This window comes from Heloderma suspectum, chromosome 4, assembly GCF_057233095.1.
Source record: "Heloderma suspectum isolate Gila_16-S chromosome 4, 16-S_ref, whole genome shotgun sequence".
In the NCBI taxonomy this organism is placed as follows: Eukaryota; Metazoa; Chordata; class Lepidosauria; order Squamata; family Helodermatidae; genus Heloderma; species Heloderma suspectum.
In genome coordinates, this window is record NC_139461.1 from 65,178,529 (window position 1) to 65,322,707 (window position 144,179).

At 42.7% G+C, this 144,179-nt stretch overlaps 4 protein-coding genes across 15 annotated transcripts; 2 read left to right on the plus strand and 2 right to left on the minus strand.

Annotated features, from left to right (window-relative positions):
• Positions 1-4,799: 4,799 nt before the first annotated feature.
• On the minus strand, positions 4,800-70,262 carry LYN (LYN proto-oncogene, Src family tyrosine kinase). Of its 8 annotated transcripts, none has more exons than XM_084849494.1 (15): positions 52,623-52,842; positions 51,058-51,172; positions 43,934-44,053; positions 43,699-43,836; positions 41,317-41,362; positions 41,107-41,215; positions 39,502-39,600; positions 39,310-39,413; positions 35,284-35,433; positions 33,726-33,878; positions 30,096-30,282; positions 20,710-20,782; positions 12,427-12,580; positions 11,321-11,452; positions 4,800-5,921 (listed from the first exon to the last, which is right to left on the minus strand). In XM_084849494.1, exons 1-15 carry the CDS (start codon positions 52,742-52,744, stop codon positions 5,719-5,721), a joined length of 1,905 nt encoding a protein of 634 aa, XP_084705620.1. In that variant the 5' UTR covers positions 52,745-52,842; the 3' UTR covers positions 4,800-5,718. The 8 variants fall into 8 exon arrangements, with proteins under 8 accessions (XP_084705620.1, XP_084705623.1, XP_084705621.1 ...); XM_084849497.1 differs by having other exon boundaries at positions 52,699-52,803; XM_084849495.1 differs by lacking the exons at positions 51,058-51,172; positions 52,623-52,842 and adding an exon at positions 70,014-70,262.
• A 61-nt stretch (positions 70,263-70,323) lies between these two features.
• On the plus strand, positions 70,324-85,290 carry LOC146346946 (uncharacterized). 3 transcript variants are annotated; one of them, XM_084849504.1, is made up of 3 exons: positions 70,324-70,848; positions 71,215-71,315; positions 80,669-85,290. In XM_084849504.1, the coding sequence occupies exons 1-3, from the start codon at positions 70,821-70,823 to the stop codon at positions 80,807-80,809; spliced, it is 270 nt and encodes an 89-aa protein (XP_084705630.1). In that variant the 5' UTR covers positions 70,324-70,820; the 3' UTR covers positions 80,810-85,290. The 3 variants fall into 3 exon arrangements, 2 of the variants coding, with proteins under 2 accessions (XP_084705630.1, XP_084705629.1); XM_084849503.1 differs by having other exon boundaries at positions 70,335-70,926; XR_014790110.1 differs by lacking the exon at positions 71,215-71,315 and having other exon boundaries at positions 70,335-71,214; positions 80,669-81,807.
• Positions 85,291-96,831: 11,541 nt separating this feature from the next.
• TGS1 (trimethylguanosine synthase 1) lies at positions 96,832-126,272 on the minus strand. Of its 3 annotated transcripts, none has more exons than XM_084849505.1 (14): positions 126,067-126,272; positions 123,453-123,517; positions 121,459-121,527; positions 120,995-121,179; positions 119,284-120,124; positions 117,949-118,063; positions 117,516-117,602; positions 115,698-115,876; positions 113,539-113,871; positions 111,994-112,164; positions 111,297-111,440; positions 110,722-110,938; positions 109,249-109,327; positions 96,832-99,260 (listed from the first exon to the last, which is right to left on the minus strand). In XM_084849505.1, exons 1-14 carry the CDS (start codon positions 126,192-126,194, stop codon positions 99,144-99,146), a joined length of 2,730 nt encoding a protein of 909 aa, XP_084705631.1. In that variant the 5' UTR covers positions 126,195-126,272; the 3' UTR covers positions 96,832-99,143. The 3 variants fall into 3 exon arrangements, with proteins under 3 accessions (XP_084705631.1, XP_084705632.1, XP_084705633.1); XM_084849506.1 differs by having other exon boundaries at positions 109,249-109,311; positions 110,721-110,938; XM_084849507.1 differs by having other exon boundaries at positions 99,172-109,325; positions 110,720-110,938.
• A 1,216-nt stretch (positions 126,273-127,488) lies between these two features.
• Positions 127,489-141,929, plus strand: LOC146346948 (DGAT1/2-independent enzyme synthesizing storage lipids-like). The gene is made up of 6 exons (XM_084849508.1): positions 127,489-130,101; positions 133,396-133,560; positions 136,088-136,281; positions 138,268-138,328; positions 138,890-139,029; positions 141,825-141,929. Exons 1-6 carry the CDS (start codon positions 129,780-129,782, stop codon positions 141,927-141,929), a joined length of 987 nt encoding a protein of 328 aa, XP_084705634.1. The 5' UTR covers positions 127,489-129,779.
• The last annotated feature ends 2,250 nt before the right edge of the window (positions 141,930-144,179 follow it).

Below are 144,179 nucleotides of genomic sequence, written 5' to 3' on the forward strand. Positions count from 1 at the left end.
AATAAGCAGGGCGACAATATGCAGCCTTGTTGTACTCCTGTCCCAATTTTGAACCAATCGGTTGTTCCATATGCAGTTCTTACTGTCGCTTCTTGACCCTTGTACAGGTTTCTCAGGAGACAGGTGAGATGGTCTGGTACTCCCATCTCTTTAAGAATTTGCCAGAGTTTGTTGTGATCCACACAGTCAAAGGCTTTAGCGTAGTCAATGAAGCAGAAATAGACGTTTTTCTGGAATTCTCTTGCTTTCTCCATGATCCAGCGAATGGTGGCAATTTGATCTCAAGTTCCTCTGCCTCTCCGAAACCCAGCTTGTACTTCCGGTAGTTCTCGGTTCACATGCTGCTGAATCCTAGCTTGTAGGATTTTGAGCATAACCTTGCTGGCATGTGAAATGAACACAATTGTATGGTAGTTTGAACACTCTTTTACTGCCTGGCCTCAATAGTTCTTTCAAATTACATTGTAAAAACTAAAACCATTAAAAGAAGCCAGGGAGTCCACCCAAACGAGACTTCAGTATGTGATATATGTTGTTGTTGTTCAGTTGTGTCTGACTCTTCATGACCCCATGGACCATAGCACGCCAGGTCTTCCTGTCCTGCGCTCTCTCCCGGAGTGTGCTCAAGTTCATATTCATTGCATCGGTGATGCTATCTAGCCATCTCATCCTCTGTCGTCCCCTTCTCCTTTTGCCTTCAGTCTTTCCCAGCATCAGGGTCTTTTCCAGGGAGTTTTCTCTTCACATTAAGTGGCCAAAATATTTGAGCTTCAGCTTCAGTATCTGTCCTTCCAATGAGCACTCAGGGTTGATTTTCTTTAGGATGGACTGATTTGACCTCCTTGCAGTCCAGGGGACTCGTAAGAGTCTTCTCCAGCACCACAGTTCGAAAGCATCGATTCTTCGGCGCTCAGCCTTCCTTATAGTCCAGCTCTCACAGCCATACATTACTACTGGGAAAACCGTAGCTTTGATTAGACGGACCTTTGTCGGCAAGGTGATGTCTCTGCTTCTTACTATGCTTTCTAGGCTTGCCATAGCTATCCTCCCAAGGAGCAAGTGTCTTTTAATTTCATGGCTACAGTCACTGTCTGCGGTGATCTTGGAGCCCAAGAAAGTAAAATCTGTCACTGCTTCCATTTCGTCCCCTTCTATATGCCAGGAAGTGATGGGGCCAGATGACATGATCTTCGTTTTTTTAATGTTGAGTTTCAGACCAGCTTTTGCACTCTCCTCTTTCACCCTCAACAAGAGGCTCTTTAGATCCTCTTCGCTTTCTGCCATTAGGGTAGTATCGTCTGCATATCGGAGGTTGTTGATAATTCTCCTGGCAATCTTAATTCCGACCTGAGATTCATCCAACCCAGCGTTTCTCATGATGTACTCTGCATATAAGTTAAATAAGCAGGGTGACAATATGCAGCCTTGTCGTACTCCTGTCCCAGTTTTGAACCACTCGGTTGTTCCATGTCCGGTTCTTACTGTTGCTTCTTGACCCTCGTACAGGTTTCTCAGGAGACAGGTAAGGTGGTCTGGTACTCCCATCACTTTAAGAATTTGCCACAGTTTGTTGTGATCCACACAATCAAAGGCTTTAGTGTAGTCAATGAAGCAGAAATAGACGTTTTTCTGGAATTCTTGCTTTCTCCATGATCCAGCGAATGTTGGCGATTTGATCTCGAGTTCCTCTGCCTCTTCGAAACCCAGCTTGTACTTCCGGTAGTTCTCGGTTCACATACTGCTGAAGCCTAGCTTGTAGGATTTTGAGCATCACCTTGCTGGCATGTGAAATGAGCGCAATTGTGCGGTAGTTTGAACACTCTTTGGCGTTGCCCTTCTTTGGAATTGGAATGTAAACTGACCTTTTCCAGTCTTGTGGCCACTGTTGAGTGTTCCAGATTTGTTGGCATATTGAGTGCAGCACTTCAACAGCATCATCTTTTAGGATTTTAAATAGCTCAGCTGGAATGCTGTTATGTCTGCTAGCTTTGTTGTTACTAATGCTTCCTAAGGCCCACTTGACTTCACTCTCGAGGATGTCCAGCTCAAGTTCAGTGACCGCACTATCATGGCTATCAGGGACATTAAGATCTTTCCTGTATAGTTCTTCTGTGTACTCTTTCCATCTCTTCTTAATCTCATCTGCTTCTGTTAGGTCCCTGCCTTCTTTGTCCTTTGTCATGCCCGTCTTTGCACAAAACCTTCAGTTGAGATCTCCGATTTTCTTGGACTAGATCTCTAGTCTTTCCCATTCTGTTGTTTTCCTCAATTTCTTTACATTGTTCATTTAAGAAGGCCTTCTTGTCTCTCCTTGCTATTCTCTGGAACTCTGCATTCAGTTGGATATATCTTCCCCTTTCTCCTTTGCTTTTCGCTTCCCTTCTTTCTTCAGCTACTTGTAAAGCCTCCTCAGACAGCCACTTGGCTTTCTTGCATGTCTTTTTCTTTGGGATGGATTGAGTTGCTGCCTCCTGAACAATGTTACGGACCTCCGTCCATAGTTCCTCAGGCACTCTGTCTATCAGGTCTAATCCCTTAAATCTATTCCTCATGTGATATGTGCCTTGATGCTAATTAATTGCCGCCATTGGCTCAACACAGGCAACACTTAACAAATTTTAGATGTTTCACCACTAACTGTCAGACTGGTAGATTATCTGGATATTATGCAAAAACCAATGCTTGGATTTTATTTAAGGTTCAAACTTATGCATGTTTGGATAGGAAAAAAAATCCTACAATTCTCAGCAAGTCTCAGCCAGCCATGCACCCTTAAGAGATCCTAGGGAGAGGGAGAGTTAGCTTTGGCTGGAGAGTATTTTGATATACTTTTTTGTTAGCCACGTTGTATGCATAGACTGGCCAGAATTATTGATCCATCCTGGATTATATCAGGGAAAAAAGTTAATTATTCAGAGGACCTGGTGTGGGTGTGATTTACCTGAAGACAGGTGTAGGTCAAGGCAGATACGTCATGATAGTATCACCATAGCAAAATCTTATAAACCAAAAATAAAGCCTATTCACATTATTGTGTCTTTCAGATCTTTAAAAGCAAAATGTTTAAGGGTGTGATCCTATGGTCCCTGGGAGGGTGTTTCAGGAGCTACAGAATATTGTGCACATTCCTCCCCACAGGTGGGAAGAAAGGTCTGCAGTCTGATGTAGAAGTCTGCCACTGGAGGCCACCTCATTTCAGGGGTGAAAATGTCTGCAGCCATCACCCCTCCACTGTTGATGATCTGACAGCAATAGGGAGAACAAGGGGTATGCAAGGTGTGGATCAAGGATGGACTTGGACTGACAAAATCCAAAGTCCCCACCCCATCCTCACCCTCTGCATTTTTACTGACGTCCGGTTCCATTATGTATCAGCTATATTTTTAGAGTTTGCAGTAGTCAATACTTACTACATACTAGGAAAGAGGGAAACACTAAAATGTCGTTTTATGGTCAAGAAATGTGATCCCACTCTCCCTTACAAGCCTTGATTATCCATGGTTCCTAAATTTCTGAGTAAGGTTTCAGTGAAAAATGTCATGTTCCTAGGTTGTTTTCTAACCTGGATGCAAAGCAGAAGCGGTGAGAGGCAGTGCACTTGCTCATTCCCATGTGACCCCGACAACCTTTTTAAACAACCCATGGTTTATCATTATGTGTGAACTGGGTCAATATCGGCTAAATGGACCACTTGTCTTACTTAAGGGCAACTACCTGTGTTCCTAATGAGCTTACGTACACCTACTGGATTACTTCCATTACACTACAGCCAGGGTAGTTAAACTAGCTCACCTTTGTAGCAGAAACATATCCTTTATCTTTGCGTTTATAACTTAGAACATACTCAAAACTTTCAGGTTCAAATTTTCAAGAATGCGTATTTATTAAAATCACAATAAAACTGAAATAGTATTTACATGCTGACAGTCTGGTTACCAGTCTGCCAACTGGATTCCTTCATTTAAAAATAATAAACAGCATGTGTACAACAATATTGGTTTGTGCAGTGAACATAGTTCAAATCATGATGCTCCAATAGTAACCAAATTGTGAATAAACAGTTCAGAGTCCCCTACTGAGGAAGAGTTCTCAGTAACATTATACTCTCAGTTCTTAGCATGGTAAAGAAAAATATAAACCTACTCAGAGAACAGCCAAGGCACAGAGTAGTGAGCTAACTTTGGTGTTCCTCTTATCCAGTTCTTGGTTTGATCTGAACACTATCTGCTACAATTGATGCTTTAAAGTCTGATTTGCAAGTGCATCTCCCCCATCTTACATAATTTGTGCAACAAAATATATACACTTTGGTTGTAATAACTGGTTGTACTTCCTAGGGGAAACATTATTTTAGCTGTGCCTTTTTCAACACCAAACACTACATTTTACAAAATGGGAATTCAGTATGTAGCCAAGAATGAGAACAGTGACAATCCAAGGTAGTTGTAAAGTCAGGAAATGTTGCCCAAGTCCATTTTAAAGTGAAACTAACCTCTTTGCACCGTTAGTTAATCACAGCACTTTTAATCACAGCTACTCGTTTTAAAATGTTGCCTTTAAAAAGGCAGCACTGAGGCACGTTGGTAGAAAAAGTTCTACAAAGACTTTCAACACTTCAGTTATCACGATCAATTTTTAAAAAAGTAAGCCGTGAACAAGTTTCTCCTAGATAATCAGTTATCACTGGTAAATGTACTGCATTTAAGATTCTACACTGGGGCCTTTGAATGAACTGCTTTGACATGCTAGATTGGAGGGAAATGTTGTACAAAAAACAGTTCCATGCTTACAAATCATGGTTACCTTCTGAAAGCAGGATATGTTTTTTTTTTATGCCAATTTAACACATTACATCGTTGTTACAATCCAATTGCACATTAAGGTTAAAAAAGTACACTTGCACAGATGCTACAGCAACCTTTAACATTTAAACTCCCTTCATCTAACCTACTTCTAGAAGGAGTAACAGAAAGTAGGCCAAGCTAGATGTTACATAAGAGACATACACACACACGCACACCCACCATATTTACATGACAAGCAGTTGCATCAGGCTGCCAGGGTGAGCAGACTGGGGTGGGGCTGATTAAATCTTCTCTCCACCACAGATTGTCTACTCATAGTTTGTCCTCCAAGCTGGTTTTCCACCTGTGGGTGAAGAGAGATGTGGCTCCCATTTCTTTTATCCTGCACTTAGGCAAGTAAAGGGAATTTTGAGCAAAGAAATGGCAGGAAGATAAACAGATTATGCAGCCTTTCTTTCCTACTACTGTCTCAGCAGCTTTTCAGTAAAAATAAGCCAGGCAGAGGTTGCTTGTGCATCTCCTGTGTAACATCTAGTTTGGCCCTAAAACAGACCATTTTTAGGATGCATCTTGTGCTTGGTCACCTGTTGTAAATTCTGATTGCCTTCATGCACTGTTGTTTCTCTTCATTACACTTGCAGCTGTGTCTTTATATATTTGTTTGTATTGAGGTGCCTTTCTTCTGGTGCATCAAAGTTCATCTTATCTAGATGATTGTTTAAGCAAAATACAAAGAAAGCATCATCAACAGGGAACTTAAACCCTTAAGCAAGATGTTGATCATTTGCATTGTCCATTTGAGTTGCAGCCTTCAGTTTCAGCAACCACAAGCAATTAGGGTATCCCACTGCTTAAAAGTAACTGGCTCAACCACATTGTCCTTTTAAGAGGTCTCTGCCAATCTGCTTTTTTTCTATGGCTGCTGCTGGTATTGTCCTTCTGTAGCTGTGTAGAAGTCATCAAGGACACTCTGTAAATATTCAAAGGTTGGTCTCTCTTCTGCTTTATCTTTCCAGCATGTTTTCATGATATCATAGAGCTCAGCTGGGCAGGCTTCCATGCGTGGCATGCGGTACCCACGTTGAAGAGCCATCATTACATCAGAATTACTCATACCTGAAATGATAAAAGTAAAGACTTCTTTAAACTGGTTCATTTGGCTATGTCAGAGCAAACAGTTCTGAGTTTGGGGTGGTGGTAGTGGGGTTTTTTCTAGACTAATACTCTGTGCTTCCAGCCCTTATATCCAATTCATTTGTTGAACAATCATGCTTTTATTACTGGGAAATGTCATTAATAAGAAATTAAGATCCTTTATTCCTTAATTTCTCAGACAAAGTGAAAGAAAGATGCAGACTGAATAAGTAACTCTGGAAGATTCACAAAGGGATTCAAAACTAAATTATAAGTTTATTCTGTCATCCAAGAGCTTTTCCAAATTACATGCTACTACATGTCTAAGCAAAATTCTCCAACGATATAGTAGATCTCCCTGGTTGAAATTGTCCCAGTAGTCCCACATTTCAGAAGCTTTCAGCACACTGACATAAAGTTTCCTAAATTTCAGCCGATTACCAAGTCTTTCCCTACTTGGACTTGCTTGAACATGTGGAGCCTGCCCTTCCCAAAAAGACCACGAAGGCCTATATTGTTGGGCAGACATCCAAAAACTTGTTTCCAAAAGCTTGAAATATAAAAAGACCAGGGAGACAGAGAAAATGAACTAAAAAGAAAGCAAGCTTCTTCCTATTTACTTTAAGCTCCCTTTGGAGAAAGGGAATTCACTATTAAGCTACATGCTACTACATGTCTAAGCAAAATTCACCTCAATTTATCCCCCCAAGCTTGCCCAATCCCAATTTTATGGAAAGATCAAAACTAACCCAACATGAAATCCTCTCTAACCATACTGGTATGTGCTGCCTTACATAAAGCAGCTTTCTGTATAGGCCTGGTGAGGCTACAATAGTCATTAAGCTGAACTGTTTTTTGTCAAGTTTTTTCTTTTTTTTTCTTTCCATAATACAGTAAACAGTAAAGTCTCCCTCCTTTTTATGCAAACACCCCAACCATGACCGTTTCTCTTCATGATAGTGTGTACATTCAGATAGGTAAAAGTATAGTTTGATACAGATGGGGGAAACATAGAGGTTTAAGGTTTTGATGCTGACTGGAAGAAGCAGACTTGAGGTTTGAGAGCATTGCTTGTGCTTCAGATTATCACTGCCTGCCCAACATGTATATTAGTAAATAAACATATTACATAATATGTGTCTCCAGTTCTCTGTTCTCCATTGGAAACCTCCCCAGGCACTCTACCTATTCCACCCATACTAGGTGACAATCCAGAACAAGAGGACAGTTTAAACATTGAAGTATGAACTGTTATTCCCCATGTAAAGTTATTTTGCCAGCCAAATATCAATTCCCACATTGCAATTTTTGTTCTAGGATCTTAACTTGGAAAGAAACATGATATATCTACTTCCAGGCCATATTTTGAATTCTGGATGAACCCAGCAAATCATTCTTTAACACACTATGATTTTACTTATGACAGCGACTTGTAAGAGTCCTCCCATGAGTGAAAAGTGAAAAGGCTGGTAGATGCAAGACTAGTGCAAGGACAAAAGAAAACTCCCTTGCTTTGGCATTTGGATGTGAATGCAAGAAGAGTATTGACAGTTAAAGAAATAAAGTGGCACAGCAAATTCTTTGCATACAGAAAGTCCCAGGTTCAATTTCTGGCATCTCCAGGTAGGGCTGGGAAAAAAAACTGGTCAGTATCCAATGCTGCCACAGGACTAGTGCTAACGACATTGCATATTGTAAACCAATGCTAGTGAAGTATTATTGGCACTTGCTAGGCAAAGGGAAAAAGCAGTGATTTGTCACCAAATTTTTGTGGCTAATTGACACTTTTGCCCTTTGCCTAAAAAGTGCTCATGACTTTGCAGTAGTGTTGGTTTGTGCTATCACAATGTCATTAGTGCTAGAACTGGGACAGCATTGGATACTGCCCCTATCTGAAGTCCTAGAGGGGTGCGGCCAGGCTGTATAGATCAGGGGTAGGGAACCAGTGGCCTGTCAGATGTTGTTAGACTCCAGTTTCCATCAACCCCAGCCAGTATGGTCAGTGGTCAGACATAATGGGAGCTGTAGTCTAACAACTTCTTGAAGGCCACTGGTTCCCCACTCGTGGTGTAGACCATCTGAGCTAGATGGACCCATGGTCTGACTTGAAATGTCAGCTTTCTAACATTTTTCTGATAGACATTTATGTTTTGGCTGACCATACGTACCGTGTCAAACCGGACAGTACCGTGTTTTTTTTTCATATTTCCCAACCGTTCTGTTATTTTAATATAAATGTCAATTTTGTCCTATTTTTAATTTTTTGTAAAACACAACGCGTTTATCATAAGGCTCTATGCTAATCAATGCATGCAGTAAAACTACTAGTGTGACAAAAGAGGAAGTTCCATTTACTTTCTCCAGTCTGGGCCAGGCTTCTTGAGCTAGCAACGATCAGACACCACCCCCTTGCTTGTCTGCAGTGGTGGGGAATTCAAGAGGCAGTCGCTAAGCCCCATTCAACATGTGGGAGCCAGGAGGGTGAGTCTTACTGTTATTTCTACCATCATTCCGCCCATAGAGATTCTTTCTGCCCTACATTCAGTTTGATTCGGACTTTTCAGACTCATATTTCGGTTCAACAGGCTGCTAGCTATTTTTTTATTACAGCAGAACTCTCCGGTGGGACGTTAGCATATACCGGCTTGTGATAGCAGTCAGAGTGTTCATTCCTTTTTTTTTTTTCTTTTTGGTGTATGTTTATGATTTTTTGCAGTCTGGCCACTGCAGTCCTGCATTAGAGTGTTCAGTGTGGTATGCCATACAGATTTGTTTACTGCTCATGTGATATTTTATAAGTATTTTATATATGTATATTTATGAGGGCCTTTTTGTGTATATGCAATAAATTAGTGTTGTTCATTTGCGCCCCTTTTCATGTTCTTTTGCAGTGAGTTTAGGTTGTTTTTTAGGTCTCTTATAGCCTGAGAGACCACAAAGGGAGCTGCAGTTGTTTTGTTATATTGTGGTTTTTCATGAATACGGAATATTACATAACCCCGTCCCATTTTTGTCATACCAATATCCCGTTTTTGTCTCAAGGAAATATGGTCAGCCTATTTATGTTCCATTTCCCAACATGTGAGCATATCCTATGGCCGTCTAGCTGCTGTCTAGTGGCCATAGAATTGCTCCCTCAATGTAGTTCTAATCTATTCAGACAATAATTACAAATTTACTAAGTGAGTTTACTTTTAAAAGTTTTAAAATATAATTATAATTTTATGAGCAAACTAGGTCATACATAAAATAACTTTAGGCACAGAAAGGCTGCTTTATGTTCCTAAGCATTCCTCCCCAACCTGGTGCCCTCTGAAAGTTTTGGACTACAGTGCCCAGCATTCCTGACCATTGGCCATGCTACCTGAAGCTGATGGGAGCTGAAATCCAAAATATTTGGTGGGCACGAGGTTTGGGAAGGCTGTCTTAAACCAACAAAGTGACGTTAGATCTGTAAAAAGCACAAAAAAAGAGTATTGCTTATTTTTCTATCCCTCCCCCCCCCCTGATTTTTTTTTTTTTCTCATAGCCTCAAAATTTCTGGAAATTTTACATCTTTACCTCTGACTGACTCACTCTATAGAACCAGGAGGGGAGATGATGTGATGCAAATCCTTGAATTTTATTTATTAACTAAATGTATGTGTTGCTTTGCTTCCCACCACAAAACACAGTCTCAAAGTGACTTGCGCACAAATCCATAATTAATGTAAGACAAAAATCAGTATAAACCATAATTAGCACAGTAATGAGATTTACAAAAGTTCAAACATGCATTCTGTTCTGCCAGCAGCCCAGCTCCCCCAATGGCTAGATGCACATGTGCAACACTTGCACGCCTGTGCACAGGGAGGAAAGCATTGGGATTACACCTCTCCAATTCCCCTTTAATGATATTGCAGCAGGACACAGTATGTAGTCGCTGCTCAAATGCCAAGGACTTAAAACCAGTCTGAAGTAAAAATTAGTAATGTTTTGCTTTACAACCATTTTTTACAGATGTTCAATTATTTTAATGATGACACATAGCATTCACTTCCATACCTATTTCTCTCAATGCAAAGATTCCCTAGCAGAAAACTAAACTGTTCACCTATATTCTCATGGAATGCATGCTGATCCCCCCAGAGAGTTCAGCGGCTTCCAAGGCTAGGCCTGTTTAGTCGGCAGACAACCTTATCTGAGGTCAGTTCAATTTTTCGCTAGAGCTCAGAGCTGTCTAGCTCATCCCGCATTTCCTTTGCTATAAAGTTTAGCTCCAAACCCAGTGCTTGCTTCTAGCTTCCATCCCAGCTCTGATACAGCAAAACCCACATCTTGCTGTAGAACAGGGGTGTTGAACCTCAGGCCCGTGGGCCCAATCTGGCCCACTTAGGGTCCCAATTTAGCCCTTTGGGATTCCCCAGAAGGTCCCACCCCTTCCTCTGGCCCCACCACCTTTCCCTTGACCTTGGTGCTTTCCTGGCTTTTGCACATTCTTTTTTTCTATGATAGAAGATTGAAATATTTATCTTAAGGCTTAGTTACGGGCAGTAAGAGCTTTAAGCTAAAATATGCTGGTATTTCTAGACCCCCCCCCCTTTTTGCCTTTGGCCCTGCCCACAAATGGAATGTGGCCCCCGAAGAACTTCTCCAAAATGGAATTCAGCCTGCAGGGTGAAAGCAGTTAGATGCCGTGATATAGAATAAGTCTCTTACGTTGTATAAATAGGACTGATACCAAGACATTCATTCACTTAAAAAATAACAACAACCAAGTACTGAAAGGAACACGAAGTTTGCAGACATACATGTGCACACAGATGCATACCCGTGCTTTGGGGCCTGGTGCTAGAAAAGCAAGGGGCAAGGTCAATCTCCCCCCCCCTTAAGAAAATCACCGTAAGTGGTCAGAGCACCTTCTTGCATTGTACTCAAGCCCAGGACCACCAAAAACCACTGAGTTTTGCTCCTGACCCACCCAAAATCATTAAGCTCCACCCTCTGGTTCTGCCTCCAGATTTGCTGTGGGATCTGCCTTGTGAACCAGCAGGCTCTGCTCCAGTCCCACAGCAGGTACCTTCATTTTTTTGCCAGAGTTGGCAACCTGACCACAATCAAAGCTGGTAGAAAAAGGAAGATGGGAGGGAAGCAACGGGAGAGTCCAAAAATTTGGCCAGATGTGGAGGCCATAGGGTCTGCAGTTCAGATAGATCCAGTCTCAAAATGGAGATTGCAGACTGAATGAATGAGTCAGTGGTAGGTATTGCAGGCATCCGATTACACCTGTGGATTTTGGATTTTTTTTCGTCAGGGATCAGCTTTTTGGCTCCCCCCCACACACTTCTCTAAACAGAGTGAGAGTAAATCAAATAGAGCAGTAAATAAAAAGGTGTACATACCTGGATAAGGGATTTTCCCGTAAGTAATTATTTCATATAGAAGAATTCCAAAGGACCACACATCAGACTTAATAGTAAAGGAGCCATAGTTAATGGCTTCTGGTGCCGTCCATTTGATAGGGAACTTTGCACCTAAGGGGAAAAAACACACTATTCCTATTCAATCTGGATTTAATTCATGTAGCCATTTGAAACTACTCATTAGTGGAAGGTGACTGAGAAATCAGAAAGGATTCAGAGGAGAGCTATGACAAAACATGTGGAGGCCCAATACATCTTGCCTCTCTCACAGGGCTGGCCTTATCCTTAGTCAGGGTGAGGTGGCCACTTCAGGCAGCAGATGTTGGAGGGCTGGCAGGGAGAGGCTATGACATGTTGGAAGACAGTTCTGGGTGTGCCACTTGGTCTGTCCTGCAGCCTCTAAGGTTACCTAGGGAGGTGGTGGGCTCTCCCACAGTGGAGGCATTCAAGATGAGGCTGGACAGCCATCTGTCGGGGATGCTCTGACTTGGATTCCTGCATTGAGCAGGGGGTTGGACTCGATGGTCTTTTAAGCCCCTTCCAACCCTACTGTTCTATGATTCTAGCCTGCTGCCCTGATATGCAGTGGAAGGTGCTCTCCTGTTCCCAGCACTGAACTAAAATTCAGCTGTCAGACGGTCAGCTTCTATATGTGAAACTTGTCACTCACCTCAGGTAGCAAAGTGTTTCAGGCCAGCCCTGCCCTCTCATCCCACCTCTACCAAGCACAAGCAGTGGAGGCTGGCGGCTCCAATAGCAGTGGGGCAATACATCAGCTCTGGGTTTCAGTCAAACCCCAGTCAGAACTCTAAAGGAGCTATCCAAGCACCTTGGATGGGTCCTTTAGAGTTCTGGCTGGAATCTGGAGTGGATTCAAAGCTCCACCGACATTGGAGCCGCCAGCCTCCACTGAGTACAAACTGCTTCCTGGCAGCCAAGGGCATCGCCTTTCTTACCATAATTGCCCCTGGGCTGACAGTGGAGGTTATGCTGCACGTGTAGAGATATTCCGTCAGAGGCGTCTAAATAAGTGGCCATTAACAGAATTGTTCTTATAGGGGTTAAAATTATCAAGTGCTACAAACCTTCCCTAGCTGTATATTCATTATCTTCAATTACTCTAGCGAGTCCAAAATCAGCAATTTTGCACATCAATGACTCAGACACTAGAACGTTAGCTGCTCTCAGATCTCGATGTATGTAGTTTTTTCTCTCTATGTACGCCATCCCTTCTGCGATCTGTAACGACAAACAAAGAGTCTTAATTTTTGTACTGTGTTTCTTCAGCACTCAGGGGCAAGCTCTTCTCTTTTTTTAACTTAACACTTCCCACTTTTACACATTGCCTATGACATGCATACTTTCCTGAAAAAAAGAAAATAGGGACTATCTTGAGTACTTATAACAATTTTTTTCTCACATCAAGCATTACTGCCTAACAGCAGGTTATTACACTACAGTATGGATGGCAAACCTCCAGCCAACAGGCCAAATACGGCCCATGAGAGTTCCCTCATCTAGCCCACCAGCTTCCTCCCTGGCCCTTCTCCCAGCAGTGAAAAGCTCTTATTTCTGATCCGCTGATGAATGGAGGTAAGAGCTTTGGGGAGAGAGGACAGAGCTTGGAGAGGAAGCTGTTGAATGATTCAATCCAGCTTACCTCTGAGGCTTGTCCTGCATGCTTCTGAGAAGAAATGCAGAGGCTTGCCCTGCTTACTTGTGAATTAACATGCTGCTCATGCTTACTTCTGAGTAGACATGCAGAGGTTTGTCCTGCTTACTTCTGTGTAGGCATTAAATATGTAAGCATTTTGGCCCTGCTCACCTTGCCTTTGGTTCGATCCACAGATGGGATACAGCCCTTGAGACTTTTGGAATTCAGCCTTAGGCTGAAAAAGGTTCCGCACCCCTGCCCTACACAGTGCCCTAGTGCAAAGTCGCGTGTGCGAGCCGCCTGATAATTGAGCAGTTTCCTGCTGCTCCAATGAGCTGCCATTGTGTGCAATGATGGTGGAGGCAGCAGGATTGGGCAGGAGCCGAGACAAAAGCTCCATGGCATTTCTCTCTCGGCTCCAGTCCTATCCTGCCTCTTCCAGGGCCACCAAGAGCAACTGGGCCACTCTCTGCCGGGCACAGCAGAGGTTGGTGCCGTTGCTTGCTCAGCTGTGGCACCAGAGCAGCTGCCATCCTGCTGAAGGAGAGCAAAGTTGTTCCAAATTTCCTGACCTTTTCTGTGATGATAAGTGGCTGTCAGGAGTATCTTACCTAGCATATATTTCTGAAAAAATAAACACACTTAATCTGTCCCTTCAAGGTAAAGGTGATGTTTTACCAATGAGTGAGAAAGTAACTGCTTTTCAAAAGAAGCTTGTGCTATGGAGGGGGCATTTTGAAAATGGATATTTGAATTGTTTCCATAAGTATGTGATTTTGTGGCCAGAAACGATGTGTGTCACCTATAATATTTCTCATATCTGCACACTTTAAAAACTTGGAAACTGAATTTTCTAACCTGTTTAAAATCTTTCAAACAAAGAGTTTGAGTGGGTTTTGAACCCATTTGTTAAAAATATAGAAATGCAACACCTTCCAATTAGTTTGCAAGAACAACTGATTGACATCAGGGAAGATGGAAATTTACTAGCTCAATTTCAGCAAAAACTTTTGCATAATTGGTAGATAGGATTGAAAAATGAGTATCATGATTTAGTAAGAACAGCCAACGATGCACTTCTCCCATTTGGATCTATGCATCTTTGTGAGATGTCTTTTTCAGCTATGACAGCCATTAAAACCAAGTATTGGAATAAACCAAACTTAGAACCAGACCTTTGAATTGCTGTATCACAAACTGTTAAACCAAGATTTTCAAAAATAATGAAGCATATTCAATCACATTGCTCTCACTAAAAATATTATTAATTGGGTGACTTTGGACCAGTCGCAGACTCTCAGCCCAACCCACCTCACAGGGTTGTTGTTGTGAGGATAAAATGGAGAGGAGGAGGATAATGTCAGCTGCCTTGGGTTCCTTGCAAGAGGAAAAAAGGCGGGGTATAAATGCAAGCAATAAATAAATAAATAAAATATTGTTTAGTTCATCTTTATCTCATCCTTTTTAATTTCTATTTTTGTGTATGTTTTATAATATACATAATGTATTAGTACAGTAGTACATGTGTATCATTTATAAATAAATATACATGCATTGGGGGGGTGCTCAAAATTTTTTTACTGATGGGGTGCACGATCAAAAAAGTTTGGAGACCACTGCCCTAGTGTTCATGCCTGTGCATTAATTCACACTGAGCATGCATCCATTTCCTATACAGAGGTTTAACCTGAGAGGGAGGGAACTGGAACATGAAGAATGGCAATTTTGGAGCAGATGTGCATACACCAGCACATTTTTGTTTTAGAAGGCATCACCCCTAGTTTTTCCAAAGGGCAAAAATAGGGACAAGTAGGGGCCATTGGGTTAGATCCGATCTAAATTAGTTGTACTTGAGTTTCACTGAAACCTATGGAAGTTAGGTTAGACATGATTACTTCAAACACTGGTATCAATGGGACCTAAAGGCGACTAACACAGGTTGAATCCAACCCAATGGATTTATGAGAGTCTGGGATCAGAAAAATCAGGGCAGTTGGCGCAAATATGATAGTATATAAGACAATAATTATAAACTTGATCCACATCAGGAAATGTGGATCAAGAAAAAAAATAAGGAAAAAAGAAAATTACAGGGAAGAAAATGCCAGGAAATGGTTGGGCGAAAGGGTTAATGGACAGAGACAGTGGTAAGAAACTATTCTGAAGGGTCAGAACTCATTTAAAATTATAAAGCAATGCAGGAAAATTAGTCATATCATTATATTCTGTCCTCCTTCCAAAGAGCAACAGCAATGTACATTTATCCTCATAATACCCTTTTGAGGAAGATTAGACAGAGACATAGTGACTGTTACCTTGTCCAAGGCCAACCTGTGAGCTTTTATGGCTAAGCAAGGATTTGAACCCAAGTCTCTCTCTCAAAAATATTCTCAGTATATTAAACTGTTACAAACAGATTGACCTCACTTCAATCCGTCCCAAGAAGGATGATTTCTTTTGGTTAAAACCTTTCCCCAAGATCTTAAACTCTGAACCTTTTTATTATTAATATTTTTTCAAGTGCACAGGGAATAAGGGTGCAATCCTTTGCAGGTTTAAGACAGGAAAAAGTCCTACAACTCCCAGCATTGGGGAATGCTGGGAGTTGTAGGACTTTTTCCTGTCTAAACCTGCATAGGATTGCACCCTAAAACTTATACTATGTGTCATTCATACCTTTGTCTAGTTCCAGTCATTCTTTGCAATACACTTAAACACACAAAATGTAGGGAGGCTATGACAAATCTGGAGTTTAGTCTAATAGATTACATACAATCTGTGGCAGAACTTTAGAAAATTAGCTCCCATCTACAAATATGCTTTTCTTTAAATTTAGCATACCAGTTAGTAACTCTGACTAAAGACATGCAAAGCAAGGTAAGCGCTAGTTAGGTGATGCAACAGCTAGCCTTTCAGATCGTATAGGACTTTGTTAGTCCTGCAACGCTGCTTTACCTACCCTGAATCCCAGGCAAACCATAAAAAGCATAGTACAAAAGCTGGTGTGACATTGTTCAAAAAGTACCAAAAACAACTGTATCTGAAATGGAAATAATTTATTTTTGTAAATAATGCTTTCCATTAATTGGGGGAGGGGGTGAAAAAGGAAAGTATACGTTCCCTGTCCTTTACAGAAGTATAGCTTTCAAAGTAGAATAGCCGCATGATTTGACTTTTTCCTAATACGTGTGGAAATTTTCTCTACGATTTGAATATTTTGAATGTTATATTGAACTGTCTTTTAAAAAGTAAAAACGAATGCGGAATTATTTCAGGCCAAGACTGTTTTCTCTCCCCCTCATCTTTGTCTTTACACACACACACACACCTGGTTCACATGACAAGGTGTGGTTAGTCATGTTAGACCCACAACGAGCCAAGGTGCCCGCGGCATCACTTTATATATCCAACGGCCGCTCAGGTGTTGTCGTGTCATGCAAACCCAGTGAGTGTGGATTATGTGAGGATTAAACAACGTTCACATAACCCATGCTCGCCAGGTTTGCATGACACGACAACCCCTGAATGGCATGCAAAATGGCAGCCGCATGTCCCCCATAAGTGCTGCAACCGCATCATGAGGTGTATAACCTCACCATGGGTTAAATACCCTATCGAGCCTTTTTGCATGACACAACTGCTGTTGTGTTGTGCGAACCAGCCCAATGACATTCAACATCTCATGCTGTATTTTGTGGTTTTAATTGTTGTGAATCACCCAGAGAGCTTCAGTTATTGGGCGATATAGAACTGTAATAAATACATACATACATGTCTGGACTCTCCTCCCACAGCAACATTCTAGTGGTGGGACTCGGTTTATTACAGGTAAGGATTTGGGGTACAACTATATCCAGTACAGTGTTGAGGGGATTGTGACCCTAGTGAAGGTACAGCAGGCGCGGTTTTGGAGGCCATTTCTTTTGAGTCGTCAACCGCTTCTAGCACACGTTTCCAAACTGCAGCTTTGAGGCAGTCTGCCCAGTTTCTACAGGCATGTTTGGAGGAAGCCTGACAATTTGGGCATGCCTCAACTACATGGCTTTCCCCAAGGCAAACCAGGCAGAGAGAATGCTTGTCCAAGGGTGGAAACTTTGCCCCACAGCAGGAGTACTTTCTGAATGGGGTACGAAGGGCCATACGCCCATTAGGGTGATCACAGGATCACAAAAAATAAAAGGAAAATACTATAAACGCAGATATAAAGACAAAATAATGATAGAGAGAAGAGGGAGAGAATAAAACCTCAGCTGTTTGACAAAAAGTGCTATCAGAGCAGAGTCCTATCACAGAAGTTCATAAATGAGGCCACCACAACAGCGGTCAAAATAGAACTGACAGAATAGGCGGGAACACGCCAGGGACATGTACACTGGACAGTGGGGGAGGGCTTCCCACCAAACTCCTCAGCTATAGATGTTTCCTGAATTGAGGCTCCACGCAGCTACAGAGCCCGTATGTCTGATGGAGACCATGAACAAGAACTATTCACCACTGATTCACTTAGTATCTCTTTAAATACTAACGAGCCCTTCATCTAAGCATTTAAGTTTTTAAATAGCTTCTTAAACTGAGACGCGGCAGGTGGAAGCAAAAAGCCTCTTCCAAAAAATGTTCCAGCTCCTTTCGCCTTCTCTTCCTCCAGCTTCCTCCCAAACTGAAGCCCTCCACACAGGTCTTGATTTGATGGCAACTTCATTCCTCTCCCCATCGTTTTCAGCTCAGAGCACCACTCTGTGCCACATCCAAGACAGACTTTTTTCGGTCTAAACATGCATAGGTGTACACCCTTAATCAATCTTAAGCACTTGCTCACAAAACAGTGTCATTCTTATAAAACACACACACACAGTTGAACTAACCTGGCTTAAACCGGATTTTAACTGCTCAGAAAATTGTAGTGTTACATGCTATAAATAAATTGCATAAATATCTACACACTTTTGTCATTCAGGTACCACTCCTCTATTTGGTATGCAGTTCCGTATCTATAAGAAAGAAACTGCATTCTCTCCTTGTTCCTCTTTTTGAGGGTCAGGCAATGGAAAATACTGGTGGCACTTCCCACAACACTGTCACAAGCGCTAAACACAGTTTAAAAGAAAGAAAGAAAAGAAATATTCCACAAAAACTAAGCTATTCTGCCTCTGCATACGCCTTGTTAAAGAACAAGCAGCTTTTCTGTTAAAGGCTCAGAAATAGAGTGGCCATGTTTTCTCTACAGAGAACAGGCCTCTTATCTGGAGTGTTACTCAAGTCCAGTTTAAAAGATAAAGAACCCTAACAGGGCTGCCCATCAACAGTTAGCAACTGGAAAGCAGACTGTGCAAGTATACAGGTCACCTGGTCACAGTCGTTTCTACTATGGTGAAACGTATGCATGTATGCACTTATTTTCATTTCTTTACCGCCCAATAGCTGAAGCTCTCTGGGCGGGTCCCAAAAATTAAAACCACAGAATGAAGCATAAAATATAAAATATGAAAGCTTAAAATCACAATATAACAGTACAACCAGAATAAAACCTAGCAGCAATGCAGAGATTTAGAATGTATTGTATTTCTATTTAAATTATAATTATTTCTAAATATACACCTATATACATCAACTAACATATGCAATTTTTATGCTAATCTTTCCTCTTTTGTCCTCTTTTCCAGTGATGCGTAAGTGGCTGCCCTACCCAGAAATTTACTCAGGATCTGCTGACGTTGAACAGAGTTTCTGGCTAATTAATAAAAACTTTGTAATATAAATTGCAGAATTTATTTTTCCTGCAGAATTTGACAGTGTGAGTTGTCAAATACTGATTGCTAAGGCATCTGTCCAAGTGCACGAGAACAGGTCTTTAAAATGAAACCCCCTATAAAGAAGACAGAATACCAGTCACTCTTAAATTTACAACTTGAGATGAAATGGGCAGATACGCTACAACTGAACGGAACAGACATCTCTGAGGACTGGTAATGCCTGTAAGACTAGCACTGTGCAGTCCTAGTAACGTGAGTACAATCAGTGCAAGGAGGACAAATTAGGATCATGGATAATGGGTAAGCAGTCTCTGTTTACCTGCTTACCTGTCTCTGTGGCAGCCTTCCCCAACCTAGTACCCTCCAAATGTGTTGGACTCCAACTCCCATCATTCCCAGCCAGCCAATGGTTGAGGAAGGCTGCACTGTAGTAAAAGGATCCACCTCTCTGTACACCTCTTTTACTAGATTGGGGAAATGGGAATGCACATTCCTTTGAATCCATCTGTAAACTCACAGAAAGGGATGCTCTGCAAGGCTTCTGGGAAACTGTGTTGTTTCCTGCTCTGCTTTAGGTTGATAAAACACACGGAAGGAGTTTATTTGGGTAAACACAAAGAAGTACAACTCCTTAAGAATTTCCCAAGTTACCCAACAGCTAGTCATGACTGGGTCTGGAGCTTTTCTTCCCACAGGTCCATGATGAGAAGCAGCAGCATGTCCTCCTGGGCTTGTCGAATTTTGGAGTCTGCCCTGTGGGCCTATTCCAGTTTCTGCATTGCTCCAGATCTCCGAGCAGCAGCTCAGGGCAGCCCCAACACTAGGACTTACAAAGGCAAGGGGAGCCTATCCCTTGCTATATCTCACTTCCAATTAGGAATCTGCACTTCTGAATTTTGGGCTGCCCACCAGATATAGGAAGCTGTCCCCAAGGACAGTCAGTGTGATTCATCAGCCCCTTTCTAGGCTATCTTGCCACCCAGCTGTGCCAGAGCCACGCCCTGGCCTGGGTGACATTCACTGTAATCCCTTTGGCAATAGCAAACAGCTATTTATTTTGTTAAGCAATGTGAGAGCTCCCCCCACTCCCCGCCACGGCACAAAAATAACCCCTTTCTTCCCTCACTATGTTCCCTCCTGAAGTTAGAGTATTTGTGAAGATTCCATGACATCATAGCAACTCAGCCAACAATTGGAGGGGTCAGAGTGGGCGGCAGACAGGCAACAGCTCTGTAAATACAATTGTGACTACATCACTGAACTCAAGTTTACACAATAAAGCTAACTTTGTAGATAAGCTATAGTTAGGGTATCAGTGGCTACCTTGACACATCTCTGGTCAGGCTGAGCCCAGTTACATCCTACCATGCTGTGCAATGTAGCTACTATTTATATAGTTCAATCCAGGCACATTGTTCTATTATCCCACCTATAGCTGACCTGCCATTGCCTCCCCAAAACTGACCTTAGTGCGACTTGACTGAGCTACAACTGGTAGGGAATAATACAATGCGCCTGGGGAAAGTGTAACAAACATATGCCTCAGCAATTCAGGAAGCAATATATTTATTGCATCATATGCAAGAGAACCCATTTAAACACAAACATTCAGCATCTGAAAGAAGGAAATCAAACCAGACCTTTTGAACCAAAGCCTGACTAAGTACCTCTGAGTTCCAGGCACCTGTGGAACTGAGGTATAGCCAGGGCCAAACCACCTCTGCATCATGTGTCTTGAGCTTGAATGCACTTAGCTTCAGAGAGGTGGTGCAGAGGTGATAGCTGGACAGAATGGTTCTTGGGTTTTCCCCAACCATTGTTTCCCCATTGTGGAAAGCCTTGGGAAAGTAAAGTTCTCTGTTGCAACATCACAGTTTTAAAACAATAAAGCAGTCAGTTAGAATTCACAGCAACGGGCACATAATGCTTCTTGATTTTTTCATCTATATCTATACTTTGTTTACCTGGGCTGAGAAGTCAATGAGCTTTGGAAGCAGTAATTTTCCACCCTCTGGACTCTTCAGAAAATCCAGTAAGCTACCTGTGTGGATAAAGCAAGTGTAAGACCAGTTGGCAAGGAGCACAAGTAAAACTTGTGTTCTAATCTTCAAGTGAGCAAGACAGAAATTCATTTACACATATGTTAAATTAGGGAACATACACCTATTTTTTTGCATCATTTATATGCTTTTCAGCTTTCTGTTCTGCAAAACCAAACCCAGAATGGTTTAAGAGCTGCTCATGTGTACACATTTGTATATGCATTGAAAAAAATGTGGTATGATCATAATGTATAATAATTGCATCTAAACTCATGTTGCACCCATTTTAAAAAATGAAGCAGGCCAGGTGTAGCCTTACTTTTCTATGCCGACCAAAATTCTAATGAGCATTGTCTCATTTAAGAATTTGCCATGCACCAATTAAGCAAAGCAGCTTTATTTATGCATCGCACTTTTAAGGAAAAGGAAAGGAAAGGTTCCCCCTGTGCAAGCACTGAGTCATTGCTGACCCCTAGAGGGATGCCGCTTTTGCTGGCGTTTATGGCAGACTACAGTGGGGTGGTTTGCCATTGCCTTCCCAGTCGTGACTACCTTTCCCCCAGCAAGCTGGGTACTCATTTTACTCACCTCGGAAGGCTGGGTCAACCTGAGCCGGCTACCTGGGACCCAGCTTCCGCTGGGATTGAACTCAGGTCATGGGGAGAGTTTCGGTTGCAATACTACCACCTACCACTCTGCGCCACACGAGGCTCTTATCGCACTTTTAAACCGCCTAGTAATCCAACTTCTCTGGGTGGTGTACAATACATAAAAACATAGTGTGCAAACAATTAATCAAAACAGCACATAAAAAAAAACAAGATAAAACCAGAAGCAAAGAGTAAAAACACTACAGCCCATAAAACCAAGGTAAAACCAGCAGCAAAATAAAAGAGCACTAAGATCTAAACGCACCAAAAACAGCTCTTAAAATGCCTGGGAGAATAAAAAGGGTTTCGTCAAAAACAGCTGCCAGATAAGCAGCTCTGGCTAGGCCATTCCACAACCAGGGTGCCACCACCAAAAAGACCCGCTCCTTAGTAGCCACCCACCTTGCCTTATTTGGCAGGGGGACCAGGAGAAGGGTCTCAGACAATGACATTAAGGTCCAGGTATGTAGATATGGGAGGAAACGCTCTTTCAGGTAATCTGGCCCCAAGCCATTTAAGGTATTAAAGGTTAAAACCAGCACTTCTGAATTGGGCCCAGAAATGGACAGGCAGCCAGTTGCAGATGGCAAAGCTCTGGCATATTATGATCACATTGTTCAGTTCCAGTTAGCAGTCTAGCCATCCTATTTTGGACCAACTGAAGTTTCCAGAGCATTTTCAAAGGCAGCTCCCCACATTGCAATAATCCAAACAGGAGGTTACCGGACTGAATAATTGTCACAAGGTACAGTTATAGTTGGTATATCAGCCTAAGCTGATAAAAGGTGCTTCGAAACACCACACCTACCTGTGCCTGTAGTGACAATGGTGGATCTAAGAGAAACTATGAACCTGCTCCTTTGGGGGGAGTGCCACTCCTCCTAAAGAACAGGCTGAAAACCACTTAACCAGACAAATGAACCACCCACAAACAGTCTTGTCGGGACTGAGACCCAGTTTATCTAGTTCATTACCCTGGCCAAGCACTGGTTCAGAACATCAACTATCTCACTGGTATTAGATAAAAAGGAGAGGTAGAGCTGAGTGTCATCTGCATATTGGTGACACCTCGGTCCACATCTCCTGATAACCTGCCCCAAACCCTACAACACAATTGCCATGGAGCATAGTAGTAACTCCCCCAGCTCCACCTTTTGGAACTGGCCAACCAAGTAGGAGTGGGTGCCCCCATATACCAACTCAGACAGCCTATCTAGAAGGATGCCACATTGAATGGTATCGAAAGCCACTGAGAAGTCTAAGAGAAACAACATGGTCACATGTCCCCTGTCTCTCCTCTGACATAGGACATACCACAGGATGACCAAGGCAGTTTCCGTTCCAAATCCAAGCCTGACACCAGTTTGAAATGGATCTAGGAAATCAATTTCATCCAAGATGAAAATCAGTTTCACTTTCCCTTCTCTCAAAGAGGAATTTACAACCCAGCTGGTCATCCCTCCTTAAACATAAGAAGAGCCATGCTGGATCAGACCAAGGGTCCATCTAATCCAGCAATCTGTTCTCACAGTTGCCAACCAGCTGTCAACCAGAAACCCACAAGCAGGGCATGAGTGCAAGATCACCCTCCCACCCATGTTCCCCAGCAACTGGTGTACATAGGCTCACTGCCTCTGGTACTGGAGGTAGCACATAAGTAGCCATCAAGACTAGTAGCCATTGATAGCATTTTCCTCCAGGAATTTGTCCAACCCCCTTTTAAAGCCACCCAAATTGGTGGCCATCACAACGTCTTGTGGTAGCGAATTCCATAGTTTAACTGTGTGAAGAAGTACTTTCTTTTATCTGACCTGAATCTCCCACCAATCAGCTTCATAGGATGACACCAGGTCCTACTATTTTGAGAGGAGAAAAATGTCTCCCTGTCCACATTCTCGACACCATGTGTAATTTTGTAGATCTCTATATTTCTTCCCTTACCCTCCTTTTTTCAAAGTTAAACAATCCCAGCTGTTCTAACCTTCTCTCATAGGGGAGATGCTCCAGCCCCTTGATCATTTTAGTTGCCCTTTCCTTCACCTATTCCAGCTCAACAATATCTTTTTTTTTAGGTTTGGTGACCAGAACTGGACACAGTATTCCAAGTGTGGTAGCAGCAAAGATTTCATAGAATAGTAGAGTTGAAAGGGGCCTATAAGACCATTGAGTCCAACCCACTGCTCAATGCAGGAATCCAAGGCCATGTATCCCGGGCGGATGGCTGTCTAGCTTCATCTTGAATGCCTCCAGTGTGGGGGAGCACACTGTCTCCCTAGTTAATTGGTTCCACTGCTTTATTGCTCTAACTGTCAGGAAGTTTTTCCTGATGTTCAGCCGGAATCTGGCTTCCTGTAACTTCAGCCCATTATTCCGTGTCCTGCACTCTGGGATGATCGAGAAGAGATCCTGGCCTTTCTCTGTGTGACAACCTTTCAAGTACTTGAAGCGCGCTATCATATCTCCCCTCAGTCTTCTCTTCTCAAGGTTAAACATGCCCAGTTCTTACAGTCTCTCCTCAGAGGGCTTTGTTTCAAGTTCCCTGATCATCTTGGTTGCCCTCCTCTGAACCCTCTCTAGTTTGTCTGCATCCTTCTTAAAGTGTGGTGCTCAGAACTGGACACAGTACTCCAGATGAGGCCTAACCAGTGCTGAGTAGAGGAGAACTAGTATTTCATGGGATTTGGAAGCTATATTTATATTAATGCAGCCCAAAACAGCATTTGCCTTTTTTGCAGCCATATCACATTGTTGGCTCATATTCAGCTTGTGATCTACAACAGTTCCAAGATCCTTTTTGCCTGTAGTGTTGTTGAGCCACATATCCCCCATCTTGTAACTGTGCATTTGGTTTCTTTTTCCTAAGGTGCAGAACTTGGCATTTATCCCTATTAAATTTCAATCTGTTGTTTCCTGCCCAGCGCTTCAGTCTATCAAGATCTCTTTGAATTTTGTTTCTGTCTTCCAGGTTTTAGCTATCCCACCAATTTTGTGTCATCTGAAAATCTGGTCAGCATTCCCTGCACCTCCTCCTCCAAGTCATTAATAAAAATGTTGAAGAGCACTGGGTCCAGGACTGAGCCCTGCGGTAGCCCGCTCGTTACCTCTCCCCAGTTTGAGTAGATCCCATTGATAAGCACTCTTGAAGTCCAATTCTGTAGCCAACTGTGGATCCAACTGATAGTTGTTTCATCTCGCTAGTTAACTAATCAGAATATCATGGGGCACTTTGTTGAAAGCTTTGCTGAAGTTGAGGTATATTATGTCCAGCCCATGAGGGAGGTTACCTGGTCAAAAAATGAGATCAGATTCATCTGGCAGGTTTTGTTCTTGACAAATCCATGTTGGCTTTGAGTAATCACTGCATTATTTTCAAGGTGCTTATAGATGGATTGCTTTATAATCTGCTCCTGAAATTTTCCAGGGATTGATGTCAGACTGACTGGTCTGTAGTTCCCAGCTTCCTCCTTCATGCCCTTTTTGAAGATAGGGACAACATTAGCCCCCCTCCATCATCTGGCACTTCACCCATCCTCCAGGATTTCTCAAAGATAATAGGCAGTGGTTCTGAGATTTCTTCTGCCAGTTCCTTTATTACTCTAGGATGCAGTTCATCTGGCCCTGGACATTTGAACTCATTGAAAGTAATTAGGTCTTCCTTGACCATATGCCTATCGATCTCAAGCTGCAATCCTGCCCCTTCAGCCTGTACTTCTCCTTTGCCCAGAGGGCATAGCCCCTCTTTTGGGAGAAGATTGAACCAAAGTAGGAATTGAGCACTTCTGCCTTTTCTTTGTCGTCTGTTATCATTTTGCCATCCTTATTTAATAGTTGAACCACCATTTCTTTCCTCTTTTACTATGCATGTATCTGAAGAAGGCCATTTTGTTGCTTTTAGCATCCCTCACTAACCTCATCTTGTTCTCAGCTTTAGCCTTCCTGATGCCACCCCTGTAGTTCTGTGCCAGCTGCCTGTACTCTTCCTTTGTTACTTGGCCTTCCTTCCACTTCTTATATGTGTCCTTTTTTGTTTTCAGGTAATCTCTAAGCTTTTTGTGAAGCCACATTGGCTTCTTCTGTTGTCTTCTGCCTTCTTTTCTTGTTGGAATTGTTTATGTCTTTAGAATTTCCTTTTTTAAAAACTCCCACCCATCTTGGACTCCTTTTCTCATTTCGCTTCCTATGGGACCTTACTTATCATTGTTCTGAGTTTATTAAAAGTGGCTTTCCTAAAATCCAGGGTACACGTTTGGCTACACTCAGCTTTTGCTTCCTTTAGAACCAAGAACTCAAGTATAACATCGTCACTTTCCCCCAGAGTTCCCGTAACTTCCACTTTAGCCACTAAGTCATCTCTGTTGGTTAGGATCAAGTCAAGGATAGCCAATCCTCTAGTTCCTTCCTCTACTTTCTGTAGAAGGAAGTTATCCACAACACAAGTCAGGAATTTCTCAGAGGGGCCCTGTTTTGCAGAATTTGTCTCCCAACAAATATCAGGGAAATTGAAGTCCCCCATTACTACTAAATCTTGGTTCCTTGAAACATTGGCTATTTGCTTTTCAAAAGTTTCATCCTCGTCTTCTCCTTGATTGGGTGGCCGGTAGTAGACTCCGACCACCATGTTCCTTTTATTCTTTGCTCAATTTATTTTAACCCAGATGTTCTTGATGGGGCCACCAAGCTCATCCTCCTGTATTTCTGGGCAGAGATGTGTATTTTTTACATATAGTGCAGCTCCACCTCCCTTTCTGTTCCTTCTATTCTTTCTGAACAGGTTATATCCTTCAATTGCTTTATTCCAGTCATTGGAGTCATCTCACCAAGTCTCAGTTACACCTATCAAGTCATAATTTCCATCCTGTATTAAGAGTTCAAGTTTGTTCTGTCTGTTTCCCATACTCTGGGCATCAGCATATAGACATCGAAGACCGTGTGCTTCATAGTCTGGCTTTCTTCCTACATGTTTTTGAAAACTATTCTTGGGCTCTATTACAGCTGTTGTTGTGTCCATTGTGGTGCATGAGCTTTCGTCCACTGTTACACCCAACTTTACATCTCCCTGCCCCGTAGGATTGAGTTTAAAGTCCTCCTGATGAAGTTGTTCATGGTGTGGCCAAACACATTCTTCCCAGCCCTTGTGAGGTGCAACCCATCCCTCGCCAACAGTCCAACTTCCAGGAAGTATAGCCCGTGGTCCCAGAATCCAAATCTCTCGCGCCGGCACCACCTTCGTAGCCAGTCATTCACCCGGAGTATTTTTCTTTCCCTTTCTATCCCTCTTCTAAGTACTGGAAGTATGGATGAGAAAACTATCTGGGCCCCAAAGTTCTTGAGTTTCCTTCCCAAAGCTTCAAAGTCTGACGTGATTTCTTCATAGCTCTGCTTGGAGGTATCATTTGTTCCCACATGGATGAGAAGAAAGGGGAACCTGTCAGTGGGCTTTATGAGTGTAGGCAACCCTTTGTCACGTTTCTAATCTGTCCTCCTGGGAGACAGCATACTTGGCGAGTCCATGGGTCTTCGCAACATACTTAGGTTTCAATCCCATGCAGCAAGGAGTCTCCCACATTTGTATAGGGGCAGTATGCTATTATGAGTTTTATTCTCAGTTTCTTTTCTAATTATGACTAACATGGAGTTTGCCTTTTTTACAGCAGCCACACAGTGGGTTGACATCTTAATTGAGCTATCCACCACAACCCCAAGATATCTTTCCTGGTTGGTCACTGCTAGCTCAGATCCCATCAGGCTATACTTGAAGTTGGGATTTTTTGCCCCAACATGCATCACTTTACACTTGCTTACATTGAACCACATTTGCCATTTAGATGCTCATTCTTCCAGTTTGGATAGATCCTTTTGGAACTCATCACAATCCCTTTTTGTTATAACCACCCTAAATAATTTGGTGTCATCGTCAAAATGAATGTAAGAAGCCAAGACAGGGAAGCATTGGCCGGATATGATCAAACACTGTGTGTCCATCCTTAGGCCTCAACAAGTGAAAGTCATTCAACACAACTGGACCAGACAGTGTTCTAGACACCTCCTCTACTGGAATTGCACTAACTATGTAGTCTAAGTCATGACAGATATGAGAGACTTTACCATCAAAGTTCCTCACAAACTTGTCACAGTGTGCCACTGTGATAAAACCAACTCTTTCTCTCTGGGCCAGATTGAAACAGACCTTTCACCACCCAGAAAAGCTCCACTGGATGACACTCCGAACATGCAATGGAGATGGAAAAGAAATCTTTCTTTGCCAACCTCATTGTCACAGAATAGGCTCAATAGGGGCTCTAAGTTGTGTTTGATCAGATTCACAGAAATTTTCCTCCATGTGTATTCTAGCTACTGTTCCACTTTCTTTATTGCCCTCAGTTAAGATGTATACCAAGGCATTGCCTGCGTTCAGCAAAGGAGGAGAGGGTATATATTCATAATCACGTCAGCCTCCCGGAACATCTTCATGTTCCACATTGTGACCAGGGAAACGACAGGAGCACCAGTCATACCAGCAAGAAAATCTCCCCAAACATTCTAAAATGTTACAGAAACATCACCGCTTACCAAGCGACTGGCTGACTTGTTCAAATACAAACTCAATATCAAAACACTGGTTCAGTTCAGATGCCACACCAGACCACAGTTAAGGAAGCTTATGTATGCTTTGGTACAATGTCTCTTTGTAATCAGCCAGCAACCCAGAATCAGAAAACATGGTTTGAAAAGAATTTGCAAGCTACGGTTTGACGCAAATGTCTGCATGGACAAGCCATAGTTATAACAGATGGGAAAAATGAAAGCAGACATACATGCTCTAAAATAGCCATCCCCAACCTAGTCCCCTTCAGATGTTTTGGACTTCAAATCCTATCAGCCCCATGCGGCCTGGCCAATGGTCAGGAATTCTTAGAGTTGTAGTCAAAAACATCTGGAAAACACCAAGTTGGGGAAATCTGATCTGAAATCACAGGTTGCTGAGCAGATGGATTATGATAAGCCGTTCTAAACCTCTCTTTGCCTGTATATCTGGCAGCTAAATACATAGTTCTTTAGGTTTCTAGACTATGTTTAGTGCCATGGTTTGGTATAACCTTTGAGAAAAGGCAAATTATATGACCAAATAACCCAAATTCTACATCTACAAAAGCCATGTTCTATGATTTGATAATATAAATTAAATAAATTTTCATATTTTAGTCTACACTTGACCAAGGAACTATGCAGAGTGCTAGAAGTCCACCTGAGAAATTCTTTCTAATTCACTACAGGAAGACTCAAAGGCAGCAGGAAATAGCTCCTGAAGCTGGATGCAGCCAATACTAGTGCACTAATGCCAAGGATATGCCCATTTGTGGCTCACTGCATTAGCGGTAGTGTGTAGATGCCCACCTTGCAGGATGGAAAACTAAAGCAACTTCCATAACCATGTACTTTCCATCCCGGAGAACAAGCATTAACGGAACTACCTATTGAAGTCCTGGAATTATGGGCTTGTACAGTGGAGTTTCTTTCTTCCGCTAAGGCTAAGCTATGTTACCTGAAGGAGCAGACACTGTAGACCTGATTTCCAAGTTTCACGTTCAAGGATTATTGATTTATGTATAACAGTATTGTAACAATATTCACTTCCACTTATTTGGGGGCCTGTATCTAAAATGACAATCTACAATGGCTGCTCCTTCAGACATATAAATTTGCAGTTCAATTAGGGCTGTACACAGCAGTATAGAACGCCATATAAGTTGGATAAAAACCAGGAACTTCTTGTCCTAGATGGCATATATACTTGATCTGATATACTTGTTCTCCACATGCTTGTGATAAGAGCGTAATAGTTCACAATATTGATGGCTTGAGTAAAAGGAACTTAGGTATGTGTGAATGAATAAAAAAATACAACTTGGCACATTTTCCCACGAAGTAAACTTTACAGCTATTTGTTTATACAGTGTATTCCTTGTACGCTACTTAAAATAATGTGAAATAAGTTTAATCCAAGATAAGAAGACATTGTAAAATAAAGACTAGGCCCCTACAATGGGATTGTTTAGCTTGGGGGGGGGCGGGGGAAGGCTGGTAAGGAGAGACATGATAGAGGTGTACAAAATTATGCATGGTGTGGAGAAAGTGGGTAGGGAGACATCTCTCTCTCTCTCTCATATATAATACTAGAACCTGGAGTCATCCCATGAAGCTGATTGGTGGGAGATTCAAGACAGATAAAAGGAAGTACTTCTTCACACAGTACATAGCTGAACTGTGGGATTCACAACATGTAGTGATGGCCACCAATTTAAAAGGGGATTTGGACACATTCATGGAGGATAATGCTACCAATGGCTACTAGTCAGAGGCAGTATGCTTATGTACACCAGTTGCTGGGGAACCTAGGTGCTGGGAGGGTGCTGTTGAACTCCTGTCCTGCTTGTGAGTTTCCTGCGGGCAGCTGATTGGTCGCAGTGTGAACAGAATGCTGGACTAGATGGACCCTTGGTCTGATCCAGCAAAGCTCTCCTCATGTTCTCATGCAATCCACACAAATGGCTTCCACTTTGCCTCTTATAAGCGCCTGTGGCTATTATACTGTAAATGCAAAGGTAGACATTCACTGACACACAAATGGCACTTCTTTCATAATGAATTCAGTAACACCTACCTTTGGCCATGTATTCTGTTATTATATAAATAGGTTCTTCTTTGGTGACTACAGCATATAGTCTGACCAGCTTGTCATGCTGAAGCGTTTTCATGAGGTTGGCTTCTTCCAGGAATGCTTGCACAGACATAGTGCCCGGCTTCAGCGTTTTCACGGCTAATTTGGTATTGTTATTGTAGTAACCTAGAACGAAAGAGATTGTTGTAGGACTAAGATAAATTAAACTGGTAGTCAAAAGTCTGTTATGAGAGACCTTTAATAATATATGAAAAAATCTAGTTGTAAGTAGCCAGACATGTCAACGTTTGCTTAGGACGCCATACTGTAAGTACATATTGGCCTAATTTTTAATTTGCCCCCTGAAAGGACTTTATTGAAATCGTATTTCAAAACACATGCATACAAATACATTTTGAATGGCAAGAATGCAACTTTAGGCTGGATCCGGACTTAGTCATACTTTCACTAGACCCACTAAATAAACAGGTCTTAAGTTAGTCATATTGCATTTCATGTTGCTTTCGATTTTATCTTCTATTTTGTAACAAAAAAATTAAGTCTATTTATTGTTAGCCGCTCAGTGTATGTTATGGGGTGGCACACAAATGTCACAAATAAATAAGCTTAAAAAACAAACAAAAATTACACCCAGCAAACCAATATCTTGCGGCACATTGTTCTTTTCCACATGTGGAAGAACGCAAGAGAGAGGGGCAAGATTTCATAGTGCGACATACGGGAGATACCTTCCTACAGAACAGGCCACGCTTTTGTATCACAGCTGGTCTCTAAGCTAAAATGCCCAAAGTCCCTTTGCGATCACGCTATAGAAAAGTAAATAGAGATAGATCTTTAATCTCTTTTGTACATCAGAAGCTAAATGAAATGGTAGCTGTCCCTTTATGTAACTACACAGCAATGCTGTTTGAAAACTGTCTCCCTCAGAGTTTTTTGTTGCTGAGCGTTTTCCTGCAATATTTATTACATTTTTACTCTGCCTTTCCTCCAAGAACCTCAGGGTAGCATACATAATCTCCCCTCTTTTATCTTCACAACAGCCCTAAGAAGTAAGTTAGGAAAAGTGATAGCGATTGGCCCAAGTTACCCACTTAACTTCATGAATGACAAGGAATTAGTTGAACCTGGGTCTCCTTGGTAGTTCAACACCCTAATTGCAACACCACACTGGTGCTCAGTGTAACCAATAGATTTGATTGAGTTCCATAACACACATACACACACACACACACACACACACACACACACCTGAATTTAAAGGAATACATACAGAAATGGATGACCAAATCTTGATATCTTGGGGACTGTAGAAAGATAGCAGGATCAATATTGAGTTAATGGCATATATCACCCTAGAAGACATTCAGATCTACAAACTATATGTTGTAGATATTACAATATGGAAGTGAAATAGCCAGTATTGTGTAGTGGTTAGAGTGTTGGACTCGGGAGATCTGGGTTCTAGCCCCTACTCAGCCATAAAGTTACTGGGTGACATTGGGCCAGTCACTCACTCTCAGCCTAACCTACCTCACAGGGTTGTTGTGAGGATAAAAATTGGGAGGAGTGGGCCATCTAAACTGTCTTGGGTTCCTTGCAAGAGAAAAAAGGCAGGGTATAAATGTAGTAGTAGTAGTAGTAATAAATTAATAAACAATGATTTTGCTTATGAAGATATGGATAGTATTTGTACTTGGGTGACTGAACTTTATTTCAATTGATCAACTCAAATGGTATCCCCTCTGGCTGCATTTTTAGGCTGCAATACCCACTTACCTGGAAGTAAGCCCCATTGAACTCCTGTACCTGTCTAGTCTTGGGCATACATGTACAGGATTGCACTGTTATACTTCTCTTGCAAACAGTTCCCTCCCTGCCTAGAACTGAACCCAAACACACATCCCCTCACTATCCACTTCATGCATCTGATGAAACAGAGTAGGCTCTTGGCTATTAAAACTCATGCCACAATATATTTGTTAGGGTTTAAAGCTGCTGTATTTTATTTCAGTGGATTAACACAGCAACTTTTCTAGATTCTTTTTTTTTTTTAATGGAGTTTTCTCATTGCCATCAGCTGGTTTTGTTAGCCCTCACTTTCATTATCTTTCTTTCATTCCTCTGCCATCCTAAAATCATTCTGAAAAAAACAATCTAACTAAGTAAACTGAATCCTTAGGAGCTGATGAGACCACTGGTCTTACATGAGGGCAAAGGCAACTGGACCTCCACAGAATTATACTATTTGCTTCTAAGATGATTGCAATTTAAAGGTTTGCCACTATGCAAATCAACTTTTCATACGTTAGCAGGGAGAGGAAGCATGTAGTTTGGCTTCACAGTGCAGTAATTTTACCCATAACGTAACAATAACCCACAGAGGACCATGTTAAGCCAAATTTAGATGTCAAAGAGGCTCGCATAAACAAGAGGAAACATCTTGAACCAGAAACACCCCATCTACTTTTGTGCACACACATGCAGGAACAGAACTTCCTGAATTGGTTCTATCTTCTGCAGATGACAGCACTTCGTTAATCTCTGTTTATTAGCTCAGGATACAAAATATTTTCAAATGGGTTTATCACACAGCAAATGCCTCGATGATGTCACCAGTTGATGATGCTTGAGAAGCATAAATTTATCTCAAATTATTACATGAATGAAGATGCATTTTCTGTTAAACTAACAAAACTGCCATCACTGTGATGGGATGGGGAAAGGAAAGACCTACAGAGATGGGATCATTACACCAGACAAAGATGCATTCCACAGAGTACGGGCAGTGCAAATGACATCAAATGTCAGAAGCAGCAAGGCCACTTTGTGCCAGGGAACAGATCTTGCCCTGTCCAACCGTATCTACTACATACAGCATGCTTCAAATGAGGAATCATTCTAAGGATGCTACTGCTGCTACCCTTGCCCTCCTTAACCCAATGCTAGCTGTCACCATCACATCTGGGATGTGCTTAGGGAACCAGATACTCTTCTGCTTTCAGTTTCTGTCCTCTCAGCACTCCCATTACTGCAGTGCAGCAGTTTCTGGAGCTAGAGGAATACTTATACCTATGGTTTGTCAGTGCAGATCTACTTGCAAACTGTAGTTTGCACATGTTATTATTTGCAAGCCCTCCTCAAATTAGTTTCTGGGCAACTTGTGGTCCACTACAACTCACAGCATTTCTGACTATTGGCCATGCTGGCTGGGGCTGATGGGAGTCCAAAATGTCTGGAGGGCACCAGGTTGGGGAAGGTGGCTCTAGATGCTTTGGCCTACAACTCCCATCAGCCCTAGCCAGCTTTGCCAATGGTGAGGGATGATGGGAGCCATAGGCTAAGAAAATCTGGAGGGCTGCAAGTTACCCATCTCGGATTGAAGATTTAAATTCAGAGTACCAGTTTGGGGAATAAAGTGTGCCATGTGTACAAATGCACAAACAAATGCACAAACAAATGCTCAAACCTAGTTCATTTCCTGTGTTTCATCATGGAAAATGAAGGAACGGCACAGTTCGTGATCTAGCACGTCAATTCTATGAGTCAGAAATAATTGGCATGTTGCTAAAAGCACGTGAACAGCTCTCAACATAAAACAAAGATCTTACCCATCCAGACTTCTCCAAATTGACCTGCTCCAAGCTTTTTCACTAATTTTATTGAGTCCCGAGGGATCTCCCAGGCATCTTTATCCCATGGTTTCTGCGGTTTGGGACTGATGCATGCTTTCTCCAGCTTTCTGCATAATCCATCTGGTTGCTCTGTTTAAGCGACAAACAGCCTATATTCATATCTTAGGTAACAGCAAAGGACACAGCAATAAACAGCATACCTTCACATGCTTCCCTATGGTCCAGATTTAATCTATCTTCTTTTTAAAAAAAACTTACAAGAAATATTGAAAACCCCAAATCAAGAAAATTGCAAGATGATTCCAAAAGATTTATCTTTTTTTGTTAAGTAATGCAACTTATGTCATCGACTCTCTTGCACTGGCTATCTTCACCAGTCCCAACATGATTTTTATTTACTTATTTAAAACATTTGTATCCCACCTTATATCATTAAGATCTCAGGGCAGCGTACACATAAAATCCATGTAAACAGTATAAGACAATAAATTATTTAAACAGCTAAACACATATTAAACTATTACATAAGCTAATACCAATTAAAATCTAAAACAATAAAATAGTTTAAACAGTGTGCTACTTTAGGGGTGCAGCAGTAAGGACACAGGCTACTGGGACACAGCATCATCCAACCTTGTTATATGGCGACAGGTGTACTGGACCTATGGATACCTGTGTAACCCTTCACTACTCTCAGTTTCAATTGTTATTTGCTTTGCCTCCATTTGCTGTGAACAAGAGGACACTTTAACTACAGCAGTGTAAACCAGAGTTTGTGCTTCATACAAGGATTGTTGACAACTATCAACTGTAAAGAGATTTTAATCAGATCCATGTCCTATGAAAATCTATTTTGGTCATTAGGGCAGATAGAAAGAAACTTCTTAATTGTAGCGGTCATGATTTTCAACCTTAGAAAATGCACTTGTATGAGAACTAATTATGGCTATTTGCCACAAACACCATATATTAAAAGAAATGTCCTGCAGTATTTAAGATCAGGTTGATCCAAATTATGGCTTTCCCGAAACAGTGAAAACAGGTACACAGGGGAAAGAAAAAAAACCCTGCAAACATCTCTGTGCAAAATTAATGTATATTAACAAACTTGTACTCCCTTAAATGTCAATAGCCGTTTTTCCTTTCCCACAGCAAATATGTTCACAAGATTGCCACAATGTTGGCACAAATAATTACACTGTTGATAAGTTTTTCAGCTTATCACTATGTCCATACAGGTCTATAAATATTGCTTATCCTCAGTAAGCAAAGACTTCCCATTCACAGCTAATCTGGTACTCCTCTCACACTTAGCTTAGTTTCAGGTTAATGTAAGCCCTTTGATCAGAGCAGATTTACTTCAAATTCCCACCCTTGTGAGAGCTGCACTGAACTTTCATTAATGTGCACCCTGACACAATCAACACTGTAAGTTAGAACTTATTTAACTTAAGTGATCTGAAATGGAGGAATGCTTTTGTTTTTGATAACAGCTAGCATTTTGACAAATAGTCCAGTAAAACTATTGGCTTACTTTGGTAATGTTTGATCATGTCACTGATACAGGGAAAAGTGATTCTTGGAGAGATGTAATATCCTCCATTGTCTAGACTCCTAATTTTGTAGTGCTTGACCACATCACCATGTTGCGCATCGTGATCCCTTATGGACAGTGAGAAGCTACCTGTTGACAAAAGAGAAAAAAAGGATTAAGTTGTTTGTAATACAGATACAACTCATTACATCCAATCAGTGACCCAGTTTGCATGTAATGACAACTCATGGGTTATTTAAACCATGGGTTGTCGGGGCAGACTGGCAGCAAGCAAGCATTTTGCCTCCCGCATGCTTGCTTGCTTCTGCTTTCAATTAACAACCCAGGAACATCCCATTCCTGGGTTGTTTCATGATTTCCAAACCCAGGAAACCTAGGATATTTAGGGTTTAAACAAACCAGAGTAAACACATGGTTGTTGTTGGGATATCAATGTTGACAAAGTCACAATCACAACAGGGTGTTCCTGGGTTATTAACTGAAAGTGGAAGTGCTGAGTGCATGAGACATAGCATGCTCAGTCATTCCCACTAAATATCAGCAATTCCTGGGTTAAACAACCCAGGAATTGCCATGATATATGAACCAAGTCAGTATTTTTTATGTCTTCTGGCTAGCTTAATGCTAAAACAATTGTTCTAGAAAGCAAAGCCTACTGGAAGAAAGATGGCAAATTCTATCTGATGCAGGCTAATGATTTTTTTAAAATCAACAACATAAAAACAGAGACATTACTTGGAGAGAATGACGATTCAGAACAAAGCAAAACACTCGTCGCAGTATTTGTGGTCTTTCCATTTCTCTTCACTATTCAGTCAATGTGTAAGTCTATGTTTATTTTTTCCATCATACTACTGATCTCAATTGCACGATCTACAAAGCTTCACACAATCAGGTTCATCAAGCTAATGCTTGTGAGATATACAGGCTGAAACATACCCTGGCAATCCTCCTCTGGTAGTCAAAAAGAACTGTCCCAAAAAGATGTGAAAGGGCTGCTACATGGCACCCTACTTTTAACCACTTCCCCAAAATAGGTTCTTTTCCTCCATATGGCACCAACTCCAAACCACCATCATAAGGCAGAATTGGCACTCGGACATGCAACTCTCCTTACCCTACTTCCTACGGGAACAGATCATGGCTGAGAGGGTGGGGACACAAATGCACGCAAAGGAAACATCTTAGGGTAGGACTGGCTGGATTTCCTTTTCCCATTAGAGAGAGGACATGAGTGCAACTGTATGGGTAGGAGCCCATAGCTCAATAGCATATGCTTGATAGGCAGAAGGCTCCAAGTCTAATCCCTGGCATTTCTGCTTTACAAAGGTCTGTCTACCTTAGGCCATGGAGGGCTGCTACCAGCCCTTCCTTCTGCAAAGATCTGGTCTCTTAAATCTTCAAAGTGGCCTTGTTTAGTGCCCTTACATGCATAGACAGAACGTCAAAATCAAAGGCTTAACTTCACAATTGCTCCCACATCTAAAGCAGCTGCAAAAGGCATATGGGTTATATAACCAAAGATGTTATTATTACACTCCATGATAGTATAAAGCAGGAGTGGGGAACTGGATTAGTCCTGGGGACTGAACTGCCTCCCCCAGGACCAATTATAGGAAGATGCAAAGCTGCTTTATACCAAGTCAGACGATACTGGCCTCTAGCCCAGTATTATTAACAGTGAGACCTGGTTCAGACGAAACACCTATGTCCTGGGTTAAACAAGCCAGGAATTGGAATGGCCATGTGGGAGTGAGCGAGCACACTAACTCCTGCCCGTTCACCACTTCTGCTTTCAATCAACAAACTGATTGTTATTGTGACGTCCAAACCCAGGGACTCTGGTTTTTTAGGAGTTAAACAATCCAGAGTTAATCCAATAATTGCCCATGGTTTCTTGTTGGGTTAACACTAGGTTGTTTAACCTCTAAACAACCCAGAGTTCCAGGTTTGGACATCAGAATGATAATCAAATAATAGGAAGATTCTGGGTTGTTTTGGAAATTGGAAGTGGTGAGAAGGTGGGAGGCTCACTCCCACATGGCCACATGAATTCCTGGGTTGTTTAACCCAAGAATTGGCCATTACGTGCAAACTGGGTCACTGTGGCAGTGGCTCTACAGTTTCAGACATGAGCTTTTCCTGCTCTACCTGGAGATGCTGCGAATCAAACCTGGAACTTTCTGCATGCAAAGCATGTGCTCTACCACTGAGCGATGGCCTCTTCCTAATCCTGGGGCTAAATGTCAGGGGGTGTGCCTCTCCCTGCAAATCCCCTCTCCCTCCCCTGAAGCTCCTTCCTCACCTTCTCCAATCAGAGAAGGAGAGAGAGAGAAGCAAAGTGGACTTGGATGGCACTGTGGGGAGCTAGTTGAGTCTCAAGATGGCTCCCCCCCCCACTTCTCCAACTGTAGAAGGGAAGGGGGAGCAAAGCCAGCTCAGGATTCAGCTGGCTCCACTTTGCTCCTTGGTGTCCTCAAGGAGCCACCTGAGTGCACAGCCAGCTTCACTCCTCCCTCACTTTCCCCAATCAGGATTGATTTAGTTGCAAACCATATTGCTGCTATAGCATGTTTGCTTGGTCAGCAAACCTAAGAAGTTGTAAATGTGATTTAAGTCTATCCTATTTTTTGGTGACTTGAACTTAAAATTGACTTCCCTGCTGATTTAGAGTCTCCTTCTGGTACAGAGATTTCCAGGGATAAAAGACAAGATATGCAGACCAATCCTCACAATGTGACCGTTCCAGATGGCTTTATATTGCCATTTTGCAGATATTGATGCCACTGGCATATCTGGCAGCTTCCCACAAGTGTTCAAAGCTCCTTGCAGTTATTCAATCAGGCACCCCATTAATGTTTCAACGGGGTTTTGATGCAAATTCTTTTAGGACCCTTGAAGATCCCAAATTTGAGGTAAAGTATTTTGAGCCAATCCTTCCAGTAAAAAAAATGATCTAGATGGGAAAACCAAGTTATAATTCTAATGTATTTTAAACCTAAAGCTGCATTAAAAGACTTAGCAAGGAGGAGATGTAATCCGTATACAACTTTAAAAAATTGGGGTTTCATTTTTACCTTTCATCCTATAAATATGAGAAATCAGCAATATTAGGGCTAGATGATCCATTATATCGTATTGATACAACAAGAACAAATCTTGGCGCTCTATTACTTTTTATACAGAGTGGCCCAAAAGCCGGTGTACAGTTGTTTAGAATGTTGATGGGAGGGGGAGAGAATGTGTGAGTAGACGATGTGTGGGTGGAGTCAGAATGACAGTTGGGAAGCGTGAGTGACAGGGAGTGACAGTTAAATCAGTTAAGTGTAGAGAGTGAGGGGAGTGAAACCCTTAAGTAGCTATATACTTAAGTAGGTATATACCTACTTAAAGGCCTCACTCCCCTCACTCTCTACACTTAGCTGATTTAACTGTCACTCACTCTTCCCAACTGTCATTCTGATTCCACCCACACATCTTCTACTCACACATTCTCTCCCCCTCCCATCAACATTCTAAACAACTGTACACCTGCTTTTGGGCCACTCTGTATTACTCTAAATCCCCCCATTTAACTCTTTCCATCTGTGTTACTATAGAATACTTTCACCATTTCCAAAAATATTTTATAAATATTTATATGCAAGAGTTTCTTCCACAGCTGCTCCCTGCCTACCATGACAAATGCTTCCTTAAAGGCTACATGAACTTCCTGTCCATTTTTTGCAAACATTTAAGAATTCTATGGTTTAAGGTGAATACCTGGTTTACAATGCTCTTTCCTCTTTGAAAGTCCGCATGTTCCTCTACAATGATTTGGTGCTTGGTAGCCCAAAATTCCAGTCTACCAGGCAAGAAGTGGATATACAATTTCCTACATATTGTAAGTAAATTCAGTCATATATAAACAGAACATACTGCGACATCTGCAGCTAGAAAAGTTTAGGCCTAACATGGCAGAAGGTTGAGTTTACTTTTAACTCCAATGTAATTGAGGAACCCTACCTTTTAATGTTTCACTCTCTCTGATAAGGAACGTTCCAGGAGCATTTCCTGGGGCTAGAAGTTGCCTTTCTGCATCTTTCCTGGTTATGTCTTTAAAGAACCATCTGAAAAGTATTGCGAAGAAAAGTTAAACCTTTTTTCTTCTTCCCCAATTGGTGAAAATCAAATACTTAAAATGACGAAGAAACTTACTCTTCTGTTTCTAAAGTGTTGACTTTTGCAACATAGTTGCTTGGGATAAAGCCTTCATTCTTGGTCGAAAGGGACTTCGCCCTCCACCATTCTCCATGTCTAAGAAAAAGAAAAGAACAACATCATCTAAGTAAAGAGGACTGACACTGGCCATCTTCAGCAGCAACCCAAAAGGCTTAGGCTTCTATTCAGGGAACAATATGATATCTTCTGGCAATTGTTTGAGGACTTGCCATATCCAAATCTGTTACTGCAGATAGCCCAGTTTCTTTGCATGCTGCTGGCCATCACATCAACCTTTCTGTATTTCCAAGCAAAATGACTAGACTTATGTTAGCCATACTAATCCCAAAAGGCAAGAGTTTGGCGTTTTTATTAAGGCAGTCATTTAGGGGCTGAGGATAAGACAGGAACAGTGAATGCCAGCTGACTACAAATCCCATAAGCCCCAGCTAGCATGGCCAATGGTCAGGGATTATGGAGTTGTAGTTCAAAACACCTGGAGGCTGCCAACCCCTGGGATAAGCCACAAACCTTTAAATGGAAAGATGTGTGTAGTGTGACTGTGTTAGCACAATGTTATCTTCTAATAATATTTTTAAATGGGACAGAAATAGGAACATAGGAAGTTGCCTCATTCCAGGTCAGACTATTTGTTATAGCCCAGCATTATCTACTGTGGTTGGCAATGGCTCTCTTGGACTTCAGACAGAGGGCTTTCTCATCACCTGCCTCCTAGTCCTTTTAACTGGAGATGCCAGAGACTGTACCTGGAAGCATGAAAATTATGTGCTCCACTACAGAGCTATGGCCCCTCCCCATATACCTAAATTTCAAGAGCAATAATTTAGAAGCTCAACAAGCCAAAATTCAGTAGAAATGGGTACATCCACTCAGATCAACAGCTGAATTTCAAAAATAGTTCTGCAAAGTTTGAGTCACTTTCATATTCAAGGAGGAGTTCTCCCTGCATGTGGTACAAGAGCCAACAATTAATCTTATGACAAGTCGGTGTGTACTCTGCAATTCTATGCAAGTACAGCAAAAACATGGAATGTGATATTAGACATGAAACTCAGATTTCAAAGGATTTCAATATTCTTTCTTTCTTTTTTTTTTAAGTATCTGCCCCCTATGGACTTGACGATAGGCTTGAAAACATGTGAGCCATGCCAGATGAAAATATTAGAAACCAGAGGGAAGGCTGAATAACATTTCCAATGGTCACAGGAAAGATGTGGGCAACCTCCCCTGTAATGACCAATTACGTGAAGTAACTCAGCTAGGAAAAATAGCCTAGTTTATTTGTTTTATCCTGTCCTTTGGCACAAATGTTCTCAAAGTAGCTAATACATCCAAAGAGCAGGCTGAGAGATGGCGGTCACACACTGAGCTTCATGGCCAAGTATGGATTTGAACCTGGATGTTCCTGGTCCTACTCCAGCAGTCTAACCATAACACTACACTTGCTCTCCTAATAAAAATACAGAACTCTATCCTTTTGAGATTAGTATGGCCAACATAATCCTAATTACCAGGTTGCAGAATACACATAGTGACTGTCTAGGAACAACCCCCCACCCCAAAAACTCCTTCTATACTTACTCCTCCAGAATTTTCATTTTTTCTCCTTTTTTGAAGGACAAATCATCTTCATGAATACCATCATAAGAATACAAGGCTACTACAACATCCTGATGTTCCTTTTCCTCTTCTAATTCAAGAGAGAGAAATTCAAGAGAGAGATTCTTACTCATTTATCAAATTCAACAAACGGCAATTTGTATTAGTAACCACTGGCCCTTAGAAACATACCTTCCTTAATGAACCTCTGACCTGGTAAAAGGACATCATCATTTGGCTAGAACAAAAAGAAAAGCTAATAAAACCATTTTATACCACCATCAAATGCACAGACTCACATGTGTAAAATTAGAACATCTGTTAAACATAGCAACTAGAGATTTATTTATTTTTAATGCTAATGTTGTCTGGAAAACATTGCTAACAACAATGTTAATGCTATTTTGTCTGTGTACAAACAGATCTTAAATTTACGCTGTCCAAGCTGTATTCCAGAGATATTTGTGTTGTTGTTATTTTCCTCCTATGCCTCTCCTCCTAATGGATTCAGCTAAAAAAGGGCAAACAACAATGGCTTGATATGTATGCTTTTGCAATATAAATTGAGAAGACGAAAAGCCATTCATATAGATGGTTGTAGATGAATTATTATAGATCAATGAAAGCCAATTCTTAAATTGCCCTCTAAAGTTAAATTCATTGAGAGTCTTATATAAAAATCTCAATTTTGTTTGAACAAATAATAGCTGTTTGCAATAATGCCAACTGTGATATTTCTATACAGTCTGGACATGGCTTAATATTTGTTGACATCTTCCTCTTTAATAAAGCCAGTCTCTTCTTGATCAATGTGTTCAGTTATAAAGTGTTTCAAAATCTTTCTGCAATAACTGTAGTCCAAATTTTGAAGTCTTGGTTAAGTAGCAATATCCTTACCCAGATCCTTACCCAGTTTAGCTATAACCACTATCCTGGTTTCATGAATTTGGTAGACTTTGAGTAGACTGATTAAGGGAGCAATCCTATGGTTCCTGGACAGCATCCAAGGAGCCATAGGAGGGGGGAATTGGAGAGGGGAATCGGAGATCCAACCTTGCCAGCTGCTCTCCAAGGTCAGGAATTCAGGAGAAGGGGTTGTTTTGGTGTGCAGGGAGTGGAAGAGACTGGAGAGACCAGGATAGAATTATCCTGAGGCCTCTCCAGGTTCCTCCCCACCCACACTCCGAAGTGCCCCAGCTAGACAGGCAAAAAACCCCATCTAGTGAAAGATGCAGGGCAGGAGGACAGGGAGGCAAAGATCACCTCTGCCACTTCTCCCACCCTGCATTGGATGATTGTACAATCATTGAGGGTGCAACCCATAGGATTCCACCCTAATTGAAGTTAATTGTTTAACAAGATGATTTACTGATTTTTAATAAAATTCTGGAGTGAATCCATCTGGACCAGATGATTTGTTGTTTTAAAATTTCTTAATGTTTAACATTCCTTCCTATTCTGAGACAGGTGCTTCTAAAATATTCGATCCCAATTGAATAAACTTTGTACATAAACAATGTACAACCAGAAAAAAAAATTATTGCAGATATACTCAAATTTTGGAAGGTGTAGAGATATTTGTAAAGTTGTTGGAATTGTTGTGATATTTCCTGTACTGTTTTTGCCACTATACTTCTGTACTTTATTGGAGTGACTAATTTCCTTTTCTGCTGTCCTTGTAAAATCTTAGTACTGTATCCAATTTGACACTAGCACCAACGTAAATGATGTTGCGCTAGTGTAAGAGATCTGTAGTACAACGGCATTAGTGTTTTCTGGTGCAATGAGTTTTCTGGGTCATTCCGCAAATGACACAGAATATATAGAATGATGCTTAGGACTACTTGAACTGTGTGTGTGTTTGTGTGTGTATTTAAATTTGGTGGGGCTTTTTTTAGCTGCTTGTCTCTTTTAAATGCACATGAGAGCCAATTAAGAAAGGACTGAGGCCTCTGTTCCTGTATATTTAAAGAAGGAAGTATATAATACACACAAATATGATACTGGCCAAGTAAAATTTTTTAAAAATTAAATTTCATTTGAAGCATCCATTACTTATCTGCCCACATGGTGGTAACTACACGCAACATTGCATTCGCTATTTATATCACAACACTATAAAAAAGCCTGATACATTCTTAAAATAGCGATGCTTTGAAAGTATAAGATACATCATAACAAGTTTTAAAAAACGTTTTGCCGCTTTCTTTTAAATCACCATATACCACAAGCAAAATTCTAATAAAATTCTCTCCATGTTTGTTGTGGGGTTTTTAAGCATGAAGTGATGCTTGTAAAAGAATGAACTACCATAGCTGTTAAGCCAAAATTCAATGACTGATAATGGCAAGCAGTGCATTCAGTGTGCTCACTGAACTAGCAGTAAGAACTCAAAATGCCCAAGAGGTTCTGGATTTCAGACATACCCTTTGTGGGCTGATGAACCCAGAGCTGCAAAGTAAAATTGCAGACCAGAAAAAGTACACATTCAGTTCTGCAAAAATAGACATTTAAACTATGCCAGTCATGCTGTGATCTCCCTGTTGGAATTCTTCCCTGAAACTATCTACTTACTGGCCTTTGCTGTTTATTGGACGTTGGATCCCTCACATAAATAGTTCGTTCAGTTTTACGTACTGGTTGGATCTTCAAATCTAGCCCATCTCCATGCAGACTGTCTTTCCGTTTGGATTCTATACATCCCATATTTCCCTGTTGAAACAAAAAACGATTAAGCAAAACACTGCATTGTGTATCCATGTTGTCTAGTTTATATAGCAAATTTTTGCTGAGCCCTTTCAACATGTACCTCTTCCATCCGAAGTATGGTATGATGATCATCTACAAGGGAGAGAGACTTCCTCAGCAGTGGTGCACCAGTAATTGTACACCTTCCCAAAAGTAGTTCGCCTGGTGCCAACACCTTTATCTTTTAAGAGCCAGGAAAAACACATTTATTTGCACAGGCATTCTCACAGATTTCAACAGATCCCATTTGAGCAAACCTTAGGGTGCTTTCAGGCAAGGCTTTTATGGCACCATCATCCTTCACCATTCACAGATCTCACGGGAGCCCAGATGATGAGGTCTTCCAGTCATAGCCCTCCCATATTCCCCACCACTTCTTCTGTCTTGTTTCTTACAACACAAAAACCATTAAGGGGGAAAAAAAAAAAAGAGAGAATAGCTGCAATAGAGGCCTTCTGACTGTTAGCACTTTGAGCCCTCCTTCTGGAAGCACCCTAGTCGAAAGTTTTATATGCCACTTTTATCTTTGTCTTTTATTGTATTGATTTATGCTATATAGTATTGATTTTGTGCTGTACAACACTCTAAAATCTGATACAATGAAGGGCAGTACATAAATATTTAAATAAATACCACCACCCCAAGCTAGCATGGGTAGTATAACTTTAAGAAACCGAATGTTCATGTCTTGCCAACAATCTATTTCATATAACCAACTAGACCATTTGTAACTAACTAAATTTGAGTTAGATACAGCCATTGCTGTAGAATGAGTCACCTTAGATGTAAACTGTATTCCTTCACAAGTTTTTTTTTAAATTGAGAATAAAGGGATACTTTAATGGAACTTTTAAAATTGATATTTTAATAAAAGGATATTTTAATAAAGGAATAATTTTAGAAGAAGTCATTCTGCTATAACGTGTGTGTGTGTGTGTGTTTAATTTCAGGATTAGATGTTGACTAGAGATGTGAAGGCCTGGGGAAAAACTGAAAACAAACTGGGGGGAAATCAGATTTTTTTTAAAAAAGAAGTTTTTCCCCATTTTTCCCCCAGGGATTTTTGGAAAATTGGGGGATGGACAGACTGTTTGTCCCTGAATTTTTCTGGGTTGTTTTCCAGTTTGTTTTCCAAGATTTCCCATCTCTAATACTGACCCATGCCGGACAGTTTAGACATAGACTGTGTTTGCACATCACAGTAAGCCATGGTGGTTTATTTTTCTGAACAAGCCATGGTGGTTTATCTATCGTCTGCCTGTGTTTTTCCTATACCACAATGGCTTATTTCCCTCAGATAAGCCACTCTGATAAACCACTGTCTACAGCGAGGTTTATTTAAGCCACCGTGGATTATCATGTCAGATAATTTTCAGAATAAACTACTGTGAGTAGCTTATGAAGCCACCATGGCTTAAAGTGATGTGCGAACCCGGCCATGATACAAAGTGTATCTATTAATGGCCTTTTATCTCTATCACAATAACCATTTCCAATTTCCTCTAATGTGCTGGTTTAATTACGGATGATGAAAACGTACTTCTAAGTACTGGCTGAGAGTTCTTCCAAGCTGTTGCATAGCAAAGTCTATTCACAGTCTCAAATAAGAACTTGCTAGTACTAGGGCTGTGTTGTCCCCGCTACTTAGAACCTATTAGTGGCAAAACAAAGTATACTAGAGAAATAGCATTCCATGCTGAACTGGAATGAAGCAACTTGACAGAAGATGTAAAGTGACAGTTGTTGTTTTTTTAAAACTAAGACTGATGATCCTTCTACTGTTCCTGACTGGACTCAAATTACTGCAGCCCATCTACACTTGGATTTTACTCCAGGGCGGGTGCGAGTCGAAGTCCCTCGTGATAGATGACACATTTGCGACTTCGCAGTTATCTGTGGTTTTCACCTGGAAAATGCGAAGTTCCAAGGAGTCGTTTTGCTGCGATGTTTTTCGTTTGCTACAGGTTTCCCCATGCTTGTGAGCCGTCTGTCCCTTCCCCAAACTGACTTCGCATTTATCAGTGGGCATGTTGTAGGCGTGTGTAGTGCCTGCGTCATTGTGTGATGCCACTTCACTCCCCTTCCTTCCTTCGCAGCTGCGCAGTTACAGAGGCATAGAAGGGCGTTTTCATCTATCTAATCACACTTTTGCACATATTTGCAGCTTTGTATCTTCGCAACGGTTGCTTTTGGACTCAGTATCCAAGGGCTGGCGGGGGTCTTGCGGGAGAAACATCGCTCCAGGCACCAGTTCAGAGCGATGGCTGGGCATGTAGCGCTCACGCTTGTGAGTATGAACCATCGCGAGAGTCTCAGACTGGGGAACTGACAAACTGACAGTGTGGAGAAGAAGGAGCACGAAACACCCACTTTTTACCTAAAAAGGGATGGAAAGACACAGCAGAACCCCTCAAATACAAAACAGCCACTGAAGTGTTGCACCTCCACACTCACAAGACTGCACAGCAGTGCATGTAAGTATAATGGCAAAAAAGGGCACGGCGAGTCTGTTAGGGAAGCGCGCGGTACATCCGGAGTGTATCGCAGGGGACGCTGATTCGAAGCCGTAGTGCTGCGCAGTTGCAATGGGGTGGGGGGTCAAAGTGGTGCCATATAGATGGGGCCCTAGACTTTTTGATGAGTATAGGGTTCTGCCACAAAATTAACTTGGATTCCCTATGATAATTTCAAACAACTGATATTGTTCCTGGTTCAATTCCAGTGTTGAAGAATGTTTAAAGTCCTCCTTATGCTTTTCATGATGTAAATTCTCCTGTTCCAACTGCTGTGACTCCTGATCAGGCCCTTCAGTATGAGTATTGTAATTTTGTGAATACTCTTCAGCCTTGGAAATATTATCGGAAGATGCAGAGGAATATTCCTACCTCTGACATGAGAAATGTTTCTAGTTCTAGTTATCAGCCAATGTACAATACCAAGCCCAATTCATATGTCATTTTTGTTTTCTACTGCCTGATAATCCGGATATTCATATTACTTCTGGTTTCTGGCTAAGGATGCTGGAGAAATCCACTGCGGACTCTAATGAGGTCAAACTCCCACAATCTGACCTCTGGAGTCCGCAGCAGACCAGACACCCTTACCTATGTGTCTTTGGATTTCATGCCGGGCGGCTCTCTGTCTTTCTAAAAGGCACGATCATGGGAAAATTACAGTCCTAATTGGCGTATTTTATGCCACAGTGCTGCTGCAAGTGGCGTAAAATATGCCAATTACGGCTCTAATCTTCCCATGATAGGCAGCTGCCATTAGCCTCTTGTGCCATTTAGAAAGGTGGAGAGCCGCCCCGCGAACTCCAGTGGATATGCTAGGGTTCCAGGGAAATCCATGGGGCCCCAAGCGGCCTGGATTTCTCTGCAGTGACCCCCCTGCCATCGGACCAGATGTCAAGGGTTTCGCTCATCCATATTTCTGGTCTCTTGCTTTCTCTTTGTATGTGGGGTATTTCTCGACTGCTCTCAGATATTTGTAATTTGGTGTTAATTCTTCAATTATGTCACCAATTTTGTCTTTAAAAAAGCACAATTTATTGCTTGGTTGAGTTCATTTCTTTGTCTCTGATGTTTTGGTTCTCCAACTTCTACATAGTTACTATCTTTCTTACAGTAATCATGGCTTGTTTTTGAGTTCCATGTCTTTTTTCGATAGGTGGTCTGTTGTTGATCTTTTTTACTCCATTGAATGATTTTGGATTTTTGGATTTGATATATGTGAGGCGTTCCATTATTTCCAGTCTCTCTCCCTATTATATAGTCCCAATCAAGTTTACATAGTCTATTAACTTCTTCATCTGCATAGTAGGTGAGTGTAAATACCCAACTTCTGTGTATCTCCATTTATCAGGTATGAAATTATTTTAATATGCCTGCCACAGGCATAGTATTAAATACTACTGTGCTAAAAATTTTGATTCTTCCTTTTTCAGGATTTTGTGTGCTTAGGGGAATGAAAACTGATGAAAGAGGCTGGGGAGGTGAGAATTTCTAATAACTCTCTCCTTGGGGAAGAGCACAGGATTTCCGCTTACCTTTTTAAGTATAGGTGGTGGCTAAAGATCTCCTTTCTATTTTTATTTTTTACTTTAAAAATGCCCCTCCCCTACACTTGCAGCTGCCCAGGACTCTTTATATAGAGGCTTCTCCAGCCCTGCAGCTCTTTCTGAACTCCCAGGAGACCACATGACCCCGCCCTGTCCTATAGGCATTCAGGAAGAACTCCTGGGTCTGGCAAAGAAAGAGCAACGGGGCTTTTAGAGCTTTAGAAAAATTCTGTTCTTCCTTGCAGCAACACAAAGCAAGCAAGATAAGTGTTTTTCTAACACTCCAAAAGTCCCATTTGTTCTTGTTTGCAACAGCCGAGGACTCTTTGCAAAGAAGCTTCTGCAGCCTGGAAGTTCTTCCTCATTGCGTATAGGAGAGGACGAAGTCATGTGATCTCATGGGAGTTCAAGATGTGCCGCTGGACTGGAGAAGCCTGTCTGAAACGAGTCTCCTGCTGAGGGCATTTTTCAAGTAAAAAACCACACTCTTAAAAATAGGAAAAAGATCCTTCAGCCACCTCCCAAACTTAAAAAGCTATGTGGAACCCGTGTCCCTCTCCCTAAGAAGAAAATTATTTGAAATTCTCCTCCTCGGTGAGAAAGGGGCAGAAAAAACAATGCCTCTTTCGCAGGGAGAGAGAAAAAAAAATCCCAGAAATAAGGGGGAGGATTTGGCACATCACTAATATTAACCCCCAAGCGAGCATGATGGGTGGCAATTGATTACCTAAGGCAGAGGTGGGGGTCTGAGCCCCAATGTACTAAACAACAGTGCCAACAGAAACCTATGTCACAGCATTTCCGGTTGCTGCTAAGAAAATGTGTTAGCTTAAAAAAAAATAAATAAATAGAATTGGGAGGAGCACAGCACCTCGGCAGGCACCAAGCAAAGTGTTTAGGGATGCATTGGTGCCCGTAGGCACCTTGTTGCCTAACCCTGTCTAATGGTATATTTATTACTACGAACCTGAACAGCAGTATCTTATAGCAGCCTCCCCAGCCTGGTGCCGTCTGGATGTGCCAGACCACAACTCCCATTATCCTCAGCCAGTTGCCCAAGCTGGCTGGGGATGATGGTGGTTGTAGTCCAGCACATCCAGAGGGCGCCAGATTGGGGAAGGCTGTCTTATACTGGTAAATAATATGCCCAGAATGGATGCACTTGTCAAGCTGCCCCAACCCTGAAATCCATGGGGAATCCTTTGCACATGTATGATATCCAATCATACCTCATAGCTCCTACGCATAAGCAGAGCCTGAATCATGCTAAATATGTTTAGTATCACAGCACATGCTCAACAAAATAATATCGCCCAAGTTAAAAGGGCATTAAGTCTGTATAAACTGTATTCTCATCAGCCCCGCTGAGAGACTGCTGCTCCTCAACTGTCACCATCAGCAGCCATGCCATCAGACTGAAACAGATGGCGACGAGAGGGGAAGCGGGGCCGTTCCACCAACCCTGAGGAAAGTCCACTTGCTTTTTCCATCTTCCCTCCCCATCGCTTTTTCCTTTTGTGTCATGCCTTTTTAAACTGCAGGCCTGCAGGCAGGGACTGCCTTGTTTTTACGTGAGCCCTCCAGGAGCTGATTGTATGTGAGCTTCTCCAAGAGCCTTTTTGGCTGAGGAGCGGGATAAAAATGTGTTAAATAAACAAATAAAATATAAATAGGCCCCCCTTACTATCAGGGCAAGCACCCTACAGCCAGTATATGTTCCCCAAGGCTTTACATCACAGGCCATTACTCTCTTGTCAAAATCCCAAGAATCCCAGATTTCACTGGTGCGTGCATGGCTAAGTGTAAAAGTTACCACTTCCTCATTTTCACTGTTTCAGAGATAAGAAACATGTTCATTCCTACTCTATTTTAACCTCTCTGAGGGCAGCACCCCTTAATACAATTTAATGGAGAGCCAAGGATGGAAAAACATTCAATTTATAAATAAGCATATTATGACTGCTAGAGTTGCACAAAGATTAGCATAGTGCCAGCTGAAGTGTGCACTAATGGGAACGGTCCATCAAAGCAGACAGATAAGAAAAAAAGGTGTTAGTTGCTGTTCATTTCTAAACAATCCTTGAACTGAACAACTGAATGGGGAACTGGGAATTTTTTTAACCGGTAAAACAAGAGACTAGAGGGACGTTCATGAGAACCTAGCCGAGGAAATCAATTTCCTGTCTTGTTAGCTATTATTCCTTTCCAGAAGGACAACTTTTCTTTCTTTCTTTTTTGGTGGGGGTGGTGTTCAGCCATTTGCCTATAGCTAAACACTTCCCCATTTCAAGATTTAGCATTACTTGTGTAATTTCCCCTTATCTGGCAACTCCCTACCCTAAAGGCATAGTTAGCCAGTCCTAATTATCCTGTTGCAATAGCAATAGCAAAGATTGCAACAAATGGACAATATACTTGCATGTACAGCTCACTTGACCACATACCCATTATCAATTCACGTAGGTTTGTCTAGTTGGTCTCTGAGTTGTGTGTTCCCTGGGGATGGTTCTTAATCTCCTGAGAAACATTAACAGGCCAGGAATTTTTCTTTGTCAGGGCTGGGGGATAAGTCCTCATCCTGTTCCTTTTTTCCCACCTTAGTTCAGCAAAAGAGGGAGGCTGAAGCAGTCTAGGTTTCTATCCTAGCAGAAGAGGGGAAACTGATCTGAAGAAACCAATTTAATACAGATGCTCCTATGGAATGACCCCAAAGTTTGGGGAATGCTTTGAGCAGGAAAGGCCAAAAACTGACACCTTATTGAAGGCCTCAGGACTCCAAGTTTTGGAAAGTGATGAAAGAACTCAATCTTTTACTGGTGATTATGTTGGGAAGTTACTTTGTACTTCCTGCAGCACAGGAGTCGTTTGCAATTTTTCATCTTACAATCTACTCCTCCTTATTTCTTTCCTTTTAAAAAATATAGTTTCATTTGCCTTCACAAGGTGAGGCTTGTAAGTGCTGCACGGTTGAAAGACAAGGAACTGTGATGAGCTAAATCAATTATGGGAAGTTACACTCTCTGCAGAAGTGATGTTCCTTTTCTAATTTCCGCTAAAGTTTTTTGAGCCACCGTGGCTCTCCAGGGAGGAAAGGACAGGCTGGACAAGGCATGGGAGGAGCTTACTTGTGGTGAATGGCTGGAGTCGGAATCCAGACGAGGGCAATGTGGAAGCTCATGTAGATTTATCTCGCCCAAGGAATGTGCGATGATAGCAGTTATCCATTTAATGGCAAAACCTCTGCTTAAAGGAGAGCGAGGTTTTTATGGGTTAAAAGTGATTACTGAGAAAGGACAGGATCTCCATATAACCCATGCCAGCCCAAGACATTAAAACAGAATCCAAATGGTACCCTTCTCCCTGCTAGGACCAGTACTCTCTAAAAGGTCTTGCTGCAGCATTCAGACAGTAGTTACTAGTTTCATCTATCACACCACACCAGTTACTTCACCCTCTTGAATCACAAGGCCGGATCCATAAAGCACTCCTCTTAGCAGTGGATATTCATCATCATCATGATGCTTGATAACACTGCTATATTTTATCTTACATAAAATGATTGCTCTTTTGGGAGTGATTCAAATTCTTTGTTTAGTGCAAAAGGGATTATAACAACACTTTTTAGCACAGGTGAGCAACTTGTGGCCCACCTGATGTTTTAGCCTTCAACTCCCATAGGCCCTCACCACTGGCTATGCTGGCTAGGGCCAATAGGAAGTGTAGGCCAAAACATCTGGAGGACAAGCTGCCCGCTGCTGCTTTAGCATACAAAGTGTTTTAACAGTTCAACTTCATTTATTCTCAAAACAATCATGCAAGAAAGCAAAACACTGATGTGCCCAAAGCCACCTAGCAATCTTCATTGATGTACGGCAGGGATGGCCAGAAAGTAGATCTCCAGATGTTTTGGACTTCAACTCCCAGCATTCCTAACCATTGGCCATGTTGGCAGGAACTTCTGGAAGCTGAAGTCTAAAACATCTGGAGATCTACCCTCTGCCCACCCGATGTACAAGATTTGACCCTTAAGTCCAAACACAACAGGCTTAGCCTGACTTCCTCCCCCACAGCCCCCTCCACTGTGTCAGGTCAATAGAGAATATACACTACCCTATGGTTTCAAGTCATCAATGAGAGCTTCCTAATTAAAGAAAAGATGAGTGTCTTCTCAAGTGTAAAACCATTTCTCTCAAAAGTCTACTCAGTGTCCTCCAGACTTGCCTCTTTGTTTAGCAACCAAACTCTGCCTTGGACCGAACTAGACTATGTGCAAGCTGAATATAACTGTATGTTTCCAATACATATTTGCATGATGACTTCTGCTCTGTGTTTTACATACTTTAAAACCAGGCACGATCAAGAATGCATAATTAAGATAAAAGTTACAAAGTCTAGTTTTACCAAACACGCTTTGGCTTGGCTCCCTCAAATACATCTCCACGTTTCCAGATTGGTCATAAGTAAACTCGTCCTCGTGGATTTCAAATAATCTTTGCTTATGCAGTGGTTCTTGTTTTTGTAGATGTCCCCCCTACAAGTATCTTATCTCTCCCTCTCCCAGCAATGCCTCCTGTGAGCTGTTCATTGCAGCTGAAAAAGACTTTTACTTTGCCTGAGAACAGCTTGCACTTCTAAAGGAGTGAAGTGAAACTTGCTAAAGATTGGAAACTGCAAACATAGCAAAGGATACAGATGAAGCAACTGCGGGGGAAGCAACAGGAAAAGAGAGAGGGAGGTATCATGCAATTGGGCAAGAACCTGCTCACACCAGGCAGAACTATGGTGGGGCCGCAATTCACATGTCTGCCCCATTCGTTATTTCCCAGCAGTCAGTTGTCCCAGGCACTTCCCTTCCTTCCTGGTTCCAATACAGGAAGTGAGCCAGGAATAGAAAAAGTCCCTTCAGCAAAGGACTGAGGGGAGGGAGCACAGGAGGGCACAGCAGTCTCCTCCCACATGCTGCTTTTACTGTTAAAAGCTGGGAACCCATTTTATATGTGACTGTGATGGATGCACAAAAAACCAGGTCTGCCACCATCATGTAAAATTTGGCCTGAGAGTGGGCACAATAACAGTAGAATTGTTACTCAGTTACTCCAGTTCCCTAGAACCTTTGTTTGCTCACTTCACTTTTCTTCACACATCAAATATGTTTATAGAGTCAAAGGAGTTTAAGTGCTTCAGTTCAACTACAGACAATCCATAGAGCAGCCTTCCCCAATGTAGTCCAGTATATTTGGAGGGCACCACAACTCCCATCAGCCCTAGCCTGCACAGACAACAGGTAATGGAAGTTGTAGTACAACAATTCTCTCTGCACTGGAAGAACATATGATGACAACACAGAGCAAGTAACAGCATAGGAGGAGGATGTGTCTATTTGGGAAGGAACCAGACACACCTGTGAAAACTTTTAGCCACTTCCTCTCTCTTTATAGATATCCGCCTTTTGAGAATGCTTCAAGAAGCAATGAGTGCCCATGGTGAAGGGTGAATCCCTAGGCCTTCAGCCCAGGACACAAAGACTGAGAACACTTAAAAGCTTGCATATGTTTTACCAACAAAGTATTGATCACAATTGCAAGCTATCACATTACTAATTCTTCAGTCAACCAACTTGGCTGAGCTCCAGATATAGGTTTCTCCAGTTCCCCCTTCCAGTTTAGGACAGAAACTTTCACTTCCTCGTCTGGAACTCAGTCATCTCTCTTAACCTATGTTTCCCACCTTCCTTTCAGAAGTCAAACATTTCTACATAAACCCTTTAAGCAGAAAGTCATGAGGTGGAAGAGGCTTGAAAAAGTCAACTCCTCCAGCTTGTAGTCAAGAGACATGCCACAAGATTACAAACGGATTAGGTCTTTCTCCTCTAGCATGACAACTAGACAAGTCCAGTATATTGCTAAACTATCTTCAACAGCAACTATTGATGGCAACATTTCTTTAAAGCTGCCTTCTCCAACCTGGTGCCTTCCAGATGTTTTGGGCTGTAACTCTCATCAGCCCCAGCCAGCATGACCAGTGGTCAGGGATAATAGGAGGCATCGTACAAAGTATCTGGAAGGGATGGGTGGCTGCTCTAAAGCAATCTCATTGCTTTGGGAAGCATGACACGAGGTCTGCTACACCAGCATCTGTGCACTCAGCAATACATCTCCATGAATAGGAGGATGAGGAAGAAAACAATATGATATTGTGTCGAAAAGCCAAGGGCTGATTTAGTTGGACTAACACACATTTCACATGCAGACTGAAGAATCATCATGCAAACGGGACTATAGCTCAATGCTAAAACATATACTTTGCATTATAAGGTCCCCAGCATCTCGAGTTAAACAGCTCTCAGGTATCAGGGCTCAAAAAGACTCAAGAAAACTAGTCTGACTACACCATACAAGGCGATGGTCTAGTCATCATGGTCAGTATAAGGCAGATTCTCATTTGTTAAGAGAACATGAAACACTCACTCAGGGTAACTCCTAGCATAAAGATACAGGTAGAGATGTATGCAGGGCAGAAGTTTTGCTTGTAGGTAGGTTCTACTCAGAAGGTTCGATCAGTGTGTGGAGGTTGAGGGCAGGACCCCCTTCCATAGGTCTATTGTACACTGGATTGTTGTCTCAATTGGGCTACAAAAACAGGAACTTGAAGTTGATACACCTCTTATTTAATACAAGGGGCTAACCAAGCTTTGCATTTACTCTCCTTAAAATTGTGGTCCAAGATGCATAGAGCCAAAGGAATTGAGACAAAGTGAGAATTCTTGAGAGGAATTCTGAATCCACAAGGCAAAGCCAAGGGCAATTGTTACTGTAAACTTTACATTATAAAGTATATTAAGAGAAAAAAGGGGGGGGGATCCAAATTTAAATATTGAATACTAAGACAGGACAAGATATCTAGTACTAGTTTCAAAGAAAGTTACTAATCCATTCAATATAGGTTACCTTACTATCAGTCAGAAGACAAATAAATTTCTCTTTTTTAACCAAAACAAAACAAACAAAAAACATAAAAAAACCCAAAAAATGTAAGAACATATTCTAAAATCCTCAGTTTCAAATATTACAATATTCTAAGCAGAAAAAAATAGGTTACACATAAACTTCAGTAAAAGCAGACCAGATATCCACATATAAGTTCATTTGTAAGTTACGCCTATCTGTAAGTTACGCTCTTTCAAATCTTGCTAGAGTTGTTAAGTCTTCAATCCATTGCATTATAGGCGGTAGGCTTTTATCCTTCCAGTATCATAGTATCAGTCTTTTAGCAACCATAAAGGCGTGAAAGATCCATGTACACTGACCATGTGTCACATCCCAAAAAACAGGTAAGTAATTTAAGAGAATGTTTACATCAGTAAATATAAAAGAGCTTTCCAATACAAAATTGATCCATATAATAACTTCCTCCCAAAAGGAGACAGCTATTGGGCATTTCCAAAACATATGAATAAGAGAAGCATTGACTACATTACACCTCCAACAATTAGCCATATTTGACAAGCCTTTCTTAAAGAGACGAGACGTTGTGGTGTCGAGTAGACCCGAAACAAAAGTTTTTGCTGAATAAGGTGTAACCGAAGATCCATAGAGATATCCAATACAGATGCCAAAATGGCGGTCTACTGATTAAACAAAATAGGATGTTCCAATTTCCTATTCCCTTCCGGCTGTAAACCACATGTATCATATTTGTTCCTTGATAATAAGTAGTTATAAACATGAATTGTAGGTCGATATACATGGTCAGCTTCAGTAAGTATTTCCAGTAACAAAGGAGACTTCGAAGCAGTAAAAGCAGCAGGACCAAATCTAGGTGCTAACAAATGTTTCAGTTGCAAATACTACCATTCCACTGTAGCAAGCAAACCAAATTTATCTCTCAAAGCTGTAAACAGCAAAAACTCATCATCAACACCCACTAGTTGATCCAGGGTAAAAATCCTTTTATCTGTCCAGGTCCACCATAAAAACATTTTTTCCCCATTCTTAAATCTGGATTTCCCATAAAGTCAATTTGGCATGGGAGAATGGGTCAAAGTGTAATTGCTGTGACATTATACGCCACACATCACTGACTGCCATGATTGTGGGAGGAGCTCTGTCAGCCTTAGAGAACCTAATGCCATCCATTTAAAGAGAGGCTCCAGACAAGAAGATTCCAACACTGACCAAGGTGGAAAATCAAATCTGAGTGAAAAAGACCAACATTTAGTACAGGTCAACAAATAAGCCCAATGATATGTAGCAAGATCCAGAAAAATGAACTCGCCTTCGTTAATTGGAAGTTGCATCCTTTTCAAAGATATTATTCGTGGAAAGGAACCCCAAAAGAATTTACAAAACAGAGCATTATTTTTTTTTTGAAATATTTGCCAGGTATAAGTATAGGGATCCCACTTATAAATAATTTGAGGTATAGTATTCATCTTAAATGTATTAACCTTACCCCATAAACTCAACTTGAAAGATGGCTACCTATCTATATCTCATTAAATATCATTAATCAATTTGTTTAAATTTAAGCTAATAATTTGAGATATATCTCTAGGGATAATTATTCCTAAGTAAGTAATGAACTCTGGACACTGTCAAAATTGCCATTTGGCTAATACACTAGAGTATACCCTATCTCCAATCAGCAGTATTTCTGACTTTGACCAATTAATTGAATAGCCATACAAATTACCAAAGGTATTAATCAATTTCATCAAAGCTGGAACCGACAACTGGAGTTTTGAGATAAACAACACAAGATCATCAGCATAAAGGCTAATTTTAAATTCTAAACGAGAATGGACTCATCCATGAGTACTACTATTTTGTCTAATAGCACATATCAGGGGTTCCAAACGTAAGTTGAACATCAATGGAGAAAATGGACAACCTTGACTGGTGCCCTGCCCAAGTACAAAAAAGCCAAAAATAAACCATTAGTTATTCCTCTTGCTCTTGGAGGTGAGTATAAGATTTTAACCCATTTCAAAAATTCTATAGGAAAACCAAAATAAGTCAATGTGGTAAAAATAAATTTCCAATGAATTTGGTCAAAGGCCTTTTCTGCATCCAAGGAAATGATGACCTCCTGGACAGTTCTTTCAAAGTTTAAAGCAACTAGACCAACAACTAATCTGTTATAGCATTAGCCAACATCTTACAGTGCTCTTCCAAGGAGAAAAGCATTCTTTCCTCTAAAGGGGAAGTGCTCCTCATTAAATATATAGGTAGATATAGGTAATGATCTCATAAATCAGGTGGTTTTGAGTCACACCATCATTATTTGAGGGGAAAAAAGAGGTAGTTGCCCGATAGCAGATGATTCACACATAATAAGGAGGATCTGAAAGTGATTGTCTGCCTAACAGCAGCATTGAATTCATCTATACAGTGACCACAGAATAAAACAAAATAAGTGGTTGGAACCATACTTCTACTTTGTTCACAAGGAATACTGATATGCATATCACCATCACATATGTATATTATGGAAACCATAGCACATTTTGTTGAGCAACAGAGCTTCAGCATTTGCTGAAGTCTTGGACGTTTTCTCTCAAACAACAAACCATCAAGCATATGTCTGGAAGTAAATATTTCCAAGACAGAGCCAGTCTTCTTTAAGTTGACCTCTGGTCTGAACTGCAAATAAGCTGTACTGCCAATATAAACAAGTAAAGCAAATGAAACACCTGATGGACAGACGTATTGAGCCAACTAATCCTAGCAAAAGCTAGACTATAATGTAGTATCCTACAAGTTGCTTTTGCATAGCGCTCCACCACTGCACATGGCACAACCTGATCCTATATGTTTATTCAGAAATACATAGGCTTGAAACCTAGATCTAAACTGAGTTCTTATGAGATGGGATGGGCACCTGGAGCTACCTGATAAAAATTCTAGCCAGTATTGTCAGTTTTCTAAGGTCTCTGATAGAGGTATTTCCAGGACTGCTATCTAAACTCCTAGTTTAGGAGTTTATATTTTATAAACTATACACAAATTCAGTTCTATGAAAATACAAAAATTGCTGGAAAGTATGCGAATATATGCACTATTAAAACACACACACAAAACACAGTCTTATACATCTGATCTGTCTTTTTTTTTAAAAAAAATGGGATGCTGGGAATTGAACCTAGGGCCTTCTCCATGTAAGTCATGTGTTCTGCTTCAAATCTACAGGTCTTTTTCTACCAAAATGATATTTTAAAAAATAAACACACACCATAACATCCTAAATCATTTTCTTTCACTTTATTTCAGAGCAGTAGTGTTAACACCAGTTTTGTCATTGCATGGTGGCCATTACCAGTTGATTCTTCAAACTAGAGCTGAACCCAACATTTATTTTTCAATCATTTGTTGGGTGACCTGTGTTGGAAGGGAAATCTTCCAAACTTGGGTCGGGGGGCGGGATTGCTGTTTACCTTACTTACCCTTACAAAGTGGCTGAGGGTAGAGATCTACAGATTTTGTTTAATCCGTTCTGTGGGGGTTTCACAGATTGTAAGGCATTTTTCAGCCCGCTGTCCACTCATTGACAGAATCAGATTATTTTCCCCTTTTAGAAAAGTACGCAAAGATGTCTGCCACAATTTATGGAACTTTCACTGGCATTTTGCGCATTTTTCTTAGCTCAGTGTACAAACAATGAGCAAAGTGCACCAAAAAAGATTGTTACACAGCTGAGGCTGAAGACAGATCAGATGTATAAGACTGTGTTTTGTGTGCGTGTTTTAATAGTGCATATATTTGCATATTTTCCAGCAATTTTTGTATTTTCATAGAACTGAATTTGCGTATAGTTCCAAAAAGTGAAAAACAAAAACAGGTCCCCAAGTCCATGGAATCCACCCAACCCAGAAAACACATTCTGCTGCAGAATCTGCAGGTTGGATTCATAGAAATCCAAAGTCATTTGAATCAGTTTTGGATTTCTCCAAAAACCCGAGCTAAGGCTTTCTGTTTTTCCCCCCTTGCTTTTAAACTTTTTTCAATGACCGGCTGTTGCACCAGTCCAAGGCACTGTGAGGAAACACGACAGCTGCCAGTAGGCACTGCCATCTTTTTATAGTGGCCACCATGCTTTTGTGATATTTTTCTCATGATATCTCATACAAACACAACATCTAGGGGCATTGTAGGATAACCAAAATGGTGGAGGTTTTCTTAACAGTAGTTAAAAAAAGAGAGCCCACCACTCTGCCATATTACAAGGAAACTTCCCCATGAAACTTGGGTGGGCAGCCACCCACAGAGGACAGGGCTTACCGGCAGCAGAATCTAGCATGGCGGGGTTAATGCCAGGTCCATAGCAGCCAATGTAGCATAGCAGCAGTCACTGACATCCTCTTTTTCTTTTTTAAAATTTAAATTTTTTTTAGTGTGGCACATCTCAGGATGGTGCTGTAAAGAGAAATGCTGGGTGAGGCTGTAGCTGCCATCATCTTCATGCTCCCAGAAAGTTTCTGGGCCCCACTACACTGGCCCCAGTGTGGAGCAAATCCCCCCTCAGAACTAGAGCTGGTCCTGAAGAGATGGCCCATTACAACTACGCAACACTACGCCATTACTAAGAAGCTGCCTATACTATTGGACCATTTAACTCAATATTGTCCATACTGCCTGGCAGTGGGTCAGAGAGGGCTCTGTGCCTGTTCTACCTGGAGATACTTGGAATTGGCCATGACACCTTTTTCTTTTCATACAGAGCATGTGCTTTACTGAGCCACGGCCCTGCTGCTCCTTGTAGCTGCTGGCACAGGAACATCAACTCTTTGAGTCACAACAGAAGGATACAAGGACTGCCTCCATTTTCCATTCCTGCTGTGATCACTCAGTATCATCCATTTCCACTAGCAAAGGGGAGTCCAACCTACTGCGTTTCAGTTCAGTGGCATTCCTCAATGTGATTTGGATGTTGACAGTTGCTTTACACACACGAACGCAGAAACACACATAGGATTGACAGTTTTTCCATTTCTGCTGGAGTATTCAACTCGAACCTGATAGAAATACTCTGAATGATGCTGAGAAGTTATCAAGTCAGGAAATTGTGCATTTAGACAGCAAGCATAATCAGAAGGAGATTTCAGCAAAATTAAACACAGCCTGCATCCTCCGTTCTCCCCTAAGGAAGATGTTTTGCATGTCAAAGATGCCTGTGTGTACAAAGTGTAGTTGACAGCAGTTAAAGAACATTTAAAAAAAAGTTCAGCTACATAGCATATGTCATGGAAGCCCCTCTCCATGTTGCATTAACAGCTGAACAATATGAAGAAATCACAAAATTTGATAAGTTGCTATGACTGACAGTGTGCTAACCCTTTCTTTATTGCTTTTAGAGGCATACTCCAATACAGGATACACTACAGGCTGTTACAAGATTAGCAGCAGAGAGTATCCAAAGGCATTTTAAAAACTTAAATATTAAATCCACAGTTTAAGTTAAATAGTAATACTTAGCACTCAGATAGCAGTTTAGGGTGTATAAAGAACTCTGCAATCTTTCCCAGAACCCTGTGAGGCAAGGGTGGGTAGAAAATAGATCACCAGATGTTTTAGGCACCAACTCCCAGCATTCCTGATCATTGGCCATGATGGCAAGGGCTTCTAGGAGTTGAAGTCCCAAACATCTGGTGATCTATACCTTCTGCCCATCCCTAGTAAGGCAGGTCAGCATCATTATCCCTGTGTTGCAGCCCAGGTGTCCTGAGCATACAGCTGGAACAAGGATCTGAATGAGGACTCTTAGCCCAGCAAAGATTGAGAAGACTGAGGACTTGTACACATTCAGCAGTTGCAGCTGCTGTACTTCCTCACTGGCTACAGCTGAGCTTTCCTCCCCACAAATTGAGTTCTGCTCTCAAATAGACCCTTCCTCCTGAGTAACCCCTAGCCAAGAGGGTCTCTGGTGACCAGGTTGGTGCTCTGACAATGACTCCTGAATGTCCCACCTAGGCCTCCACTGCTGCTCTGGAGAGCCGTGGGGCAAGGGAAGAGAGTCAAGAACCACATCAGGACTCAGGATGGGTTTGAAGGGGTTCTTTGGCCTCAGGAAAAGCATACCTGCAACAGGACTCCTCAGGTTACCCCATCTCTTCTGTCAGAGTGGGGTTTGCAAAGGAATCCTAATCCTCTTCCTCCAAAAATATCTCCCCTGGACTTGGGTTGACCAGGAGCCTAACACCAGGAGGCTGACCCTGGGAGAATAATGCCTTGTTGATGGCCACCTCACAAGTGTATGGTCAAGCTGAGATTTGAACTGGGGGCTTTCTAGCTCACGCTGGGGACACCCTATAGCCCTGCTTTCCCAGCAGCTACTACTTTGGGACTAGAGTGTTATGTGAACTCACAGCAGCAGACAAAAGAGCTCAATGACTGTAAAAAGAAAAGCAAACATAGCAACACTTCCACTGCCACCGAGGATTGTACACTAAGGAAATCCCCCCATTAACTATGCATTTCGGGCACCAAACACCACATGATGATTACAGGAAAGCCATAACAGCACTCTACCCAGTATGCACACATAATGCAAAAGCATGCTTCCAGGAACATATAACAATGCTTCCTTCATCAGATGCTTCACATGGCCCATTGGTCATACAGCATACAGGTAGAACCCAGAAACTTTCCAGGAGAAGCTCCAGAACCAAGCTCACAGGAGGTGGAACCATGAGTTACCCAATAGATCAGTGGGAAAAGGCAATGAGATGGGTAGCAGGAAGTGTGGGCTCAAGTCCCACCCAGGGGAGAAAAGAATGCGCCTTCCACAAAGCAAAACTTGCTTTTTTGGTGACCCTACCGGAAGCAAAAGTTGGATGGAAAAGAGAGAGGCAGCTAAACTAGAAACCACCAGGCTTCCCACAGTAGAGAACATCACCTTGACCACACAACCACAGGAACAGACAAGAGAGAGCTATGATGGTACCTCTTCCATGGGCCAAGTCCAGGCAATGCCCTCTTCCTTTATCCATGCATCGGATGTAGAGATCCTAGTCACATAGCCTAGCATGGAAAGGAGAGTAGCTCTGTGGAAGCTCAACAGAAAAGAACAGGCTTGACTCTGGCCATAGTCCCCTCCATGGAATGGGGTTGGTTTAGACCACCAATGTACCTGAGAGGGGAACAGTGTGATAGCCACCAGGCACATGAACCAATAGCCTTACCTAGGTAATTGTCTGATACTTAAGTGTTCCATGATCCTTTATAATTTTGCTCAGCTCCCAACATCCCATTGTACACAGCCCTATGCTCATCAGGCTGACTGCCAGGATCTGCTGATTATTTCCCCAGTACAATCTGCTCCACTCCCCACTGGGGGTGTACAAATCCTACTCACCTGGGTCCACTGGGGGTCAGCGGGGGGGGGGGAAGCAATCCGTTCCTCCCCCTGGAATCCTCCCCAGCCAGCTCTGCTCCATGGCGAGTCCGCTGAGCCACCGGTTGGGTCCGTCCACTGCCAGACTTCCGTCCACTGCCGGTCTGCAGACGCAAATGGTGTCCGGCACAGCGGACGTCATTTGGGTCCCTGCTCTTTGCCGTGATAGGCTACGTAAATCTTTACGGAGCCTATCATGGCAAAGAGCAGGGACACAAATGGCGTCCACTACACCAGATGCCATTTGCATCCGCAGACCGGCAGCGAACGGACACGGACCCAGTCGGCTGCAGGTAGGATCCAGCTGGCACGAACTTCGTGGGGTGGCGGAGCTGAGTAGTCCATTCCGCCACGGACTCCGGGGGTACTGATTCTTAGAATCCAGCCTCATTGGAGTCCGTGGCGGAATTCTCCGCCATCCCTACTCCCCACTCGCCACTACACTTGAGTCATGAGTGTTTGGTCAGCTTTGGCAACAGGTGGAGCAGAGTGCCTGGCGTTCACCAATAGAGTGCCCGGCATTCACTGGTACCTCATTGCCTCACCGATGCATGGTGGTAGTTTACCTGGATTTGGGGCTTTGTTTTCCACAGGGGCCTCCTTAGTGCAAACTTAGCAGTGTTCCCCACACAGAGCACACAAGGAGCCATCTATTAAATTAGTGAGGAATGTTTCACCAATGCCCAGTTACCCCAGGAGCGGAGCTAAGATTCCTAGCAAATGTTTGCATGTTGTGTCCTGAAATAGGTTACCCGTAAGACCGGGATGGGGGACATGTGGCCTTCAGATGTTGTTGGAGTTCAATTCTCATCATCCATCACCACTGGCTATGCTGATGGGAGCTGCAGTCTGCCAACATCTGGAAGGATACACGTTCCCCGTCCCTGCTGTAAAGGTTCGCATGAGACAAGTGTTACTCATTTGAACTTCATTTCTTTTGCAAATCCGTGGCTGTTTGCACAAACTGCCCCATCACCAAGATTAAAGTTGTGTGCTCCCAATTCTCTAGATATGGCAGCAGAGGGATATGGCTCCATACTATATGTCTTGATATGTGCCAGCTAACTTCCCTACCTGCTGTTGTGTCATGACTGACTGAGAGTTAGTTGGAATCCTTTCCATCATTGTGGCTGGGGGAAACATTGTGGCTGGGAATGATACCACCTGTAGGCCAACTGATCTGGAGGGCCCCAAGTTGAGAAAGTCTAACTTATACCATTTCTCTTTTGCTAGCTTTTAGGTGCCAGATGGAGTCCATCCCGTTCTCTTTGGCATTTAATAGCTTGATGTATCGGAAACTGTTTTAAATGGCCTTTTATACTGCCTTTACCTGGACTTTTAATTGATGGCTCTATTGTTTTGTCTGCTGTTTTTTATTTCCTGTTTTGTGTGGTTCTTATTGTATTTTAGTTTTTTACATTGCAAGCTGCCTTGAGGACATCTGGTGAAAGGCAGGATAAAAATCCCATGAATTAAAACAAATATTGCAAGCATATTATGCTGTCATCAACCGGTGAGCAAGCACATAATTCCAACTAGCTTTCACTCTTTAACCACCACACCCCCAACTCTATCCAGCCCCCCAGCCCCCCACCAACTTAAAAGGTCTTGTTGACCTTTGCTGGTGCAAAGTGACTTAGGACCAAGCCTATCCCAATGCAGCAGGATCATGCCACTAGCATTCCCTATACTTGGTATCGTCCTATCCCAAACACACTTCAAGTTGGAATTCATCCTTTCCAAAGCCTAACTACCAAATAATATGGTTCTTCCCACTGTGAAATAAACGTTTCATGTAAATCCAAATATCAACATATACAGTCTTGCCGGAGGTTAATCAACCAGAATGTACAGCGACATACTGAAAGCAGACACTGCCAAGATAAAATGTTGTAACCAAATATTGATTTTATTTATTATTTCTACTTATAGGCTGCTTTTCAGCTTTAAAGCTCCCAAAGCAGTGTACAATAAAAACTGGTCAAAACCAAATCAAACATAAAACAATAAAAGCTATTACAAGTTTGTTTTAAAACAAAACAACACCTACAGAAGATACTGGCACATATAGACTAAACTAACAGGTTTAAAGGGCTGACAGAATAAACATGATTGTTATATTTTTCTAATAGAGTAGCGGGAGTAGATCTGGAAAGTTTGCCTCTGAAAGGAATTTCACAGAACCATCACGGATAGAGCAGTATTCCTAATAGAGGACAATCTTTTCTTCCTTGGCCATAGAAGCTGTAACAGGGCCTCAACAGCCACTCGGTCGAGACCCTGGTGGGTGGCTGGAATGCCGCAATCACTGGAGCATTAGATCGGGTGGCTCTGAAACGCCCTCTCCCCCTGAACAGGGCTCGGACTGCACCATGGTTCAATCCACGGTTACGAACTCTGAAACAGAAGGTGAGACGGCTAGAGCACCGGTGGCGGAAGTCTCGCTCCAAAGACGATCAGACACGGGCTAGAGCTGTATCTTCAGCCTATCACGTGGCGGTGAAGGCAGCAAAAAAGGAATATTATGCTGCCTCTATCGCATCTGCAGAGTGCTGTCCCAGGGGGCTGTTCCAAGTGGTCCAGAGCCTGGTCGGTCCTGTGGCTCCGGAACCGCTGGAGCATTCTAAGGCCTCCTTTGAGGCCTTGGCAAGGTACTTTGCAGATAAAATTGATCGGATAAGGAGTGTTACTCCACACGCTGTGGATACAGTTAGTGAGCAAGAGGCGGCCTGTGGCAAACTGATTTTGTAGGGTGGGTTCTGGCTTCTTCCTTCTGATGAAGTGGACAAGGTGCTTTCATCTGTAAGGCCGACCACCTGCTTACTTGATCCTTGCCCATCTTGGCTCATTATGAGCTGCAGAGAGAGACTGGGTGAGGGAATCAGGGTGGTGGTGAACGCCTCCCTTGAGAAGGGAGTGATGCCATCAGCCCTCAAGGAGGCAGTGATAAGACCACTCTTAAAGAAGCCCTCCTTGGATCCCCAAGTTCTGAACAACTTTCACCCAGTCTCAAAACTGCCATTTTTGGGCAGAGCAGGTGGTGGCAATGCAGTTGAAGGCACACTTGAAAGAAACCAATTATCTAGACCTATTTCAGTTGGGCTTCAGGGTTGGGCATGGGACAGAAATGGCCTTGGTCGCCTTGGTGGATGATATGAGGAGGGCTCTGGATAGGGGTGAATGCTCCTTCCTTGTTCTCCTCGACCTCTCAGCCGCTTTTGATACCGTTGACCATGGTATCCTCCTGGACCGCCTGGAGGGGTCGGGCATTGGAGACACTGTATTGCGGTGGTTCCGGTCCTTCCTCTCCGGCAGGTACCAGAGGGCAGCACTGGGGGAGGAGGTTTCGGACCCATGGCCACTCATTTGTGGGGTGCCACAGGGTTCCATCCTCTCCCCGATGCTATTTAACATCTATGTGAAGCCGCTGGGGGCTATCATCAGGAGGTTTGGGGTGCGGTGTCATCAGTATGATGACACGCAGCTCTACCTCTTGTTCAAATCTTTCACCAAGGTTGGCCGTAGAATCCCTGTCCAAATGTCTGGAGACGGTGAGTGGCTAGATGGGGAGGAATAAGCTGAAGCTGAACCCTGACAAGACCAAGGTACTTTTGGTGGGAGACAAGAGGAGGCTGGGGGATGTTGACCTGGTGTTGAATGGGGTACGGCTACCCTTGAAAGACCAGGTCCGCAGCCAGGGGGTCATTTTGGACTCCCAGCTGCCAAAGAGGCTCAGGTGTCAGCTGTGAGCCAGACAGTGCTGTATCAACTCCATCTGATACGGCGGCTGCGCCCCTTCCTTCCCAACCATCTGCTCCCATCGGTAGTACACGCCCTGGTCTCCTCTCGTTTAGACTACTGTAATGCACTCTACGTGGGGTTACCCTTGAAGATGGTTCGGAAGCTGCAGCTGGTACAGAACACGGCAGCTCGCCTGATTAAAGGCAGCTGCCGGCGAGATCACATCACTCCAGTGCTGAAGGAGTTGCACTGGTTACCAGTTGTTTTCTGGGCCAAATTCAAGGTGTTGGTTTTGACCTTTAAAATCCTGTATGGTTCCGGCCCAGCCTATCTTAAGAAGCGCCTCCAGCAACACCAGACAGGCCGCTTAACAAGATCAGCCTCGGATGGCCTTCTCTCTGTCCCATCAGCCAGGACAGCTAGACCGGTGGGGACAAGGGAGAGGGCTTTTTCTGTGGTGGCCCCCACTCTGTGGAACTCCCTCCCTAAGAAACTCATCATGGCTCCTCTTTAATGAGCTTCTTCCATGCATTAAAAATGTGGCTGTTCAGGCAGGCATTTGGGGTGGTTTAGGGTATTTTAGAAAATGTTTTTATTATAGAATTTTGTTTTAAACTGTTTTATTATATGTTGTACATCGCCCAGAGTGGCTGGGTGACCAGCCAGATGGGTGATTAATAAATTTAATAAATAAATAAATAATCAATAGATCTTAATCCATGGAGGTAGGGGTTAATATGGGAAAAGACAAACCATCATATATACCTTTGACCAGAGCTACCTTAGGGGTTTAACTTCCATGTAATACCATAGGCAAAGAAAAAAAGAAAGGAAGACTGTAACATTAATCCAAATAAAATGATGGATATGTTTACGGAGGCAAAATGACAAAGATTCAGTATTTAGTACACAATAGCCAAGAGGCCTATACTTAGCAAGTCTGCATCCTTTTAATGCCGAAGTAGTTGAAAGAATTTTATCTAAAACACTGGATTTCCTGCTGGTGTTAACATGCATAATGAAACCTCAACAAAAAGGAAGTGTGAAAAGAATTAGCCACAGCCACCTTCTTTAGCAACCGGATGGCTTTATGGTCCTTAGACACAACATGCACTGTACCAGTTGATGTAGCAGCTGACCAGATGTTAAAACAGTTACCATTCCTGTATTATAGGAAGCAATAAAGGCAAAAATCTACAGCCTGCTTCTGGTAGCAATAGGCAAACTTCCCATGGCTCAGTTTGGAACTGGCTCAACACTTATGAGATTTCTCAACAAGCATTCAGAAAAAGCTAATGTGCTTTTCGCAAGTTCTCTCCAGGATGGAAATGTTGTTGGCACATGTATGCTGATACAAGTCACATGCATGTGCATTACCATATTGTTCCCTGCAAATTGGTTTCACCCACTCTAGTCATCCCACAGAAAGGCAGAAAGCAGCCTGGAAATCTATTCAAGCATGGTCTGTTGCTAGTCACTATTTATCTTGCCTTGGCAAAATAAACAGTTAATCTTAAAGTAGTTTAACAATTATTAGGTCCATACATTCTAATATTGTCCTGTGATTTCATATAACTGTCTAGGAGCAGCATATAAGAAACACTTTTGGGGAGCAGAAATCTGTGACATTGTCCATTTTCAGGGAAAGCATTGCCATTATCAATTATGAATGCATTAAAACTTGAATAAAAAGTTCATTTCCAATCTACAGTCAGCATAAGCCACACAAGAGCGATTTGCCTATCCTTCTCTAAAATGAAACAGGCACATTTCAAACCCTGTTAAAAAGCAATAATGTCTATAGTATTTCAAAGTAATCAACTGGCAAAAACAGTAAATTAGCACAATGTTAAAGACATAACGTAGCTCCCACTTACAATTTTCTGGATGTTTGGAGCACATGATATTGGTCATGTGCTCCAAACCCTGGTTATATGCAGTTATGGCTTGGAGGGCACATAGGTCAGCCACAGACAGTTGTGCGTGCGCACAAGCACAGCCTGAGTGTCCGTTGTCCCATGGATCTCCTCCAGCTCAGGTCTCCTAGAGCAGGGATGCAGAACCTCAAGCCTGGGTCCAATCCAGCCTATCTGAGGGCCCAACCCAGCCTGTTTGGGGCTCTCCAGATGGCTATGCCCCTCTCCAATGATTATTTGGTGGTTTCCCGGGTTTTGTAAGGTCTTTGCCTCCCTCAATTCTAAAAGGCTGAAATGCCTCTCCTAAGGGTAGACATGACAGAGGTGTACAAAATTATACATGGTGTGGCGAAGGTGGATAGGGAGACATTTTTCTCCCTCTCTCAAAATACTAGAACCTGGAGTCATCCCATGACTCTGATCGGTGGGAGATTCAGAACAGATAAAAGGAAGTACTTCTTCACACATCACTAGTAGATAGTTGTGATGATACATAGTGTAAAAAAAGTAGTAACAAGCTTTGCTTTAATTAAGTTTTTTGGTTTACCACACAATAGATTTCCTGAAGAAAGTGTGACACAAAATATCAATGTTAAGCCTACATATGTATCATTTGGGTTTCGGGCACGGTCCCTACAGGGAAAAAAATAGACTGTAGTATATCAATATCTGATGAGTTCACAAAATACTCTTTTAAAGCAAAGAATCAAACAGTAGAAACACGAAGACTGGAAAATATGAGCAATACTTACAAAGCTCTCAAACCAAGCATCAGATGTCCTTACAAATTCATCAACACCACATGAGAGATTGAACTGTATAAACTCCCCTTCCCCCAGGGCTAAAGGAAAAGTGAGCCACCCTGAAAATAACACTGACTTCCTTTTAACTAATGTACTGTAACATACGTTTTATCTGCTGTTTTAATAAAAGTTCCTGTAGGGGTCAGACGCACAAACTGCCCATTTAGTATCACACTTCCTCTTTTTAAAGAAATGTGCTCCCTCCATATGGTTCACGTTACACTGCTTTGAAGGTTGCTTTGAAGGTTTTAATTTTAAAAGGGACACAGAGGAAGGGAGAGCTATCAGGTTTCAGGGCTTGATACAAATCAACCTTCCTTGCTATATTTGTGACCCCTTACTATTATTATTCAGTTCTACAGCTGAGTTGTACAAGGTGCTTATCTGACTTATGTACACAAAAGCCTTATGAGATAGGGCTGGAGGTTAGAGAAAGAGGCTTGTCCGAAGCCACCCCTGGGAACTTCACAAAGGGTGGGGATCCGAATCCCCCATAATGCTCTACCCATTCTATCACACTGCCCCCATCCCGACAATATATAAACGCTCCTGTAACAAACCTAGAATCCCATGGCCGGCCACTTCTTTTGCTTAAGTAGGCACACATCTCATGAGATTTTTTTTATTCCTCAGTGAAAAGGACAAAGATATTTGAACATTATGTTTGGGTGGGTAAACTAAAACGAAAGCGCTCGACACAAAATACTTTTTGGTTTAGGAGAGAATGAGCCCAGGTGGTGCCGGACAACATCAAAGCACGAACACCCAATTTATACTGCAATCCAGTGCTCACTTACCTGCGAGGAAGCCCCATGGAACTCAATGGCACTTACTTCTGAGTAGACACAGAAAAAGATTACACTATTACCGCCCTAAAAAATGCCTCACACTCCTTCAAGGGACATCCACCACCTGGAGAAAATTATGAGCAAGCAATAGCCAAGATTTGGATTTCCCTAGAGGACATGATTTGCTATTTGGCTGAAAACAGCAGCAACTAACTCGAGCAGTGTGTGTGTGTGGGAGGGGGGGATCCAGGTTGAATCTGGCTGGTCACACAAGTACAGATCCTTGTTGGAGGGAAGTTCAGCGAGATGTTTATGGCGGGCAGACCAGGACTTCGTCCCTTTAAGAAAAACACACCCTCACCCCCAGCCATCTCCCAGTTCCCCGAACAAATAAAGAGTCTCCCAAACAAAAGCTAAACTAACGGAGGAGGGAAAGAAGACTTACTTTCCTGAGCCGGGGCGGGTTGATCTCAGCGAATTAAGTCCGCTGTTGCTTCAGCCCCAGGGCTGGGGAGACAGCCGCCCAACCCCGCAGCAGGCGCCTGGCCGAGAACGAAGCGGGTCCGTTCTCTTAAAAACAGAGGAACTGAAACCCCGTCGAAGGCGACCCGGAGAGGCTCATCTCCGAGCTGCCCGTCCCGCTGCAGGGAGGAACTTGCGCGTCTTTCACGAGCTGGGGCTCGCCTTGCGCTGCGGCTCACTTCCTGATCGTGGGAAATTTGCATAGTTACTCGGGAAGGCCGGCGTGGCGGGGCGGGCATCTTTCATCCACGGCGCGGGGAGTCGTGCGGTGCTCGGGCGCGGCGGGCTAAAGCAAGAGAGTGACGGTTTCCCCCCCCCCGGGGGGGGGGCGGACCGAACGCCCGCGGGGCGGGGGGCGCGGGGCGGACCCCCCCCATCTCTCTTCTTGCAGTAACGGAGGAGAGCGGCCACAAAGCGTGGCGACGGAGATTGTCTCCGAGCGGGAGACACGGTGGGGACTTGGTTATCAGCCCGCCAGGAGATCGTTCCAAGATAAATAGCTCTCGACCTTCCTTGTTAGGAAGGCATAGCTCGTGTGCTGCGTGTAATCCAGCAACCAAGGCTGACCTGGGAGCTAGCCCCAGCCTTCCCTAACCTGAAGCTTTGGACTACAACTCCCAGCATTCCTGACCGGCTTGGGCTGATGGGCGGACACCAGGTTGGGGAAGGCTGAGCTGGTCAGCCGGATCAATCTCCCTCCCTGCGAGTGCCATGGATTCAGTCCGAAAGCATGCTTACTCAGGCGTCAGTCAGTCCTGGTGAGAAGAGTGGGGCTTGGACCCAGATAAGTGGGCCTAAGACTGGTTTTATTAGTTTTTCTGCTAGACCTCAACAGGGTAAGCTCTGTGTTCAGTTGTGGTCTTGAGCAACTCATGTTGCTGTTTTCTTCTCCAGCTTCTAGTCCCTATTTGTAAACCGCAGGACAAGAAATCCTCCCTCGACCTGGAAAACCTTAATAATTATAGGCCAGTTGCAAATGTTCCATTCCTGGCAAGGCCCTTGAGCGGGTGGCTGCCAACCAGCTCCAGGCACTCTTTATCTGGATTATCTGGATCCATTTCAGTTGGAGTTCAGGCCTGGTTTTGGTGCAGAATGATGCCTCTATTTCTCCTTTCATCTTTCAGGTGAGGCTGTGGATGTGCTGAATCAGTGCCTGGCTGCGACAAAGGACCAGATGAGGGCTAATAAACTGAAGCTCAATCCAGACAAGACCGAGATGCTGTTGGTGGGTGGTTCTGCTGACCAGATGGGGGTTATCCAACTTGTTCTGGACGGGGTTGCACTCCCCCTAAAGGAGCAGGACCATAGCTTGGGGTCCTCCTGGAACCATCTTTGTCACTGAAGCTCAGGTGACCTCAGTGGCACAGAGTGCCTTCTACCAACTTCAGTTGGTGGCCCAGCTACACCCCTATCTGGACAGGAATAACCTGGCTTCAGTTGTCTATGCTCTGGTAACCTCCAAGTTAGATTACTGCAATGTGTTCTACATGGGGTTGCCTTTGAAGAAGGTTCAGAAGCTGTAGCTCATGCAAAATGCAGTGGCAGAAAGGTCTGAACATATAAGACTGACTCTGGCCCGCTTGCACTGGCTGCCTATATGCTTCCAAGCTCAATTTGAGGTGCTGGTTTTAACTTCTGTCGCCCTACACGGCTTGGAACCCAATACCTGATGGCATGCCTCTCCCGAAATGAACCTACCCATACGCTATGTTCAGTATCTAAGGTCCTCCTCCAAGTGCCTCCTCCTTGGAAGCAGCAATGAGGGAGAGGGCCTTCTCAGTGATGGCCCCCCATCTGTGGAACAAGCTCCCCTAAGAGGTCCGCCTGGCGCCAACATTAATATCTTTTCGGCACCAAGTTAAGACCTATCTCTTTTCCCAGGCATTTAGCAACACATGATGAATTTTAATCAGTCCTGGATGTGTTGTTAATTATGACTGACAGTTCAAAGTTGTCTTTAGTTATATGTTGTTTGTGTATATTGTCTGTGTGCTTTTATGTTAATGGCTTTTAAACTTTTTATATTGTATTTAATGTTTTAACTTTTGTAAACCGCCCAGAGAGCTTCAGCTATAGGGCGATACAGAAATGTAATTCTTCATCATCATCAAAGCCAAAATGCTGAGAGTCTGCCCAAGACCTTGACCAACAGATGGCCCAGACTGAGTCCCTGCCCCCTCCCTCCACTGGATAGCCAGTATTGGAAACCAACATAGGGGAAGCCACCCTAAGGAAGGGGCTTCACTGCAAAGTTAGCTTGGCTGGGGGGGTTCATACCCCAAACTTTCAGCAACTTTCTCTCCCTCTGGTTTGTTTTCTCTGCTTAGAGATGGTTGATTAGTTGTTTATTGCCTGGGGGCAGCCAGAGAGTTTTCCTTGAATCTGCATTTGTAGAGAGACTAGGCTCTAGCAAAATAAAGCGGTATCAGCCTGAAGCTTCGTCTTTTGTGGTGTTGATTGTGAAGGGAAAGGATGTTCCATTTCTGACACCATGGACTTTTGTATGCCAAGTATGTGCTTTACCACTGGGCTATAGCCCTACCCCAATTGTTATTAAGAGTATAATCTAGTGTATGGTATGATATGCTGCAATCTTTCTGAAGTTAAATTCTGTTAAGTGCCTTATCAATTGAGCTAAGTTGACATTAAAGTGGCTGTGGATACTCCAGCCTAAAATGCATGAATTCGAGGTCTGGTTAATATGTTGCTTTATGTGTGTAACTGCTGTCAGGGAAAAATGCTTCAGTGTAGTCTGGATCCATATTTTGTTTTGATAATGCCTCGGATTTTAACAGCGGCTCCTCTGTTTATATAAGGTAGGGGGGACTCCTATCAACTCCTCCTCTGTCTGCAGCCCCCATACCATATACACAATAGCTAACAAAATAAAAAACACAGGAATCACACTAAGTAAACACAGAAGATTGTAGGCTGGACCCTCCATTTGCTGCTGGAAATAGATGGCTACATGATCACAGCATGGATGGAAAATGGAGGTAATCCTTCCTCTGTTACTCAAGAGGTGATATTCCTGTGCCAGGAGCTACAAGGAGGAGTAGGGCCATGGATCAGTTGTATAGCAGACCACACGCTTTGCATGCAAAATGGTTCATGTTCAATCTCTGGCATCTCCAGGTAGGGCTGGGAAACAATCCTGTCTGAAACCCTGGAGAGCCACTGTTCATCAATGTAGATTAACCTGAGCTAGATGGAAGAGTGGTCTGACAAGCACCTTTCTGTGTTCCCATGGAGACCACTGTTATCTCCTTATTATAGGCCAACACCAGAGGAGAGAGCTCTGTTACCGACTGTTAGTCATCTAGGCCACAGGGTGTTTCATCCTGTTCCTACTCACATCTGGGATTGACAGCTGGCCCTGCCTCTCTCTGAACCTTTTTAAAGGCCATAGTCTACTGCTAATGTAACTAGCAAGGTCAGAGGGTGTTTCACTTTAAAAAAAAAATAATGGGATTATTAATTGTTTTGATAGTGTTTTTTATTAGGTACTTGCTATGAAATTGCTCTGACTTAAAACAACAACAACGTAGGGATGTCAGAGAAACCCCAAATGAATTCAAATGACTTTGGGTATCTATAGATTCAACGTATGGATTCTGTAGCAGACCAGCATCTTTTGAGTCGCGTGGACTTGTGGACCATTTTTTAAAATTTCCAGAATTGTACATAAGTTTAGTTGTATGAGAGTTAATGGAAAACATGCTTGTGAGAAGCCATGTAGGGGTGAACATTTGGCTGGCCCCCTTACCCCACCTGAAGGTAATTACAGCACTCCCAAAGGAGGTGGGAGCTGGCTGCCAGGTGAAGCTCATGTGCCAAAGCAACTGAGGACAAGACATAAGACAGAGGAAAGACCCAAGAGGGGAAGAGGAAGGAGCAGATAGTGAAGAGCACAGTTTGTGAAGCCAGGCAACATTCGGGCAAGTTTTCTGTTGGGCTGTTTCATTGATATGGGAAATACCTTTGAGAAAACCTTACCCTCTATGATGAGTCAGCTATCTCTTGTGTAGTGCCTAGCTAGGAAAAATATTCAGCTTTCTTGAAGAACTGAGAGAAACTAAACATCTCTGAGAGGCATTGTTGTGAGCAGCTTATCACAATGCTAATATATACAGTCAGGGCCAGAAATATTGGAACAAGGATAACTGTTTTGGCAGTTGGCCTCTGTATACCACCACATTGAAGTTGAAAGGAAACACACCCAGATGGGAGCGAAGTCAGGACTTTCAGCTGTAATTCAAGGGGTTTGACAAAAGTGGGGCACTAACCATTCAGGAAGGACAGCCAGTGGCATACACACACACCCATTGTTGGTGGCTCATAAGTAATGGAATGAATGGCTGACAAGCAGCTGCATGGCCAGGTGTGGCCTGTTTCCTGGGTACCAAATGACCAATCAAGCAGATAGAAGGCCTGGAGGTGGTTCTGAGTGTTACATTTGCAATTGGTAGCTGTTCACTGGAACTCCCAACATGAGGCCCAAAGAGGTGTCCATGCGAGTGAAGGAGGCCATCATTAGGCTGAGGAAACAACATAAACCCATCAGAGAGATAGCAAAAACATTGGGAGTGGCCAACACAACAGTTTGGAACATCCTGAAAAAGAAGGAATTAACTGGCAAGCTCAGCAACAGCAAAAGGCTTGGCAGACCATGGAAGACAACTAAAGTGGATGACCACAGAATTCTGCTTATGGTGAAGAGGAACCCTATCACAACATCTAGCCAGGTCACGAATGCTCTGGCGGAGGTAGGCATGTCATTGACAACATCTACAGTCAAGAGACGGCTTTATGAATGTAAATACAGAGGCTTCACAACAAGGTGCAAACCACTGGGAACGCTCAAGAACAGACAGGCCAGATTAGCCTTTGCCAGCAAACACCTACAAAAGCCTGGAATAAGATTCTTTGGACTGATGAAAGAGTAACTTGTACCAGAATGATGGGAAGAGAAAAGTATGGAGAAGGAAAGGAACAGCTCATGATCCAAAGCATACCACATCATCTGCCAGACATGGTGGAGGCAGTGCTATGGCCTGGACATGTATGGCTGCCAATGGAACCAGGTCACTGGTGTTAATTGATGACCTGACTGGTGATCAAAGCAGCAGGATAAATTCTGAAGTGTATAGGGCTATACATTCTGCTCAGTTTCAGCTGAATGCTGCCAAACTGATAGGACACTGCTTCAAATTGCAGATGGATACTGACCCAAAACATACAGCAAAAGCTACCCAAGAGTTTCTCAAGGCAAAGCAGTGGGATGTTCTTCAATGGCCAAGTCAGTCACCTGATCTCCACCCAATAGAGCATGCTTTTCACTTACTGAAGACAAGACTGAAGGCAGAAAGACCCACAAACAAGCAGCAGCTGAAGGCAGCTGCAGTAATGGCCTGGCAAAGCATCTTGAGGGAGGAAACTCAGCATTTGGTCATGTCCATGGGTTCCAGATTTCAGGCAGTCCTTGATTGCAAAGGATTTTCATCCAGGTATTAAAGGCGATCCTTAAGTTTGAAATGATGTTGGTTTGTTCCATTACTTATGAGCCCCCAATGATGGGTGTGTGTGTATGCCACTGGCTGTCCTTCCTGAATGGTTAGTGCCCCACTTTTGTCAAACCCCTTGAATTACAGCTGAAAGTCCTGACTTCGCTCCCATCTGGGTGTGTTTCCTTTCAACTTCAATGTGGTGGTGTACAGAGGCCAACTGCCAAAACAGTTATCCTTGTTCCAATATTTCTGGCCCAAATCCAGAACAGATTCACCACCCCAGTGGAGCCACCAGCTTCCACTACTCCCCTCTCGCTTCAGCCTTTGCTGTGTAGCACTAAGGAAAACATTCAAAATATTGCATACCAGCAAAAGTTACGTAAATTGCGGCAGACATTTTAGTGTACTTTTCTGAAGGGGGGGAAGAAAATCCAGTTCCATCAATGAGCAGATGACAGAATGAAAGATGCCTGACAATCCGTAAAACATTTGTTGTTGTTCAGTCGTTAAGTCGTGTCTGACTCTTCATGACCCCATGGACCATAGCACGCCAGGTGTTCCTGTCCTCCGTGCTCTTACGGAGTGTGCTCAAGTTCATATTCATTGCATCGGTGATGCTATCTAGCCATCTCATCCTCTGCTGTCCCCTTCTCCTGTTGCTTTCAATCTTTCCCAGCATCAGTGACTTTTCCAGGGAATTTTCTCTCTGCATTAGGTGGCCAAAATATTTGAGTTTCAGCTTCAGTATCTGTCCTTCCAATGAGCACTCAGGGTTGATTTCCTTTAGGATGGACTGATCTGACCTCCTTGCAGTCCAGGGGACTCGTAAAAGTCTTCTCCAGCACCACAGTTCGAAAGCATCAGTTATTCGGCACTCAGCTTTCCTTATAGTCCAGCTCTCACAGCCATACGTTACTACTGGGAAACTTAGATTATACGAACTTTTGTCGGCAAGGTGATGTCTCTGCTTCTTACTATGCTGTCTAGGTTTGCCCTAGCTTTCCTCCCAAGGAGCAAGCGTCTTTTAATTTCATGGCTACAGTCACCGTCTGCAGTGATCTTGGAGCCCAAGAAAATAAAATCTGTCACTGCTTCCATTTCTTCCCCTTCTAGATGCCAGGAAGTGATGGGGCCAGATGCCATGATCTTAGTTTTTTTAATGTTGAGTTTCAAACCAGCTTTTGCACTCTCCACTTTCACCCTCAACAAGAAGCCCTTTAGATCCTCTTCACTTTCTGCCATTAGGGTGTATCGTCTGCATATCTGAAGTTGTTGATAATTCTCCCGGCAGTCTTAATTCTGACCTGTGATTCATCCAACCTGGCGTTTCTCATGATGTACTCTGCATATAAGTTAAATAAGCAGGGTGACAATATGCAGCCTTGTCGTACTCCTTTCCCAATTTCGAACCAATTGGTTGTTCCATGTCCGCTTCTTACTGTTGCTTCTTGACCCTCATACAGGTTTCTCAGGAGACAGGTGAGGTGGTCTGGTACTCCCATCACTTTAAGAATTTGCCACAGTTTGTTGTGATCCACACAATCAAAGGCTTTAGCATAGTCAATGAATCAGAAATAGATGTTTTTCTGGAATGCTCTTTCTCCATGACAACAGATTAAACATAATCCTTACATCCCTAATAGAAATGTATTGTTTTTTCATAACACTTTGTTGGGAACCCCTTTGAGCATACCATATGGAAAAGCGGTATACAAATAAAGTGATGGATTGATATATAGATGGGACACTATGACATCGAAGTTACTATGAATTCATAACTGACTTGAGACTTCCAGCTTGTAGCTTATATTTTTAAATACTACCTTATACCCACACATAAATTATTTTGGAAAGATGAGACATTTTGTTGTTGTACCACAATCCAGAATTTTACCAGGTTATTTAAAACGCAAACTGTTGTGCATGTAGTGTTTATGTTAGTCTTAAATCCTTTTCTCCCAGGGAATAAGGAAGTGCAGTTATTTTTGTGAGCTGTGTTGCAACAGAGAAGCAAGAGCCTTGTTCATAACCAAACATTCTTGAATGGGTCGCTGGAGGTGAGAAGAAAAGAAGTATAAGAAAAGAAGTAAAGGATTGCTGCAGTTGATTAGATAATATTAAGTGATGAAAGCATAATAGAAGATTAAAATCACAGCAACCAAAAGCAAACATTCGAAGTCAACTCACTAAGTAAACCAAAGAGCTTTTTCCGGCCTCTAATGAAAGAAAATCCCAGACGGATTACAATTTGAGGGGAGGGAGGTGTTGTTCAGAATACTTCACGGAACTAATGCAATTAAGGCAGGACTTGGGCAAAGTTAATCATTTGTGAGCCCTGTTACTTTCAATGGGAGAATTAAGCCCATGCTTAACCCATCTCTCACATCAAAACAAATGAGACTTCCCATAGTGCTTTATTTTGGCTGGAATCACTGTTGCATTTTCAAGCATTGCAATGAGCATTTAGGAATCTTTTCCCTGCTTCAGTTAATCCATATTGTCATTGCTCGCTTTTCATGCGTCTCCTGCACCCGCTCTAGTTAGTGCGGGAATAGACACTCCCCACTTAACTCTCTGGGTGCTAGTTCATCTGCCCTGTATCTAGAATCAGATGCAATCCCATTATGACATGGGTGGCAAAAGACTGAGACCATATAAACACACTCTGCTTTACTTGCCTATGCACCCACTGCCATGCTCTTTTGAGGACTGTGGGGAATATGCCCCAGTGATATTGACACGGCCTTTATCCAACTCTTTAAAAAGAACAGAAAAAAGAGAATGAAATAAACAGATAAAACAAAAGCTATTGACACCCGACTGATAGACAAATAATACAGATACAAAAAAATGAGCATTCAGAATACTGACAACAGTTCTGGATTTTTATTTCTCATAATACAAATTTAGCCCAAGTGCTACCTAAAGCATGCCATTGCATTATCTCAACCTGTGTGCATCTTAAACGCCACTGGCCAATTTTTCCTACCCCCTGCAAGTTTCTCCCCTGATACTAGTAATTACCATTTGAGCTCCTCCAATCTTACCAGTTTTACTGGAGAGGGATGAAGAGCAAAGGGAATAGCTATGCTGGACATGCCCAAGGTTATGGAAGAGGAATCAGGTAAGGGAACCCCACTTTCGACAAAAAGACACTTCTGTGTAGGGAGGGAAGACAATAAAAATGGTGGGTGGATGATTAAAGATGCATGTTAGATAGAACATATTTGTTCACAGGTGACACAAACAAAAGTAAGTTTAAAATGAAATTTGATGAAAATCTTACATCAATTGATGTAACAACCTTTGACAAGCACATTTAAAATCGAATTTGTCTTACAGACACACTCACACAAATAATGGGAGACAGATTCAACAAGCCCCTGTAAGTGGTATGTGTGACATACAAGTTTTAAGCGATAAACCTCAGAGGGGAATACATTTCCCCCCCGTCAAGATGCTTCCTAGGTATAGTTCCAAACGGGAAGCAAATCATGAAAGAAGGGGCATAGATAGGGCACCTGTTATGCAACTTCAGAGCAGCTATCATGGGAAACCATGACATTACATTTCTCCCAGTGTTGATCTTGTGTGTTGGCTACCCATCATAGCACTACAATCAGTGAGGAAAGCTGATGCTTGAACATACATGGAACGACATAAAGTGGCTCAAAAAATGAAAAGCTAATGCAGGAGTGGGCAACCTTTTGTCATCCGAGGGCCACATTGCTACCAGGGAGACCTATCAGTGGGTGAGAGGAAGCCTTTGGGAACAGCTGCTTGAAGGTTCTCCAGGTGCTTTTATGTGGTAGTTCCCCACTGAGCTGGCTTCTCTCACCCTTCTCTGAAGGATGGGGTTTTGGATAGTGAGAGGGGCCTTAATTGGCCAGAGGTTCCCCACTGCTGGGCTAATGCAACAGAAGTCTGAAGGGAAAAAATGACACTTGGTGACAAATGAAGGGAAAGGGAGGTTTGAGAAGAGAATTAAACTCTGACGTTTTGCGGTGACACCCAAACAGTAACTTCTCCTAATGCCTCTATTCCTAAGGGCAGTCTTCAGTTGCTTCCCATTCCAAACACTGCTTCACAAATCAAATATCTTGATGTACATTTTGATCCAAAGAGGCACAAGGTTGCTTCCACTCTCACGCAGGAGCCCTGCAGCTTAGCCCTTTGGGCAGCAAACTCCCAGGCAGCCCATTATGGTTAGAGTGGTGGTGACCCAGTCTAATGGGAGGGGATTGCCACCAGATAGCAAATTGCACAGAAATATGCTTTGCATGTATGCACAGGCTTCACTGGATCCAAACCAATGCCTCCAAGTCGCATTTAGTGCAGGAGACGCCTTGAATGATCATGGCATCATGTAAAGAGCTCGCAAACTTCCGTGAAGGAGCAAACTCAATCGCAGGATAAAAGCTCAGTGTGAAGGAGCCCTAAGCCTGTGGGGCTTGTTTGCTTGTTTTCCTTTTCCCTCATCTCTTTTTCCTTTGGTGTTGTGTCTTTTAGATTGTAAGCCTGTGGGGAGGAACGGTCTTTTTTCAATTCACGGCGTTGCGTAAGCCACTCTGGGAGCCTTTCTGTCTGAAGACCAAAAATGCTTTAAATAAAGAAATTATTCATGCATTTAAGATGTGCATACACACACTCTCTCACACACACATATACAGAGAGAGAGAGAGAGAGAGAGAGAGAGAGAGAGAGAGAGAGAGAAATTTAAATGTGCAGAAAGGAAAACTGCCCAGTAGGGACTGGTTATTAAACAGTTTGGTGCGTCATGTATCTGACTTTGCTAGATAAATAGAACAGGATATCCTGACATTGCTGTCCAGTTTTTCTTTAGCTACTTTGGTCTTTCATCTGATGAACATGGATGGAAAATATTGGGGGAGGGAAGGCTGCAGCTTTCCCTTATGTCAGATGCCTAGCACATCTCTGGAAGAAAAAAGGCCATGTTTCAAAGTCATTGCAAAGATTTGGATAGTTTTTCAATGAAATGTTTTTATCTGATTTTTAAAACAGGAGCTCATTCAGACAATCACATGCGCATCTTTTCCTACTTCCCAAACAGATGACTGGTACTATCAAAGCTGATCGTGTTGACAGTTTGTCAGGGGATGCAGAAAGTGGAACAATTAAAACAGTGCCGTGTGCTACATGTGGGGATCCTTCAAAGGGAACGACGTGTATAGTCTTCGTGTACATGAGCTGAATCCATCAGGAGGTTTCACGCAGGAAATCCTGCTTCATCCCACAGATCTGCCTTGCTCAACCAGGGCAACTTTAAAAATTGTGTATGTAACCTGTTTGTAACCCATGTAACCTGTTTACTTGATTTTGGCCTTGGGGATATTACATTTGAATGCTTTAAGTATGGGCAGGTTAAACTTTTTCATTAAATAATGTGAAAACATGTTTCCTACTGCAAGTACTCACTCTGTGTAGGCTCAACCTCCTCCCTGGCCCTTCTCATTTTTGTACAAGCTGTGTGAATTTTAGCCAAACATTCTGTACTTTTGTATACAAGCAGGACATCTGTGTGGGCTGTGCTTATACATGCTGAAGATGCTTTGCTATCCCCATACTGTTGGTAGCCTCTTTGCTCCCCCATACATTATTAGGCTCCCTTCTAATGGCCTGTGTATTGCCAGGATGTGGTAAACAACTGTCTCAGATCAAGGGCTGTGGAGTCATTTACAAGGTTATTTTGCTTCACCGCATTGAAATTGCCCAAGCGGTCATACAAATTGGTTCCTAACTTTAATTTGTTGGAGATAACTATGGTAAAAGAGGACGAGAGTGGACACCCACTAAAGTTAGCTTTGAAAGGCCTTAAAAGTTATGATATCTTTATGATCATTTATTAGGAAGCAGTTTTTTGGGGAAAAAATGAAAGGAAGCCTTGGAGGTAGAGATTCTGGCTTACTTCACACAGAGCTTTTATCCTATGATTGAGATTGCTCCTTCACGGCAGTTTGTGGGCTCTTTACATGATGCCATGATCATCCAAGGCGTCTCCTACACTAAATGCCCTTTGTTCCATTTTTAAATAGATCGCAGATAATGAGCTTTCAAATTACCTCACTTCCGGTTGGAGAATGTGTTGTGATTGGCTCTTCACAGCGTCTCTCCTGAGTTTCAGCTTTAAAATTATCTCTTTGAGGCTGTTGTGTTATCTGGGTATTTGCAATTAAACTTGCTTAAGCTTTGGTTTTCTGTTTCCACATTCATATTTGCTTGTTGTGCTTTTGGAAGTGAGAGGAGAATGGCAACATCGAGGGGGAAGAAAGGCTTGGGAAACCACCTACTCCCCCCAACTTCCCCCCCCCTGGTTTCTATTGATGCGGGAGAGGGAGGGGAGTTGCTTGCTCTGATAAAAACTATGTCTGTGCAGTTATCAGTGCAGTCAAAGAAGCTTGAAACAATTCAGGATTCCATCACTACCCTTCAAGGGTCTGTGAATTCGATGAATATTTCTCTTCAAAAGATGGAGTCGAAAGTTAACGCACTTGAAGACCAGATTACTGCTCATGAAACTGCTATAGATGCCTCTCATAATGTTCTGTCTGCTCGAATTTCTCAACTGGAGGCCTTTGCTCGGAGAGCTAACTTCTGTATTCTTGGTATTAAAGATCTGGCTTCAGGTGTACATCTTGGTGAATTCATGGATAAATTTCTGCATGAGTTATTGGCTTTGTCTTCTGATTTTCCACTTGATATTGAGCATGCTTATTGGGGCAAACAATTTGCTTTTGTTTTTTCAATGTTTAACATGACTTCATGGAATGTCAAGGGGCTGTGAAATGTAAACAAACAGAAAAGAGTTCTTACCAAGTTAAAAGAGCTTAATGTTGACATGGCCTTCTTACAAGAAACTCATTTGATGGCTGCAGATTGGCAGATGTTGCAAAAGGATTGAGTTGGGAAGGCCTATGTCACAGACACTTCAACATAGTGTAGAGGGGTAGCAATTTTAATCCATAAGCGACTTTCTATCTCAGTTCAGCAGGTGATTTTTGATACTGAGGGGCATTTTTTGATCTTGGTAGGAAGGTATACGGGCAAATTAATTGTTATGATCAATGTATATGGGCCGAATATTGATTCTTTGGCTATGTCTCATGATTGTTTTGCTCAACTGGTTGATAGTACCTATGATTGTTTGATTGTGGGTGGGGACTTTAACGAGGTCTTAGATCCTTTGTTAGATAGGAGCACACCTTCTCTCAAGACTCAGTCTGTGGTGAGACTGATACGTCAGGCTTATATGATGGAATATGGTTCAATTGATGCTTGGAGAATTTTACATCCTGTTGATAGAGAGTATACTTTTATTTTACCAGTTCACCACATTGCTTTAGATTAGACAATTTTTTGATTTCTACAACTTTAGTATGTCAAATCAAAGACTGGAAGATTGATACATTGGTAGTGTCAGATCATACCCCAGTATGTTTGGAACTGCAATTTTCTGATACTCCTAGGGCCCCCAGTCTTTGGCATTTTAATGTTTCACTTCTTAATGATGAGAAGTTTAAAACCCAGATGTTAGCTGAACTAACAGAGTATTTCAGTACTAATGAGGGTACAGCAAGTTCATGCACCATTGAATGGGAGGTTAGTAAAGCTTTTATAAGGGGCCGAATTATCTCTTATTCTTCCAATCAATAAAAGCTTCAAAAAACTCAACAGACACACTTAAATAAGAAGCTGAAATCTCTTATAACTCAGTTCGCCACTTCCCCTACAGCACAACTTTACCAAGAGCTACAGAATACTAAGTGTGAGTTGAATAATATCCTTTCACAACAGGCAGAATTTGCTCTGACATGTCTATGACAGAAACATTGGGAAAATGGTGAATGTCCTAGTGAGATCCTTGCACATCATCTTAAACAGCATCAACATCAAAATATTATTTCAGCTATTAAAGTTGAGAGTGGTAAAGAATATAGTTCTCCTACAGACATAAATTCACAATTTTTAAAGTTTTATGCTGATCTGTATAGTACAATAGTACATAATAAGATATCAGTGCAAGATATGGATGCTTTTTTTTCTCAGATTCATCTTCCACATTTAGATTCTTCACAACAACAGCTCCTTTTAGCTCCTCTGGATTTAGAGGAAGTCATGAATGCAATAATGAAAATGAATACTGGGAAATAACCTGGACCGGATGGATTCCCAGTTGAATGGTGTAAAATGTTTTCTAGCTTTTTAGCCCCAAAGTTGTATCATCTTTATAACCATATTTTTGAAGTGGGCTCCCTTTCTTCATCATTAAATGATGCTTACATTACTGTGATTCCTAAGCCAGGCAAAGACCATACCTATTGTACAAACTATCGACCTATATCATTAATTAATGTAGATATCAAAATATTAACAGCAATCTTGGCTGATAGATTACAGCAGGTCATGGCTAGGGATGTATGAAACCTCTACCTTCCATCCTGGGCGGGGGGGGGGGTGTTCCACAGGCAGGGGAGGTGATCCGTTCCTTCCCCTGGAATCCTCGTGGCTGGCTCCACTCCGCAGTGATTCCATGGAGCCGCCGGCTGGCTCCTTATAGCCAGGAATACGGCTGCCATTGCCATGTCATATCGCTGAGGAGGAAAGAATCCGGATGCAAATGGCGTCCACTACGCCATTTGCGTCTGTAAAGCTCTTAGATTAAGATTAATCGCTGGCTATACGGAGCCAGCCATGGAGAGGAGCCGGCTTCAAAGCCGGGGGCGGGGAGGTGAGTGCCCTGTTCCGCCGCAGACTCTGGAGGCCGGGTTGGGGTCTGTGGCAGATTTCTCTGACATCCCTAGTCATGGCTGTATTAGTTAGACCAGACCAGGTGGGATTTATTAAAAATATACAGTGTGCTGATAATCTCAGATTAGTTGTTGATCTGGTTGCTTGAAACTCTGAAAGAACTGATCAGGCAGCCATTATTTCCTTGGATGTAGAAAAGGCCTTCGACAAAATTCACTAGAAATTTATTTTAACTACATTGACTAATTTTGGTTTTCCTATAGAATTTCTGAAATGAGTTAAAATTTTATACTCAGCTCCAAGAGCAAGAGTATTGACTAATGGTTTATTTTCAGCTTTTCTTTTACTAGGGCAGGGAACAGGACAAGGTTGCCCAGCTTCCCCGTTGATATTCAATTTATGTTTGGAACCCCTGGCATGCGCCATTAATAGCAAAATAATAGCATTCATGGATTCATCCAGTTTGGATTAGAATTAAAAATTAATCTTTATGCTGATGATCTTTTGTTGTTTATCTTGAGACTCCAGTTGGTGGTTCCAGCTTTGATGAAATTGATTAATAGCTTTCGTGAATTGTCTGGCTATTCAATAATTGGTCAAAGTTGGAAATAATGCCAATTGGACATAGGATATACTCTAGTGCAGAGCTTTCCAAACTTTTCAGGTTGGTGACACACTTTTTAGACATGCGTCATTTCGTGACAGAGTAATTCAGTTTTACTAGCAAACCGGAGCTTAAACTAACCCGTTACAAGAGATACGGACACATACATAAATTGTAATAACGAAATGTATGGGGATACAACATATCTCATGAAAACCTTTCATTAATATTTTTTAAAATATATGATTTGTAAGATAATAACATACATTGTTGTCATTTATGAGTAACAGTATGTAAATATGTGCAAGAATTAAAAAAAGTTGAATAACACCAATAGCTACTTACCATTTTAATGGGATGTATGAGGTTGATGAGATGAACACAGCTTTTCAATATTTGGTGGAATTTTAGATAAAGACACTCGTATTTTGTCATCAAGCATTCTTAAGCTTCCACGTTTCAGTGTCTTTACGTTTGCCATCTTTAAAAAGGATACTTCACAAATGTATGTAGTAGAAAACTGCAGAAGGATTTTTAATGCTTTTTTAGCTATGTTTGGATGCATTTTTGAAATGCGAATCCAAAAGCTGTCTAAGTCACCCTGTTCATGCATCATTAACAGATTTCGATCATTTTTTACGTCAGCTAATTCTTCAATAAGTGAAAAGTTCCTCATTGCAGTTGAAAGGAATGGATTTCTGATCCAATCATAGTCTTGGATTTCAACATTTGGGAAGTAATGATGAACTTTCTCTCCAAGCAATGTTAAATGGTCAACAATTAGCGAGCTGATATCACATTTTAGCTGGCACTCAGCAGTTTTGGAAAACATTTCAAAATTTCCTTCTTTCACTTTCCTTTTCCAAATTGCTATTTTGTCTCTCATAGCACAAATTTTATCTACCACTGTTAAGATATTTTCTCCTTTTCCTTGCATACCGGTGTTTATTTTATTCAAATGTTCAAATATGTCAGCAAGATATGCCAATTTTGTGCACCAAAGTTTGCTTTGAATTAGATTGCAGAATTCATTTTGCTAATTTTTTTTCAAAAAGTTTAAGCATAATTTCCCTCAATTCATATACACGGCAAAGCACTCGACCTCTTGAGAGCCAACGAACTTCTGTGTGTAGTAGAAGCTTTTGAAACCTTGCCCCCATTCCTTCACAAATATGAGCAAATAATCTTGATTGAAGAGGTCTACTTTTAATGTAATTGACCATTTGAACCACTTTGTCCAAAACTTTTATCAATTCATTTCCAATGGTTTGCGCGATTAGTGCTTCACGATGTAAAAAGCAATGAGTAATTATAATATTTTCATTCTTTCTTTGCTAAAGCTATAAAACCTTTTGTTGAACCAACCATTGAGGGTGCGCCATCTGTGCATATTCCTACACAATTTAACCATTGCAAATTATTTTCCTTCATGAAGCAATCAAAAGTTTTAAATATATCTTCACCTCTAGTTCTCATTGGAAGTTCTAAACACAAGAATTACTCAATAATTCTGTCATTCTGTATGAATGAAACGTATAAAAACCAATAATTGTGCTAAATCACTGACACCAGTTGCTTCATCTAATTGCAATGTAAAGATCATATTATCGTCTTGAAAAATATCCTTCATTTGCTGCTTAATGTCATCAGACATGTCCTGAATACGTCTTCCGATCGTGTTATCTGCCAAAGGGATTTTATTAACTTCTATCTCAAATTCGGGCCCAAACATTGTTCGAATAATAGCACAGCAAGATTCCTTTACGGTAGGGGTGAACGAAAGTCACTTACCTTTTCTCGCAGCTTTTTCGCGGTGGGGGGGAGCGCTTCGCTGCTCCCCCCGCGAAGTTCAGGCCGGGGGGGAGGCTTCCTGCCTCGCCCGGCCGAAATTCAGGCCGGGGGGGGAGGCTTCCCGCCTCGCCCGGCCGAAATTCAGGCCGGGGAGGAGGCTTCCCGCCTCGCCCGGCCGCGAACACGAAAGTAAAAAAAAAAAACGTCCCCTGATAGGCTACGTGACGATTCACGTAGCCTATCACGGCTAGATCTGGAAAGTCAGCCGTGATAGGCTACGTGAATCGTCACGTAGCCTATCACGGGTGACTTAAAAAAAAAAAAAAAAGCGCGTACGCGAATGGCGGCCCCCATAGGGAGCCGCCATTCGCGTTCCTTATTTAGTTGCTGTAGTCTACGTCAATGTTTACGTAGACTACGGCGAAAATAAGGGCAATGCAAATAGCGTTGCCCTTATTTTCGCCGTAGTCTATGTAAACATTGACGTAGACTACAGCGACCAAATAAGGAAGGGGAATGGCGGCTCCCTATGGGGGCCGCCATTATCCGTACACACTTTTTTTTTTTTTTTAAAGTCACCCGTGATAGGCTACGTGACGATTCACGTAGCCTATCACAGCTGACTTTGCAAATCTTGCCGTGATAGGCTACGTGAATCGTCACGTAGCCTATCAGGGGACGTTTTTTTTTTTCTTTCATTGCAATGGCGGGGCGGCAGCCAGTCGAAAGACCGGCTGCCGCTCCCGCCCTGCTCGAACACCGGACGAACCGCCAGCCGGACCCGCCGCCGGGAGGGACATTCAGGGAAGGTAAGTCCCATCCCGGGGGGGAGCGGGGGGTGGGGGGGGCGGAGGATTTCTCCCCGAAACTTGTTCGGGGGGCCGAACACGTTGGCGCTCGGCCCCCCGAAGTTTCGGGGAGAAATTCTCCGCCATCCCTACTTTACGGTGGTTTCAGCAATAGCGTGTGGGTCCTTGTTTTTGGCAGTTATTTGAGCAACCAAGTAACTTGCCTTTTGAGCTTTCTCTGATGTCTTCACTGTCTTTGTGAATGATGCAGACTGCTTCTTTATAGATTTTGAAAGCTCAATAAAGTATTCTACTGGTTTTTCTGACAAATGACAGTGTTTTGAGGTAAAATGACGCTTTAATTTATTTGGTACCATACTTTCATTTGCAAGTATATCCCCACAAACTAAACACTGGGGACAAGGATTGTTTTCATTACCAGAAAATGTGAACCCGAGTTTCATATAATCTTTACTGTAAAAACGAGGCTTCAAAATTTTTCCTTTACACTTCTTACGTACTAAAGTCTAATACAGACCGTTCAACAGTTGATTCTTGCGTAGTTTCCTCTAGTGGCTACATTTTGTTCATTGCAAACATCATCTTCACCAGCTTTCCTTTTCTTAATTAGAAACGTATCCATTTTATGGGTAATTCAACTGCAATTTAATGAATAAATCTATGGAAATTTATTTCCAGGTTTTAGCATTAACTAAATATGAAAATAACAGGACTGTTTTTAGCTCTTATCTTTCTCTGTTTTTTCTTATGAAAATAACAGCACCTGCGCTCCACTCCCACAGTGATAAAGTGAGATAAAGATAGGAATCAGGACCAGGAGAAAATGTGAAAAATAAACAAAATTAACTAAATTTACAATACATATTAGGACACACAGGTCCAGGTAGGAGCTCAGCTGCAAAAACACATGAAGAAGAGAAGCAAAAGTCCAACAAAAATGGTGTAAATATTAGGGATGTACAAAAGTCACTTACCTTTCCACGGATTATGTTGATGGTGGGGGGGGGGAGGCGTTCCATCCCTCCCCCGGAATCCTTGATGGGGGGGGAGGCGATCCGTTCCTCCCCCTCGGAATCCTCCACGGCCGGCTGTGCTCCACGGCAGCTCCAAGGAGCAGCCGGCCAGGCCCAGGCCAGAGCCATCCGCAGCCGGATTTCTGGCCGCAGAGGGCTCTGGGTAAAAAACAAAAAACAAAAAAAGCATATGTAAATGGCAGCTATGGCCGCCATTTGTGTTCCTTATTTTTGGCCGTCTTAGTCTACGTAAATATTTACGTAGACTATGACGGCGAAAATAAAGGGGAATGCAAATAGCGTAGCAGGCGCTATTTGCGTCCCTTTTTGATTCGCTATTTTAGCCTACGTAAATATTTACGTAGGCTAAAACGGCGAATCAAAAAGGGACGCAAATAGCGCCCACTACGCTATTTGTGTTCCCCTTATTTTTGCTGTCTTAGTCTACGTAAATATTTACGTAGACTAAGACGGCCAAAAATAAGGAACGCAAATGGCGGTGGCGGCAGCCGGTTGGAAGACCAGCTGCCGCCGCCGGAGCTGCCGCCACCCGGAACATCTGCCCCAGGTAAGTCTCGTCCCGGGGGGGATCTGCGGGGGGAGCAGGGGGTGGCAGGCCGTTCCGCCACAGATTTCGGGGGGCCGAATGCACTGGCATTCGGCCTCACCAAGATCTGTGGCGGAATTCTCTGACATCCCTAGTAAATATATATGTCTCACTACAAGGCTATACTGCTGTAAATATTTGCAGTGCCTATGTCCAGAGTCCAGTTCCAGTACTCTCTGGTGGTACACTGCTGGTGGGTGGTTAATCCACGATTACAGCAGAGTAAAAATAAAAATAAATGGCAGAAATCAAATCATAAGTGCCACGTGGTGGGTGGCTTGCTGTTTGCCACATTGGGTTTGGGAGGGTGGCCTCCCTTCAGCCAGCAGCAGGTGGGTTGACTGGGTGACAGCCTGCAGCTGTGCTCGCCCGGATGATTGGGAGCACGCTGATTCTGAGGCTTCTGGCCTGCACTGAGCTCCGTTCCGACTGGCCAAGATGGCGGACGGCCCACTCAGTGCAGTCCCAGTCCCAGGCAGCGTTTCCACCTGCGTGTTACTCTGGCCTGGCCGCCGGCAGCACGGTGCAGAAGTCCGTGAAGGGCACACCCAAAACCACACGGGGCTGGTGGCCGCTGCCACTTCTCCGCGCCGGCCGAGCTCTGCTCCCAGGGCAGCACCTCCCTTCCCCTCTCTTCGCCCTGCACCTCTACCTTTCCGGGGAGCACAGGCTTGAAGCTCCTCGCCTGCCCGGTGCAGCCCTCTGTTGTTCTCCCCCGCCGCCCTGCAGCTGCACCGAGGACGTGGGGAAGCCTCTTGCCCGAGCTGATTGCAAATTGCTCAACTAATTGCTCCGCTAACTTCGAATTCTCCGCACTCCTCGTGCAGCCAGAATTACCACACTCCTTGTTGTACCGCTCCAACACGGCCAATCATGTGTGTCCTACGTCAAGACACCACATGATCCTAACGCAGCTAATGTTAAAGCACCTAAGCCTTAGCTGCTAAGTCTTAGCTGCTTTTAACAACTGCTTTAGGAAGTTCCAGGGGAGGGGCCAAGGGAAGCAAACACAAGTAAGGGAGCTCCGGGGTGCCCTTCCGCGCAATTTTCTGCATTTTGCGCGACACACCTACACACTGCTGCCGACACACTAATGGGTCACGGCACACAGTTTGGAAAGCTCTGCTCTAGTGTATTAGCCAACTGGCAATTTTGACAGTGTCCAGAGTTTATTACATATTTGGGAATAATTATTACTAGAGATTTATGTATCTCAAATGATTAGATATCATTTATCTAATGATAAATGATATCATTTAAATTTAAATTTAAACAAATTGATTAATGATAATTCATGAGATATAGACAGATGGGCATATTTAAAGCTGAGTTTATGGGGTAAGGTGAATACACTTAAGATGAATACCATACCCCGAATTATTTATGTTATACGAGGGATCCCTATACTTATACCTGGCAAATATTTCCAAAGCCTCAGTGCTTTGTTTCGTAAATTCTTCTGGGGTACCTCTCCACCAAGAATATCTTTAAAACGGATGCAACTTCCAATTAATGAAGGCGAGTTCAGTTTTCCAGATCTAGCTATGTACCACCGGGCCTATTTGCTAACCTCTACTAAATTTTGGTCTTTTCCACTAAAATTAGCTCTTCCTCCTTGGTCAGTATTGGAATCTTCCTGTCTGGAGCCTCTCTCCAAATGGATAGCATTAGGTTCTCGGCATATTAAGGTAGACAGCGCTCCTCCCACAATTTTGGCAGTTAGGGAAGTCTGGCATATAATGTCACGCCAATTACAGTTTGATCCATTTTCCCATGCTAAATTTATGGGGAAATCCAGAGTTAAGAATTGGCAAGAAAATGTTTTTATGGCAGATCTGGACAGATGAGATGACCTTTACTTTAGATCAATTACTGGGGGCTGATGATGAGTTTTTGGTATTTTCAATTTTGCGAGATCAATTTGATCTGCCGGCTTCAGCAGAATGGCAGTATTTGCAATTGAAACATTTGTTGGTATCTAAATTTGGTCCTGCTGCTTTACTGCCTCAGAGTCTCCTTTGCTATTGGAAATACTTCTTGAAGCTGATCAGATGTATTGACCTACAATTCATGTTTATAAACATTAATTATCAATGAATAAATATGACACAAGTGGCTTATGGCAGGAATGGAACAGGGAATTGGAACGTCCTATTTTGCTTAACCAATGGACTGCCATTTTGGCATCTGTATCAGACATTTCAATGGATTTTTGGTTACGCCTTACTCAGCAAAATATCTTGTTTCGGGTCTATTGGATGCCACAATGTCTTTTTAGTAAAGGCTTGTCAAATTTGGCTAATTGTTGGAGGTGTAATGCAGTCAATTCTTCTCTTATTCATATGTTTTGGAAATGCCCAATGGCCACCTCCTTTTGGGAGGAAGTTATTGTATGGATACATTTTGTATTGGAAAGCCCTTTAATATTTACTGATGTAAATGTTCTCTTAAATTACTTAACTGCTTCTTGGAACGTAACACATGGTCAGCGTAAATGGATTTTTTGTGCCCTTTTGGTTGCTGAAAGATTGATACTATGATATTGGAAAGATAAAAGCTCATTGCCTATAATGCAACGGACTGAAGACTTAACAACACTAGCAACATTTGAAAGAGTGGTATAAAGGCATAACTTGCAAATGGATTTATATGTGGATATTTGGTCTGCTTTCACTGAAGTTTATGTCTAACCTTTTTTTCTCTTCCCGTTTTTTCCTTTTCTCTCTCAAATATTGTAATATTAGAAACTGAGGATTTTGAATATGTTGTTGTATTTTTATTTCTTTTCTTTTCTTAGGTTTTGTAATGTTTTCAGTTTGGTTTGGTTTGTAAGAATTCACAATAAAAGATTAATTTTAAAAAATTACCTCATTGTGTTCCGCTTCAGTTTCCTCCATGAAAAGAGTAAAACCAGCAAGAAGACGAGCAAGATCAATGAAAGGTAATGGAAGCCTCAGACATGAGGAGAAGGGGGTGGGGGAGAAGGAAGCATGTGGAAAAGGGAGTTGTTGTGATCCTGCATTTAAAATGGAAGCGGAAGCCCTGTTTTACATGCAGGCTTTTAGGCTGGTGTAGAGAGGCCCTTACAGTCTAAAAGACATGACACAAAAGGCAAAAAGGGATAATGAAAGAAGAGGAAAACAAGCAAAGTCAAGTACAGTTCTAAAAGTTATATGGATTTCTTATAACAACTAGCTGGAATCAGAAGTTTGGGGAGAGGAACAATGTCTCTCAACAAAGTTGAATGAGTGGTTCTGCTTTCCATCTCAGACATATTTTGTTGTCTTTATTTCTTCCAAAGCTAGATATGTATACAAAGCTATTAAATTTAGGTAACATTTACAATAACCTTGGACAATTCACAACAGACCATGATGTTCGTTTGTGTCTTGGCAGGCTAGCTGTTAATTTCATTAGGGCTTTAAAAAAAGATTTACTAGATATGCAGTTGCTTTACACATCATTGACCAACCTAGCCTGGTTGACAATAAATGGTTCAACCATTTGCAGTGCAACGCAATGCAAACATTGTAAACACTTAATTCTGTAGAGCAATACGGAATTAGTAGCTCAAAGTTCAACGGAAAAACATCACTAGTCTTACACAGCATTTAATGCAGCCCAGTAATTTAGCACTCAGCTGGTGACTCGTAACAATTATTGTCTCCAAGTGACTAGGGGAGTGGTTCCTCCACTGCCACAGAAACAGAGCTGCAGGAACACCTATTTTACTACTGTCTCGTCATTATTGACAGCAGCTCACTGTTCTCTTCTTGACCTCAGTGCTGCTAGTTTTTAAGAGAGAAGAGAGAATGAGCCACATACACAGCTTTCATAGATCTTCCCTGCATTAAAGGAAGGCAGCACTATGAACATTGCATCCATGGCTGGTTCATTCCATATAAAACTTTTGTGATGGAATCAACAGTATTCAATACAAGTGGGACTGCATTAAAATGCTCCTGATTGGGGTTCCAGGCAGCCATTTCCTGCAAGCAAGGTGTTCTACTCTTCCCCCCCAGCCCCCTTCCATTTTTCTTTTTCAATCGTCACTCTACATTCTATGGCTATTCAGCATGTTAAGTCATCATTGCACTGGTTGGTGGATGGGGTTTGTGCCATTTTACTTCTGAAAACTTCAGGGCTGCCCTAAGCGTGCGGATTCCACCCCCTGGTGCCTCAGTGGCCCTCCTTTGGCTACAATCCTGTTGGCACTCACCACCTGAGTTTGCTGTTAGAAGGGGTGATAGTCATAACAAACAATATTGTTGCTTTATTAGCACACAACACTTCATGGATTCTTTTTCTCTGTGCTGGTTAACTATGGTTAGACGTTGATTCCCGCTCCCACCCCCTGGGTCAATTTTCACTCAGTATCCAGGACAGATGGCAGCATTCTATACCAATCGGGGTGAGCATTGGTGAAAGGCAGCTGACATACCCTAAGCACAACATTTCAAGGGATTTTGGCAGCAACGGATGTGGAACAGTTGCTAGGACAACATTAAATATATTGACATGCCGCACATCAGTCTTTCCACCCTTTCAGCATTTCCTCTCCCCCCCACACAAAAATTCTCTTCCAGTGTTTTATAAAGTAGCTCTCTTTTGAGTGAACAGTACTGCCTCCTTTTTGAGACACAGCTAATAAGCCAGGTATCTTCATCCCCAGCTTCAGCAAAGATGGGAGAAAGGCACAGGAATGGGGTTGAAAACATAAGACTAGAGCTAGCAATTCAGTTTCTAATAGACTTCCTAAAATGCATTCCCCAAAGGCAATGGTGGTGGTAAAAATTGAGCAAAATATGAATGTGCTGGATAGCAAGAGTGATTTCTGGTAAAGTACCTGGGCATCTACCTGCAATGTGCTCCTATTGTTGTACTTCAGCCTTGACACCTGTCCTTAAGGTCATATTTTGTTAACAGAATGGAAATACTAGGAAGGACCCTGTGGGACTTTTGTTTACAGCAAGTACAGCCATCATGCCCAAGCACCCTCTTTTGTTATACCAGACGAAAGGCCAGGTCAGTCTTTAGCAAGTAGCACCATTTCCAGTGCCTATGAGCATGGCCTGGCTCATCAAAGTTGTGATGTCAACCGCTTTTCTCTGACCTGCTGAAATCACTCAGAGTTTCTCCTCTCAGAGGAAAGGCTCCATGCTGAAATCACTGAAGGACTAGCCTCCTTCCTTCTGAAATCACTAAGCTCCTTCTTGCCAGAGCAGGATGCTATCGGTGGGTGCCTTGCCTCCCCTAGTCCAGACTTCTGCTTTCCTTCCTTTTCACCAGAGACCAGAAGTTGCAATGCTCACTAGTTTTTGTTTGCAGGAAACGGCTTCAGCCCAAGGAAAGGTATATTGCTTTTGGAGGTTCTTAGTACAAACTGTATCCTCCCCCCACCCCCCCGCCACCCCGGTGTGTGTGTGTGTGTGTATGCTTGAAGCCTCAGGAAGACTCCTTCCCGCAGTCTTGAAAACTAGGGATGTACGAAAGTCACTTACCTTTCGCGGATTATGTTGATGGTGTGTGGGGGGGAGGCATTCCGTCCCTCCCCTCGGAATCCTCACTGGGGGTGGAGGCGCTCCGTCCCCCCCCCCCCGGAATCCTCCGCGGCTGGCTGTGCTCCGCGGAGCAGCCGGCCAGGCCCAGCCAGGGCAGAGCCGTCCACAACCGGATTTCCGGCTGTGGAAGGCTCTGGGTAAAAACAAAAAAAACTGCGTACGCAAATGGCGGCGGCTATGGCCGCCGCCATTTGCGTTCCTTATTTTTGCCATCTTAATCTACGTAAATATTTACGTAGACTATGATGGCGAAAATAAAGGGGAACGCAAATAGCGTAGCGGGCACTATTTGCATCCCTTTTTGATTCACCGTTTTAGCCTACGTAAATATCGCCCAGATAGTTTTCTCATCCATCCTTCCAGTAGTTAGAAGAGGGATAACAAAGGAAAGAAAAATACTCCAGGTGGAAGTGCCAATGCAAGAGATTTGGATTCTGGGACTACGGGCTATACTTCCTGGAACATGGACTATTGGCCAAGGATGGGTTGCACCTCACAAGGGTTGGGAAGAATGTGTTTAGCCACAGCATGAAGAACTTTATCAGGAGGGCTTTAAACTGAATCCTACAGGGGAGGGAGGTGTAAAGTTGGGGGTAACAATGGACAAAGGCTCATGCACCACAACGGAGAGAACAGCTCTAATAGTGCCCAATAATAGTCTCCAAAAACATGTAGGAAGAAAGCCAGACTATAAAGAACATAGTCTTTGATGTCTATATACTAACGCTCAGAGTATGGGAAACAAACAGAATGAACTTGATCTCTTAATATGGAAGGGAAATTATAATTTGATAGGTGTAAGTGATGCTTTGTGGGATGACTCCAATGACTGGAATACAGCAGTTGAAGGATATAACTTGTTCAAAAAGAACAGAAGGAACAGAAAGGGAGGTGGAGTTGCACTATATGTAAAAAAATACACATCTTTGCACAGAAATACAGGAAGATGAGCTTGGTAGCCCCATCGAGAGCATCGAGGTTAAAATAAATGGAGCCAAGAATAAAAGGAACATGGTGGTCAGAGTCTACCAGCCACCCAATCAAACAGAAGACGAGGATGAAACTTTTGAAAAGCAAATTGCCAATGTTTCAAGGAACCAAGATTTAGTAGTAATGGGGGACTTCAATTTCCCTGATATTTGTTGGGAGACAAATTCTGCAAAACAGGGCCCCTCCAAGCAATTCCTGACTTGTGTTGTGTATAATTTCCTCCTACAGAAAGTGGAGGAAGGAACTAGAGGACCAGCTATCCTTGACTTGATGCGAACCAACAGAGATGACTTAGTGGATCACGTGGCAGTTACAGGAACTCTGGGGGAAAGTGACCATGTTATACTTGAGTTCTTGGTTCTAAAGGAAGCAAAAGCCGAGGGTTGCCAAACATGTACCCTGGATTTTAGGAAAGCTGATTTTAATAAACTCAGAACAAAGATAAGTAAGGTTCCATGGCAAGCAACTCTAATGAGAAAAGGAGTCCAAGATGGGTGGGAGTTTTTAAAAAAGGAAATTCTAAAGGTACAATTACAAACAATTCCAACAAGAAAAAAAGGCGGAAGGCAACAGAAGAAGCTAATGTGGCTTCACAGAAAGCTTAGAGATGACCTGAAAACAAAAAAGGACACATATAGGAAGTGGAAAGAAGGCCAAGTAACAAAGGAACAGTACAGGCAGCTGACACAGAACTGCAGGGATGGCATCAGGAAGGCTAAAGCTGAAAACGAGCTGAGGTTAGCGAGGGATGCTAAAAGCAACAAAGAGGCTTTCTTTAGATACATGAATAGTAAAAGACAGAGGAAAGAAATGGTGGTTCAACTATTAAATAAGGATGGCAAAATAACATGACAAGGGCAGAAGTGCTCAATTCCTACTTCAGCTCAGTCTTCTCCCGAAGAGGGTCTGTGACCCCCCTGGCAAAGACGAAGTACAGGCTGAAGGGGCAGGATTGTGGCTTGAGATCGATAGGAATATGGTCAAGGAACACCTACTTCCTTTGAATGAGTTCAAATGTCCAGGGCCAGATGAACTGCATCCTAGAGTAATAAAGGAACTGGCAGAAGAACTCTCAGAACCACTGTGAATTATCTCTGAGAAATCCTGGAGGACGGGTGAAGTGCCAGATGACTGGAGGGCTAAAGTTGTCCCTATCTTCAAAGGGGGCATAATGGAGGAACCTGGGAACTACAAACCAGCCAGTCTGACATCAATCCCTGGGAAATTTCAAGAGCAGATTATAAAGCTCTTGATCTATAAGCACCTTGAAAACAATGCAGTGATTACTCAAGGCCTACATGGATTTGTCAAGAACAAGTCCTGCCAGACAAATCTGATCTCATTTTTTGATCAGGTAACCTACCTTGTGGACTGTGAGAATGCTGTGGACATAATATACCTCGACTTCTGCAAAGCTTTCAACAAAGTGCCCCATGATATCCTGATTAGCAAGCTAGCTCAAAGTGGGCTAGATGAAACAACGATCCGGTGGATCCACAGTTGGCCACAGAATCAGACTCAAAGAGTGCTTATGAATGGGACCTTCTCAAACTGGGGAGAAGTAATGAGTGGGGTACCGCAGGGCTCAGTCCTGGCCCATTGCTCTTCAATATTTATATTAATGACTTGGATGAGGACGTGCAGGGAATGCTCATCAAATTTGCAGATGACACAAAATTCAGCGGGATAGCCAATACTTTGCAAGACAGAAACAAAATTCAAAGTGATCTTGATAGACTGGAGTGCTGGGCAGAAAACAACAGAATGAAATTTAATAGGGATAAATGCCAAGTTCTGTACCTAGGAAAAAACAACCAAATGCACAGTTACAAGATGGGGGATACTTGGCTCAACAATAGCACAAGCAAGAAGGACCTTGGAATTGTAGATCACAAGCTTAATATGAGCCAACAATGTGATGTGGCTGCAAAAAAGGCAAATGCTCTTTTGGGCTGCATTAATAGAAGCATAGCTTCCAAATCCCATGAACTACTAGGTCCCCTCTACTCAGCACTGGTTAGGCCTCATCTGGAGTACTGTGTCCAGTTCTGGGCACCACACTTTAAGAAGGATGCAGACAAACTGGAGAGGGTTCAGAGGAGGGCAACGAAGATGATCAAGGAACTGGAAACAAACCCTATGAGGAGAAACTAAAAAAACTGGACATGTTTAGCCTTGAGAAGAGAAGACTGAGGGGGGATATGATAGCACTCTTCAAGTACTTGAAAGGTTGTCACAGAGAGGAAGGCCAGGATCTCTTCTCGATCATCCCAGAGTGCAGGACACGGAATAATGGGCTGAAGTTACAGGAAGCCAGATTCCGGCTGAACATCAGGACAAACTTCCTGACTGTTAGAGCAATACGACAATGGAACCAATTCCCTAAGGAGGTAGTGTGCTGTCCCACACTGGAGGCATTCAAGATGAAGCTGGACAGCCCAGCAATGAAGGGGGTTGGACTCAATGGTGTTATAGGTCCTCTTCCAACCCTACTGGTCTATGATTCTATGAAAGATGGTTTCAATTTTTTCACTAATGAATGGACCTGGCTTTGCACCGGTAGGAAAAGCCCTTATTTTTATACAGCAAAGCCCGCCCCGTCCGAGTGGAAGCACACCCACTGGCACACTTAGGCACAGCCCCTGTTGTGGTGAACCCCTATAGGCACATAAGGGAGGGGTCAGCCATTCCATTCAATCCTCGGGGGGGGGGGTTGCTCCACAGCAGAGGGGAGGGGGCAGGTATATAACTCAGTCTCAGCCTACTAATCTCCTGTGACTTTGAACTGTACAGACTGCAAAGCTTTGTGCTGGTTAGGGAAGTCTGCCCCTAGGGGCTGAAGATGTCATTGCAGGCTTCAACTACATGGACACATTAAAATTAATGCATTAAAAAGCAAAACAAAATAAACCTGAGGTACATACCCCTAGGGACCCCTTAGTACGCCTGCCAAGTTTCAGGTGTCTGGATTTCATGGTCTTGGTGCTAACGGACAGAGGGATGGATGGACAGATGGAAACACCCTCTTTTGTTATTATAGATAGCCAAATCTAGAATTGAAGGACACTATGGCTAGGATACACAGATCAGATTCTGAAATCAACTAATAGGATTTAGGAATAAGGCCTCTAGACGTAGGCTGAAGTGTGCTTATTAAAAATCCAGTTTTCACTTCACTCTGATTACCACAGAAAATATCTTAGTCTTATTACAAAATATTTTATTGGTATCTGCAACACTCAGATCCTTCTTAAAAACAAAAATGTTTTTTTTCTTCAAACCAACAAAAAACCATTCTAACGCAATCACTGATTGTAGAAATACATCAATGGCAAAAGGACGAGTCCTCAAAATGCTGGGATGACCCATTTTGCACTGACAAGCAGGACAGCTCACACAACTGAGTCAGGATACATCTTGTCTGATTAGTTCACCAAAATAAGCAGTTATGGTCTTCAATCTGTTGTTCAGAAAATTCTGTTCTATTTCAACTTTTCCTCCTGGTCCAGCTAAAGACGCTACCTAAAAAGTAAAAAAATAAACCATTGAACAACTCAAAATGTGACATCTAACCATGTTATACCACATCTGAGAGACAGGCAGCTGTAATGGTGAACAGTACACTGAAGTAGATTCAGGAGTTCTTGTTTGGCAAGTGGAGCTTGTTTATTCCCATCACACTCTCCATCAGCAGCGTAGTTATAGAACAGGGGCAGGCAACTTTGGGGTATCCAGGGGCCATTTTCACCCCTCCATAGGCCGCACTCTAAGGGCCCCCCCCCCACACACACATATTTTTTGTTTTGTTTAAAAAAACCCTGGCCGCATTAGCACTGTGGAGTGCTGAATGGGCCAGATTTAGCTTGGGTTTTTTTGCCACAGCCCGCTCTGACCAATACTTTACCCGTCTCTCCCCTGAAGTCACCACAAGATCTCTACTGTCTCCAACTACATCCCTGCCTAAAACCCTTAAGAACAGAAGAGCCTGCAAATCCCATCACTAGTACTGGCTCCTGCTTCTCCTGGGATCAGTATCCCTGATTATTATGGTGCTTTGTCCCTCCTACCAGCTGTCTCTCCTCCTTGCCTATGCACAACAAACTCTGGGACTCATTGGTCAGCACATCTCTCTCGCTCATAAACTAAAACCCCCACTTTTAAGAACATAAGAAGATCCATGGTACAATGGACCAAAGGCCTGTTAGTGCTGCATCCTGTTCCCACAGTGGCAACCGGATGCCTATGGGAAGCCCACAAGCAGGACACGAGCGCAATAGCCCTCTTTTGCTGGCTGTTGCTCAAAACAGCTGCTGGGTATGTGTGTCCGTGCATGTGTGTGTTGTCTTTAGGCTCTGGTGGGCTTCCCAGCAGCATCTGTCAGGCTGAGGGTAGAAACAAGATGCTAGACAAGATGGACCTTCTGAATGATCTTTAGACTGGCTGGTCTTAAGATTCTTAAAAGTTGCTTTTTGAATACACAGGGCAGAGAGGTAATTAAACAAACATCACACCTAGTTTGACCCTTATATATGACCAGTGTTTTTCACTTCCCTCTATAGCGTAACAATGAGTAAGTGGTCAATTAAATGAACAAACCATCTGAGACCCAGTTAATCATCTTGCTTGCCAATGCCACCTCCACCTTCTTCACTAAAGAGCTTGCAAATTAAAAGTCAGTGCAAGCTGGTTTGGATGGCCCAGAGAATGATCTGAAGGCACCTGACAGAGTTCTACTCCAGAGGCTAGGTAGGTTTGGCACATACAGCAGGCAGAACTGTAGACTTCCTCGGAAGCAACTGTAAGCTGCTGAGCTCTTTCGGACAAAGGGCAGGTTACAACTGTCACAACAATAAAATATACTGCATTCCTTCATTCCCCTTCCCCCAAATAAACCTGGTTTGGATTTATCTTGTCATTCCTCCCTTCTCTACAGAGTCCTCCTTGCAAAGCTGCCTATATCAAAAAGAGACAAAAACCACTTAGGTCATCTCTCAAAATGTATTACTCAACCAAAGCCCAGAACTCAATAGAGAGGATTCACCCTTTGGCTGCATCTGGGGAAATTTTCAAACACAAGTTTCCTTACAAATGATTTTTTTGTTTACCTCTGTTGGAAGCTGAAACAAAATCAAAGCTCCTAATGTTATCAGAGCTCCAGACCAGAGAGGTAATGTGTTATCTGCCTTTCCCCCAGCTACTGATTGGATCTCCTTAGGCCAGGAATAACCGCCAACCTTCAGCCTAATTTCGAAAGTCCTCTGCAAGCAATCTGCACAGATCTCTTGCAGGAGTGATCTGTGCCTTCCCAGACAGCCCACTGGGTGGAGTGGGGAGAGGAAAGGGCAACTCTTCCCTCTTCTGGCTCTGACATCACCCACCTCTAGCTTTGGCACTACCCACTGCTGGCATGCCGCCCCTGGCAGGTTCACTCCAAGGCAATGTGGACTTCAATGGAAAAAGGGTTTCCCACTCCTGCTTTAGGAATCTCACCACACTCTTTTAGAATTGCAGACTTACAAGGGATTTAAACTAGCTTAATAAGAAAAATTTAGGGGGGGGGAGGAGGTAGTAAATCAGAGATGAACTGTCAGGCCAGAACCCAAACAACTCATGGCATGCACCAAGTAGATTATATGACTATTTTTTTTCAGTACAGACACCCACAACTCTCTTTTCCAGCATCAAAACCTGCTTTGGAAATTCCACACATTTTAACAATATGGTCTGTAATGCGGCAGAGGCAGCTGCTGTGTGAGAAACAGATGCCCAACATTCCCTTGGAACACGGGTGAGGAACTTGCAGTCCAGCAACATCTGGAGGGCCACAACTTCCATCAGCCCTAGCCAGCATAGCCAATGGTGAGGCATGGCAGGAGTTGCAGTCCAACATAATCTGGAGGACCACAAGTTGCCCACCCCTGCCTTGGAGCAAGCTGCATGATTCTTTGCATATTTGCCTTAATATTCAGTAAAAGCAAGCAAGCAGGCAAGCAAGCAAGCAAGCATACTATTTAATTCCAACATATTTTACTGGCAAGAATTGGCATTTATGAATGAGAGGGAGGGACTCCTATAACTTTAAGCCAGTGTGTCTCAGACATTTTCAGCCTGATCCTCCTAAACTTTGTCTACCATCTGGGACTCCCACCTTTTTAGCAGAGCGTACAGAATTATTGCACACGGGGCATCTCAGACTACCCCACAGAACAGGGCTTGGCAACTTTTGGCCCTCCACGTGTTTTGACCTACAACTCCCTTCATCCCTCAGCACTGGCTAAGATGACTAAGGCTGATAGAAGTTGCAGGCCAAAACATCTGGAGGGCCACAAGTTGCTCACCCCTGTCCTAAAATCAGGAAGTCAATTACGGAGCTGACAAGACCAGAAGCTCCAATATATACCCCATATCTCTGCTGCTTAGCAGTTTTGATGGCTGAAATGCTTCCAGGAGGAAAGTAGCTTTGCCTGCTGTAAGTGCTTCTCCAACTCCTGGCGTTTTGTGCCCTGCCCCACCCCTGAAGGTGGGGGGTGGCTTGCCTCATGGTTGGATAACTGCCTTACTAATTTGTTTCATAGCACTGATGTCTTTAAAATGGACAGATAAAGAAAACAGATGAGTTCAAGCCAGTCAAGTTATCGTGAGGACTGTCACCTGATCAAAGAAATCTTAATGGATTACACAGGTTTTAGTCTCAGCATCATTCTGATCTGCATTCGTTTGCATATAAGACAGACAACAGCTTGGGGGGGGGACATACTGTGTTTTTAAAATGATGCACAGATGCATTGATGCATGCCAGCATCAATATAATGTAGCCGCATAGTAATGGAAGTGAAAGTCAGGTTGCTTGGTGGGAAGTTGAAATCCAGGACATCTAAGGTGACTTTCTCAGAAATGTCACCTGTTCCACACTCAGGGCCAGCTTGGGGCTTCCCATAGGTACCTGGCTGGCCACTGGGGGAAGCAGGATATTGGACTAGACAGGTCTTTAGCCTCATCCAGTAGGGTTCTTCCTATGGGGAGTGCCCATAGCTCAGTAGTAGAGCAGAGTCTGCATATAGAAAGTCCGAGGTTCAAACCCTGGCATCTCCAGGTAGGGCTGGGAAAGAATCCTGCCTGAGACCCTGGATAGCCATTGCCGGTCAGTGTTGACAATAATGGGTAAGATGGACCAGCGGTCTGGTTTGGTATAAGGCAGCTTTCTATGTTCTTACGATGTGGCACAGTAGGAATTACCTTCAAGAAATCTCATCTTCTTGCCAACACAGGAGAGAATGCTTCTTAGGATGGTCTTGCCATCTGCAGGTTTTATTTACTTTATATTTTTTATGCCACTCTTCAATAAAAATTCCCAGGGCAGTTTACATTAAAAGAAAGCATAAAATACTCTTTATATATTTGTATTAAAATATAAAACTGTTTAAAGCTGTTGATTCAGGGGCAATTTTTTAAAAAATGGATTAGTCTAAACATTCAATTAAAACACTGCATCTCTAGTTATTATTGAATGTTTTGAGGCAGGGAACTGTGTGTTTGCTGACCTTCCTAAGCAGATATCATTAATGTTTCTGTTTTAACAACTGACCTGGTTAGAGCAAGCACTATATTTCATGGCTACAACAGGCCCTAACTGTATTTTTCCTGCTTGCATTGATAGCACCAGGAAGCATCTCTGCACTCACTTGCATGCAGGTGTTCAGAAGATCAATAATATTTTATGCTGACTGAGCATTTAGAACTACTGCTGTAAATATTAAATGAATTATGAATTCCTAGCTATTGAATATTCAATGTTATTTTCTGTCTGTATTCCTTTGAAACTTCAGCTGTGAAGCACTGGTTTAAACACACCAAACTTCCTCTATTTTTAAGCTATTATTAAAAATACTTACAGTAAAGAGGGAGGAAGTAAGATTAATTTTACTTTTGCATGCAAGGACTCTCTTAAAGAAATGGTTAGACAGCCACCCCAAACAGCCCCTCCCTTGAAATATGTTCACACGCACATACATTACTGAAAAAAACTAAATCCCAATTAAAAAAAACCAAAACCGCAAGCAATAAAGAAAGCACATCACAAATCAGAAAACCAGAAACTGACAATTAGTTATAAAGGTAGCAAAGTGGCATTATTACGTGAATATATGGAGCGACCACAAATTGCAGGTGTGCGCTGAACTGCACTGAAAATACAGAACTGTCTGTAAGGGCCAGCAGAGGATCAGTGTCAGGGGCGCTGGGCAACCACTGCAACATTATTCTGCGAACTGAGGCCACTCATTTATATGGGAGAAAATAAAGGGTGCCACAGAAGGACCACTGGGATGGGAGCTAAACAAGCCCCCAGTATCCCAGTTTGGTGCCCCAAATAGTTTCGTCAACTGCTGCCAATCAGCCGCTCCCCTAAAACCTAAGGAAAACAATTGACAACTGAGGCTACACTTCTTTTTCACTTGCCCAGCTTCTCACCTACTTCTCTCTGCAACCACCAGAGAAGCAAGCTTCGTTCATCCACTGTTCTCCCCACACAGGGAGGCCAAAGGATGAGCAAAGATGCGCAGAGCGGCTTTGCCTGCCCTGCATTCTCCTCTCAAAGGGAGAAAGCGTGAGGCCCTACACACGGCAAAGCAGATACACCGGATGGAACATCTACCCTGCGCACTCGCCAGGAGCCCAATAACGTGGCCACACCCCCCACACGCCATTTGGCCTGCAGACTGCTCGGCGGGGGGTCATGCTACCACCCAACCAATCCAGGCTGCCTACCCTGGGAACAGAGGGCTCTCCTCTGTAAAAGAGGGCACATGGCCACTTGAGTGCTAGCCTCGCTTTCACCAAACAAGCTAGTTTTCTATCGTGAGGAATCTTGTTTGCAAGGAAGACCATTCCATCACGAAGCCTGTAGTGGTCTACTTGAGACACAGGTTTGCTATCTCATCTGAGCCTCTTTCCAGGAGCGGCAACATGGCCCTGCTGTTGGCCCCACCCCTGACGTCATGCCTATGCATTGTACATGGATGTCTGCAGAGGGGACAGGCTTCTTGACTGCATGGAATCCTACGTGTATACATTTTCCTTATACAAATATCCTTATGTTGGGTGGGGGCAGGAGCCACAAGACATTGGGTCAATGGCACAGCCCTACTGTCTCTTCTATGTGTGAAGCCACCTTCTCATGGATACCACTTGAAAGAGATTCTGCTGTTTGTGAAAACTAGGCCTTACTCATGTTAGAGTGGGGCAGAAAGAAAGATATAATAGCCATGGCATGAATCTGAACTATAAGCCAGCAGGTTAATTTTCTTCCTTAGCTTTTCTTATGCAAAGAATTAATGAAGTTATATGTTTAACTACAGAGCAAGGCAGCAGTCCTGTACTGGATTAAGAATACTGGCACAAGACGTTTCAGCCTGTATTTTCACAGTAATTACACATTAAAAGTATATAAATAATGTGGCAAGTGCAGCGAAATAATGCTGTACTCTGATTCATCAATAAGATGGGAGATAAGGTTATATTTCAAGTCGGAGTTAAAAAGCTAAACAAGATAGATATAAAGGAGTGCTGAATACAAATCAGAAGCAAATTTGATAAAGTAGAAACTCAGTGACTGTTCACTAAGGCTACAATCCTATACATACTTCTGAACAGACACAGGATAGAATTAGTGTATAAAATCCTAATTTCCTCCAGTCCTAGTTTTCAGATTCCCACTAGGTAGAAGGAGAGATCAGTGGGGTGTGCGTGGGGATGGAAGTGGGGGAGAAGGCAATTCATGAAGGAGTTACTCCCTTACCTCTACTCCCCAAAAGAACTCCTCATCAGTTTCCACTCCTGATTATGTGCAAATGACTGAGAGTTGTGATCTAATTCTAGAATGATCATATTCCTGCAACTGGGCTTCCTTAAAGTTCACTGAACCTTGACAGTTAACTTGGGGAAAGCCTGGATTACACAACTCTTAATACAAACGAACTACAGAGTAACTGTGAATTTACTCAGTTCCTGTCTTATGCACATGTGGTCTGTTAAAACACATTTCCATATATTCTAGATGTGGATATGGAGGCATACACAGACGTCCTATTTCCCTATAAGCCATGTGCGTGGCTGGAACATACTATGCAGCTAGTAGCTGGACATAAAATATTTGGACTGACTTGACACTAAATTCTTGCGCCAAAACTAAGATAGTTTTTTCATATGTTAGCATCTTTTGACTGTGTCAACATATAGTAAGACATTGATTTTGTTTTGGAAGATTTATTACAGCCTCCCACAACTTGGTGCCCTTTAGATGTTTTAGACGACAACTCCCATGAGTCCAAGCCAGTATGGCCAATGCTCAGGAATGATAGAAGCTACAGTCCAAAACATCTGGAGAGTGCCCAGCTGGGAAAAGCTGCATACTTCTGGGAACCATTACATCTCAACAGGCTTCACTACATGTTATGGGAACTTGGAAAAGAACTCAAGACTCTAAGGAAATAAATGTCTGCTGCTCTCTATGTACTATGCTCCAGATTACATTGAACTTGGAGCGGCTGTTCATCAACAGATGATGGAGTAGATAGTAAAAGTAACATTAAACCTTTTGAAATATCAATACCAGAGTGGGTTTTCCCTCAGGAATATAAGAGCACACTGGAAAATGCTGGTGTGTATGCGCATGCAAACTTTCAGTTATAAACCTGCTCCCATTCCAGGGTGTCTGTATATGTGTTAATCACTCACCATTTAAATAGCACTTTTATAATGCAATGCACTATTCAATGTCCATCATGAGCAGATATAACATCCTCTATAATACACAATTGCCATGGAAACAACATTTGCTGACCTAGTTTGCATTCCCCTTGCTTTTGTGGCTCTGAGCCACAAAACAAAAACCGTTTATGCCCAACATGTACCCCAACACTTGTAAACTCTGCCCTGGTAAGCATACGTCCAAAGCCAACTATAGTCTAGCATCAAAAAGCCCGTTCCTTTGCTTGGTTTAAAAGGACAACGTACTTGATTTTCTTATGTTGTACGTTTTTGGTAGGACTGCTCCCTCTAGAGGGAGAAGAAAGAAACCAACAATTCAAGTCTCATCAGCGTTGCCCCTTCAGGCACGGTCTGCTTCTACACACAAAGGCACAACATTTTAGTGCTGGACACGATTACTAATTAGTTCTATTAAATTCTGACAAACCCCAAGGTTTGTACATTACTATGTCTACAGCAATGTAAAAGGTGTAACAAAATTGAAAAGGCAAGTCTCTTTTGTCCAAAGGAGGGGTTGTTGAAGATTGATGTTGGTCAGCCTTCCCCAACCTGGTGCCCTCCAGATGTATTGGACTGCAACTCCCATCATTCCACTCCAACAGATGTGAATGGCACCAAGTTGGGGAAAACAGATGTAGGACATATACCAGGCAAGGTGTCTTGCAACATCAGGAATAGCACGGATGCAGGACTTTCACTGACAGCCACGGTTAAGAGCACTCCCTAAATGCTCATTGAGAAACTAATTTTGAACACTGATTTCCAAACCAGGGCGTAGGGATGTTCTTAGGCATGGCATACTTTTTAAATTTAAATTTATTGAAGCATTTTTAAGCCACCCTTCATCCTTGCAGATCCTAGGGCAGTATACAAAAATGATTAAAACAAAACACAATGCAGTGAAAACACCAAACCCACTCTAAGCATAGTTAGCATGCTTAGATGTCAAGCAATGGCTAAGTGAAAGGGGGCAAGATAGGGAAATGCATCATCCTGCTTCTGATTGCTAAACCATGGCCAGTCTGGGGAACTGCTACAGCTGCACCGACCTAGCACTGCGAATCATTTCGTGATGGGTTCAGAGTTTTTGTTTTCAGAGTGTAGGAAAGAAATAAGGGGTCAGCATGGCAGGACTGATCCAACCTACAGGACAGTAATTAACAAAAGGAAGAGAGCATATAAAGGGAACTTCTGCTGTGTGTATCTACACTGATCACAAAAAAACGGGACGACTTCAGCTCAGTATTATCACCATATCCTGAACTAGCTGGCTGAAAGACACTGCAGTACAAACTATGTCTCAAATAAACTACCTTAACTCACTGCTTACTAAGTTAGCAAAACAACAGCAACCCAATGTCAAGTATTTACACTGAGACCAAAGCTTCAGGTAAAATTAGCTGAATTTTAAGCTACATAGGCCTCAAAAATAGTTCAAGGTATTTTATAGTGGGAATAAAGCTACTTCTGTTGTTTTCATCTTAGGATGTGAACAAAAAACATCTGTTCTATGAAAACTCTCCTCTGCAATGCACTAGCTGTTAGTCTCTAAAACATAAAAAAGAGCAGGTAAATGTGGGAGAGAACCGTGCACCTATCAGGCAATGCTTCCTATGGTGCAAGAAGCGTATTAATAAGCAAGTGGACAAAACACACTGTACTAATCAAGTTTCTAGAATCAGCACAGGGCCAGACAGATCTGCATGTAGTCAACAAGATTTGTAGAACTGCATAGGTCACACACATGCTGTAAGGAAGTCCAACACAACCAAGGATAGCTTTACATGACTATGCTCACATGATATGCATCTCCAAGAATGAATGACCTTTTGCCAAGCTGCTTATGTATGATGAAGTTGTAAAATGAATGCTCCTTGATGTGGCTTACAATCTGAAATCCCATGAAAAATAAAGGTATTCTAGGCCATATTGAACAGAAACCTTACAATGTGAAGGGCGGACATGCTTCTATAACAAAAAAAAAAGTATGTTTTTTTTAACTGCATCTAGTTCAGCATCCTATTTCCAACAATGGCTAGCCAACTGTTTCCAGGAGCACAAATAATGAAGGCAGGAGCCATTCCACACAGTTTCCCCCCAACTACTAGTATTTGGAGTAGAAGAGGGCAACTTGTGGCCCTCCAGATGTTTTGGCCTAGAGCATCCATCATCCCTCACCATTGGTTATGCTGACTAGGGATGATGGGAGTTTAGGCCAAAACATCTGGAGGGCCACAAGTCGCCCATCTGTGATTTAGAGATATACTGCCTCTGAACAAAGAAGTTCCATTTAGATATTGGAGCTAAAAAAGACATCAAAGCCAGAGGCCATCACTTAGTGAATTCCCTACTATAAATGTTCTTTTTTTGTCCGTTCTTAAGTCTACTGCCAATCAATTTAATCAAGGGATCCCCAACTTTTTGTCTTATGAGAGAATGAGAACACTGCCCACACTGCTCATACCATTGAACCACCATCGTGTCACCCCTTCACCTTTTCCTAAGTTTTAAGACTACCAGATGTGAAAGTCAGTACCTTTCCTTCACAAGGACAAAAAATGCATTTTCAGAAGCTTAACAACAGTACATACTGCAGACTGGGGGTGGTGCTACAGAGGCTGAGCAGAAAGGCTCGCCTAAGGAAACCAGGCAGAGATGAAATTTGAGCCAGGGACTTCCTAGTTCACAGCTTAGTCTACAAATGACCGCACTACACTAGCTCTGCCTGTAAATTACGACTTACCTGATCTATGTCAGCATTACGAGGAAGAAAGTATACGATGTTGTTGGTGATCTTTTGCGACACTGTGAAAATGTCAAATGTACAGCTGTGTTAAGGAGGAAAATGCAAATACTGTTTCAAGTGGGACAGTTCTTTTAGTAAGATACTCCCTTAAAACACACGTCCTTCCAAAGGTTAAACTGCAAGCTATTAGTGTCAATCTGATCAGAGCTGTAGCCTACACAAGCAGCAGAGTCAGGCAGCGGGATCAGTGCCTAATTTTTGAATGCTCTTGCATTCAAAACCAAACCCTCTACAAGTAAAGCAGAAATAAAACACCTGCACACCAGGGCAAAATGTTCTAGAGGCCAGCCTTCCTTGCCAGGCTAATTTTCTACTGTCAAGACTGTTTTTTGGGGGGGAGGGGCATTCTACCCCACTTACATTCTGAAGTTGTACATTCCATTTTATCACTTCAGGACTCTACAACCCAATTCTCAATTCCTCTGCTGTGTGTGTTGACCAGGCCCAAGTGGCTGTAGCACAGTTTGCAAACATAATTTCCCAGGTTCAATCTCCAGCATCTCCAGTTAGGACTGGGAAAGAATCCTGCCTGAAACCCTGGACAGCCACTGTCAGTCAGTGTCAACAATACTGGGCTAGATGGACCCAGGGTCTGACTGAGTATAAGGCAGTTTCCTACGTTCCTATGCATATTTCTCCAGAAATAGATATTCTATTTTTCTCTCACACATACTATATAGTCAAAAGATCTAAAATATGGTACTTGACTGGTGCTTGTACACAGAATCATGATAAATCTGGGAGCCTGATACTGCCCTTAAGACTGTGCCTTTTGAGTGTGGTAGTGGAGTGTGGATGGAAATTAGCGACTGCAATATCTGGGAGATATGTGCAAAGTCACTAGAAGAACTCACGAATGTTAATCTGGAGTGGATTATTACATTACATTGAAAAGTCTGTCTCAGGACCAGCCCTAGGAATCTATGAACTAATTTAACACTACTTTATCTTATAGCTCGATCAAATATAGTGCGATGCAAGCAAGGCGGCTTATCTAGCAGCTTATTCATAACCTTACTGCTTACGTCTCTTGCGATCATAATTGCCAAACAGAAATAAGAACATTTGATGTGGAAGTATCAATCTACTGCTTGTAAGCCAATCAGTCTGGAGTATGGAAACCCTGCCTCATAACTACCAGAATCCTGACCCAGTTGTCTTGAAGAGGAAAACAACCAATATGTTGCAGACTTTTCTCTGCAGCAATGACAGCTAGAAACAAGGACTGCACTTCTCAGGACATCTGAGCATCCAGAAATTCCAAATGAAGGAATAGGGAATCTGTGGTCTAGAAGCAATATATAGCAGAGAATACCCAAATTCTATCATATTCAGTGTGTCATCTCTCAAGAAAAAAATGGCATTAGCTTTAGAGAAGGGGCTATGACAAGGTGACTTGAAAAAGGATATCCATCAGGAGAAATCATTGTTTGAACATCAAAAGTTTCTGCAGCGGCATATTCAGGCCCACCCCACGGAGGGCTCAGAAACACAACATCAGCTTTTAAACTGGATGCTAGCTTCATGAAGTCTCCACATATGAACTCTATTTGGTCTGCCACTCCATACACTTCTGCGTTGTTGTGAGCAAGACAGATTTTCACAGGGTCAATATCAATTGCAATTACTGAAAAGGACAAACAATTAAACAATTACAAATTATTAAACAGTTACAATATTCAGAACAGCCATGTTATACAACTATAGAAGCATACAAAAATTATTACTTGCTCTAGACAAGCAGCAAATTGCCTAGCTGTAACTAACACTCGTGTATTTTCTTTGTATAGTTATTTAGCCACTCTACACCTTAAAACTCAAAAGTGTTTTGTTTAGGGTGGTTTGCTTTTCCAGACAAATTAAACAGTACTAAAAATTCTTAGATTTAACTAGAGCAATCAGCTTCCCCCTCCCCCAAATATCCAACATAGCTACTAAAATTAATGCACACAGAGGAATGAAAAGAAACTCGTGGAAGCATTTACCTCTTTTTGCTGCCAAAGCAAACTGAATAGCATTTCCCCCCACGCCACAGAATGCATCTACTATTATGTCAGAGTTGAAGGACTGCCTTACACGCTCTGCAATGTGCTCTGCAATCTTCTCAGGTGTAACAGAAAACCATCCCTCTGATAAAAAGAGATAAGAAGTTGTCATACTTCTGAACTTAAAAAAAGAAACAACTGAACATAAATAAATCCAGTGTCTTTAGCAGAATGCATTTAATGGCTGGCTCACACATGCGTTTTAAGTACATAAGAAGCACACTGCTGGATCAGACCAAAGCCCTATCTATCCCAGCATCCTCTTTCCCACAGTCCAGCCACATGTGGCCATATTCACACATAATGATAAGCCGGGATCTCTGGCTTACTATGAATGAGAAGCATTGTGGTGAGCACAGCCTGTTTGTTCCTCCCTTTATGTGAGTGGGTAAAGCTAACCAGGAAAGGCTAGCTTATTGTATCATGTGAACCCGAGATCCTGGTTTGTTGCTCCCAAACAAGTCAAACAACTCTGGGTTGGTTTACATGCCTTGGCATGTTTGGGACCAAGAAACCAGGATCCCAGGTTTGGGCAACAACAGTGACTGTGGCAATTTATATATATGAATGATTCATCACAGAACTTCAAAATAAAGAAGTTTTCAGTTCATATGTTTGTCCATATGTATGAGTTTACCTCTGTCTAACTGAACCCCCTCATCAAATCGAGAGAACAGTCTATACCGCTGTGCCCAGTATTTAGCCAGCTCAGGATCATTGGCTATTTCAGGGGGTAGGGACCGCAGATTCCTGTTTTTCTTCTTCTGCAACTTTTTGCTTTTCTTCTTTTTCGTAGAATTTCCTTCACCTACAGCAAGAAAAGCACTGCTAAGAACACAGACAAATCCGAACTAATTTTATCACCCATTTCAACAGATAATACTGCAATGGGAAAATACAAAAGCCACAGTGATTTGCTATACTGTTGCATCAATTAGAGTAATCAAATGTGAAATACACTGGACATTTATTCCCTGGAGAAAATGTCCTAAGAAAGAATGAGTCAGGATAATGAAGGAAACAAGTAATACGAAAACACATACATCAACAAAATCAGCATGAAAACAAAGAAAACAGCACACAATATCAGACCTTCCAAAGAGACTTTGGAAATGTAAAAGAACACTGAAATTCACCTAGCAAAAGCTGAACACAAACCTACCCACACTAAGTACATTGTCAAACAACCATGTTTTCTCCTATCATATTTTGTGAGTGCCGGTGGCAGGCACTCTTGAATAAAACTGATTTTCTAGATCTATTGCACTTGGGATTTAGGACTGGGCTTGGCACCGAAATTGCCTTGGTCACAGAATGACCTTTGCCAGTGCACAGTGTTGATCGTCCTGGATCTCTCAGCAGCTGTTGACTCCACCGACCACAGTAATCTTCTGGAGAGGCTGTCTGAGATGGGTGTGGGCGGCACTGCTCTATGGTGGCTTATATTTGGACGGTTGCTTCCAGAAGGCAGTGCTGGGGGATTTCTGCTCGACCCTGTGGCACTTACATTTTGCGGGCCTGCCAGATTCTCCCTTATCCCCCATGCTGTTTAACATCTGCATGAAATCACTTAATGAGATTATCCAGGGATCTGGCATGCAGCGTCATCAGGATGTGGATGAAACCCAAGTTTCTCATCAACCCATGTGAGACAGCTGAGGTGCTAAATCAGCCCCTGGCCTTGGCAATGGACAAGGTGAGGACTAATAAACTGAAGCTCAGCCTCCACCTGTGCCCAGCAGCCTCAGTTGTTGGGATGGCTGCTTCCCCACCACTGTTAGCAGTGCGGAAGCAGTGATCTGCACTGCTTCAGGGTCACTGTCCCAGTGCTGCTAACAGCACTCCCAGAACAGCAGTTCGTTCCCTGCAATCCAGCTCCTCAGTGGATAGGGCTCCCCGCAGCTCTGTGGGCCACATTGTACGGAGTTGCGGCAAAGGGATGCCTACAGCCCACCTGTTATAAAGGTTTAAAAAACAAAACAAAACAAGTCTCAATTGCTTCTTTTTAATCAATAAAGTATTTCACCAACATGTCTTCTTCCTCATTCTGTAAAATGAAGAAAAGCATAACCATGGCTACAGAATATTCTGGGATAATTTTCTAGGATATATTGCATTACTGCTATAACTACCACACGCACACACACTCACTCTAAAAGCTTTACTCAGAATTATCCCACACCTTCTGTTTCCATCTGCAGGTAGCCTGGAATATCCAGGGCAACTAGCTCTCTTCCTAAAGGGCATTCTTCTCTTCTTCCTGCCTCTTCACCAGGGTCCTCAGATTTACAGTCATCAACTGTTTCTACCAGCTTTCCCTTGTCATTGTCCTTGATGCTGTTTCTTCCAGGTTTGCAAGAATCTGAACCAGGGAATGACAGATCACAGTTCTGGAGATTCAAATTATTTTTTGAGCCAGCAGCATTTTCCTGTTCTTCCAGATCACTGCTTGTGTGATGAACATTGTCTTGAGATTTCTCTTCCACAGGTTCATTCACTTGTTTCAAGAACCTTTCTACCTAGAAATATCACACATCATAAAACCACAATTAAAAAAATAAGAATGCATCTTAAAACAGAATGGACACTCTTGTTGCTAATTAAAAAACAGATTGTATTTTGTTATCAAAACTACACTGTCAATGTTTTGGCAATCAGGAGCACGCCACAGACTCATGGGTACTCCCCCCGCCTTCATATGCAAGTCCCTTCCTCCACTTGCTGGTATCGCTACCTGTACTTTGTTGTAATGTTCGAATTGTTTATAAAATACAGTTATGGTTAGTGTGTTACTCCAACAGTTTGACATTATGACTGAAATTGAACTTTAATGTACATGCAAGGAGAAACATGATTTTTGTCTTGCAAACTGGCCTTTGGGTGCGTATACTGCAGTTTCTTTCTCTGCAGATCTGTGAACTAATTAAAATGTTGGGATGATCACGTGCTCACATGACACACCACATCAGGATACATTGGCATTTGGAAAGCTAGTATATCGGGGATGTGTGTTACCTGTCTATAAGTGGGACCTGCAACAAAATCTTGCAGCACAGAGTGCAGCCGTTCAGAATTCTAGCCACTCCCTTGCATTCCATCTCCATGGTTTTCTGCCCCTGCCCCCCCAAAACAGTCAGCATTCTGTGGCTGCTGCCATACTCAGTCCTCATTGGGCTGTTTGGGAGTTCCCCCACCCTAAGGGTTTTTTCTAAATATTTATGCATATGCCCATCTCAGAAGAATCCCTCGGGGAATTCACCACTGCACGGTTCTTGAACATTGAAATCAGCTCTTAAGATCTACTCCTCACTGATAAAATTCATGTTGCTTCTCACCTTTGCACGAGTGTAGAGCTAGATGCATTGGCATCTAGAGCAGAACAGCTAGCGTAGAACATGGCCTTCTCTGTGGCTGTACATAAATTGTGGAACATTTTTCCACAGGAGGCTCGATGGCTACCCTCTTTTACAGTGTTTAACCATATGGCAAAAACCTAATTTGGGCAAGTGTTTGTTTTGCCAGATGGATGTTTTATCCAATGCCTCTGTTTTGTCGGCTGCATCTACTTTATTTAGGGATGTCGTGGGTGTCTGACATGGGGGTGGAGTACAACGGACTCCAGGCTGCTTGGCGTACCAGACTGGGGTCCATTCACACTTCTAATCTTGCATAAAAGGCAGCTTTACAGCTGCCATTTCCGTCAAACGCCTTTTACGCAGAATAATGAGCTGCCATTTTTCTATAAAATGGAGGCTCGCTAAGGGACCAGACGGCCACAGGGTGGTTGTCATGCTGTCCAGCAGCGGGCAGCAGTGAGGGTTTGGCAAATGCCCGGTGATTGCGGACTCAAGTAAGTCTGTCCATCCCTAATTTTATTACATATTTTCTTTTGGGGGGAATTTTAGTGCAGTCGATCATTGGCTTTTCATGTTGTTAGCTGCCTGGAGAGTTGTATAAGCACCAGAAGGGCAGGTTATAATTTGTTTTATATATAATAATACAAAAGCAGCAGGCACACAGAGTTGTGTCAGTTTATCCCTCTTGCTAGTGACTATGAGTGATTTAGATTATGAACGCAATCCTGTGCTAATTTTAAAAGCCAACAGATAAACAAAAGTTCTACTTTTGAATGCCAAGTTAAAACTTCTCCAGGGCTATATTAGTTTTAGTGGTCAGACAATATACACCAACAAATGCATCAACAATATGTATATGTTCAGTTCAATTACACATTATCATTAGAAAATATACTGTACTGCAATGAACTGTCTATGGAACAATTAAAAATGCTTTGTTCACTGTGCCTATCAAGGCTATTCATTTACTATATATGAGTGATACCTACCTTATTCAACGTCTTGCTCTTCTTGAACACTGTCACTTCAGGTTCTTCTGTAAAAAATATATGTTTGTTTTTGGTCTCAATTGTTCTGCGCATGTCCAAGAACTTCGATTTAAATTTCATGTTTTTGTTGAGATGAGTCACTCTTCTTTCACTAAAGCCAGGGATTTCTCTATATCTAGAGAAAAACAGATTAAAGTCATCAACTACTTCTCAGAGGGAGGGGAGTGTACGGCATATATTTGGTAAGGTTACCTACAGTTAGGGTGAAAAAAAACGCAGACAGTTTCACTGTGTATTTATCAGCTATGTCTTCTGTACTTGAAAGCCTCTTTTAAAACATGACAAATAAATAGGCCTCCAAAATAGTTTGGCCTCAGCAATCACCTTTACTTCTACAGGTGTAGATCTTTAGAAGTAGCATCCAACAAGGCGTAACTAACATAGATTATGTTGCACTAGTGTAAACAATCCTAGCACATACAGTAGGATTGTTCCCTGCGAAATCAGTGTGCCAGCTAATGCTATCAGGGTTGCACTAGGATAGTTGATGCTAGTGCAACGTAATTCACGTTAATGGTTGCACCCACTGGATACTGCTTTCTATGATACATTTGTAGCTTATCAAAAAAACCCTTTTTTTACTAATATATTTTAGACGCATTGGCCATGTCTGGATGATCAGAGAAGCTATCTTGGCTTATTTTCTTTGTCCCCTGCATGCCACATGCATAACCCCATTTGCATAATTACCTGCAACACTGTGCAGGTTTCCATGTTGCCTAATCCTGGCATGGTGTGCAGCAGAGGTGGCTTCTTACCCACCCCAGAACCCCTATTACAAGCCATGGGTTGTGGGGTGGGTAAGAATCCACCCTTGTTGCACACCACGCCAGGGTTGGACAACACGGCAAAGTGCTTGGCACTGTGGGTAATTATGCAAATGGTGGTTGTGCGTGCACAGCATGCACAGGGGAAGAAGCCACAGTGGCTTCCTTTCCCCCTATGATTGTCCAGACCCAGTCAATGGCTCTCATCCTGAATCAAATATCCAAATAGAACAGTTATTTACAACCAACCAACCAACCAACCAACCAATGTTTATTTTCCTTGGTCTCATAATGCTTTTTTTGTACTTATCTATAAGGTTAGGACATGCCGTGCTTTTGACAATTTTACCATATAAAACATTTCTGGAGGAACCGAACCTCAGAAGTATTTCAACAGCTCTATAGGAAAGGGATATATCATATACAAAACCAGTGGCATCACTTTAGCAAAGGTACTGACCTGGTTCACATGATTGCAGGGTGGTTAATAGGCCATGGTGGTTTGTTAACCACCCTGAATGTGCCGGTGGTGTGCTGGGGGGATTAGCATAATTACCCTCAGCAGTACAGCTTGCTGTGTCATGCAAACCCCGCTAGGGCGGCTTGTTGCTGTGAGTAACAAGCCACCCAGAATCCATGGGCTATTGTAGGGTTCTGTGTGGCTTGTAAGCCATGGCAACAAGCTACCCTGGCCAGGTCCGCACAAGACAACAGGCTGCCGTGCAGAGGATAATTATGCTAACCCCCGCTTTTCCCGGCATGGCTTATTTCTCCAGCTGTGATCTTGTGAACTGGGCCACTGTCTAAAGGAAATTAAGGAAAATATTAATACATTTATTATTTATTTATATTTGTGATATTTGTATACCGCTAATAAAATCCCTAAGTCGTTCACATATAAATATTAAACTCACATTTAAAATACAGCATTAAAAACACAACAATAAAAACAATTCCAATTACAATAAAAACAGTACAATATATTACTTTTGTCCTGTGCCATGCCTGAGCCCAAGAAGACAACAAATTTTTTCTGGATCAGCCTGAGGGTATTCTTCAACATCCAGTTCATGGCTGGAAAAAAAGATCACAGTATTTGTTACAATTTGTAACAAGATGAGAAAAGGATAGGTCTTCATTGCCCAGGTTCTCATGACTGGGGAAGAAAAATAAGCCACTCAAGAAGCAGGCGTTCATTCTGAAGAGTGGCATTAACATCTCTTGAAATAGGGTCAACAGGCATGCCGTGGGAAAGCAGGGCCTTCCACTCTAAAGAATATCTGAGTTACTAACTAAGCAGCACATGAAAGCAGCAGTGGAAAGCAGGCAGGCAATACGGTAGTACCCAGTAAGGATTAAAGATACAGAAGTGCATAGAGACCCAGAAGTGGATAAGAGAAAGATGTGACTGATAACCTGCCTCCTCTTTAATTGGACATGCTTATGTTCAGGCGGCTGCTCATCATCATCACTGTCATTGTGTGATCCGCCACCTCTTGAGGCATCTGAATATGCGCTAGGTGACGCCTGTGAAACTGAAATAGAAAAAGGAAGTGTTGCCTTAATGTATTTAAACTGTGAAATTATCAGAAAGACATTTGGGACTCTTCTACCAAATAACTTAATTCTGTTGTATAAGATAACGAACTGGTTACATGATTATTCCTCCACCCACCCAACTCCTATTTGCCAGCTTCGAGTTTTAAACACTAGAGCCTCAGATACATTAAAATGTACTTTTCTTAAGACGCCAGCTGGCTGGAAAGGTAAGCCTTGTTACTGAAATGTGGGCTGTTGGCACCTCAACTTTGGAGAAATTCCTTACAAGAAAATTTCTCTGGATGGACTTTTTCATTGAAGGGAAAAGTGGGTTGTCCTATCTCCCTTCCTTGGGGACGTTATCTGAGGAAAATGAGGCAAGGGTCTGCCCTGGATCTGAACCAAAGCAGAAAATCCAAGAGACCTGATATCTCAGCTAGTGAGGTGGGTTCCAAGGCATTTTTATCAAATCCTGCAATTAATATTGAAGATGGGTGAGACTTTGAGCAAGATATTGTGATTTCGAAACAGAGAAATTAGAACAGGCTTTCTTTTAGGAAATGTTTACTAAACTGTAAGTTAAAATGTAAACACTTTCTTTACTGTTGCCAAATAAGGGAAAATATGATTTTTCCATGATAACAACCCGCACTTGTCATTATTCTTGAAGAAGTTATTTTGGAGTGTCCATACACTGACTTCCCAACTACTTTGCATGGAGTGAAATGGAACACACTTATTGCAGAAAGGTACTGTGACTGCTATCATTAGTAGAAAAGTGACAGGTAATATTTTGCCATAGCAATTATACTCCAATTGTGTATTGTCTGATCATTGCATAGTTTTGGATAGTTTTTCTTAAAAAGCATCTTTTCCAGTTCTATGGCCAGATCATGAAAACGCATTCCATTACACATGAGGAATGATGAACCTTTTATGCTTGTGTGTCCCAAAGTAGACCAGGTGCTTAGAAGATGAATGTTCAACTCTAGAGAGAGACAGAGAGCCTCTGGTGTGTCACCCACACCAGTACACATCTCTCAGATGAAAGTTACAGAATTCAGGAAGGAAAGAGAAGCTTGCAAGAGAAAGAAGATAAAACGTCCACAGTCATACTGCCTGTAAGGGAATCGTCTCCCTAAACCTTGGCAACATGGATTATATTACACCCATTATGGGCAAGGGAGAAGGGAATTTTTGACCCTGGTCAACCAACCTGGTTGATTTGAAAAGCCATTTTCAGAAGACGTGCTTCTTTCCCTCGTTCCCTCACCAGATTTCTCAGTCTGACCAGAATCATGAGGACAGTGCCTTTCAATGCTCGTTAAACCCAGTCCTTGATAACCATTTCTTTCAACCATGTTTTCCAATTTGCATTCCTCTGCTTCTTCTGAGCTGAGATTTATTTTACTGATTTCAGTAAGAATATCATTATTACAGTGATCATCATTTAGAGCAGGACTTTTTTCACAGCTGGAACTGGAAGGGAGATGGGAATCTAAGCTCAAGTCCAGCACTTCTCCACACTTGCCATCTGTACCAATACTCTGTGTTTTTCCTGGCTGCTTCATTTCCAACTTGCTTGCATTTGTTTCTGTGCCACTGTTAGATCCTGTGTCAACTGTCCAACCTTGACTTGCCCAGTAGTGAAACTGCTCCCAGTAATACCAGTATAGTTCACTATAGTGCTGCTTCCACTTTTCCTTCACTTCAGGATTATTCCAAGGCTCAGTGATAGATAAAATCTCAGAATTTACATCCTCCTGTTTCTCTTGCCAACTCTGCCAGAGAAGTCCTTCTCCATAGTCACCCCAATATTTTCCCCATTTTTCTTTCATCTGAAACTCATCAAGCAGAACATCTCCATTTTCACAGCATTCATCATTCTTAATCTCCTTTTTAGTTAAGGATGGATCATCGGAAAGAAAGTGGTCATCATTGTCAGGACCCTCTTCCAAAGACTCCTGCATTATTTTGAGAATATCTTTTTCCGGCATCTTTTTCTTTTTCTTCTTTTTCATCACTTTGTCACTCCTCTTGCCAATATGCTTAGACACCTAAAATTCAACATTAAAGAGAATTAGGCATGCAAATTTGTATACTGCATTCAACAGGTGATCTGGTTCATTAATTTAATAAATTCTCACAGTATAGCTTGGTTGTAACTCAACCAAGGTGACTACAAATATTACGCCAACCTCATCTTCTGCAATTCTGCTATGTTATTTTGCACACTCTCAGCTCAGCAGCAAACCATGCTTTTGCTTTCTGATCTGGTTATTTCCACTCCAACTTTTCTTTTACCACACTTTTTTTTTTTAAAAGGCCAGTTCTTTCTGTTCTCTTCCCTCATTTAACTTTTTCTAATTTTAGAGCCAGAAGGAAGAAGAGATGCATTATATGGTGGATCTCGAGAAATCTGGCCAAGTTATTACTTATAGCATAGATGTTCCAGTTTTTACATGGTTGTTTACAATGCTGTGCATTTTCAAAAGGGAGTGCATTTCTTCTCAATTACTGCTAAAATATCACACAATTTGGCTGTTGTTTGGAAACATCTTTAGGGAGACTTGCATTTGAGAATTCTATTATCATTATCCAGGGTAAACAAAATCTCAACTACATTTGCCCAGTAGACTTGAAACCATCATAGAGAATTAATGTAGCCAAATAGAAAAAAAAAGCATGACAGCCATTCTACAGGTTTCAGAGAAAATAATTATTCTCTAGCCTTATTTTGCCACACTTGTTATACTTTAAAGAGTGCTCAATGTAAATTCACAAGATTTCCCAAATAAAGATTACTGAAAGTACACAGAATACAATAGTGCTAGTTTGTTAATGTAAACTATTCATCCCCCAATCCACATTTCAATAATCTAAAAGAGCACAAAGGAACAGAAAAATGGAAATAAACTGGGCTTTACCACCATTGCTTTATGGGCTGTCACACTGCCAAATTGTACAGGTAATCCCATATTCTTCATGAGTTCGGTCTCTGAATCTAATTCACTTTCTTCCAGTCCAGAGGCTTGGCTGTTAGATCTGTCAGCAGACCTAACGATATGATGTTTCTCCTCTTTTTCATCATCCTCAGTTATTTGATCTTCCCCTGTTAACATGCAATATAAAGTTACAGTCTCATTTCAATTCCAACCTCAATCAGTTGTAGACAGCTGATGCAGAAGAATTGCAATCCCAACACTTTTCCCCAGCAAACATTCCAAATATGACTATGATATGCAGCCTAGCTTCCTAAGCAAAAACAATTAACTTATCTTTAAGAGAAACATCCCTTCAGATGTTCATTTAATTTTGAGAAAAGACTCACTTGAACACACCAATTCTAAACGATAATTGATAAAAGCATGTTTGAAATGGCTTAGATTACCTTTATTAGTCAAGGGCCCAAGTTCCCAAAATGGTTGGGTTTCAAAATTATTACAGTCATCATTTACTCCTGCGGGCAAAAAATACAAAGGAAGAAAGCATCAAAGTATTCCACAATTTAGGAAGATTAGCTACCAAAGATTCAAGACTGTCCACGTAAGAATCCAGATGTAAAACACCAAGCCCAAGCATATGGATTTCTATTTAATGCAAAATGTCACGCAGTCACAACTTAGCAAAACTGGTACTGTTTAATATAACTAATCATTTCATGACTGTAGTGATGTACTAGGCAACTGTAACAAGGCATAAGAACATAGGTAGCAGCCTTATACCAAGTCAGACTACTTGTCCACCAGCCCAGTATTGATAATACTCACCGGCAGCAGCTCTTCAGAGTTTCAGGCAGGAGTTTTCCAACCTTACCTGGAAAGGCCGGGGATTGAACCTGGGACCTTCTGTATGCCAATCATGCGCTCTGCCACTGAGCTACAGCCCTTCTCCACAAGTCATTACAAGGGTATTTCTAGTATATTTGTAATGTGACAAAGTACTTAATCACCTTTAACAAAGTTCAAGATGTTTGTTGTCAGGAATATGCGATTGTGAACACATAACTTCTATGGCTCTATTGGTTACTATTTTTTTTCTGTCTCCCATCAAAGGTGCTGATTTTGACCTTTAAAGTTCTAAATGGTCTGGATCCTGGGCATCTCAGGAAGCATGTTGTACCTTATGTACCCCACTCAGGCTCTGCAATCAGCCAAGAAACAAGAAACATTGCATGGCGACATTCCATTAGTTTTGGAGTGACCAGCAAGGCCTCCTCTGTTGATCTTAAAAGTTGCCTGGGTATATACAAGGGAAGGCGGTTTGCTAAGTATCCTGGTCCCAAGTTGTTTAGGGCTTTGTATAACATAACCTTCTACATGGCTCGGTAGATAATAAGCAGCCAGTGCAGTTCTTTTAACACACGAGTTACGTGACCATAGCTGGGTATCCCAGTGAGCATCCATTCTGCACTAGCTGCCGCTTCTGAATTGTGCACAAGGGCAGCTCCACACAGAGAGCATTTCAGTAGCCTGATAAGAAAACTAGAAAGAGATCTTGCGTTTTGGGTGGCTAGCTCAACATAAACACACTGACCTGGTTCACATGACATGACAGGCTCATTCAGGGTTGTTTAACCCACAATGAGCTGTGGTGTGGATGGGCAAAATTTTGAATGCGCAACTCCCACTTGGGACTGTCGTGTTGTGCAAAACTGGCCACTGTTAAACAAAACTTGCATAACCCTCGTTTTATAGTAGGGATATAACCCTAAAATAACCACCAGTGGCCAAGTTCATATGTCACGGCAACCCCCACTCAGGGATGCATATTCAAAATGTTGCCTATCACACACTGCGGCTCATCATGGGCTAACCTACGGTGAGCTAGCCATGTCGTGCGACCCAGCCTAGCATTTAGTGGCAGTGAAGAAATCCAATTCTATGCTACCCATTACTAGGAAAGGGAGTGCAAATAAGCCAGTATCACAATTCCTTTATATAAATCTATAGTTCAACCATATGTCAAGTATTACGTGTAGTTCTGGTTGTCTTATCTCAAAAACAGCAAAGGGGAGGGGGAAAAGGGCAACCAAAATGATCAACTGGATACAGTTTGTTCCCTACCATGAAAGGCTACAGCATTTGGAGCTTTTCAGTTTGGAACAGCCTTTCTCAGCCTGGTTCCCTCAAGACGTGTTGGATTGCAATACTCATCATTCCCAGGAAGTATAGCCAAATGGTCATGTATGCAACAGTTTTCTTTGTTCTTCTGCAATCCATTATCTATATTTTCTTATAGTCTTTTATATGGGTTTTGCAGAATACCTTTTTGAAAGCAGACATTATAAGCATGTGTTCACAAAATAATTGGGCCACGTGGGCCTGAAAAGTACTTATTTTACAGAGCATACGATTTTAATTCAACAATTCAGGCATATCTTACCTATACCATCATCTTCATCTTTGACATAATATCCCTTTAAGCCTAGTTTGTAGAGTGTGCGATCCCTGAAGAAAAACACATAACTGTTAAGGCCATAAATGAAATATGGAAATGAAAAATCAGGGAACAAAGCAAATGCATAACAAAAAAGGCCTCTCTCAGACAATATGCATTAAATTTTTGGTCTGCCTTAAATAATTAATCATGGGCAACATACTGCTGCTGCATTCCCAGTCATTCTGTTGCAGCAACCGGTCCCACCACCAGCGCAACGGGTAGTTAGCGCTTCCTAAGGCAACCCGGGAGATGAGTGGAAACACTTGTTTCTGGATTGGGGCAGAACAGTGAACCTCCCTTCTGTGAGCTGAGCTGTCCTGCCCATTCCAAAATCAACATTTTTGCTCATTTCTGGTTGCTTTAAGAACCGCTAGTTCCCCACTGCGCTAGTGGTGAGTCCCGCTGGCATGTGGGTAGCATAGGATACAACCCACTGTGTTTACCTCTGAATGAGAGCCAGTGTGGTGTAGTGGCAAGAGTGTTGGACTAGGAGCTGGGAGATCCGGGTTCTAGTCCCCACTCGGCCATGGAAGTTCACTGGGTGACTTTGGGCCAGTCACACTCTCAGCCCAACCCATCTCACAGGGTTGTTGCTGTGAGGATAAAATGGAGAGGAGGAGGAGGAGAATGTAAGCCGCCTTGGGTTCCTTGCAAGAGGAAAAAAGGCGGGGTATAAATGCAATAAATAAATAAATAAATAATCTTCATTCAATATTTCAGTGCTGGCATTTCAGTTCAGCTGAAGTGATATGAACACACTGTGCAGAACTGCTTAACCTCAAATGGACTGGTTTTAATATTGATTGGACTTAAAATTTTATCATGTACAGCCTCTTGACTTTGAAATGGACACAGAAATCACAGCATTGCTCAAATTTAGGAAGTGAGACACTATCATTACCCAGGATAAAAAGATCCAACTTCCTGTTCAAAAATAAGCACTGAGAAGAGATGCCTACCCACCTAGAACTCTTCAGAAACTCATGACATCCACTAAGCAGTCTTCTCACATTAGTGTACTAATTCATCATGAACTATCCTTCTTACATTAGAGTGGCAAGTGGGGCCATTCTCTATAAGATGACTACCCATACATTCATTAGTCCCAACTGCTGAATAGTGAGCTACAATCCCAACAATTTATTTATTATTTCGATTAACCCCCTGCCCTTCAAATATGTTATCAGGGTGGTTTACTAATACATTAGCATAAGCTAAAAAACAGCAATACTATAAAAGCAGCATCCAAACAAAACAGATCAACGAAATTAAAACACCTAGGAAAATAAGGTCTTCACCTGGCACTGCCAAGGCATCAGAAAGGATGTCATGGAAAGCATTCCAAAGCCTAGGCATGACCACTGAAAAGACCCTCTCCCTGTTAGCACATCACACTAACTAAAAGACCCATCACACCTCAGACAGGAGAACTTGGAGAAGGACCTCTAGTGAGAATCTCAAAGTAGGGACAGACACATGTTCTTTCAAGTACATTTGCCCTCAAGCACTTCAAGACCAACACTTCGAATTGAGCCTTTAAATGCACTGGGAACCACTAGCCCAGACTTCCCCAACCTGATGCCTTTCCAGATGTGTTAGACTACGACTCCCATCACCACCACAAGCATGGCCGTAGTTGTAGCCCAAGACATCTGGAAGGCACCATTTTGGGAAGCCTGGGCTAGCTTAATAGACTTATAATGCCCAGCCCCAGTTAGGAGTCTAGCAGCTGCATTCTAAACTGCAGTTTACAAACTCACATATAGTGCCTTATAATACTCTATCTCATAGCAGCTTCCCCCACGTTTTCTTTGCCAAGTAGGAGGAACTCCCAGCTTTTTGCCCAAAACTTGCTAGCAAAAGGTGCTGGCGCCTCAGCTTCAGTGTGTTGGACCCAATGAAGTTAGCTGAACTCAATTCCCAATGAAATCAATGGGGCTCAAGTTCTAACTAAGACTAACCTATCTAATGATTTACACGGGGTTTAAATTCAACTGCATCTGGATGCAAAGGTTCATCAATACGTCATTATTACTCAGAAGTCACAGATTCTCCTCCTCGATGGATTGATCTCGATGGGTTGGACTCGATGGCCTTGTAGGCCCCTTCCAACCCTACTATTCTATGATTCTATGATTCCTCCAGCAACTAAACAAGTGAGGACCAGAACAGACATTACTTTAAATCTGTGCAATGGGTTTTTATTCTTACTCTAGAGTAGGCACGGGGGGGGCTTGATCAGGATTTCCAAGGCCCCCTACCTCCACTACGGTCCCGATCTACTCTTGAGTACACAGATTTAGGGCGCAATCCTATGCATGTTTAGATGGAGAAAAGGCCTACAACTCCCAGCATGCCCCAGCTGGGGCATGCTGGGAGTTGTAGGCCTTTTCTCCGTCTAAACATGCATAGGATTGCGCCCGCAGGCTGCGCTCCTACACACGGTTCCCTGCGATTCCCCGCAGGGGTTTTTACTTCTGAGTAAGCAGGCCACGGACTGCGGTTAAAGCAACGCCTACTTTGGCCCCGGGAGACGCCCCAGCCCTCCTGGACTCACTCGACGAAGGCCCGGGTGCACAAACAGAGGATAACGTCGGCGCCGCTCCTGCCGCAGCTTTCGCCTCCTCCCCGCAAGACGAGCAGCAGCTCGGCCGCCACCAGGCTCCGCGGCGCCTCGCGCCGCATCGCGCCTCCGCGGCCGCGTCTCGAGGCAGCTCACGGCGAGCGCCCCGCGCCTCCCCGGAAGAAAAGCTCGGCGGATCTGGCCAGGGACGGGCTTTTCCGGCGGACGTGGATCTCCGCGCGTGTTACACCCATCAGGGTCCGGGAATGGGGAGTAGCCGCCTGAGAATAGTGGCGTGCCGTGCCTCCGAGGCAGCGAGAAAGCCCTTCCCGCTCCGCAGCTTTGGATCGGGCGTCACCATAATGTAAAACTCCGGCGGTGTGCGGGGCGTCCTGGATAATTTTGAGGCCGTTTTCCTCCTTCCCCCACGTCCTCCTGCGTGGTGAAAGGCAGCTGCCTGTGGGAAACAACGGGGGAATGCGGGGGTTTTGTGAATCTGTGATTAGGCAGCGGCGTGTCGTCGTCGTCATCCCCGCCCCCCCCCCCAAAAAAAACACACATAAGCAAAGACGAGCAATCATACTTTTTATAACGAATACTTGGCACAGGGTGCATGGCTCAGCGACTATGGTAGCCTTGCCTCAACAGTTATTTTATATTTATGGTAAAGGTGTCCCCAGCCAGTCGTGTCCGATTCTAGGGTGCGGTGCTCATCCCCGTTTCTAAGCCGAAGAGCCAGCGCTGTCCGAAGACGCTTCCGTGGCCACGTGGCCGGCATGACTGAACACCGATGCGCACGGAACGCTGTTACCTTTCCCGTCGAGGCGGTACCTATTTACCTACTTGCAATTTCTTGCTTTCGAACTGCTAGGTTGGCAGAAGCTGGGACTGAAGACGGGAGCTCGCTCCGTCACGCGGCACTCGGGTCTCGAACTGCTGTCCTGCCGACCTTCCGGTCTGCAGTTCAGCGTCTTAACCACTAAGCCACCGCGGCCCTATGGTAGCCTTGCCTCAACAATTATTTATGGTGGCTACCCATTATCTGAATGTATGCCCCCTAGATCAGCCTGCTGCAACATGGTGTCCTGCAGATGTGTTGGACTGGAAAGGTTCCCCCTGTGCAAGCACCGGGTCATTACTGACCCTTAGAAGGACGCCGCTTGCGCTGGCGTCTTCATGGAAGACTATAGCGGGGTGGTTTGCCATTGCCTTCCCCAGTCGTGACTACCTTTCCCCCAGCAAGCTGGGTACTCATTTCACCGACCTCGGGAGGATGGTCGACCTGAGCCGGCTACCCGAGACCCGGCTTCTGCTGGGATCGAACTCAGGTCGTGAGGGAGAGTTTCGGTTGCAATACTGCCGCCTACCGCTGCACCACACGAGGCTCCCATAACCCTCAAGACAGCATAGTAGTTTTTTTTTTTTTACCAACCTGGTGCCCTTCTGATGTGTTGGATAACAACTCCCCTAATCCCATTATTAAGGCAGTTATAGTCCAACATATGCTCTAGATGTTATGAACAGTTATTTTGGAGTGTGCTGCTTTAGCCTTTCCCTGGATGAAAACACAGTATATATACCCATCCTCCAATACTCCTCTGCCATCACAGCCTTTTCCCTCTAGTTTTATATGCCACAGTGCTTAATGTTTAAAATGAGAGGTACCAGCCCTCCAGCTTGCCTGGAAGCCACATCCTTAGTCCCAGAACTGCTTCCCTATAAAATCAAAATAAGTCAGAGTTGTTTGTGATTACTCAGTAGGGGCAAGAAAACATATTGCATATGCTCAAAAGCACTCTTTATTTCACATGTTTTAGAGCTTTGATGCCTCACTATCTGAGGTCTATTTAAAAATAGTGAAGGAGATGCACTGGAGGTTCATGGAGTCATTCAAAGGGCCCGCAAACTTCAGTGAGTGAGCAATCTCAAAAGCAGGAAAAAAGCTCTGTGTGAAGAAGCCCTCTGCCTACTCACTTCGTGCAGGGACCAGGAGCAGCAAAGAAAAGTCCTCCAGTCCTGAGGTCTCTATCCATTGTTGTTGTGCTTGTTGGTGATGGCGTGGGAGGAAGAGCGAGTAAGGATTTAATCAGAAGCAAATCCCACTATGTTTATTGGGGATTGTTCAGTCGTGTCCGACTCTTCTTGACCCCATGGACCATAGCACGCCAGGCCTTCCTGTCCTGCGCTCTCTCCCGGAGCGTGCTCAAGTCCATATTCATTGCATCAGTGATGCTATCTAGCCATCTCATCCTCTGCCGTCCCCTTCTCCTTTTGCCTTCAGTCTTGCCCAGCATCAGGGTCAGGATTGTAATGGGGATTACTCCCTAGTAAGTGTGTATGTTTGCAGCATAAGAGCATGGATTATAGTTTGCAGTACATTCCCACACTCTCCCTTGCCAATGTGCCATATTGAGTTTGCAATTAATCAATAAATGTTTAAGATGCCATACAACTCTTTGCTGGTCCCAGCCATTCCATCAGCCCCATCTGGATTTGGGCCTGAAAGACTAAGGACAACTGTGGCTGCATGGAGGGTAAGTTTTAAGCAAGCACGTTTGGGGACATTGCATAGTTCTGTCCTGAAAGCAAGCAAGAGGTTAATTAGCTTGCCTTCTGTAAAATTTAAATTATAAGAGTTCTAATCATGCACATATATTTGAATATGTAAATTAGCATATGCAAAGTTGCACAATTTTTTATCCATTGGGCCTGAGCCCCGGATCTTTTCGGTTCCTAGCACTGCCCCCGCAAAGAGGTGTTGTTGTTTGCTGTAAGGGATGAGGAATGTAGAAACAGTTGTAAAATATGGCACGGTTGGGAGGGGGGAGAGAAGTATTACCTGGCAGTCTAAAGAGCCCCCCACTCCCCTTAGGCCATGAAGCTCAGGCTGAAAATGACGCAGCTGCATCCCTGAGCACCACTGCCAGTGTTGGAGGATGGAGGTCGGTCAAAACGTCTCCTCCCCCTTCTGCAGCTACACGCCAATGACGCGCAAGGTCTCGCTGCATTGCGGCTTATGTTGTGCGCCCCCCTCCCTCCGCAGATTCCCCGCCTGCTCCTTCAATGAATCTGCGCAGGCTGCGCTGGGCCCAGGGGCACGACTGGAGCCGGCCGGCGGGGCATTTGCCCCGCTCCAGAACAGAGGCACGGACGCTCCCGCGTGCTCCTGGATCTGCGCGGGGACTGCCCGCCGGTGCCGAACTGCTACGGTCGGAAGAGCCCTTCGATGGAGCGGCAAGGTGAGGGCGGGCGGGAAGGGCGCGCCTCGCCAGGGGAGCTGGGCCGTAAGCGGAGGAGCGGAGCTCTGCTGTCGGAGACGACGGGAGAGGCGGGCGGAGGGATGGCGAAGCCAGAGAAAAACAGCAGGACCGCGGGGGAGAAGGACAATGGAAAGTAAGAGGTGGGAAGGGCACTTCCGTCGCGCAAACGCTGAGTCAGGCTTACCTGGGCTGGATCGCAGCGGGGCTTGCCTCTGAGTAAGACATGCCTAAGATTGCATTGCCGGTGCCGCTCAGTGACTGGAGGGAGGGCTGATGAAATTGGAAATTGGTAACTAGAAGGGCGCCCAAGTGGTAAAATGCCCCTGGTGATGTGACGCCGACTGTACTGTTTGCACCGCATCAAACAACGCGTGCGTTCTGTCTCTAGGGCCAGCATGAAGAAACGGCTTTTCCCCTTGAGTTGCTTTCTTTCATTTTAAACGGAAGATGACCAGCATAAGTGCATTTTATTCTTCTGGACAGGAAGACCTGAACTGGCTGATCGACGTCTTGAAAAAATGGATGTACCCAAATAATGAGCTGGGCAATTTTGAAGACTACACAATATACATCTTATGGGTATTAACACCGTTCATACTCCTGTTTTCACCTGTTTTAGTCATTCTTGGCTTTATTTATCTTTCTAATGCTCTCCTTCATATTTATAAGCTAAAAATTAATTTGAAGGGAGATTATCAGAGCAAATCATGGGACAACGGAAGGAGGGCAGTGTCTTATCTCTGGGACATGTATGGCAGAGTGTGGCATGGTAAGCATGATTTTCTTCCCCTTTGGAAATTGCATATTTTCTTCCCCTTTGGAAATTGCATAGCACATGGACAGTGCTAGGTTCATTTTTGAAAGCTTTGTTTAAAGTACTATGGAAATAGGTTTTAATGATAATACTTGGCATTTATATCATGTATTTAAAGTGATAGTGCTTCAGATACGTTATCTCAGTAATCCTGACAACAACTCTGTAACGTAGACTACTGTTATTATCCCCCTATTACAAAGGGGATGCTGCAATATTAGGCTGCAAACCTATTCCCATTTCCCTAGACATAAGCCTAACTGAACACATGAGACTTATTTCTAAGTAGACATGTATAGGATTGCATGGTTTGGCTGCAATCCTTTGCACACTTACCTGGGAGTAAGCGCCATTGAACTCAGTGGGACTTGCTTCTGCATAGACATGTATAGAATTGTGGTGCCAGTGAGTTTGTGGGGAAGGACTTCCAGGCTCATGCCATACTCTTAGTGCAATCCAATGGATGTCTACTCAGAAGTAAGCCCCATTGAGTTGAATGGGACCTACTCCCAGGTAAGTGTGTATAGGATTGCAGCCTTAGGGCACAATCCTATGCATGTTTAGACAGAAAAAAGTCCTACAACTCCCAGCATTCCCCAGCCAGATATGCTGGCTGGGGAATGCTGGGAGTTGTAGGACTTTTTTCTGTCTAAACATGCATAGGATTTCACCCTTAGTCACCAGAGTACCAGCTCATCATTTCGGATTCTACCTAATAAAATAACATTGCTAAATTATGACCCATTTGCTTTATTTTATTATTACACAATATGATCATTTTATCTTACAGTATTATACAAATGGGATTCTTGAATGCTCATCCATCTTGGAACATAATTTCCGAGCAGCTAATACTAATTTGGATTATCACTACATTTGTCATTCTTGCATAGTGTTGCATCAGTATGTGTTGTTCTTTAAAACGGTTTGTGCTAGTTTGAGGGCTTAGTATGTCCTTTGTTTCTGCTGCTTTGCTACTTTGGCCGTACCATCAGGAAACTTGAATATGTGGTAGCACAATAATTATATAATTCCATACTGTCATGGAAATATTTTTCCATGATAGTATGATAATGTTAGAAATATTCTGACATCCGTTGAAGTGAAAGTACTCATTATTCAAACCACAAGAGGGTGAATGGCAGTGCCTGATATTTTTGGAGTCCCCGTGCTCTGTGAACGTCGGCTCTTAGGTAGCAGATACAGCATGTTTCAGCTTCACGTACGATGCAACACAGCTGAAATTAGCACTGCAGAAGTGCTCTAGATTCCTCTGACAGACAATGAGAATCAATTGGATTCATACGTTTGAGGGGGAGACTGTTATAAGAATAAAAGAAGAGCTGTGCTGGATCAAACCAAAGGCCTGTAGTCCAGCATTCTGTTCACACAGTGGCCAACCAGCTGCCAGTGGGAAAGCCACAAGTAGGACATGTATGCAGTAGCCCCCTCCCACCCATGTTCCCAGTTACTGGTGTACATAGGCACACTGCCTCGATAATGGAAATAGCATATAGCCATCAAGACTAATAGCCATTGATAGCCTTATCCTCCATGAATTTGTCTAATTCCTTTTTGAAGCCATCCAAATTGGTGGCTGTCACTATATCTTGTGGTAGTGATTCCATAGTTTCACTATGCGCTGTCTGAAGAAGTACTTTTATCTGTCCTGAATCTCCCACCAATCACCTTCAGAGGATGATCCTGGGTTCTAGTATCGGGAGAGAGGGAGAAAAATGTTTTTGTATCTACTTTCTCTACACCGTGCATAAGTTTGTACACCTCTATCGTGTCACCTTTTTTAAAAAAAGCTAAACAGCCCCAGATATTGTAACCTTTCCTCATAGGGGAGATGCTCCAGCCTCTTGATAATTTTAGTTGCCCTTTTCTGTACCTTTTGCAACTCAAGAATATCCTTTTTTTTAGGTGCATCGACCAGAACTGTACATGGTATTCTAAGTGTGGTTGGACCATAGATTTGTATAAAGGCAGTATGAGTCATAGTGGGCCACATGTGGATGATGGACCCTATTCCACTAATGAATGGTGGTGTGCATTTTCAGGAAAGTTTTGAACTGGAAAAATTTTCTATGATTTCTAAATGAAATTAGGCTCATTTGCATAGGAAAATTTTCTGTTTGCATCTGAACATGTTCCGATATCCTAGAGCAGGAGTGGGGAACCTGTGGCCCTCCTGACATTTTGTCTTAAAACTCCCATAATCCCTCAGCATTGGTTACGCTGGCTAGAGCTGATGAGATCTGTAGGTCAAAACATTGGGAGAGCCACAAGTTGTGCACCCCTGCCCTAGAGAAAACTAAGTTCGCGTTTTTATTTTACTTGTATTTAGTGAGCAAAGCTAAAAAAAGTGCACCCCATCTTAATGTTTTGTCCCAATGCACCACAAGTATTTGACCTGAAATATCTGAGGAGGAAAAAAATAAAGCACATGTAATATGATTTAAATGTTATATTATGTAGAAATTTTCATTAGAGCACTTGTAAACCTTTAAAGACAATAGCATATTTAAATTTTAGGAAATTTAGGGCGCAATCCTACGCATGTTCAGACAGAGAAAAGGCCTACAACTCCCAGCATGCCCCAGCCAGCAAGGCTGGGGCATGCTGGGAGTTGTAGGCCTTTTCTCTGTCTGAACATGCGTAGGATTGCGCCCTTAAACTCGTACATTGTTTAGACTTAAGGGAAAAACCAAAAGTACTGAAAGCTGTTGACACTACTTAATTTTAGCAACCCAAGGAAATGTGTATGATAAACTGACAACCACTCATCTGGTTCAACGGAGTTCATCTCTCTTCCATCAAGGTTATTATTGGGGCCCCTTCAGTTTTGTTGTTGCTACTTACTCGTTCCATTTCACTCTGAGACATATACGTATTTCAGTGACATGTATGTATTCTCTAACATCCTTGCTGAGGGTAATCACCTGGAAAACATTAATTACAACTTTGAAACTACCAAGCTTGCCTAATATTGTATCTGCAGTTGGCATACGTTCATTTTACTAATGAACTTACAAATGGGAAAAATAAAGCACATCACTCCTAAAGCGTGAATGTCTGAGTCAGTATTACAAGGATCTGTACAGCAAAATACAGATTTGAGTCCATTCTTGACTCAGTCACTGCACTTGACACTGACTGCAATTTCTTCTGTTACTTCCTGCTAACCTGAAGGGCTTGATTGTATTGAAGCATTGCTAAAAGTCTTGTATTCTGTACTTTGAACAGGTTATGAGGTGCATGGGATGGATAAAGTACCAGAAGGACCAGGGCTTGTTGTATGTTACCATGGAGCTTTTCCTCTAGACTATTACTACTTTGTATCTAGACTGCATTCACAGACAGGCAGATTCTGTCACACAGTGGTTGATTACCATTTTTCCAAAATACCAGGTAAAATGTAGTGTACGTGCCTTGCAATTTTTTTTTTAAAAAATTACACTATAATGTTAAAATGACATGTTACCAGTATTGGTCCCGAAACATAGGCACATCTGGGTTTTTTGTCCTGTCAAGAAATGCTTGCTCTTCTTGAACATGTGTTGACACTTTGACTGGAAATAATATCTTTCTGGACTGGCCCGGGACAAATTATGGTGTGCTTAGCTGGGCAGTGTTAGAACTCTCCAGTTGTGTCCCCAGATTTGTCGCAATTCCTTTTGCTGTGGTTGCCTAGTCTTTAGTTTACTTCTGCATTCACTTGGGCGTATCTAGATGTTGGGATGGCTCTTCCAGAGCCCCTTGCTCTCCTGTGCAGGTATGTGTCAAGCCTGTTCTTCCTCTCACACAAATAAAAGAGATCAAGGTTCGTGTTTTATGCAGTCTCTTATGGCAAATAATTGATAGCGCAATTCTATACATGTGTTCTCAGAAACTTCAGAAATAAGACTCACTGTGTTTGATGAGACTTAGTCTCTAGTAAGTGTGTCTCCAACGTGGTGCCTGTGGGTTCCAATGTGCCCACAGACACCTCTCTTGGCGCCCAACGTCTCTTAGCTCTCTGCTTCTCCTAATTTTTATTTTATTTCTTTTTAACATTATTTTGTTTTAATTGGGAGGCTGGCACAGAGTAGAGTAGTATTTTCTTGATTTCCCCACATTTTATAAAGCCTAAAGATAGGTAGATATTTAAGAGATTTTTTAATATGTCACTTAATACAGAATTTATGTTTGATCTTGGAAGCTCTTGACATAGGTGATATAGATATAGATATATACAGTAGCTGAAGATATTTTACAGATATCATTGTGCAAGATTTTATATCCATGGTCTATGTTGGATATTTTATTCACTGTCTTGAGGTGCAAGCATTATTCACAAACACCATTTGTATGAGAAATACCAATTGTTATAGTGATACTAATTTACTTTGGGGGGAGAAAGTAAAAAAGCAATGATGTCATTGAGTAGGGGCAAAAATTTCCCTTAACACTGGAACTTGTGGAGGAAGTCATGATAGGGGGCAGGGGAGGGAGGTGAGTAATCCACCTTTGTACTTGCAGTCAACTTTCCTTCTCCACTTGGCAAAACGATGGGGATTTCCACTCATTTTTAAATATGTGTAGTTCTATATAGATAACGATACATACTGTGATACTCAGTTCTGAGTATCTAAATTTTCACCAATAACTGATGGAATGAAATATGACCTACTTTGATGGATAGAACAGTTATGATTTAGACCTGGATGGACCATGTTTCTGTCATAAAAATGATTATACCTCGCTTGTTTTTATTTTGGGTTATTTTTTGTTTCAGACAGTGCCTGTTGACATGCCCCATAAATCTATCAACTCCTTGGGGATAAATTGATTTTATCTGCATGAAAAATGGCTCTAGTTTCTAGAGTCATTTTACAATCTCAGATATCTAAAGATGGTATGGGCATTCCTAATTTGAAGATGTATTTTGTTGTATGTCTCTTATGCTTTATTTAAAGTGATTTCAACACTCTTAAAAAAATTAAAATCTCAATTCAGTAAGACAGGTTGGTGAGTGTCTGGGGGATGATAGGGCAATGCCATCCACAACAAGGGAGCACAAGGCTGTGTGCCCTGTTCAATGCGTGCACGCACACACAAATGCACACACCCCACTTTCTCTTGGCTTAGTAGCTAGTCAGCACTATCAGAGTACGTACAACTGATAATATGCTAGTTAGGGAGGAGAAGTGGTATCTAGGAGTGGAGCTTTCTGCTGTGCTCTCAGTTCAATAAACTAGGGATCAATTAAGGTGGAAGGGAAATGTTATTGGAGTCAAACATCTTTATAAAAAACATTTTAGAAAGCTGTGATAAGGCTAAGTAAGCCCTGATACATCTCCTTCAATGTTGAAGGCTGGAATCCTATGTAAACTTAATTGAGAGTAAGTTCTGGTGGACTCAGTGGTACTTACTTCTGAGTATACATAGGATCAGGCTGAATGACTCCATATTTACTTTCAAATTAATGCTATATGTTGGGAGCAAAAGAATATATCAAGGTTTGGTACTTTAGTGGAGAGTTATGTTCTACAGTGTTTGTATAAAGTTCTTGGAATTCCAGACAAAACTTAGAACTGTGGGATGAGCAATCAACTGAATATTTGCATAACTGATTTAATGTAATGTTTAGAAACACAGCTGCATCCTTTCTGTTCTTTAATGAGCGTGTGTGTGCGCGCGCACTCTACCAACTGTGGAACATAGGCGTTGGCCTTGTGGTCTCTTGCTTTTTTCTCTTCACAACTGGTTTCACATAAGTTTATTTTATTAGATAACAAACACATGTGCAGTTAAAGTCAATACCTCTTGTAGCTGAACCTTTCTGTGCACAAATAAGCATAAGAGGAAGGCAGCCTTTAGCTTTTATGTCTACAATGTGGAGAATATACATAGACATGTTCCATATAACAACTTGCACTGCTGATATGTCTTACAGGAATAAAGCTATTTTATAAAGTACAAGGTCTTACACATGACGGAAGAGTGGAATGTGTTGAAATTCTGAAAAAGGGATGCTTATTAGGAGTCTTACCAGGTGGAGTCCGAGAAGCCATCTTTAGTGACGAGAACTACGGTCTCTTGTGGGGTAGCCGCACAGGCTTTGCTCATGTGGCCAGAGATGCAAAAGTGGTGAGTGGCCATGTGCTGCACACTGAAAGTTTTGGTGGTGTGCTCAAACAGAAATATTTGCAGCAGATTAGTAATAAAGCCTTTCATAAGATCCATTAAGATCCAGCCATTTATCCAGGTTTGGTGAGAACAACAAATCTGAAAGTTGTTTGGATTTATTGTGGGATGAGAAATCTTACTGCTGGACAGCTCCACTTGGAACCACCCAAGAGAATATGCAACCTTTGAGCAGGACAGTAATCAGTGGGGCAGAGTTAATGTGCGGAAGCCAACATTGTGTGAGTCAACACCTGCTTCCACAGTGGGACTTTCTCCTTCTTTCTTTCCTCTGGTAGCCCTTTGAAAGTCTGCTTCGGAGTGCCTGCCAATCTTCCACAGCAGATTTTAAGGGGTTGCAGTGGGGAGAGGGAATCCCCCCCCCCCGGGTTTTGCTGATGGAAGCAGTTCTGCCAGCAGAATAATTGAATTGGACCTTACTCAGTGAATGCCTTTGCTTTAGGGGGAAAGGTCAACTGTTACATATGGGGACAAAAGGGAAAAATACCTTCACATGAATGGGTACAAAAGGAAGGGGAATAATCCTTTAAGCAAATGTTTGTCTGTTTCTATTACATGCTTGAGTTTTTCTGACTTTAACGAATGTCTTAGGCCGGACATAGAGGTGAGCATCATTTTATGATTTGTTCAGCAGTTAGAACACTGCTGGTACTGAATCTCTAATAACAATGGATGCAATCTAGTCAAAGTAAGACACTTTTACGTCACATTGATTTTATTGGGAGAGTTTAATATATGGACCATCTTTTCAGTGGGAAATTTCCCACTGAAAATCGATGAGACTTACAAGTGTTTATCTTTGTATGGACTCATGCTCTGTAATAGCTGAAGGGCTATTTGAATTCTATACATAGTATGTATACAGTGTTTGTTAGTAGGAGATAATCCCCTCCTTTTTTTCAGAATTGCAAACAAGTGCATGAAGAGTCTCATTCACACATTTTTTTCAGCACATGAACTGAGCTTTAATGTTCTATGAAAAGCCTACAGCCAACCTGTTGTATAAATTATGGTAACTTTAATTGGCAGCGACTCAGTCTCTTTGATTGCCTAAGCAAGATGATGGCTGTATTCAGACAATAAACTATGACAAACCACAGTTTATTGTTACATGAATGAGCCGAAGGTTCTTAGGCTTACCTCGTCCCTCAATCCTCTAATGCACTGAGATCAGAAGCATTCACTTCCATTTTTAACTCACTGCAGTTTAGCATTAGGTCCAAACCAGGATGAACTGTGGTTAGTATTAAGTATGGTTCACTGAAAGAAGCCAACTGCAAAACTTGGTTTATGAAGCTTGTTTCAGTAAACCTGGGGTGGGCAACTTGTGGCTCTCCAGATGTTTTGGCCTACAACTCCTGTCAGCATAGCCAATGGTGAGGGAGGTGTAGGCGAAAACATCTGGAGGGCCACAAGTTGCCCACCCCTGCAATAAACCATAGCAAGGATTAATCACAGTTTGGATTTGGATGTAACACTAAACTGGTTTATTGAAAATGGAAGTGAAAGCTTCTGATATCCTCATGGCCATGTCAGAGGGGAGCAGGGATCACAGGATCCCAAAGCTCATTTATAATAATAAACCATAGTTCTTCGTTACTTCTGAATGCAGTTGAAATTTCACTTCATTTAATGAAATGGGAATAGCGATGATGAGAAATGTAGATTGTGGGTTCCTTGCAAGAGGAAAAGCGGGGTATAAATGCAATAAATAAATAAATAGATGAAGTGATATGTTTTATTCAAACCTGGTTTAAAAAATATGGCTTCTACCACAAAGAAACAATATCCTCTTTGTGCATGGCTATAGCATCCATGATATAACATCCTCTATTCATGGAGGATACTATGATATTAATGCAGGGTCTTTAAACATTAAAGGCTGAAATATTTACCTAATTGTGGCTACTTTTTCCCCACCTTTCTCAGCCTGTCATCCCTATATTTACAAAAAATCTGCGGGAAGGATACAGAGCCCTTGGAAAAATATGTAAGATGGATTCCACTTGCATCTTCCCATATGCTTACGCCCTCGTGCTATACACTAATTTCAATTGGGCTTCTGTATAATTGTGTAGAATTTTGGCCCTGGAATATTTTTGTTGTTTTGAACTTCCTGCTTTCATGCATCCTTCTGCTGTTTCTCCTGTGTGTGTCTCCACCTTGGACTTTCAGCATGCTGGCTTATCCTAGTTTTCTTTCCTCTGTCTTTGCTCCTCTGTCTTTTTGCGTGATTCTTCCTCTTCAACATCTTTGAATTTCTTTAGGTGTCCAATTGACCCTTGGCCAGTTGATGCAGATTTCTTGGGCTTTAGTCTAGCACACGTTAGCCCATTACCCATTGAAATCAATGAGGCTTAAACATGTATACATTGTGCACTGAATTGAGGCCCTGGTGTTTATTGTGCATGACAACCTAGGCATACATTTTTGCACAGTTATGTGTCAAATGCATGGGCTTTGTTCATTTAACATCAAGGTTTCTCATTCCTAAGCCTGCACCATATTACCATTTATCAAAACATGAGCATATTTCAAATTTTACACACAGGGCCATTCAAGTGGCTGTATGAACGTACCCGATGGCCAATTGTTCCTGTATATGGAGGGTTCCCAGTTAAATTTTGCACATATGTAGGAGATCCCATTCCTTATGATCCAACTATAACAGCTGAAGAACTAGCTGAAAAGGTAAGCTTGGTGTACTGTTGAAACCTATAGAGTATAAATATTCTTAACTGTAATGGTTCTGTGCAGTATAGTACTTACTGCAGAACCCCCACCACTTGTGCAGCAGTGCTTTTGCAACCCAAAATGAGCAGAAGCACTTGTTTCGAGAAGGAAGCAGGTTGGTGGAGCTCACATAAGGGCGCTCTGCCAACCTGCCTCATTTTAGAAACAAGCATTTCAGCTCATTCCAGGGCTTCCCCTAGGAAGTACTAAATCTCCCTTGCGTAAGCGTTGGGTCCCACTTGTGCCACAGAATTGGTGGAACCTACTCCTTGCTGAAGGGCATTGGTGAGTGGGGCAGAAAGGAATTGGTGGGGTTGTAAGCGCCTCCTTGGATTTTGTGGTAAAGCTTTACTTGACTCCAAGATGAATAGTCTTGTCATTTGAATTGATTGGGAATAATGTGTGGATGGCTGAAATGCCACTTAAATTACCATGTACAGGTGCTAACAGAGGGATCACAATCAAGATTGGGAGGAAAGAAAATACATGGAATTCATTCTTGTAGAAAGACAGCTGGAGTGGAGAGAAGCATATTTGGTGTTACTAAATCAGCCTTGTAAATGAGGCCCTCAAAGTTACTAGCATACAAAATGTTTTACTTACCTAGTGCTGGTGCAGAATGGATGGAGCCCCCCCTCCTTCCTCCACCAGCCCATTTGATTTCTGTGTGCATCCAGCATAGAAATGCAGTGGGCTGGTGGCCAAAACACAGATCTTTCTGTCTCCTGGCCACCAGCCCACCATGTTTCTACAGTAGATGTGCAGGAGGCAGGGGTGCTGGAGAAATCCTCGACAGATTTAAATGAGGTCGGATTCCTAAGAATCTGACCTCCAAAATCAGCAGTGGACCGACTCTCCCGCCAGTGTTGCCACCACGAGGGAGAGCAGGAGGATTGCTGCAATTTATGCGTAACTAAGCACTTTACTGCCACAGTTTGCATAAAATACGCTAACTACAGCTGTAATTTGCCCAAGATAAGTACATTGCTTATGTCATTTATGTGTCTTGCCATTTTTTAGGGGGACAACTTATGTTAAAATCTGCAAGCTGTGCCGGAGACTCTGGGGAAATCTGTTGGGCCCCAAGGGGGTTGGATTTCCCTGCAACAGACATTCCCCGGACCAGAGGAAGGCAGATTCACACATCCCTAATAGGAGTTGAAGCCCCATCCTGTATGATCAGCATAGTAACCAAGTAGGCTGGTGGCAGAGGTCCATTTCTCTCCTGCCAGCTTGCTGTGTTCCTGTGTTGGACATGCAGCGAAACTCTTCCTTGCACTTGCAGCATGGAAATGCAGCAGCCTGGCAGTGGAGGAATGGAAAGCTCTGTCCCTTCACCACCAGCCCACCATGTTTCGGCGTTAGACGCGCAGGGGTTTCTCCTGATACATATCTACCATAGCAACACAGCAGGCCAGGAGTGGAGGGAAGGAGCTAGCCTTCTTAGTTCCTGTGCTAACAGGAAATACGCTGGGTGCCCAGTATGGAAATACAGTGGGCTGCCAAAGGAGGGAAGAAGCACTCAACACTTCTGCTGGCTGCCCACTTGATTTCTACGCTGTGTGAGAAGGAGGGAGCTTCCCTCCCGCCTCACCTGGTGCAGAGTGCAAGGCCGAGCACTCCATCCTTGCGGCAACCTGCTTGCTCACCTGGGTGACTTTCCCAGTTGCCAATGGTGATCAGGTAAGTGGTTATATATAAGGCTACATTAGAATTAACTTTTTTCACAAAGGAAAGATTTAGCCTACAACTTGATACCCAGTTCACTTCTGAGTAGACATGTGTCGGTTTGTACTGTCAGCCAAGCTGAGTAAATGTCCACAGCTGAACACAGTATCCTATTCCTTGTAGGTAAGGCTGAGCTTTTCCATTTAGCTTGCTTTCATTAATATCTCACCACTCCCCAGACAATGTCGTTCAATAAAAAGAGGCATGGGGGTACACAATTATACAAGTCCTGGTGGTTCTTTAGATGAATTTTAAGGAGTTGTTGCTGCCTCCTTTTGGTCATAGCTATGCTGTGGTACAATGACTGTAAGGAGAGAGGACATTGTGTTAGCACAGAGCAGGGATGGGCAGCTTGGGGCTGATTACACACACACACACACACGCACACACATACACCCTGCCATGGGCCATACTCCCACCGCTGCTGCTGCTGCAAAAAGAAAAGGGTGTAGAGAGGGAGTCTATTCTAAGTATCCGTAGCTTGTTTTCAAGCTAAATTTGTCCATTCTGAGCCGCTGTCGTGGTTTGCCGCCAACTTTTGGTGGCAACCTGTGATCCCCTCTTTTTCCCCTGAAAAAAATAAATAAGGGCAACGGAGGGTGGCTGGGGCCACACGGGGGGGGGGGAGAGCAGCAGCAACCACATGTGGCCTGTGGATGTGTGTTGCTCACCCTGGCATAAAGGTAGGTGATGAGCTGCCCCCTTGCACTGCGCCTGAGATGCTGGTGGAGGACCCTGTGTGCCCCTGTATCAGTGCAGTGGCTCATGGGATGAGGCAGTGCGTTTGGTTAGCTTGTTAAGAAGGGCTTAAGGTGAAAATGGGAATCCATCGGAGAGATTGGGGGGGGGGGTGGATTGACAAGTGAGCAATTAAAAATGAGCTTAAATTATTGCTTCAACCCCAGTTTTGAACTTGGGTTGACACTGAAAATGCCTAATTCAGATGTTGCTCAGATACTCTGCTGAGAACTGCGAAGGGAAAATTAAAAATATTCTTTTCCTTTTTTTTTTACTCTCTTTTTCAGACAAAGACTGCAATAAAAGAGCTCAGAGATAAACACCAAAAAATACCAGGTAGCATACAAAGAGCTCTGTTGGATCGATTTCATAAACATCCAGACAATGAATAATGGGGTACCTTTTTTGTAAAGTTAGACAATTTCCCTCTAAGGAGTTTACTTACGTTATGAGGAGTTTACATACATCGCAGTGGACTTTAAAAAAAACCCCCATCATTCAAGAGGTTACAAATTCAATATACCTGTGTCAGATATGCAGGTGGAGTACGGCTCACGCACTTCAGCGAGGCTGGATGTGGCGGCCTACATCTCTTCTGCTGGCAAGTGGAAGGAAGACCTGTATTTGCTGATTTGGACTTTTTCAAGCAGATCAGGTCCAGAGATTACCAGCTTTCTTTCATACAGCCACAAGATATTCTGAGCCTTGATGAACTTAATACCATGAAATGAAATTTGCTTGAACCCCTTATTTTCTACCAACTCCAGAGTCAGTGGACTCAATGGGGGTGCATCCTTAAAAAAAACTGATAGAAAATGATAATCAAGATAATTAGGAAGCACTTATAATGAACCCCTTAATCATTCCTATTCTAAAGTAGGCATAGAAATGTGACTAGATGTCCTGCAAAGAACTACATGTCATCCATCTGAAATATTTAAAGGTTGTGTATGAGTTGCAGGATAAATTATGCTGTTCTCTATTAATTAGAACTGCTCTGCACTCTTGCATTCCGTAACTAAGATTGTTTTGTTTATGTCAGCTTCCCTCCTTTGATGAAGAAACAAAGCTAGTGCATGGTATTGTAGGGATGGCAACTTTCATTCCTGGGCAAGGTGCTCAAGAGGGTGATTGCTGGCCAACTCCAGTCACTCTTGGATGAAACTCATTTTCTAGATACATTGCAGTTGGATGAAATTTATTTATTTATTTATTTATTTATTAAATTTATTAATCGCCCATCTGGCTGGTCACCCAGCCACTCTGGGCGATGTACAAAGTATATAATAAAACAATTTAAAACAAAATTCTACAATAAAAACATTTTCTAAAATACCCTAACCCACCCCAAATGCCTGCCTGAACAACCACATTTTTAATGCATGGCAGAAGCTCATTAAAGAGGGGGCATGGCAGAGTTCCCTAGGGAGGGAGTTCCACAGAGTGGGGGCCACCACAGAAAAGGCCCTCTCCCTTGTCCCCACTAGTCTAGCTGTCCTGGCTGATGGGACAGAGAGAAGGCCATCCGAGGCTGATCTTGTTAAGCGGCCTGTCTGGTGTTGCTGGAGGCGCTCCTTAAGATAGGCCAGAACCATATAGGGTTTTAAAGGTCAAAACCAACACCTTGAATTTGGCCCGGAAAACAACTGGTAACCAGTGCAACTCCTTCAGCACTAGAGTGATGTGATCTTGCCGGCGGCTGCCTTTAATCAGGCGAGCTGCCGCGTTCTGTACCAGCTGCAGCTTCCAAACCGTCTTCAAGGGTAACCCCATGTAGAGTGCATTACAGTAGTCTAAACAAGAGGAGACCAGAGCATGAGAGTTGGCCCTGAAACTGCCTTGATCACCCTTTGAGCTGTCTTTGATGGGAGAGAGATGGGCTGTGTGTGCTTTTGATTCTTCTGGACCTCCCTGAAGCTTTCAGTACGGTTGACCATAGTATTCTGGAGAGGTTGGCCAAATTGGAAATGGCCAGAATTGATCCCTGTTACTTGTGCTCATACCTGATGGCCACTTCTAGAAGGGGCACTGAGGGATCTCTACTCAGTTTCATGGCATTTGTGCTTCAGGTTTTATCCCCCATGCTGTTTAACATCTACGTGAAATCATCATTTGAGGTCATCCAGGGATTTAGAGGGTGGTGCTATCAGCATGCATACTGCAAACAAGCCTTTCTGAAATAATCCAGGTTAGGCAATGGAGATGCTTACTCAAAACCTGGCTGTGGCAATGGACTTGATGAGGATCAGTAAACTGAGGCTCAATCCAGATAAGGCAGAGATGGGTGGTTCTTCAGTCCATGTGATTGGTGTTACTTGTTACAGAGTGGGCTGCAATCCACCAAAAGAACCAGGTTCATTGCTTGGGGATGCTAATTTCTTCAACTTTGTCACTAGCTGGAACTGGGCATTATGAACAGATTATGCAAGTACGTCATCGTCATCATTGGTTCCCAATCTTTTTCCAGGCCTAATTCAAAGTGCTGGTTTTGACCTTGAAAGCCCCTCACAGCTTGGGAGCTCAATACCCTCTTTCACCTCTTTCCACATGAACTCATCCAAACCCTGAGATTATCCTCTAAGGCCTTTCCCCAAGTGGCCCTGCCTGGTGAGGTACGAGAGAAAGATCCTCTCCAAGGGTGA

Excerpts from the sequence above, each read along its gene's own strand:
- LOC146346946 (XM_084849503.1), top strand. The coding sequence starts at position 70,821 with ATGCTTACTCAGGCGTCAGTCAGTCCTGGTGAGAAGAGTGGGGCTTGG. Across the intron at positions 70,927-71,214 it reads TTCTGCTAGACCTCAACAGG|GTGAGGCTGTGGATGTGCTG; the intron begins GTAAGCTCTGTG and ends TTCATCTTTCAG. Across the intron at positions 71,316-80,668 it reads ACAAGACCGAGATGCTGTTG|ATGACTGGTACTATCAAAGC; the intron begins GTGGGTGGTTCT and ends CTTCCCAAACAG.
- TGS1 (XM_084849505.1), bottom strand. The coding sequence starts at position 126,194 with ATGCGGCGCGAGGCGCCGCGGAGCCTGGTGGCGGCCGAGCTGCTGCTC. Across the intron at positions 113,872-115,697 it reads CAAGACGTTGAATAAGGTAG|AAAGGTTCTTGAAACAAGTG; the intron begins GTATCACTCATA and ends ATTTCTAGGTAG. Across the intron at positions 110,939-111,296 it reads TGCTTTGGCAGCAAAAAGAG|TAATTGCAATTGATATTGAC; the intron begins GTAAATGCTTCC and ends TGTCCTTTTCAG.
- LYN (XM_084849494.1), bottom strand. The coding sequence starts at position 52,744 with ATGGGGCAGACATGTGAATTGCGGCCCCACCATAGTTCTGCCTGGTGT. Across the intron at positions 51,173-52,622 it reads CCCCCGCAGTTGCTTCATCT|AGGTTTTGCCATTAAATGGA; the intron begins GTATCCTTTGCT and ends TCCTTTAAGCAG. Across the intron at positions 5,922-11,320 it reads CGGGAAAATCCCTTATCCAG|GTATGAGTAATTCTGATGTA; the intron begins GTATGTACACCT and ends TTATCATTTCAG.
- LOC146346948 (XM_084849508.1), top strand. The coding sequence starts at position 129,780 with ATGACCAGCATAAGTGCATTTTATTCTTCTGGACAGGAAGACCTGAAC. Across the intron at positions 130,102-133,395 it reads GTATGGCAGAGTGTGGCATG|GTTATGAGGTGCATGGGATG; the intron begins GTAAGCATGATT and ends TACTTTGAACAG. Across the intron at positions 139,030-141,824 it reads CTGAAGAACTAGCTGAAAAG|ACAAAGACTGCAATAAAAGA; the intron begins GTAAGCTTGGTG and ends TCTCTTTTTCAG.